General features: G+C 43.3%; 1 protein-coding gene across 2 annotated transcripts; it reads right to left on the bottom strand.

Moving 5' to 3' along the window:
• Positions 1 to 16493: 16493 nt before the first annotated feature.
• On the bottom strand, positions 16494 to 116765 carry RGS8 (regulator of G protein signaling 8). Of its 2 annotated transcripts, none has more exons than XM_033916760.1 (5): positions 116633 to 116765; positions 75965 to 76066; positions 68634 to 68698; positions 27480 to 27646; positions 16494 to 17849 (listed from the first exon to the last, which is right to left on the bottom strand). In XM_033916760.1, exons 1-5 carry the CDS (start codon positions 116686 to 116688, stop codon positions 17667 to 17669), a joined length of 573 nt encoding a protein of 190 aa, XP_033772651.1. In that variant the 5' UTR covers positions 116689 to 116765; the 3' UTR covers positions 16494 to 17666. The 2 variants fall into 2 exon arrangements, with proteins under 2 accessions (XP_033772651.1, XP_033772652.1); XM_033916761.1 differs by lacking the exon at positions 116633 to 116765 and adding an exon at positions 93905 to 93959.
• Positions 116766 to 144179: the final 27414 nt, after the last annotated feature.

Below are 144179 nucleotides of genomic sequence, written 5' to 3' on the forward strand. Positions count from 1 at the left end.
TGTCTTCCTTCAATTTTGACACATTCACAAGTCTTCAACGCCACCAAGCTATAGGCTCAATGAAGTTCTGGGGTTCATTCATTGAGAACTCAAATTGTTTTGTAAGCTGGGTGTTGCTGGAGCTCCATCCTGCTAAAAAATAAAGTGCTCGGGAATGTCTTAAATTTCTGGCCGAAGTTTCTGCTTCAGTAGGACGCTTATAGGTATTTTGGAAAAAAGGTTGAGGTGTCCCTTTTTTCCAGACACCATGTATCATTATGTGGCTTTTCCAGACGCCATGTATCATTATGTGGCATTGGGTGCTTATATGGAAGTGTATAATTATAGAAACCCCCCCCCCCTTGCATACTGCTTAGTGAACTTCAGTAAACAGGCCCCTAAAGTTTTCTTCTCTACTTACTGACCTTAATTTTTGACTTTCTTAAATCAAAACATTACCATCATGGTGCACTAAAATCATTCATGATGATAGATGACAATAAGCAAGAAAAAAAACAACAGCCAACCTAGCAATCTGATTTGTTTAGATTGACTAGGATTCTTTTTAATGGGGGGGGGAAAAAAAATCTGTGCATGGGAAGAATGACAGAAATAGAAGCTACCTCTCATCAGAAGGCATACATTGCACCAAAGAGGGAACAAGCAGCATAGATCAGAGCTTCCCAGTCCTATCCCAGTGCCCCTCAGGTTTTTCAGGACATCCATAGCGAATATGCCTGAGATAAATATGCATGTATATAAATCTATGCCATGCATATTCATTGTGGGTAATCTGGGTTGGCAATGAGGTCACTAAAACAGGCTTGGAGAAGCCAAGCTATACAGAAATGGCCACTGGAGCTGAATGAATTAGACTACAGCATTGAAATATAAAGCAACGAAAACAATTCATCACAGCAGGCATTTTGACATTATTTATTCATTTCTCACATCATTTAATCCAGTAACAGCGAAATACAAATAAAAGGCCACATCAACATGACGGCTATTTTTGTGAAAGGAAGCTCATTGAGATGAGAACAGGGAAGACAATGTAAGATTTGTGCAGCACATCACCCAGTCCCACTGCATCCTCCAGTGAGAAGAACTCGGATTAGTTCTCCATGTTACCCATCCTGAGTCACTGCTGTCATGCAAGATACAAGAACAGCATCATTCTGTTGGATAATGGCTCTCAATGGGATCTACAAGTACTGCCAGACCATGCTTAGCAATTGAGTAGGACTCATGAAGTGACTAAATGAGGCCCGGATTTCTGAATTTTTCAGAAATAATTGTCAGTTTGGCACCATCACAAAAATCAATAACTTAGAAGAGAGGATGCGAGTTCTGTTAGCTAGAATTTATAAGAGAAATACTCTGAGGGGTTGCTGAAAAGTTCTAAGTCCAACCAACCAACTTCCTAAATTCTGAGCAGTGGCGAAGCGAGGGTGAGAGATGCCCGGGGCAGTGGTGCCCCCCCCCCCCCAGCTCCTTCCCTGCTCCTGCCTGCCACGTGTGTCCCCCCTTTCCCTTCCCTTCCCTTCTACTGGGCCATTGTACGCCCCCACCTGGAGTACTGCATCTAGCACTGGTCGCCGTACATGAAGGAAGGACATTGTACTAGAAGAGAAGAGAAGAGTGACAAATGGTTAAGGGACTGGAGGAGTTGCCGTACAGTGAGAAATTAGAGAAACTGGGCCTCTTCCCCCTTGAAAAGAGGAGACTGAGAGGGGACATGATCGAAATGTTCAAGATAATGAAGGGAATAGACTTAGTAGAGAAAGAGATTGTTCACCCTTTCAAGGTGGAGAGAACGAAAGGGCACTCTCTAAAGTTAAAAGGTGATCGTTTCCATACAAACGTAAGGAAGTTCTTCTTCACCCAGAGAGTGGTAGAAATCTGGAAAGCTCTTCCGGAGACTGTTATAGGGGAAAACACCCTCCAGGATTCAAGACAAGTTAAACAAGTTCCTGCTGAACCAGAACGTACGCAGGTAAAGCTAGGCTCAGTTAGGGCACTGGTCTTTGACCTAAGGGCCGCTGCGAGAGCGGACTGCTGGGCATGATGGACCACTGGTCTGACCCAGCAGCAGCAATTCTTATGTTCATATGTTCTTATGTACCTCTAGTTGAAGTTGTTGCTCGTGGCGGTCAAAGTGCTTCTCACAACCCCGTCAGCTCTCCCTCTGATGTCATTTCCTATGCGCGGCTTCCTGAAGTGACATCATCTGGAGAGCCGACAGGTTCACGAAAATCATGTTGACCGCCGTGAACAACAACTTTAGCTAAAGGTATGGGGGAAGGGAAGGGGGATGCGCACGTGGAAAAGAGGAATGGGAAAATGGGGGGCAAGAGGAGGGATGCCAGCGCCTCCATCAACATGGCACCCAGGGCGGACCGCCTCCCTGGCCCCCCCTTACTATGCCACTGATTCTGAGATTTATTTTGCCACTATAGCTGAAAAGAGTGTTATCTTATTTCGTTAAGTGCCAATTTGCAGAAACGAAATTCTCTGTTTTGAAATTATTTCTTATCATTGATTGAACCATATTCACGTCATTCTCTTCTCTTGGTTGGGCTGGGAACATTTCAGCACCCCTTCATAAGAAACAGCAGCTTTACTGGAAAGGACTTTAGACCAGACTCTGTGATTTTACTTACTGATGGGCACCACTGTGATGTTTTTGGCTCCAAAGGCAGTGAATCGAGAAAACTAAACTTAAGTAAACCAGTCTCAGAGGTTTGCATCTATAAATATTTATTTGTTTGACTACATTCTGCTTTCCTGAGACTGCCTAAAAGAATGTGTGGGCTTCCATGGCATGCAAGCTTTAAATCACAGTAAAAAGAGACCTTCCTGTTACTGTCTTTAGGTCAGAAGAAGAACCAGTGTTATCTACAGAACTTCAGTGTTCAAATATACAGACGGCGTCCTGCATGTGCCGAGGTTACCACACCTGTTATGCATCTGCTCATTTCCAAAGCACATGGGCGGTTTCTCTTTGAAAATCTGCATAAGGCATATGCATTAAGGGAGTAACTTTGTAAAATATTTACCACATATAAAGCACATTTAACACACAGAAAAGATCTCTTCTAAAGTTGCAAGCATATACGTAAGTATGCATGCTGACAAGATAGCATTTGTGCATTACTTTGGGGCCTGCAATGAGATTTCAACTCTGATCCCCTGGTTCTCAGTCCACTGCTTTAACCTCTATGGCAGGGGGGTCAAAGTCGGTCCTTGAGGGCCGCAATCCAGTCGGGTTTTTAGGATTTTCCCAATGAATATGCATGAGATCTATTTGCATGCACTGCTTTCATTGTATGCTAATAGATCTCATGCATATTCATTGAGGAAATCCTGAAAACCCGACTGGATTGTGGCCCTCGAGAACCAACTTTGACACCTGTGCTCTATGGATTGGAGCGTATTCTGTAAAGAAAGTAAGCAGCTACTTTTCTTTACTAGTGTAACTGGGTGTATACACGTATACGGTTATCTGTGAGCTCATATCAGTATAGAGCTAGTGTAATTGTTTGCATGTGAATATTGAAGATACACACATAACTTATAGGAGGAGTGTGTGGCACAGTGGTTGGAGCTACAGCCTCAGCACCCTGGGGTTGTGGGTTCAAACCCTGTGCTGCTCCTTGTGACCCTGGGCAAGTCACTCAGTCCTCCATAGCCCCAGGTACGTTAGATAGATTGTGAGCCCACCGGGACAGAGAGGGAAAAATACTTGAGTACCTGATTGTAAAAACTGCTTAGACAACCTTGATAGGCGGTATATAAAAAAACCTAATAAACTTGAACTTGATAGTATTCTATAAATTTATGCATATAAGAAGTTGTTCTGCCCATATTTATTTTATTTAGGTATTTATATACTACCTATCAAGGTTATCTAGGCAGTTCTCAAGCATTTTCCCTATCTGTCCCGATGGGCTCACAATTTATCTAACATATCTGGGGCAATTGAGTAACTTGCCCAGGATCACAAGGTGCAATACAGGATTTGAACCTACAACCTCAGGGTGCTGAAGTTGTAGCTCTAACCACTAGGCCACTCCTTCCTCCTATCTGTCAAAATACATGCAATGCAAAATATGCGTGCAATTACAGGACAACACTTAGGCAGATTTTGAATATTTATACACATATAAGATCATATATGTGTGAATGTGTCAGTTTTCTAATCATTTACATGTGTAATCAGAGTGAAAATGTTAGTGCCTGCATTGTAGAATTAGCCCCTGTGGGAGTACTTTTCAAAGCCCCTTCACTGGTTAAAACAGTGCTTTATCCACAGAAGTGGTCTTTTATAATATTGCCCACCCTTAGGTGGGTAAGATTGTGGGCAGTGCCATTTCATGTGTACTTTTGCCTACTGTAGTCGGAGGCATTCCTTGAGTGGGATTATGATAAAGTATGGAACTGTTGGGCTTGCCCTAATGCACAGGTGGCAAAGTCGGTCCTCCCCAATGAATATGTATGAGATCTATTAGCATACAATGAAAGCAGTGCGTGCAAATAGATCTCATGCATATTCATTGGGCAAATCCTGAAAACCCAACTGGATTGCGGCCCTTGATGAGGGACTTTGAAACCCCTGCCCTAATGGGAGTGAAGTATTCAGTGTGCATGAGTTGGCGTGTTGCTCATTTATGCACAAATACTTGGAGAACCCATTTTGATTCTGCAGATTCAATATATGAAAAATTGGACTTATCGGTAGGTGAGTATATTTCATGATAGCTTGTGCTTAATAGTGTGTAAAATAAATGCGAATTGGAATCATTATTTGCATTTATTTAGTTTGCTCCTGAAGATGCAACAATATCGAAACATGGAATTGTTTCGGGCTAGACTATATGATTTGACTGCTGCTTCAAAGATTTGTTCACAATGGGTGATTGTTTCTGCATCTACTATGGACCCAATTTTTCGGATGTCACTTTTTAACACTAAACTCAACTAACCGAGGTCAAACACTTCTACCTATGGACTTTAACATGTTACAGCCAAGCCAGTTGAAATGAGAGCATATTCTCTACTAATTGTATGTTAGTTGTCTGCCTTTTTGTTGCCAAGAAAGTTTTTCACAGCAAGAACAAATGAAGACCAGACACATAATTTGATTTCATTTATTGATGCTATGAAATGTGGGTCATTTATATGTTGTCTGATCTGTGGACCATCGAAAATTCCTGCTTTCAGTTTTTCCATGGTACATCCAGATAACATATGTTCTACGTATTCAATGCACAAATCGTCTTTATTCAAAACCTTTATAAATTTTTTAATTGGTCTGGCTTTATATGTAATGGTGGCAGTATGATTCTATCTTGTGCTACCAAAGGTTCATTGATTACATTTTGTCCTCCAACCCCGTGCGTACCCTCCCTTAACTGTGGGGACAAGGCCAGTCACCGCTTCACGGGGCGGTGGGTGGCCTTGTCCCCGTACCTGCAGACACACACACGGGGCGTTCAATAATTTATCTACCTCAGTAGGAAAGAAAAGAGTTTTTAAAAAAAAATTTCAGTTTAGTCCCCTGATATCTCCAAACACTTCATCCACTTTTCCTGCAATGACTTTAACCCCTTTGTAAAAATTTCTTCTGTTTGACCTTCAAACCAGGACATCACAGCTTCCTTAATGCCTTCATCACTTGAAAATCGCTGTCCACAGAGAGATTTCTTCAAAATTCAGAACAGGAAATAATCCAAAGAAGCCAGGTCAGGATTATAGGGCGGATGGTTCAGCTGCTGAAACCCACATACTCAGATGGCAGCACTGTTGTGAAGAAGCAGCACATCTGCTATGAGTTTTCCTCATGTTTTCTCCATGATTGACTCCTGCAAAGCGATCATTGTGTTGGCGTAACTGTTCCCAGTTATGGTTGTCTTGTGTGGCATGAATTCCAGAAGCATAAATCCTTCATCATCTCAGATTTTTCTGTCTTGAACGTTTTTGAGTTGGGGAATGACTTGTGCTTCCACTGCATTGACTCCATTTTGGACTCAGGATCTTTGCGAGAGACCCAAGTCTCATCTCCAGTCACCAAACGATGAAAAAAAATTCACTTGGTCTTCACAGAGCATCTCCAAGTTCTTCTGTCAGCACTGGAGCTTCATGGCCTTCTCACATGGCATCAGTATTCTTGAAACCTATCTTACACTAACCTTGGACATGCCCAACTTTTCATGAATTAATTTACAAACTATACCTGCCAAGATGCCCATTTCTTCAGCTATTCGAGAAGCCTTAATTCATCTGTCTGACAAAATTAAACCATGACTCTCTTGCACATTTTTGTGGAAGTTGCTTCCACATGCCGTCCAGTGTGAGGGTCATCTTCAATGGATTCTCTACCCCCTTTAAACCACTTGCACCAAAATTTTACTTTATAGGATAATGGAGCAGACTCACCATAAACTTCAGTCATGTGTTCATGGATCTCCTTTGGCTTTTTTTCCTTCTTTTGTGAGAAATTTTATCACTGAATGATGCTCTGAATCTAGCAGTTTCATACTTGATTTGAACGAGGACTCTCCTGACATCCTGCCTCTTGGAATGTTAGACTCGCACTGAGCCGCAACTGTGCATGAGCAACCTTGAGACAGGTCACAACATGCACAGACTTCTTTCAACACGCTTGCTACTTTCTTTCATAATCAGATAAATTATTGAACATCCCTTATATATACAGTACATAGATGTATATAGATATAGATCTATAATGCCTATGTAAGCCGACATTTTTAATTCAGCTTTGCGTACGTTGTGCTTTCTTGTGAAATGTTGGGTAGCATTGTATTCTCTTCTGTGATAAATTTGAAAGTCAGCTTCCTGCTGGAGTTGGATGAAGGCTTTTGTGGAGAATACATCACTGTGCTTGATGGCCAATTTCCAATGAAGGGGAGGGTATAAGCAGCGAGATCTGCTGACAGATATCACATGAATGCTAGAAAGTCTTATTAGCTTGGAAAGGACAGAGGGCAAAGGCTGAGGCTCCCCATCTGGGAAAATGACCAAAATAGACCAACAGGAAGTTAGAAAGAAGAAACTTCCACGAAATGCAAGGAATAACTTCATGACAGTGAGTAACAGCTTGGGGATGGTCCCTTCTTACAATGCTCTGCTGAGCTGCTTCTCATCCATAACTAACAAGATGTATAGCACCAGTGGAGGAGAGGTCAGGATTACGTCCATCTAGCATGGCTTCCCTATATTGCTTAACATGGATAGAGATTTAACTTATTTGCTATAGGTAGAACAAAGTGCAGATATTCAGCCAACCTGGGCCAAATTAAAGATGTGGGTAAAGCTGCAACATTCTCTGTTCTTCCTTTCTGTCAGAAAGGGTTTTTTTTTTTTGCTTTGCAGCAAATTTATGTCCCATGTAAACTTGTGCTACCTCATAACTACACAGCCCGAGTTGCAGAATTCTTATGCGCCTTTTTTTGCACAGTTATGGAAGATATAGGGGGTGGCAAAACGGGCCTAACACAGCAAAAATGGTTTAATGAAGGATGTGCTAAAGCATTCTGTGTTAGTTTTGTTTCAGTATGTGCTAAGCGCATGGTATTTATTTGTTGGGAGGTTTTTGGGAAGGGGCATGTCAGGCAGAGAATGGACTTGGATATGCTAATCAGCTAGTATGCTGAACTTACCTAGGGTTACCAGACGTCCAGATTTCCCCGGACATGTGCCCACTTTGTCTGGATTTTGAAAAGCTTGGAACAAATCACTGTCAGACAGGAGCGCAGGTGCGGATGTCATGTGATGACGACATGTGCACATGCGTGTGTGCGTGATGTCTTCGCATCTGTGCATATGCAGATGCCCCCCCTGCCCGACAAGAGCAGGCAGCAGGGGGCGGGGTTGGGGGCAGGACTGGGGCATAACGGGACAGGGATGGGTGGAACTGGGCGGGCCTAGGGGCGGTCTAGGGGGTCCGGATTTTCCAAACGGAAAATCTGGTAACCCTAACCCTACCACTGCATCAACTGGTTAGTGCATCCATAATGTGGGAGCTCTTAGCACTTCGTAAATAGAAGGCCATGTTAATTTTCTGAAGGAGCCACTAGCCATGCACTAATGCTAACATTAGTGTATGGCCATATATTCAAGCAATAGAAAAAAAGCCCTTTTTAACAGTCCTGCTAGAAATGTTTTTATCGTGCAGTACAAGCCTGTGTAAGGATGCACTAAGTAAGGTTACCATATGGCTCAAGAAACAGGAGGATGGATTGAGACATCCGGGTTTTACTTCTGATGAAAGCAATGGAAGTAAAACCCAGATATCTCAATCTGTCCTCTGTATTTCTAGTGCTTTCCATGGAAGTAAAACCTGGATGTCTCAATCCGTTCTCCTTTTTCTGGAGCCATATGGTAACCCTAGCACTAAGCCCATTTCTTAGGGCAGCTTAGGAAAAAGACCCTGTAGTAATTCTAAAGAGGAATTAAATTTGGAAATGTGAAAATTCCGAAAGAAGGTGTAAGCATAAGTGTGATTCTGCAAAGAGAGGAAGAACCCAACAAAATAGTGTGATTAGATGGCTGCATAAGCAAAAAATATGTTTTTCACTCTTTACATTAATTTTCAGCTATTACTTAGAGGTGCTTTACTTTAAATTAGAATCTAGAGTAACAATGTTAAATGTTAAAAGTTTTGTGGGACCCTTCATAAGCAGAAAGGTCATCTGAAGAGTTTACACGATATTGGCACAATGCACTTTTACTAAAAATATGGGAGTGTTAACTGCTCTACAGTCATAATAAATATTGCTATAAATCCATTGGGGGCCAACTATCTTGAATATTATAAAGAATCCATGAAAAGTTCCTTCTAAAATTATCTCGCTTCTGACAAGGTCTTTGACATTCTGAAAATGTCATCACCAGGAACTGGTCTGTGCCGGGACCAACCTTTACTAGAGAGTGACTAGAAGCTGAAATAGAGGCAAAAGCATCTTTTAAGTAAAGAAGCTAAACCTCCAAAGGACTACCAGGAAATTTCTGTAACTGGGTGCCTACATATACATTCAACATTTGTGCATACATGTACTGAATTCCAATACTTTCATGTGTAAGTGCACACATACCCCTAGATTGCATACATGGCACCCAGATTTGAGCACCTAAATCTGCATGCGATTTCGAGATGCATTGGTTAAAGCTACAGCCTCAGCACCCTGGGGTTGTAGGTTCAAACCCATGCTACACCTTGTAACCCTGGGCAAGTCACTTAATCCCCCCATTGCCCCAGGTGCACTAAATAGATTGTGAGCCCACCAGGACAGACAGGGAAAAATGCTTGAGTACCTGAATATATAAGAATTGCCACTGCTGAGTCAGATCAGTGGTCCATCATGCCCAGAAGTCCGCTCACGTGGCGGCCCTCTGGTTTAAGACCAGCACCCTAACTGAGACTAGCCCTACCAGCGCACGTTCTTGTTCAGCAGAAACTTGTCTAACTTTGTCTTGAATCCTTGGAGGGTGTTTTCCCCTATAAAAGCCTCTGGAAGAGCATTCCAGCTTTCTACCACTCTCTGGGTGAAGAAGAACTTCCTTACGTTTGTAAGGAATTTATCCCCTTTCAACTTTAGAGAGTGCCCTCTTGTTCTCCCTACCTTGGAGAGGGTGAACAACCTGTCCTTATCTACTAAGTCTATCCCCTTCAGTACCTTGAATGTTTTGATCATGTCCCCTCTCAATCTCCTCTGTTCGAGGGAGAAGAGGCCCAGTTTCTCTAATCTTTTGCTATACGGCAGCTCCTCCAGCCCCTTAACCAGCTTAGTCACTCTTCTCTGGATCTGGACCAGAGTAGTACCGTGTCCTTCTTCATGTACGGCGACCAGTGCTGGACACAGTACTCCAGGTGAGGGCGTACCATGGCCCGGTACAGCGGCATGATAACCTTCTCTGATCTGTTCGTGATCCCCTTCTTTATCATTCCTAGCATTCTGTTTGCCCTTTTTGCTGCCGCCGCACATTATGTGGACGGCTTAATCGACTTGTCGATCAGAACTCCCAAGTCCCTTTCCTGGGAGGTCTCTCCAAATACCGCCCCGGACATCCTGTATTCGTGCATGAGATTTTTGTTACCGACATGCATCACTTTACACTTATCCACGTTGAACCTCATCTGCCATGTCGATGCCCATTCCTTGAGCTTGATTATGTCACGTTGCAGATCTTCGCAATCCCCCTGCGTCTTTACTACTCTGAATAACTTTGTATCATCCGCAAATTTAATCACCTCGCTCATCGTACCTATGTCCAGATCATTTATCAAGATGTTAAAGAGCACGGGTCCAAGCACCGAGCCCTGCGGCACCCCACTGGTGACGCTCTTCCAGTCCGAGTATTATCCATTTACCCCCACTCTCTGTTTCCTATGCTCCAGCCAGTTTTTAATCCACATGAGTATTTCACCCTCAATTCCATGGCTTGCAATTTTCCGAAGTAGTCGTTCATGCGGAACCTTGTCGAACGCCTTCTGAAAATCCAGATATACAATGTCAACCAGATCACCCTTGTCTATCTGTCTGTTTACTCCCTCAAAGAAGTGCAGCAAGTTCGTCAAACACGATCTGCCTTTGCTAAAACTGTGCTGTAAACCGTTCTGAGCTCTCCTGGGAGTACGGTATAGAAAATGGAATAAATAAATAAATAATGAGCCTATAAAGAACAATAATTGGTTAGTAACAACCAACTACTGATGTTAATTAGCACCATTTAGGATTAATGCATTCATCTAGCTGTGCACAACTCAAAAGGGGGGGGTGACCATGGGAGGGGCATGGGCATGTCAGGGATGTTTCAAAAAGTTGCTCGTGTTGCTACAGAATACTGGGTCTCTGTGCCAAGCTTGGGCGCCAACACTTACATCAGGTTTCAGCAGGCCTCTTTTTTCTGGAGCTATATGGTAACCCTATATTCAGCGGGTATGTTCTAGCTAAGTGCAGCTGAATACCAGCACCAGATATGATCAGTGTGATTTAACCAGGTAGGAGCTCTCATAACCAGTTAAATCATGTTACATACATATCTAGCTATGTAGTTTTTATATTTTATTAAGCATTGTTACTACTTGACCCTCAGCTCAGAGGAACCATTTTAATCTAAGATTTTGACACAAATAGCTATTTTATTAGTAAAAACTAACAACCAGACTAGAATCTGATCAATAAATGCATAGACATTAAAGCCTATTATCAAACAGCCTGCACTTCTCCTAAACTCCCCAGCGTCCTTAAGGAGACGTGCAATTCAGTTTTCATTACATTTTCTTCTCTCCAAGCTTCTGAGGATTATTTAGAGAGTTCACATAACCGGTCTCATTTGACCATCTAACTAAAGTTTTATGGACCCCTGATGCAGGCAGTTTTTGCCGAAACACAGCCCAGGTCGGGTCATTTAATAAAGTGAACTCTACTATCCTAATCTGCGAGGCCCTTGGTACTTTTTCTGTTTTACTGTTGAGTGTGTACTTTTGATTTCCTCTTCTTGTTGGTTCGCTCATGTTTTCACACTCAGCAATGATACATTGATAAAAATACATTTTATGCATAAAATCTAGCAGTATTTTATTAAGTGGACCTTCAATATCTACTCTTTATTGTGGAAAAAAACAGAAATTTAATATATTTCACTAATAGCTAAACATGTAGACTTTGGTGTAGTCATCTACCAATGGCATTCCAAACACTCGAGCATTCAGGGTGAATTTCTATAAACAGTGCTTAAACTTAGGAGTCTTAGTTAATTGAGAAACACTGTTTGAAATAACGATTAACACTGAATTTAAAGCACCTACTGGCACCTAAATAAAAGGTGCCAGAATCGCAACTAATATCACTATGGGCAAGGCTAAAGCCAGAAGTGGCATTATGTCCCATAAAGCACCTTCTTAGGCACAATTCATGGCAAAGATAGGCATTGGAAATGTAAGCCTGGAAAACCCTGGCCTACATTTCCATTGCCTATCTTTCACAGATTCACGATTCTCTATATGGCACTGTCACATGATCGGCATCCGCTTTTTAGGTGGCTGCCGATTTTGGTTCTGTATAAAGGATCCAGGCCTCAGTGACTTCATGAGATAGTCAGGATAAAGCCTGTAATGCTGTTCAACTCCTTGCAACAAGGCCTCAGTGGGACTCTTATATTAGATCCATTAAGACTTCAGTCTTATAATATTTAGAATCTATATATATAAAATCGGAGGTATGTATGTGTGTGTGTGTGTGTGTATGTGCCGCGATCACGCAAAAATGGCTTGACCGATTTGAACGAAACTTGGTATGCAGATCCCTCACTACCTGGGGTGATATGTTCTGGGGGTCTCGCGGCCCACCTGCACACGTGGGCGGAGCTACAAACAGAACATCAGATTTCACCCATTCATGTCAATGGAAAAAATGTAAAAAGCTGCCATTCTCACAGTAATTCAAAAACGGCTTGACCGATTTGAACGAACCTTGGTATGCAGATCCCTCACTACCTGGGGTGATATGTTCTTGGGGGTCTCGCGGCCCACCTGCACACATGGGCGGAGCTACAAACAGAAAATCAGATTTCACCCATTCATGTCAATGGAAAAAATGTAAAAAGCTGCCATTCTCACAGTAATTCCAACTACCTGGGGTGATATATTCTGGGGGTCTCGCGGCCCACCTGCACACGTGGGCGGAGCTACAAACAGAACATCTGATTTCACCCATTCATGTCAATGGAAAAAAAGTAAAAAGCTGCCATTCTCACCGTAATTCAAAAACGGCTTGACCGATTTGAACGAAACTTGGTATGCAGATCCCTCACTACCTGGGGTGATATATTCTGGGGGTCTCGCGGCCCACCTGCACACGTGGGCGGAGCTACAAACAGAACATCAGATTTCACCCATTCATGTCAATGGAAAAAAATGTAAACAGCTGCCATTCTCACAGTAAATCAAAACCGGCTTGACCGATTTGAACGAAACTTGGTATGCAGATCCCTCACTACCTGGGGTGATATGTTCTGGGGGTCTCGCGGCCCACCTGCACACGTGGGCGGAGCTACAAACAGAACATCAGATTTCACCCATTCATGTCAATGGAAAAAATGTAAACAGCTGCCATTCTCACAGTAAATCAAAAACGGCTTGATCGATTTGAACGAAAATTGGTATGTAGATCCCTCACTACCTGGGGTGATATGTTCTGGGGGTCTCGCGGCCCACCTGTACACGTGGGCGGAGCTACAAACATAAAATCAGATTTCACCCATTCATGTCAATGGAAAAAATGTAAAAAGCTGCCATTTTCACAGTAATTCCAACTACCTGGGGTGATATGTTCTGGGGGTCTCGCGGCCCACCTGCACACGTGGGCGGAGCTACAAACAGAACATCTGATTTCACCCATTCATGTCAATGGAAAATATGTAAAAATCTGCCATTCTCACAGTAATTCAAAAACGGCTTTACCGATTTGAACGAAACTTGGTATGCAGATCCCTCACTACCTGGGGTGATATGTTCTGGGGGTCTCGCGGCCCACCTGCACACGTGGGCGGAGCTACAAACAGAAAATCATATTTCACCCATTCATGTCAATGGAAAGGATGTAAAAAGCTGCCATTCTCACAGTAATTCCAACTATAAAACACTTTATATGACACTATAACCACTAGGGACATCTTTTCTATTCTACCACGGACACCATACATATAGAGTTTGTATTTTCTAACTGTGTTTGTAACTGTTTCCTTCATGCACCCCAGTTCATAATGTTATTACATTACATGAGTACTCACATATGCTGAACTAGGCACACAGGTTCCATTCTGAACCGGGAAAAAACTGCATGGAGTTTCTTTTCAACCTGAGTTTCCACATATTGATTTGTTTAAATCAATACTGAAACTTTTGGATGCCACTTATTCCAACAGATCTTCCTTTTCAGTTTAAGAGATTGCTATTTTCCAGTGAGACTTGCATTCATTCACCACTATAAAGTATTTTTATTTGAATCCATTTACAGTGTTATTGCTATAATTAAATACCCGTGCAACGTCGGGGCATCAGCTATAACTTATAAAAATAAAAGTTTTTGTGTTTCCAGTGGGTTAAGTTGGAAAATGTAGGTAGCCTAATTATATCACTTATAAGATCTCAAGGCAATAAGACATATCAGCTATTTAAAGCTATATCTACTTTCACCAGCAGAGATACAAAGACATTTTCTCTGTGCCCACTGTCTGTGACAGTACTGGTTCTAACTGTAACCCAGTACTGCTCATGGGTATTGAAAAAGCTTTAAAGTTGATTACAGGGACAACGTACAAACTGACTCAGTGCTCATTGAGCTCAATGCTCAGTGAGGCCTTGTTACAAGGAGTTGAACAGCATCGCAGGCTTTATCCTGACTATCTCAAAAGACATTGAATGCTTGAGTGTTTGGAACGTCATTGGTAGATGACTACACCAAAGTGTATGTGTTTAGCTATTAGCGAAGTATGTTCAATTTCTGTTATTTTTCCACAATAAAGTGCAGATATTGAAGGTTCATTTAATAAAATACTGCTAGAGTTTTTGCATAAAATGTATTTTTATCAATGTATCACTGCTGAGTGTTAAAACATAAAAGTTATAGCTACAATGCCAAGAAATTTGCTCCATTAAGCAAAAATAATTGTAAATTTTAAGAAAAACAGAGCTTTATGTAATCAGTGGCTTTGAGGGACTCCTGGATGGGCTTTAAACTAGGGTTGGGGGTTTTTTTTAGTATTTTCTGATCAAACACAATCAAATTCATGGGAAAAACGTCAATTCTCACAGTTTTTCCAACTTCAGGTTTTTCTGGACAACCCTAAGCCCCCACATGGTTTGTACAGAAAAGCATTCATACTGCATAGGAGCTGACTGATAGGGTTAGGCAGGAATGAACTGGATTTACTGCATTTTAAAAAAACAATAAAGCCAGATGAACTGTTTAAAGTCCATTTGTAATGTACACAGTAGGCATAAGATTGCACACATTTAGGAAGGAATTTTGTAGGACGTGATACTTGAATCAATAAATGACAGCTCACCACATGAGTTTTTATGATCACTTTGGTCTCCTCTTCAGTGGAACCAACAACTTTTCTGGGTCAATATGAATATTGGGACTCTACAATGTAGACTTTTAAGCAGAAAATGATGTCTTAAACAGGCAGTCAACTTCGGCCAGCTTGAACTCTGCCTCTCATTGCAATGTCCCCCGAGACCTCTCTAAACTGTATGACTGACAGCTCAGACTGTCTTTAATCCTTCCTTAACTCTCTATCCTATCAATTATTGTACTTCTTTTCCTCTCTTGTTATTCAATCTTTTTTCCTCTCCCCTGTCTTACTAATTATAGTCAAATTATGTAAACCGCACAGATATATGTGGTATATCAAGAATGAATAAAACTTGAAACTCATCCTAGAACAGTGGTCTCAAACTCAAACCCTTTGCAGGGCCACATTTTGGTTTTGTAGGTACTTGGAGGGCCTCAGAAAAAAAATAGTTAATGTCTTATTAAAGAAATTACAATTTTGCATGAGGTAAAACTCTTTATAGTTTATAAATCTTTCCCCCAATGGCCTGCATGTCCCCCCCCCCTTCTTTGCAGCATCCTCCAGCTTCCCCCTGGCCTCCCGGTCTTAGTTTCAGCTTATTGCTGCAGCCTGCAGAGAGGATTGCCGGTGCTGTAGCATTCCTTGAAGGCTGTCATTGGCCTCCACAGCACGTTCCCTCTGCTGCGGTTCCGCCCCTCCTCTGATGTTATGGGCAGGATCGCAGCAGAGGGAACGTGCTGCTGAGGACGATGGCAGCCTGCAAGGATTGCTACAGCACCGGCAATCCTCTCTGCAGGCTGCGTAATTATCTGAAGGTAAGAGCGGGAGGCCAGGGGGGAAGCCGGAGGACGCTGCAAAGAGCGGGCAGCACTAGTACAGACCGTGGGCCGCATGTAGTCCCTGGGCTGTGAGTTTGAGACCACTGTCCTAGAACCACTTGCCAAGCCTAGAAAACGGGGCATTTGATATACAGTATTTTCCCTCTCACATCTTGCTAGGGCTTGAGACACTGCCACAGACTGCCCAGGCCTTCAATTCACTGACATCCCAATGGACAGAGATATGGAATAGTTCCGTTCAGAGCAAGACTTCAGTACTGTGTGGAAAATAAGTATACAAAAAAAATGAAATATTCAACAATACATATTAGGGTAATTCTTTAACGGGGCACTAAAATTTAAGAAAGCACCTATTTGAATCCTATTTTATAAAGAAAAGTAAGTGCCCATGCCTATATTTAAGATGTGAGCACTCACAAGAGCCATAGAGCTTGCACAAAGACTGCAAAATGCTGCACATAGATTATAATGCATAATCATGTGCCCTAACAAGCTCCGCTCACATGCATATTATATGCCATTGCATCTGGGGTATTCTGACAGAATACTCCTTAGCTGGAAATTGCTCATTTATGCATATATGTATCCACACATGCATGTAAATGACTAGAATACTAGCCTTTACACATGTTCTTACAATCTAAAACTAGGCGGAGCCTTATAGAATAATTCCCAGAGTTCATACATGAGGAATCAGATCAACAAATGTAAATTATGATCCAAAGAATGGCATTGGAAGAAGAAGTGAAAATATACTTATTTGTTTTGAAACTACGACTATAGCCAGACAAAGTGCAGAAGAAAACACATGTGCATTTTGTGCTCCCACTGGATGGACATAGAGCGGCATTGTAACCCTTCTGCATCTACTCAAGTGACTCTTTGTCCCACTGTCTTCTTTTCTACTGGCACCTGCTCTAGTCAATGCCCAATGGACCCCAGACTTGTCTTAATCAACAGTGAGATCACTAACACTTGTGATGGTTATATACTTTTGACAACACCGTGCCTGGCTTAATAGCTGAAATGAGGTCACAAACAGATACGTATAATGACCTACATCACTAGACATTCTCTTCTCCTTTATTGCCTTGTAATTCTGTAAGGGAACATCTACAAATGATCATTCTCATCCTGTCTGAATGTGAGATACCTAGCACTCGGTGCCTCTGTTACTGCCACAACTTGAGGGCTGGAGATCATCAGCTGTTCGTTGTCGGCATGACCTAATCCGATCTCTTAATAAGTGGTGACGACATCCAATAACTAGAGAACAAAACTCATAGGAGCGTCGTCCCAAACTGTTCCTACAGGATCCAAGGAATAGAAGTAGAAATACATTGTAACAACTGGATTTAGCAGTTTTTTTCCCCCCCTGACATTTGTATAACTTCTTGCTCAAAGCACAGAATGACAAGAATGTGATATTTTAGAGTGCTTAACTTATTATGATAAATATACAGGTATGTCTGCCATAGAAATGATGACTTGTGTGACATTATCTTCACAGAGGATCTGCAGATGCACCAAACACAATCTAGACCATGGTCGCTGGGTGATCTAACTAATCACAAAGGAATGTAATTAAAGACAAAGACCAGGAAAAGTCCCAGCAGAGTCTAGGTGACCCATCTGGCCTCTTTTGTATTACTTCCACTTTTTCCATTGGTTTGAACACTGATAGAGCATCACAGTTTAGAATGAAATCATCAGCTGAGGAACCTATGGGCATATGTCTCTGCTTTAGCTGGGTCTCCTCTGAGTGTGGCTCAGTAGGTCTTTGTAGATCTTGGATCTCAAGAACCTGGGGTAAGAGTCTTTTTCCATGAGGCTGCGCACTCTCACCTGGGCTAGATCGAAACAGGAAAGAGAAGGTTGCTGCAGGTTCTTCTTTGTAATCTCCCGTGCCTGGAAGTCAAGATTTACCTGGAAAAAAAAAGGACAAGATGCTGAAAATATGTTCATAAACCAACCAACCCAAAAGACAGACCAGACGGGATACAATGTAACAATCAGCCATTATAATAAATAGAATGATGAGTAAGTGGTAACTCTCATTTTAACACACCATGGCACCAATGCCATAGCAGCCAGTTCTGTGGGTGCTTGAGCACCCACAATACTGAACAAACTCTTTAACCGTGACCAAGGAGAGGCAACCATTGGGTTTGGGTTTGGGTTTGACCCGCCTCCCCACCCCCCAATCATTTTGAAAAGTTGACGCCTGTGGGCACCACCGCCCTTGGCTATGCAGCTAATCAGAGTGTTTTCAAATAAATGAGTACGCCTCCAAACGGGCTGCCATTTCAGCTCCTACATATTGTGCATCCTCAAGTATACCACAACAATCTGTGAACATTCAGTGCAATGAAATAATGAAACAGAGAAACATGATGGCAGATAAAGACCAAATGGCCCATCCAGTCTGCCCATCCACAGTAACCATTATCTCTTCCTCTCTCTGAGATCCCACGTGCCTATCCCAGGCTTTCTTGAATTCAGACACAGTCTCTGTCTCCACCACTTCTTCTGGGAGACTGTTCCACGCATCTACCACCCTCTGTGTAAAAAAGTTTTTCCTTAGATTACTCCTGAGCCTATCACCTCTTAACTTCATCCTATGCCCTCTCATTCCAGAGCTTCCTTTCAAATGAATGAGACTCGACTCATGCACATTTACATCACGAAGGCATTTAAATGTCTCTGTCATATCTCCCCTCTCCCACCTTTCTTCCAAAGTATTCATGTCATCAAGTCCAGGATTGGCTACTGAACAGTGTTTGAAAACATAAGAATAGCCATACCAGGTCAGAACAATGGTCAATCTAGCGTAGTATCCTGTTTCCACAGTGGCCAATACAGATCACAAGTACCTGGCAAAAGCCCAAAGAAGAGCAACATTCCATACAGAAACCTAAGGAATACCAAGATTCCGGAATCCCAAAGAGTAACAAGATTCTAGAATCCCCAGAGAGTAGCAACATTCCATGCTGCCGATCCAGGGCAAACAGTGGCTTCCCCCATGTCTACCTCAATAGCAGAATATGGATTTTTTTTCTGTACCAGCTCTTCATTGCCAGGAACAGGGGAAAACCTTTTTGGTTGTGGAGAGTGCTAATGTATCAACTGATGCTCTTTCCCTTAAAGTTCCCTAATTTATGATGCTGACAGTATAGGGCAATATTTGGATGGGCCATGCCTCTGGAGGCTCATTCCATTCCACAGTCTATACTCCCAGTAAAGGGCAGGTTTTTAGGGGGCTATGAATTAGTTCTCAAGCAGAAGGGGAGAAATATTCCCAGCCCTTGGGGTAAACAATAGGATTTGTATAGTACAAATCTTTTTTCACTCTCAAGTGGTGTTCCAAATTATAACTTTACTCAAACTAAAATTTTCTTCAGTAGCAATAATCTGGTAATGTGCACATTTACTTGTAGCTGAACCCACTTCTCATTCAGTGTGACTTTATTTTCAGACTGCCAACTGTTCACATTTAGGAGTTGAATACAGGGCAGTGATAAATCAACTTAAACAGGCTTCAAAAAGGAAAGAATAAAGAGACATGGTATCATGTACTAGGTGCCTATTCCAGCGAAAGTGAAAAGATCTGTGGAGATGGTGATGTTCAAGATACAGACTTTATTTAAAAATGGATAATAGTAGGAGAGTTATTTCACAACAAAACCTTCTAGTGTAGTATTGTAAGGTTTAATGGACCCAGAAAGCTGTGAACACTTGAGGTCTTTCAGCCTAAAAATACATTAAACCTTACAATACTACACTAGAAGGTTTTTTGTCAAATAACTCTCCTACTTCTATCTATTCTTAAGGGATTGTTGTCTTAGGGCTCCTTTTACAAAGGTGCGTTAGGGCCTTTATGTGCGGAATAGCGCGCTCTAGCCGCTACCGCCTCCTTTTAAGCAGGCGGTAATTTTTAGGCTAGCACGCGCTAATCTTGTGCGTGCGCTAAAAACGCTAGCGCACCTTAGTAAAAGGAGCTCTTAGACTTTATATATTGAAGACTAGTGTGTTTATTTTAATTTATAACATTTTTATTGAAGAAATCAGTAGATATACAATATTATAATACAATAAAATAGTCATTATTTTAAAATTCATCATATTAATTTCCATCAAATATCTTTCATTTCTTCAAAATATATTTCCAAAATACCCATTACATGTCTCAATACCCTCCCCCTAATTCTTACCCCCTTTCCCTTTTCCTATTGACCTCTCCCCCTATCCTCCCCCTAAATTTAATTTTTAACTTTTTTATTGAAAGAATCATACTAAACCCCCCCCCATTTTAAAATGTATAATTGGATGATCCTCATCTGCGCAGAGTTACACTCGGTATTGTTTTCAGTGTTTAAGCCACGTGCTTTAATATCAGGACTTTTAGGGACCTCTGAGGAAGACAGCATTGTCGAAACACAGACTGCGTTGAGTCCACACCTCTCTATGGTTTAAGTCCTAGATATATTTTATGTGGATTATCCAATTGTACATTTTTAAATAAAGCCTTTATCCTGAACATCACCATCTCCACAGATCTTTTCGTTTTCACTGGAATTTGTATCTCCTGTGGGACTAAAGGGTCAATTTTTGTTTGTTTTCATGTGATAGGTCCTACCTTTTATAGAATCAGGTAGGCGCCTATCAACCAATTAATTGGGGTTTTTTTTCTAATAATTGAAGCTATTAAGCGGATTTTGCCAATTATGTTAGGTACCCTTTAGAGAATCCCTTAGACATGAGAAAAGAGGAATCTTTTCAAAATTTCAAAAGACATTTAAAGGCACATTATTTTCAACTGGCCTTTTTAAATTGATGACATGAATTTGGGACTGCAGTCTGCATTTATAAATTTGTATAATTTATATATTTTATCATTTTTACATTTGTATTAATTAATTTCATTTCTTAATTTGGATATTATAGAATATTATGTATTAGAAATGTTCTTTTTTTTCTTTCTTCCTTTTTCTTTTCTGTTCAAATGGAGTTCTTTTCATAATTTGAACTGAGTTATATTGTAAACCACTTTGATCCATTTTGGTTGTTTATGCGATATATAAAGATTTTAATAAACATAAACATGTCCTCTTTTTAGAGGACTGTCCAGGTGTCTGGAGGGATTCCCAAAACCCGGTATTTTGTTTGGTTTTGGAAGGCCCCAAGCTCGAGGCCTCATCTAGAGGGCCTCTGCACATGTGCAGATGTTGACATCACACGTATGCGCACATGCAGGTGACCTCATCGCGCTGACATCTGTGCATGCACAAAGGTCCACCAGATGCAGCCCCGAGCTCAGGGAAAGAGACATGAGGTTCATGTGGTGGTGGAGCTCGGGGAGGGTGGGGCAGAGCTAGTTGTCCTCTGTTTTTTTAAAGAGGAAATCTGATAATCATAATCTGTGCCATACTGTAGAGCCTAAGGGGGTAATAATAAAAAAAAAAAAAGTCTAAAAAGTGTCCTAAATGGCTACTTGGATGATCAAAAAGCCTGATCGTCCAAGTACCCATAACCAAAGCTGGTTTTTAGACGTATCTAAAACCAGCTTAGGCCTTTCCCCTGCCATTAAACGCACAGAGAGAAAAGAGGTGTGTTTAGAGGAGAGGAAAGGGCGGGCAGTGGGCAGGAGGTGGGCCGACCTACAACTAGGCATACAACAGGTATAACCAAAACATTAACAGGTTGCCTAGTCGGCACTTAGACCTTTTTGACTTAGACGTAGTCGAACCAGGTCTAAGTGCCGAAAAAGGGGCCGCTGAGCTGATGGCCGCTGGCGCGATCAGTTCAGCAGCCCGGCAACCTACCCACCTCAACCATCGCGGCAGGAGAGATGCCTCATCTCCCCTACCGCGATGCCATCACTCCTCTACCTGAATTGCCGCAACCCGCAGCAGGAGAGATGCCCTATCTCTCCTGCCGCAGATCTCGGCAGTTCCGGTAGAGGAGTGATGGCATCGCGGTAGGGGAGATGAGACATCTCTCCTGCCGTGATCCATCACCCCCCCCACTTGCAATGAACATCGGGCCAGGAGGGAGCCCAAGCCCTCCTGGCCCCGGCGACCACCCCCTCCGTTTTAACAGGCCAGGAGAGAGCCCAAGCTCTCCTGGCCCCGTTGACCCCCTCCTCCATTTTAACGGGCCAGGAGAGAGCCCAAGCTCTCCTGGCCCCGGCGACCCCCCCCCCACGACTCGATCGGGCCAGGAGGGAGCCCAAGCCCTCCTGGCCCCGGCGACCCCCTACCCCCACCCCCCACTACATTACGGGCAGGAGGGATCCCAGGCCCTCCTGCCCTCGATGAACCCCCCCTCACCCCAACATCCGCCCCCCCAGAACCCCCAATCGCCCCCCCCAGCTGACCCGTGACCCCCTGGCTGACCCCACGACCCCCCCACCCCCACACCCCTTCCCTGTACCTTGTTCAAGTTGGCCGGACAGATGGGTGCCAAAACCGTCCATCCAGCAGGCAGCCGACAGCAGAATGGGGCCGGATTGGCCCAGCCGTCCCAAAGCCCCGCCCACAGGTGGGGCCTAAGGCACCTGGGCCAATCAGAATAAATTTCACCTTTTGGTGGAATTCATTATGCTTTGTTATAAGTACGAGAAAATGAATTCTGAACAAATGGGTAATAATAAGTTGTTTAAATAGACGTGGGTCCATTGACCAATTTTATCAATTCTAATTAAATGCTTTATTTCCCTATTTCCGGTTTGATTTGCACATCCAGGGGAAGGAGAGGGACATTATATGAGGATTTGTTTATTAATTACATGTATGTACTGTTGCATGATTTTGTTGAATACATTGAAATTAGGGTGGGGGAGGGGTGAAAATGGTTTCTCATATATTGATTGATGTACGTGCTATTTTTCAAATTGCTTGTATGTATCCTTTTATGCACTGTTTGTAGACTGAAAAATTAATAAAGCTAAATTTTAAAAAAGAATATATTCAAACCTTCCTCCCCAAAAAATAGAATATGAGAGTTCTGAAACTAAAGTTTCAAAACTGCATTTAAGTGCTACTGAAATACAAATGAAACCACCAAAGTAGCTCTCTCAGATCCCTCAGGCAGGAAGGTCTCCAACATTTCAGAAATATTCAGTTCCTCTGCCTTAGCTTCCTTAATCTGAATTCCCAGTTGATTACCTGAAAGATTCTATTCAGAGGTGGAATAACTTCCTGAGGAAATTTGAGGATTTCATTTAAATACTTTCAGGGATCTCAGAAAGCTCAATGCAAAGGTTTATAGTCTCCAGTTAAAGATCTCTAATTGTTCAATCTGATAATGAATTAAATTTTTATCTGTGGCCATCTTGTAATGCTTTTACCTCTTCTTTTATGGTCATATTTTGAGTAGAAAAGTCAGTTCTAGTGCTCTCTAGACTTTTAAAAAGGACATCAGTTTTACTCACAAGCACAGAGACTTAATTGGTAAATTTAGCAACCATAAAGTCCAGCTTCTAGAGAGCTCTCCAAATGCCCTCTGGAGCTCAAACTCCAACCAACAGAGCTCTTAACTCAGTATTCTCACTATCTCTGAGACATGCATACCCCTGACTAGGGCTTCCACATCTGCAACTTTCACGTGGGGAAATCCCACAGAAATTCTGGGGTCAGAAGGAAGCAGTGGTGGGTTAGTTACTGGGGGTGATACGGTGATGTCAAGCCTGAAGGCCCCAGGCTCTCTTTTACTCAGGGCCAATGCCGAGACAACCCCTCCGGTTCCTAAATGCAGACTCTTGGCAGCATAGTGCATACTAGTCTGCTGTATCAGGGATGAACTCTTGGCTGCCAAGGGAGCACCCATGACAGCCCCTTTTTGTTTAGTATGGGGCATTCAAGACTGAGGAAACAAACATTTTGATTCAGATTTCTTATATTAGATGCTATAGTGGCTTTTTTGAATGGTGTTAGTTTAGATTATCTGATTACTTTACATATTTTATAGATTATCTTCCCTTTATCTATTTTGGCAGTCATTTTAAAAAGCACGTCATTCCATCCCTAAGGGCAAACCCCTGTGATCACAGATCATAAAGGTTGTTCCAGAAGTTACAAAAACAGGGTTGTTGAAGATGACATACAGGAAGCAGGAGAAGAAGCAAGGTGCTGGAGCTCTTCATTCTTTAGAGAGCTTTCTTTAGCATAATGCAAGTGCTACGGTGAATATTAGCAGTAAACTGGAGAGACTGGGATCAGACTAGCTTAGGAATGAGGTTCCCTACTATCATAGTATGCGCAAAACTCACCCATCTGGAGACAGTGTCCCCAGAAGAAGCTATGGGCTGTGTTTGCCAGATGCAGGGATAGAGAAGGTAATGTCTTCTCTGTTCCCACTAAGAAAGTAGGGTACTCACGCTCAATAAATCTGAAAGCATGAAGGAGCCTCTGGAGGAATCCAACCATCCAACTAGGGTCTGGAGGTAATTATCTCAAGTCCCAATGATAAAGAGTCCATCCTGGAAAAAAGTACTGCCACCAAGGTGCTATCTAAAATTATTTGTATGATAGGTTGAGAACCTAATGGAAACCCACTGAAGGCCTTGCACAAACTTACTCAAGATGCATAAGAATCCGAGAATTTGGATTTTCTTCTTTCTTTGTAGTCAGACAATGTATTTTGGAAATTTGGATATTGTGCAATTCTCCAGATGGTTTCCTGTATTTTTCTCTCCGCTCTGGGGTTGTTTTTTTTGTTACTATTTTTGACTTCAGCAAAGTGTGTTTTTGATTTGAAATAACATTCAGTGTATGAAAAATCTTATTAAAGAGACTGTTTGAAAGATCCCTTAAGCTTTACAGCTTTAACTGTCCCCATCCCGGAATCTGTGTTCCAGGCAAGGTGGTTCATTTTCCAATTCTGAAGGTAGGCCCTACCTTTTCAAGAAATATCCAGTGAAAATGGAGCTATGATAATATTAGAATTTACAAAGGTTATCATTTCATTAGACTTTTCCATCCTATTTTCACAATAGGCTGTCCAAACTTAATATATACAGTATTTGACATTGTAATTCAGTTTTAACAACCATCAAATATTCTAGCATAGCAAAGGCTTGACATAAAGCATCTGTTGAAAAACTTGTAAATTCAGTGTCTTTCAAATCCTTATTCTTACTAATTACTGCCACAATTCTCTTTAAAGGAAACTTCAGGAGTACACATGAATAGAAAACATATCACATTATAATGATCAAACACTTTGAAAAAGAAGAGATAGGAGATATTAGCTTTCTCACCCATTATCAGAGACAGAGTTCTTCAACTGTAAGGTGCCACTGTTTCATCACCTCTGACTACCTCCTCCTCCCCTTTGAAAAGGTAATTTTAGAACAGATTGACTAGGTAAAAAGACCATTTAGGCCTCTATCTACAGGCCCTTCTAAGAAGACTACAGAAATTGATGGCAATATGTTCCTGCATATATTTACACCTGCTGAGAAGAAGGTGTAAATGTATGTGTGTGAAGTATTTCAGAACTCCACTCATTCTCTGTCCAAACTAGGCCCCAAACACACTTATGAGTTGATCTTGCAATTGTGCATGCCTTCTGGTCACTGCCCGCACTTTTATGCAACACATATTGTGGGATATGGAAGTAAGGAGGACAGATTGAGACATCTGGGTTTTATTTCCATTGAAAGCAATGTAAAAACTAGATTCTCAATCTGTCCTCCTTTTTCTGGAGCCATATAGTAACCCTATACCAGAAGCAACTGCTTGCTGCAACTCCTAAATGTTGTCCAGGTCTCCAGCTGCAGCCATCTGAAGAAGAGAAATAATATTTTTACATAATCCTAAATTTCAGGTGCAATAACAGTCAAAGGTAAGCCACAAGATGTCATCAGCTGATTCTAGATGATATCTTGTCAGCTTTTTATTTGTTTGTTTGGATTTAGCTCATGCCTTTGCATTGACAGCTCAAAGTGTAATGTAATGTAATGTAATTTTATTTCTTATATACCGCTAAACTCCGTTAGGATTCTAAGCGGTTTACAGAAAACAGACAATAGTGTGTATTAAAATTATAAGTAATATAGGTTTACAGAGAAATATAAATTAAAGGATACAATAAAAATAAGATAAATAAATAAAGAATAGGTACTTAGAAATTCCCTTACTGTCCCGAAGGCTCACAATCTAACTGAAGTACCTGGAAAAATAACAATTAGTTGAGTAATAAAAGTAAGAAATAGAAATAGAAGAAAAAATAAGAAAATAAACATTCTAACAAGACTACATTGATCTAAGGACTTTGAAAGGTAGAAAAGAAGAGAGATAGGAATAGCTGCAGAAAGGAGGAACCGTTGAGCAATAGAATTTTGGAGAAATTTAAATGTTAAAAATAAAACAATTCTAACTAATGAAGATACTGTACTGGTCTCTACACACACGATCAGCTGATCGTTTAGCTGATCGTGTGTGTAGAGACCAAAACGGTGTTTTTATTAGTTAAAATTCATAACACTTGGATGAGGTCTTTCATTCATTGTAGGCTACACCGCTCAAGTAACTGAACACTTTGAATAAGGCTCCTGAGGCAGGCCAAATTGGCCGAAACACCTCCGTATCGAGCCATCGCGCAGACTTTCATAATTGTTGAATAAATTGCACACCAACATTACTTCATATTTCCACTGTGGTTTGTTTGTTTCTGCTTGGATTGTGGAGATATTTCTCCTGGTTTATCTGTCCACAATATTAGAGGCAGAAGCCTTCAAATGATATGGATATCCGTAAACTGAGCTATGGATCAGTAGTAGTTTCAGGTATAAATACTGTATATCACTAATAATAAAACCCTAAGCGCGCATGCGTACTCCTACCTGCGTGATCTGTGATCCGTAGCATCCGTGGCTGGCAGAGAAATTGTAAAGCGTGTAGCGAATGCACACGTTCAGAGTGTGCGCACGTTCAGCGCGTGCGCGCATTCGGACAGGGGGCCAGGGAGAGCGATTGAAAGAAAAAAAACAACCCAAAACAGACAGGACATTGACAGACTGACAGAAATAGAGACACACACACTGAAAGACAGGTAGTTGGGAGTGAAAGACACACACAGGACAGGGGGCCAGGGAGAGAGATTGAAAGAAAAAAAAAAAAAAACCAGACAGCAGCCAAGGAGACAAACAGCAAAAAAAAAAGACAGACAGACCTACAGTGGCCAAGGAGAGAGAGAGACAGAAAGAAAGAAAGACATACAGAAAGCGGTCAAGGAGAGAGAAAGAAAGAAAGACAGACACACACATCTATTCTAGCACACGTTAATGCAACGGGCTTAAAGACAAGTATGTTATAATCATAGAAACATAGAAAATGATGGCAGAAAAGGCCATAGCCCATCAAGTCTGCCCACTCTATTAACACTCCCTAACTACCCTCCTAGAGATCACACTCAGGTGGCGATACCTTTACACTGCCCTCGTAGAGATCCGACGTGGGCAGTATAAAGGTATATGTTATAATCAGGTGCTTGATTTCTAGGTTCACTGTGCATAAGTCTCCATGATTAGCTGTAGTTCAAAGAGATACCTACCTCTCTAGGGGCTTGGACATCAATGAATTCCTGATAGATCCTGTGGGCCTTAGCAGGCAGTTTTGCAGCCGAACGAGTTTTCTTGAACTCTTCACAGGCCATCCAGAACTCAAGATTTTCCTCACTAAATTCAGTCTTCAAAAAAGCCTGAAATGCAGACAGCCCATCTGTAGATTTTAAAAAAAACTATTTTAGTAAGGGAAAGAAGGAAGAAAAGCCGTTGACAGCAAGATTTTTAAGTTGAATTAGAGCTGCTGAGCAGACCATAAGAATCCTCTAGGCAGTTTTTTTATTTTTTTTAAATCTTTATTCATTTTTAAACTTATAATAAGTGTGATAACATATCCATACAAATAACCATAAATATATCACTTAATAATCAACAATGATACATATAATATTCTATCTCCCCCCCTCCCCACCCTTATCTATCATATAATCAATGCTTATACAACATGTAACAATAAAAATACCCTCCCTCCCATCCCATAATTGAACTTGTAAATTTAAAGGAAACAAGATTTTTCTAATCATTACAATACTTTGTTAATGGCTCCCAAATATCTTGAAATTTCCTGAAACAACCCTGCTGTATTGCAATAAGTCTCTCCATTTTATAAATATGACATAAGGAGTTCCACCAAAAATTATAATTTAATCTATTCCAATTTTTCCAATTATATGCAATTTGTTGAATGGCAACCCCAGTCATTATAAGTAATAATTTGTTATTATTTGTAGATATCTGACTTTTTGCTCTCATTGCCATACCAAACAGCCCAGTATCATATCACAGGGTTATCTAATAAACAGTTAATTTGGTCCCAAATTGATTTTCAAAAATTCATAATGAATGGACAATAGAATAATAAATGATCTAAAGTCCCTGCTTCCAGATGACAGTGCCAACCTTCATTAGACTTAGAGCTATCCAATTTTTGTAAATGAACAGGGGTCCATAAAGCTCTATGTAACAGAAAAAAACCAAGTTTGTCTCATGGATGCCGACACTGTACATCTCATCCTCCAAGACCAAATTCGTGGCCATTGAGACGCATTAATTTGATGCTTAATCTCAATGCTCCAAATGTCTCTCAGACCTGTATTTGGTTTTTTCTTAATAAGTCCAGTTAATAATTTATACCACTGAGCGGCCTGGTGACCCAAGAAGTCTGTCTGAAAACATAGGAACTCCAGACTATATTGATTATTAAGGTTTTTCCAGTCAGGGAACCCTGCTGCTACTTTACAGAAAGGTTCAGATTTTTTTTTTACATTACATTACTGATTTCTATTCCGCCTGTTCTAGTATATAAGTCAGCAGTGATGGATGAATATTCACCACTACCAAAAAGCCAGCCTTCAGTAAAGAATATTTTCTGGATGGTTTGTATTTTTTTATTAGATTTAACCCCCTCCCCCCCCCCCCCCCCCCACACACACACACTTTTATGAAGCCGCGTTAGTATTTTTTATCGCTGGCCATGGCCATGGCCATGTTTATCATGCTATGCTATATATGATTGTCTTAGGACAATAGGTTTAAACAATATTTTCTTACAAGGTGCTGTTAATTATTCACCCAAGGTGATGTTGTGGATCACCCTTAATACCTTGTAACTAAGGTGTACCAATCAATTTTTCATGGCCCTCAGAGATGCCACCCAGGGATCAATACGATCATATCCCTCGGCTTTACACACCCAATCGTCATCGGGTCAATATCTAATGTGAAAGTGATGTATAGATTTTAACGTTTCTTTTTTTCTTTTTCTTATTTTCTTGTGTATAATAAACTCTTATTACTAATTTTAAAACAATAAATATGACTATGAGTTTAAGGTAGATACTTAGCTTCACCGGGATGGTAAGTAGCAGTTGGTAAGGGATACATAAGCCAACATGTTTCACCCCTAAAAAGGGGGTTTCTTCAGGGCTACTATCCCTGTAAACAAGAAACCTTGTTTAAATATGGAAAACGCTAAGCATAACATATAAAATATATATACCATTCACACCATAAATGTATATGTTCATACCTTTTATGCTAGTTATACACGGCTGGCCACCCGATCTAAGTTTTTTTCAAGATGGCCGCGGCGTGCTCAAAAATGGCTTTAAATATCCCAAAACCCGGAAGTGAGGTGGGAAGGGGGAGGGACAAGACCCAACCTCTACTCACACCCACTTTGGGGGAGGGGAAAGGTAAATGATTTTTTTCTTTTTTTCTTTTTTTCTTCTCCTATCCTCCCATCATATTGGTATAGGGAAAGACATTTGTACTCCCAGCGAAAAATCATAAAAGGGATGACCACTCTAATTCAAGGTTTAACCCTTGAGGGATAACTGATTTTAAGCGGTATATCCATTGTTGTTCCAAATAGTTTAACTTAGCCTCCAAATTCCCCTGTGTCCCTTCTGTCTTTAGAGTGTCAATGACACGCCATCTAATCTGATCTATTTGATGTTGTTTTAACAGCCAGTGTTGAACTAAGGGTGCGGATAAGTCACTATTCTGGATTTATGCTCATTGAGCCTCAAGTGAATCGCACGTTTGGTGCGACCCACATATACCAGAGGGCAAGGGCATACAATAACATATATAACCCAAGCCGATTTGCATGTTGTGTACGTTCTAGCTTGAATGACTCTTCCAGTATATGGGTCCTTCCAAACATTACCCCCTATGGTCTTGTCACACCATTGGCAATGGGAACAGGGAGCATGCAGGCCTAATGGTACATGGACTGGTCTGCGACGTTTCAATAGTTGGCCAATAGTAATACCCTTGGTATATGTAATAAGGGGAAAGTCGACCAAACCCCTAAGATTCTTTAAAATGTGCCAATGTTCCCTGATAGATCTCACCATAATATTAACAACTACAGAATATGGTAATACGCAGACCAGTTCAACCTCCTCCCGAGCAGAACGGGACCCCCTATCTGAATCTTGAAGAAGGAGGTCCCGATGGGCAAAACGAGCCCTTACATATGCTTGGTGGATACATTTTTCTGGGTAGCCCCGAAGACGAAAGCGTTGGCTAATATCTTTAGCCACCCTCTGGAACTCACTTAAATCTGAACATACTCTTCTGGCCCTTAGAAATTGGCTAATAGGGAGACTGGTCTTAAGTCTGTGGGGATGGAAGCTTCCAAAATGTAATAAAGTGTTTCTAGCCACTGGTTTTCTATACAGGGTGGTTTCAAAAGTAGTACCCACCCTATGTATTGTAATGTCCAGAAATTCAATTTGTGACCAATTATACGTTGCAGTAAATTTTAAATTGGGGTCCACCGTATTGATCCACTGAATAAAATTAATCAATTCAGTCTCCGATCCAGTCCAAAGGAAGAAAATATCATCCAAGAACCTAAGCCACAATTTTATATGAGTGTTATAAAAACTAGATGGATAAATGTTTTGTTCTTCAAACCGGCCCACATACAAAGTGGCCACCGATGGGGCAAAAGTAGCCCCCATCGCGACCCCATGAACTTGTCTGTAGTGGGTCTGCTCATATAAAAAATAGTTTTTTTCTATGACCCATTTCGCCAAAGGCATGAGGAACTCCGTGGTGATTCGTTGCGGTCCTTGTCTAGTGTCCAGAGTCTCTTTTATGATGTCAGTAGCCCCCTCCTGGGGGATCTTCGTATATAGGGACACTATATCCAAGGTCACCATACAACATCCTGAAGGAGGATAGGCTACCTCTCCAAGTCTTCTAAGAAAATGGGCAGTCTTTCAAATAAGATCTTACCAACACTGCTGCTTGTCTCAAAAAAACGTCCAAAAACTTGGAGAGGGGTTCTAATATACTGTCCCTTGTGTTGACAATGGGCCTCCCCGGAGGATTTTGGAGGTCTTTATGTATCTTTGGCACAAAATGGATATTGGCGTCTTGGGAAATTTCTCAAGCAAAAATTTATATTCATTTTTAGTAATACGTTCATCCTCATATGCCTTGGTAACATAATCAAAAATTTCCTTTGCCAACTCATCCCCTGGATCACTGGTCATGGGGCTATATGAAGTTGTATCTCCCAATTGTTTCATCGCCTCTATATTATAACACCCGCGATCCTGGATAACTATAGCCCCCTCCTTGTCTGCTTGGTGGATAATAATATCATCCCTATCCGCCAATTCTTGTAATGCTAGATATTGAGAATACTTCAAATTGTATCTAAGGGAATTGGGATTATATCTTTGCTCATAATTGGTGATATCATTTAACACCAGGTCTCGAAATGTGGGTATTGTTGGATCTACCGGGGGGGGGAGGGACCCAAGTGGATTTAACTCTGCATATGGATTGATCTTCTGATGATGAACTTTGCACTTCCCCCGAATCGTTTTGAAAAAATAGTTTTATTTGAATCTTACGGATGAACCTATAAAAAGCAATCTTTAACCTGAAAAAATCTGGTTTTTCCTTCACAACAAACCCCAGACCTAGCTGTAGCACTTGGTGTTGAGTATACGTTAGAGAATGGGAAGAAATATTTACTACCAGAGATGTCATTTGGGTCTCACTGCTACCCCTGTCTTGTTGGATCCCCGACCCCGGGTCCTGGGGCGCAAGTTTTTTGGAGCTGTCTCTCCGGTCGATCTTGTTCGAGGGGTATCTGTGGATTCACCACTAGTTCCTTCCGATTCATCAGACGTGGCCTCAAATGCTACCCTTTTCTTTACGATCTGCCCTGTAGTCTTTTTATTCCAAGAGTAGACCCTCCCCATCTGGTAGTCCTTCTCATCTCTCCGAAGTTTCTTTATTTTCGTCTGTCTTATGGATTCTCTAACCTTGTCCATCGATTCTTCCAGTTCTTTTTTCTTTTTGTCAAATTCCTCCATGGATGATTTTTGTTGTAAATCCTGTTGGATATCCACCAATTTTACTTTAAGGTCTTGCTCAATTTCAGTTGTACTTTCCACCAGCAGGATCATAAGGTCTCGTGAGCAGCGATTTAATATCCCTGTCCACTTGTCCATGAAGGACTTGTTAGATGACATAATCTTGGGTTCCTTTATCACCCGTAAACCTCTGGGTATCATGGACTTTTTCAAATATTCCACAAGTGTACTACTATGCAATTCAGCCCTGATCAGGCGTTTGGCTGTTGCTTCCCATTCCGTCCATGATGTTTCGCTAGGAGCATCCTCCCCTCCATCTAGGAGTGCGGGTCTAGACAAAATAGACTTGAATTGTTCGTCTGAGTACCCCATGAATTCTATTTCTTCCTCCATAACCAACGAACTTAATGAATTTGGAGGCTAAGTTAAACTATTTGGAACAACAATGGATATACCGCTTAAAATCAGTTATCCCTCAAGGGTTAAACCTTGAATTAGAGTGGTCATCCCTTTTATGATTTTTCGCTGGGAGTACAAATGTCTTTCCCTATACCAATATGATGGGAGGATAGGAGAAGAAAAAAAGAAAAAATCATTTACCTTTCCCCTCCCCCAAAGTGGGTGTGAGTAGAGGTTGGGTCTTGTCCCTCCCCCTTCCCACCTCACTTCCGGGTTTTGGGATATTTAAAGCCATTTTTGAGCACGCCGCGGCCATCTTGAAAAAAACTTAGATCGGGTGGCCAGCCGTGTATAACTAGCATAAAAGGTATGAACATATACATTTCTGGTGTGAATGGTATATATATTTTATATGTTATGCTTAGCGTTTTCCATATTTAAACAAGGTTTCTTGTTTACAGGGATAGTAGCCCTGAAGAAACCCCCTTTTTAGGGGTGAAACATGTTGGCTTATGTATCCCTTACCAACTGCTACTTACCATCCCGGTGAAACTAAGTATCTACCTTAAACTCATAGTCATATTTATTGTTTTAAAATTAGTAATAAGAGTTTATTATACACAAGAAAATAAGAAAAAGAAAAAAAGAAACGTTAAAATCTATACATCACTTTCACATTAGATATTGACCCGATGACGATTGGGTGTATAAAAGCCGAGGGATATGATCGTATTGATCCCTGGGTGGCATCTCTGAGGGCCATGAAAAATTGATTGGTACACCTTAGTTACAAGGTATTAAGGGTGATCCACAACATCACCTTGGGTGAATATATGATTGTCTGCCATGCTAAGCTGCCATCCTGTTTTTGTCATGCAATGCTCGTCAATGCTCCCGCGGACCAGGAGGCAGAGGGAGGAAGGAATCCGGGCGAAGGCAGAGGCAGAGGGGTAGCGGCGAGAGCAAGCTCCGCCCACCCCAGCGCGTCAGAGGTCGTCTTAGCGCCCGGGCTCCCCCTTAAAAGGAAGGGAGCCGGGGCACGAGGCAGAACTCTGTGGGCACTTGTTTTTTTCTTTTTTGTTTAGCTGTAGCTTTTCTTCGCAGAGCGGACCAGGAGGTAGAGGGAGGAAGGAATCCGGGCGAAGGCAGAGGCAGAGGGGTAGTGGCGAGAGCAAGCTCCGCCCACCCCAGCGCGTCAGAGGTCGTCTCAGCGCCCGGGCTCCCCCTTAAAAGGAAGGGAGCCAACGGCTCGCGGCAAAGGCGAGCGGCAAAGGTGCTCGCCTTAGTGAGAGCGCCTTTGCGAAGGAGCCTTAGAAGGAGCCCAGGCTGCCAGCAGCAAATCCTAAACTTCTAACTTAAAAAAAATTAAAAATTAAAAAAAAAGTACTTTTTTTTCTGTTCCCATTCTTCTCTTCTCTCTCTATTCTTTCAGCTAGCTGCACGCCAAGCTCACTCACACTCAGCCACCCTTTCAGATACCCTCAGCTCTTACCTTCTTATTCTCTCAGACATGATTAATTCTAATCATGATCTACTCAACAGAAACAGTGATTTAAAGCATAAAGACTTGTTATGGAATTTACGAACATAAGAATAACCAAACTGGGTCAGACCAATGCTCCATCAAGCCCAAACCAGGTCACAAGTACCTATCAGAAACCTAAATAGTAGCAACATTCCATGTCACTAATCCAAGGTAAGCAGTGGCTTCCCCCATGTCTGTCTCAAATATTTTAAAAACCCAGCTATACTAACCGCTATTACCACATCCTCCTTCTATGTGTACCTCTTCCACAGGTACACATAGAAGATCCCCCCCCCCCCTTTTTCAATCTCCTCATCCTCTTCTTTTTCTTCCCTACAGGCCAACCCTACATCAACCCCTCAACTCGTCCTAAAGAACAGATTCCAGGTTCTTCAGGAAGAAGCTGCCGACGAAGTACAGGAGCAGGCCCAGCACGAAGAACTCGAAGAACAGGAGCAGGCCCAACACGCAACCCCATCTGCTGACCAACTTCCCCCCCCCCCACAACGGAAGAAGCGCAGAGTTATAGTCATTGGGGACTCCATGCTGAGGGGCACCGAGGGACCAATCTGCAGACCGGATGCACACTCAAGGGAGGTTTGCTGTCTGCCTGGAGCCAAAATACGGGACGTCACCACCAGCCTGGGTAAACTACTTACACCTCATGACCATTTTCCTATGCTTCTTATCCATATAGGTACGAATGACACTGCCAGGAACACCCCGGAGACCATCACCAGAGACTTCGGAGCCTTGGGAGAGAGGTTGAAGCAGACAAGTGCGCAGGTAGTCTTCTCATCAATCCTCCCAGTTAGAGGCAAGGGAAGAGCCAGAGATGAATGCATCCTGAGAACGAACGAATGGCTACAAGGATGGTGTCGAGATATGAACTTCGGATTCCTGGATCATAGAGAGGCGCTGCAGGGACTACAGGGACCAGACGGACTCCATTTGACCAGCAGAGGTAAGAACATCTTCGGACACCGACTAGCCCGCCTGCTTCACAGGGCTTTAAACTAGGTAAGTTGGGGGAGGGGACCTACTCATATACTGGTGTGGAAAGGAACTATCCTGATGGGACGAGTCGACACTCTGTTTCCGAGGTAAGGACCCAATTTGCAAACAGTTTTCTAGGAGCCACACAGACTCAGTCAGGAATGGCCTTACAGGGACTCAGCAAACACAAAGTGTGGAGGGCCATGTATGTTAATGCACACAGTTTAGGCAATAAAATTCTAGAACTGGAAACAGAAATAAGAGATGCCAACCTGGACGTGGTGGCAATATCCGAGACTTGGTTCACGGACGCACATGGGTGGGATATGGCTATACCGGGGACAATCTACTTCGTCAGGACAGAGAGGGCAGGTTATTATTAGGATTTTAGGATTTTATATACTGCCTATCAAGGTTATCTAAGCGATTTTTACAATCAGGTATTCAAGCATTTTTCCCTATCTGTCCCGGTGGGCTCACAATATATCTAACGTTAGGTGGAGGGGTAGCACTATACATTAAAGAGGACATCAAAACCACCAGGATCACTGATGTCAAGTATACCGGGGAGTCCCTCTGGGTAAACCTGGCAAGAGGTGGCAAAAAATGCCTGTATCTTGGAGTGGTATACAGACCTCCAAGACAACCGGAAGACATGGATGCAGATTTAATTGAAGACATAGAGAATATCACTCTACGGGGCGATACTGTGCTGCTAGGGGACTTCAACATGCCTGATGCAGACTGGAACACATTTTCAGCAACAACCAGCAGCAGCAGGAGGCTTTTGACCTCCATAAAAGGAGTACATCTCAGACAGATGGTAACGGAGCCCACTAGGGCCCAGGCGATCCTAGAACTGGTACTCACCAACGGGGAAAGCGTCTCAGAGGTCTCGATAGGTGATACGCTAGCCTCCAGCGACCATAACATGGTATGGTTCAACCTTGGGAAAGGATCCCCTAAATCAATTACAAAAATAAAGGTGCTCAAATTCCGGGGCACCGACTTCGCACGCATGGGAGATTTCGTTCATCAGACGCTGCAGAACCAAGCAGAAACCGGCAATGTGGAAACTATGTGGTCGTACCTGAAATCATCCATACACGAAGCAACTAATCGCTACATAAAATCAGTAGATAAACGGCAAAGAAACAACAAACCCCAATGGTTCACTGAAGAGATTTCGCACCTCATTAAGGAAAAGAAAAAAGCATTTCTTTCCTACAAACGTACGCAGAGAGGAGAAACTAAAGTAGTATATAAGACCAGATCTGCAGCAGTCAAAACAGCAGTTAGGGAGGCCAAACTTCGAGTGGAAGAAACTCTGGCACAAAACATTAAAAAAGGGGACAAATCCTTCTTTAGGTATATCAATGATAGGAAAAGGAACACAGACGGTATAGTACGCCTTAGACAACTGGACGGAAACTACGCAGTGGCGGATTCAGAAAAAGCAGAACTACTAAATGAATATTTCTGCTCAGTCTTCACCTGCGAAGCACCGGGACACGGACCACAGTTGAAGGTAAAACAAGACGAGGATGACCCATTTCAGAATTTTGAGTTCACACCTGGGGACGTCTACAACGAACTGGCAAGGCTAAAGGTAAACAAGGCCATGGGACCGGACAATTTACACCCAAGGGTGCTCAGAGAATTGAGAGATGTTCTGGTGGAACCGTTGGCAGTACTCTTCAATCTCTCACTAAGTACGGGGAAAGTTCCGTTGGACTGGAAAACAGCCAACGTCGTTCCTCTACATAAAAAGGGTTGTAAGGCTGAGGCTGCGAACTATAGACCGGTAAGCCTCACCTCAATAGTGTGTAAACTCATGGAAACGCTAATTAAGTATAAACTAGATACGATCCTGAACGAGGGAAATCTCCGGGATCCCAGTCAACATGGATTCACCAAGGGTAGATCATGCCAGTCCAATCTTATCAGCTTCTTTAACTGGGTAACAAGAAGACTGGACTCAGGAGAGTCCTTGGACGTCGTGTACCTGGACTTCAGCAAAGCGTTTGACAGCGTCCCACACCGCAGGCTGCTGAACAAGATGAAATCGATGGGATTAGGAGAGACTCTAACTGCATGGGTTAAAGATTGGCTTAGTGGCAGACTTCAGAGGGTGGTGGTTAATGGTACCCTCTCTAAAATGTCGGAGGTGACTAGCGGAGTGCCACAGGGTTCAGTCCTGGGCCCACTCCTCTTCAACATATTCATTGGGGATCTGACTCAAGGGCTTCAAGGCAAGGTAACCTTATTCGCTGATGACGCCAAACTATGCAATATAGTAAACGGCTATAATCTACAAGATGCTATGGAGCAAGACCTGCGTACTTTAGAAAGTTGGTCCTCGATCTGGCAGCTGGGATTCAATGCCAAGAAATGTAAGGTCATGCATCTCGGTAATGGAAATCCTTACAGAACTTACACCCTGAATGGAGAAACTTTAACCAGGACTACGGCAGAACGAGACTTAGGAGTAATCATCAGTGCTGACATGAAAGCAGCCACTCAAGTGGAGAAGGCTTCATCTAAAGCACGGCAGATGATAGGTTGTATCAAGAGAAGCTTCGTCAACAGGAAGCCTGAAGTCATGATGCCATTGTACAGAACCATGGTGAGACCTCATCTGGAATACTGTGTACAATTTTGGAGGCCACATTACCGTAAAGATGTGCTCAGAATTGAATCGGTTCAGCGGATAGCCACCAGGATGGTCTCGGGGCTAAAGGATCTCCCGTACGAAGAAAGACTGAGCAAATTGCAGCTCTACACTCTCGAAGAGCGTAGAGAGAGGGGAGACATGATTGAGACATTTAAGTACATCACAGGACGGGTCGAGGTGGAAGATGATATCTTTCTTCTGAAGGGACCCTCGACCACAAGAGGTCATCCGCTCAAACTCAGGGGAGGGAAGTTTCGTGGTGACGCCAGGAAGTACTTCTTCACAGAGAGAGTGATTGAGCATTGGAACAAGCTTCCAGTGCAGGTGATCGAGGCACGCAGCATCTCAGACTTCAAGAATAAATGGGATACCTATGTGGGATCCCTACGAGGGTCATGCCAAGGGATAGGGTCTCTAGGGTACAGACTTGAAAGAGCGGGTCAGTAGAGTGGCAGTATAATTACAATTATACTTAAGAGGGTCATTAGACTTAATAGGGAGGGTCAATAGTGTAGGCAGACTTGATGGGCTGTAGCCCTTATCTGCCGTCATCTTTCTATGTTTCTATGTTTCTATGTCATGCTGTATCACACTTTACCATGTCTGTCATGTTATATTTTACCATGCTTTGTTATATATGCAAACTTGTAACCCATTCTGAGCTCTCCTGGGAGGATGGGATATAAAACCAAATAAATAAATAAAAGCTCCGACGCTTATAGAATTCCTATGAGCGTCGGAACTTTTACCGACATGGCCAGCGATAAAAAAAATGCTTATGCCACTTCATGAAACTGGGTGTATCACTGCAGCTGCAGGCGACAGAAGGAAATCAACATGGGGGGGTAGCCAATTCATGAATACAATTTGTATTGACAGTCAACTTTTTCCTGTCACTGGTTTGTGCATAGCTTTCAGCTTGGGTTTTCAGTGCCAAGATCTATCCCTTTGTGTATCAAGACAATGCCATGACTCCTAATTAGTGCAGCCTTTTTGAACCTGAGTCCCCAGCAACAGAGACAGGCCCATCATGAAGTTGTGGGTTCAAACCCACACTACTCCTTGTGACCCTGGGCAAGTCACTTAGGCCCAAATTTCGTAACCAGGTCCTAAAGTTAGGCAGCTATTTCAGAGGCGCCCAACTAGGTAGGCGCCTATTTAAATTGAAGAACAAGCATCCAAAACTAACACCCACAAAGAAGTGTACCCACCAACAGAACTGGGACGAATAAGTCTTTCTTCTGGGTCTCTTCCACAATAAAGAATTATTTGTCCCAGTTCTGTTGGCGTGTACACTTCTTTGTGGGTGTTATTGACTTTTTGTGTATTTCAATACCTTTCTTTGTGTTGTACTCATCCAAAATTAACATGACACATATAAACAACCTAAAAACATTAAACTTACATAACCCCATAACACATAATTTAAAAGAAAGAAAAAAAAACCTAATCTACAATATATACAAAAATCGCTCTTTACATATCAAATTTAAGGGCTCCTTTTACGAAGACGCGTTAAGCCCTTAACGTGCGGAATAACATGCACTAAATTGCCCTGCGCGCTAGCCGCTACCGCCTCCTTTTGAGCAGGTGGTAGATTTTCAGATAGCGCACGCTCATCCGGTGCGTGCGCTAAAACGCTTAGCGCACCTTCGTAAAAGGAGCCCTAAATGCAGAAATAATAATTACTCCCGTTACAAATTTTGAAATGCATTCTGAAAAAGATAAGCCTTCAGACACTCGAAAAAGTAAGAAAGAAGAGATCTTTCCTTATGATTGATTGGCATTCCTTTCTTTAATATCATAATTAACTATGTAAACTGCATTGACCTGCAGGTCAGCAAATGAAGCACATCAAATGCTAATAATAACCAAGCATAAGAGGCTTTGAATGGAACTAACTACATCGCAACTTAAATCTACATTGTTGTGCAGAGTCATGGCTAAGGTCCAACAATCACATGATCGCAGTCCTTTTTTTCGTGTCACTTTGCCCTTGCAACATTCTCCGTACGACGTCACTGTAGGAGGTCATCACCTCCCTAAACTGTAAGGCTTGCCAAGGAACGTGAGGGCCAGATCGTGATGTCTGCTAGAAAAGCAGTTTCCCAGGCCATGAGGCTGTGAGAATGGCCTTAGTGTCACCCTCTTATAAGACTCGGCCAGAAGCAGCCAGGCAGCGTCTACAGCCCCTTGACCCAATGGCAGAACCAAGGACAGTTTTCACACGCTCTTTCTGTGCGGCTTGCCCAGATATGCTACCAGAGCTACCATAAACTGAGAAAATGCTGCAGAATTTGCGTTCTCTACCTTTCATCTGTTTTGAAAGAATTTAAGCGTTAAGACCCAGGGCTCCTTTTACTAAGCTGTGCTAGTGGTTTCAGCACGCGCTTAGCGTGCACTAAATTGCCGTGCACGCTAGACGCTAATGCCTCCATTGAGCTGGCGTTAGTTTCTCTGCAGCTTAGTAAAAGGAGCCCTCAGATATTAACGGAAAGCACGTGGCATGTGTATGCATACGAATGTGCCCATCTAGTTTTCTTTGCCTATCTGTATCTACAATTATACCACACAGGAGAACAATAGGATATGTTTAGAGATGAGTGTTGTTTTATTTTATTTATTTTTTTTAATAAATGAGAAAATGCATAAAGCTTTTCTAAAAAGAATCCCCTTTATCACTTTCTATTCTTCCAAAGAAGTATTGATCATGCCGAAGTATGCAATGTTCCTTTTGTCTTACTCCTACCGGTGATGTCATCTTCTTTTTGCTCTTCTTCTTTATCTACAAACTTTTCTGCATCATTTGTATCCTCTTTCAAAATTCAATTCTCACTTTCTGCATTTTGCCAAATTTCCAACACTGACTATTGTCGTGCCAGTGGGAGGACTCGCAAGAACTAGTGGCAGCCATTCAGGGAGTATCACAGGGCAGGGTGGGAGATCGAAAAGCTCACTCCTGTGTCCTGGGTGTGCCGCTGGCCACGAGGTCTGAGGCAGCCATCCAGGGAAGGAGGGGCTCAGGGTGGGGTAGGAGCAAGGAAAGCTCACTCTGCCCATACATCACTGGACCACCAGGGATTTGAAAAGGTGAAAAAAGGTACTTGGGGGATAAAAAAATTGTTAGAATCTGCCAGGACAGTATACAGGAAGGATCCCTCCTGTCCCAGCCTACCAGGTCATACAGCAGGTTGGCAGAGGCGGGTGGTCACTGGATGGTCGGGTCGAGTAGTCACTGGATGAAGACCTGAATATAGGACGAGACCCCCATTTTTGGGCCCTTTTTTTGGCCCAAAAATCTCATCCTATATTCGAGTATATACAGTGTGGGGCTCATAATCAAAAGAGAAATACGTCCAAAAACCGGCCTAAGTCGGCACTTGGACGAACATTGTCAAAATACGTCCAAGTGCCGATAATAAAAACAGGTTTTGGATGTATTTCTAAACGACCAAGGCCTTCATAGTGCCGCTGAACGACCAAAGCTAAACGGGGCGTTTCAGGAGGAGTGTCAAGGGCGGGAGTTGGGCGGTACGTGGGCCGGCTTACACTTAGTTGTGCTGCATGTATAACCGAAAGTTATACAGCCCAGGATCGACGGAACTTGGACGTTGTGACTTAAACCATTTAAAACATGGTATAAGTCAGAAAAACCCACCTAAAGTCACCAGATAAGCATACAAACACATAAAACAGACCCCCCACACACTATCCCAGTGATCACCAACCCCCCGCCATAAAAATTTTATTCACAATTTTAAATTTCAGCCTCCAGACCATCATCACCTGACCGCCTAGCATAGGAAAGCATAGTCGTCCAGCCCAGAGGCAGTTTAAGTCATCTTGGGGGTGGGTTAGGGACCCATAGAGAGGAGGACCCTTGCCCATAAGCCCCTGTAATCACTGAATTGATAATGAAACATGTGCACTCCCCTATACACCGCCAAAACCCTTTTCTACTGGCATATAAGTGGCTCCTGCAGCCATAAGGTCTAGGGGATTCTGGAGGTGGTTTGTGGGGCTCACCATGACCTATAAGGGAGCTGTAGTGAGGAGAAGACATGGCATTCTTTTTGTGAAGTTCACAGCAGTGCCCTGTAATGTACCCTACTATTTAGGTGCCATGTCTGGGTGTTCAGTCCATACTTTGCAGACCCCTCCCACGTCAAACAGGGCTTGTTTTAGGCATTTTTGACTTGGATGAAAAGTTGGACGAAAATGTAGTATAAAGATGGACGATTTAGCGACTTGGACAATCAGATCGGCAGGACGTATAGTTAGATGATTTTCGAACCAAAAAAATTTTGGGACGTATTTTTTGAAAATGTGTCCTAGGCTGTTTTTTACTTTGGATGACTTGTGACTTAGACGAAAACGGACTTAGACGTTCCTTTTGATTATGCCCCTCTACATGTATAATTTATCCTGCATATTCATATACAGTAAAATCTTGGATTGCAAGTAACTTGGTTTGCAAGTGTTTTGCAAGACAAGCAAAACATTTTATTAAATTTTAACTTGATATACAAGCAATGTCTTGCAATACAAGTACGTACAGTATACACACATCACAACTGAGCAGATGGTTCTTCTCTCTCTGATGCTGCAAGAGTGTAGTGACTGTTCTAAACTAGTATAGTCTTGCAATACGAGTACATACAGTATACACATATCACAACTGAGCCAATGGTTCTTCTCTCTCTGACGCTGCAAGAGTGCAGTCACTGTTCTAAATGAGGGAGGTCTTGCAATACCATTCTTCCGATATGTGAAAAGAAAGCAGCCGGCGGGGAAGGAGGTGGGACCTCTGGATGAGGGCAACAGGGAGTGGTGAAGGAGGAAAAAGAGGTGGCTGACAGACTAAACATGTTCTTCTCGTCGGTCTTTACAAAAGAAGACACATCTAATGTGCCTGAACCTGAAAAAATCTTCAGGGGAGATCAATAGGGAAAATTATCATGCATGGAGATAAGCCTCGAAGATGTACTCAAGCAGATAGATAGACTAAAAGCTGACAAATCTCTGGGCCCAGACGGAATCCACCGAGAACACTGAAAGAGCTCAGAGACGAAACAGCGGAGTTACTGCAGCAGATTTGCAACCTAACCTTGAAAACAGGGGTAATCCCGGAGGACTGGAGGATAGCGAATGTTACACCTATCTTCAAAAAGGGATCGAGAGGCGACCCAGGAAACTACAGACTGGTAAGCTTAACCTCAGTTCCGAGGAAGATGGCCGAATCATTAATCAAGGAAAATATCAATGAGCATTTAGAAAAAAATAATCTGATGAGAACAAGCCAGCATGGTTTCTGTAAAGGAAGATCATGTCAAACGAACCTACTGCATTTCTTTGAGGGGATAAGTGAGCAATTGGACAAGGGTGACCCCATAGACATCTTATATCTCGATTTCAAAAAAGCCTTCGACAAGGTACCTCATGAGCGCCTACTGAGAAAACTGTGGAGCCACGGGGTGGTAGGGGACGTGCACAGATGGATCAGGAATTGGCTGGCAGACAGGAAACAGAGGGTAGGAGTAAAAGGACACTACTCGGACTGGAAAGGGGTCACAAGTGGGGTCCCACAGGGGTCAGTGTTGGGACCGCTGCTGTTCAATATATTCATAAATGACCTGGAAACAAGGACAAAGTGTGAAGTTATAAAATTCACAGATGACACAAAACTCTCCAGTAGAGTCAGAACTATTGAGGAATGCAAAGAATTACAAGGAGACCTGAACAAACTGAGTGAGTGGGCAAAAAGATGGCAGATGAGCTTCAGTGTAGAGAAATGTAAAGTCTTGCATGTGGGGAAGGGGAACCCAATGTACAGCTATACGATGGGAGGGAGGGTACTGGGGGAAGGCAGCCTAGAAAAAGACATGGGGGTATTGGTGGATAAAACTATGAAGCTGGCAGCGCAATGTGCAGTGGCCTCAAACAAAGCGAACAGAATGTTGGGCATAATCAAAAAGGGTATCACTACCAGAATGAAGGAAGTTATTCTACCACTGTATCGAGCGATGGTGCGCCCACATCTGGAGTACTGTGTCTAATACTGGTCGCCGTACCTTAAGAAGGATATGGCGATACTCGAGAGGGTCCAGAGAAGAGCGAAAAGGATGGTAAAGGGCATGGAAAACCTTTCATATGCTGAAAGGTTGGAGAAGCTGGGGCTCTTTACCCTGGAAAAGCGGAGACTTAGAGGGGACATGGTAGAGACTTATAAAATCATGAAAGGCATAGAGAAGGTGGAGAAGGACAGATTCTTCAGACTAACCGGGCCAACAAAAACAAGAGGGCATTCAGAAAAATTCAAAGGAGATAGATTCAAAACAAATGCTAGGAAGTTCTTCTTCACTCAGAGGGTGGTGGACACCTGGAATGCGCTCCCAGAGGAGGTGATAGGGCAGAGTAAAATATTGGGCTTCAAAAAGGGATTGGATGACTTCCTGAAGGAGAAAGGGATTGAAGGGTACAGATAGAGGGTAACATCTCCAACTACAGACATAGAAACATAGAAACATAGAAAGATGACGGCAGAAAAGGGCCAAGGCCCATCAAGTCTGCCCACTATAGACCCTCCCCTTAAGATTAGCTAGTGTTTTGCCCTGACCCTCTTAGGGATCCCACATGGGCGTCCCATTGATTCTTAAAATCTAGCATGCTGCTGGCCTCGATCACCTGCACTGGAAGCCCGTTCCACCGATCAATCACTCGCTCCGTGAAGAAATACTTCCTGGTGTCGCCGTGAAATTTTCCGCCCCTGAGTTTGAGCGGGTGCCCTCTTGTGGTTGAGGGGCCTCTAAGAAGGAAGATGTCATCTTCCACTTCTATACGTCGCAAATATCCCTCTGGCTGCCAAATTAATGGAAGGCCTGGTAAATGCTGACCTAAACAACTACTTAGACAAATTCAACTTACCAACCAATCTGGTTTCAGACCCGGCTTCAGCACTGAAACTATAATGGCCTCCCTTCTAAACTTCCTACACTCCCTTCTCAGTCAAGGCTCCAACGCCTTGATCCTCCAACTGGATCTAAGCAGCGCCTTTGACCTAGTTGACCACTCCATCATGCTGAACTGTTTGGAGTCAATAGGCATCTCAGGAAACACCCTTACCTGGTTCAGGGGATTTCTCGAACTCAGGTCTTATCAAGTACTCAAAGATGATAATCTCTCCTTCAGCTGGAACAACAACTGTGGACTCCCCCAAGGCTCCCCGCTCTCACCGACCCTCTTCAATATCTACCTCATCTCATTGGGATACCTTTTACAGAGCTTAAATCTCACCTTCCACATTTACGCTGACGATATCACCGTCGTACTTCCACTATCCGATATTTCGCCGAATTTCATCATTCACCTATCCAATATCCTAAACCAAATAGAACTCTGGATGAAGGCCTACAAAGTCAAACTGAACACAGAAAAAACCAAATTTTTCCTAGCCTCTCCCAAAGAGCAGATAAAAGACAACAAGATTCACGTGAATGGCAAAGATTACGAAATTGATCAATCTATTAAAATACTAGGGGTTACTCTTGACAGACACCTAACACTAGATAAACACACTGATCTAATGTTCAAAAAATGTATCTCTACCCTTTGGAAACTTCGCACCATCAAAAAATTCTTCGACGAAGCATCCTTTCGTCTACTAGTACAAGCCTCCATCCTGAGTACTCTGGACTACTGCAACATCATATTTTTGGGAGCATACAAAAAGTCCCTCCACAAGCTAAGATTAGCCCAAAACACTGTCGTCCATCTCATCTTCGGACTCAAGAAATGGGAACATATCTCTCCATATCTCCAAATTCTCCACTGGTTACCAGTAGAATCCAGAATACTTTTCAAGTTTGCCTGCATCAGCTTCAAAGCGATCTTCGGGATGCTACCAACTTACCTAGCCAACTTACCAATTCCTCACCTACTGCCCAATAAAGACCTCCCGCAGAACAAACCTCTTTACTTACCCATCCCTGAAATCATATCACTACAAGAAGTACCTAAACAGAATGCTTTCTTTCTAGGCAGCCCAACTGAACACATGGCTAGCAAAACCAATACTCGAAGCCACATCATACGCGGACTTCAGAAAATCTCTGAAGACCCGCCTCTTCAACACCACCTAAACTCTCCCCCCTACCAGTTATAATCCTCCTCGAAAGTCCTCCCCCTTCCTTTTCCCTCCCCCCAACGCTTAATCCTGTACACCTCTCTTACACACATTATATATATCTAGCTGTAAACAGCATTGATCTCTTGTAACTGTTCATATTGTATCATCCTATAACTTAGTATAGCATCCTGTATCTTATTGTAAACATCCTGTAACTGTTTTCTTGTTAATATCTTGTACCTTATTGTAATCACCCAGTACCTGCTCACTTTGTATTATCCTGTATCCTACTGTTAACACTGTACTCTCTCTAGACACGACTTTCACTGTAAACCACTTCAAACTTAGGGTATAGCGGTATATAAGAAATAAAATTATTATTATTATACAGGTACTAAATGAATAGGGAATAAACAATTTAGGTAAAGGACCACTTACAGGGCATGGACCTGGGGGGCTGCCGTGGGAGCGTACTGCTGGGCACGATTGGCCCCTGGTCTGACCCGGCAGAGGCAATGCTTATGTTCTTATATATGTTCTTAAGAACATATAGTATTTTGTATTAAAGTTTTGGGGTTGTGGAACAAATCGTCTGAGTTTCCATTATTTCTTATGGGGAAATTTGCTTTGATATACGAGTGTTTTGGATTACAAGCATGGTTTCAGAACGAATTATGCTCGCAAACCAAAGTTTTACTGTATATCTATTTTTTATTTATATTATATATTTCACATTATTTCCTACAGTAGATGTTTGCTGAATATTGACCTGATTGAGGATGTTTTACTTGTATATGTCTATTATCTCTGCATTGTATGTGCAGTATGTCTATCTGCAAGTTTCTCTGTATGTTTGCTTACATACAGTGGCGCAGTAAGGGGGGATGAGGGGGTTGGTCCACCCTGGGCGCCATGTTGATGGGGGCACCAGCACCCCTCTACCTCTCCGCCCCCCGCCTCTTCCCATTCTTCCCCTCCATACGCATGCCCTCCCCCCCTACCTCTAGCTATTGCTAGTGGTGGTCAACAACGTGCTCTTCATGACCCCATTGGCTCTCCTGTTGATGTGACTTCCAGGTGCCGTGCATAGGAAATGACATCAGAGGGAGAGCCGAAGGGGTCGCGAGGAACACGTTGTTGTCTGCCACAAGCAACAACTTCAGCTAGAGGTACGGAGAAGGGAAGGGGGGGCACGCACGGCAGGTGGGGTCGGGGAAGGAGCATGGTTGGCGCGCTGCAGCCAGGAATAAGGAAGGAGGAGAGGTTGGAGATGAGGGCAGGGGAGGGATGCCACTGTCCCAGGCGCCTCTTACCCTTGCTACGCCACTGCTTACATAACATTGATTTTTCTCTTTTTTTATCTTGTTATGTGGATTTCTTAAGAACATAAGAATTGCCGCTGCTGGGTCAGACCAGTGGTCCATCGTGCCCAGCAGTCCACTCACGCGGCGGTCCTTAGATCAAGGATCAGTGCTCTAAATGAGTCCAGCCTCACCTGCGTACATTCCAGTTTAGCAGGAACTTGTCCAACTTTGTCTTGAATCCCTGGAGGGTGTTTCCCCCTATAGCAGGAAATCTTGGGTCTTTATCTCTGCCTATTCCCTTAGCGAGGGAGGAGATTGAAGGTTAAGGATGCGCCAGATATTTTTGTGCTTATTGATAACTAGTAATATTTTAAACACTTTTTATAATAGTTAATAGTGCCTGCTGCATATATCTTTTGATCTTTTTATTCCTTCATGTACATACATTTACAGGGCTAATCACTGGCTGGGTCCCAGAAGGATCTCATCAACACATGTAGGGGTCAGACACAATGTCTTCCTGCCAATGTAAAGTTTAATAAAATCATGTCTTTTTCCATGTAAAGTTTAATCAGGTCAAGACTTCACAAGGAGCCATATTTCGGCAGACACCCGTCTGCATCAGGAGTCACAAATTCTTATATCATGTACAAATTAAATGACTCCCATAAAAACAGGAAAACCAATTTACTACTACTATTTATTATTTTTATAGCGCTGAAAGGCGTATGCAACGCTGTACATTTTAACATACAATAGACAGTCCCTGCTCAGAAGAGCTTACAATCTAATTTAGACAGGACATTTCAGGGTTGGGGAGGTTATAGGTATAGGTATCTGACAGAAGCAGGGTTGGGGAGATTATAGCGGGCATAGGTATCTGACAGCAGTGAGGGGGAGTTAAGAGTTGAAAGCAGTTTCAAAAAATGGGCCTTTAGCTGGGATTTGAAAATCTCTCACTGTGTTTCACCTGGCATTTGCTGTTGTGGGAAGCTTCCTTGTGTAGCACACCCCTACACCCTCCACTCACATCTGTACTCATGCCCCTCACCATCTTTGCACTCACTGCCCCATACCCTTACACACTCATACTTTACACACATATCTCTCAGGCATTATCTGACACCCTCTGTGCACTCAGCCATAATCCACTGCACTCTCACACAAGCTACATTCTCCTATATCCCCCACACTCTCCCACAACCCAAACTCCCCCAATCTCCCCCCTCCCTCTAAAACAACCAAACACACAGAGGTGATTTTAAATGGTGAACGGTTAGGAAGGTTAGAATAGGAAAGCACTTATTAGTTTCTATTCATTTTTACCAGTGAAATTGCATGCAGAATTAATCTATCCAAGGCAGGATTAACCAATAGGCCAAGTAGGCATGTGCCTAGGGCCTGAAATGGTCAGGGGGGCCCGATGAAGGAGGGCATCAACATTGTTTTTTCTAAACGGCGATAGGCCCCTCCAGCATCGATCGGCAACACAGGCCCCACCCCGATCAGCAACGCGGCCCCCCCATCAACGGAAAGTAAGACAAGCAAGCAACGCAGATAAGAAAGGCAACGGGAACTGTAATTGTGCAAGCGGTGCTGTTTGCCCAAAGCTTCCCTCTGACGCAGCTTCCTGTTTCTGCCTGGGCGCATGGTGGGGTGGGGCGGGGCAGGGGGCCAAGTGTACTTGTGTGCCTAGGGGCCTTTTGACGAATTAATCCTGCCCTGATTCTATCATTATGCTATGAGTAATATGATAAATTTTCATTAGAGTCCTTGAGAATAAGCCAATTTTCAGGCCCCAGGTTTGAATATTGAGTTATTACTATTGAGAGAGGAGATTGAATTAACATTGAGAGAAAATACAAACACACGTACCCTTAAAGAATGATATCAAGTTTACACATTTGCAATATGCTTATTATTATTTTGATATCCAACAAAAATTGGTCCACAATCAATATTTATTCAAAACTAGAAAAAAGATGGAAAAGGACAGAAACTGTGCTTCCCAATCCTTGGGTAAAAATAGTACTGTCAAGTAAATTGATTTATGTGTATTTATATTTCCTGACAGTAATACTTCAAAATATGTATGTGTTAAACCATTTAATATTGTTTAATTTGTTTGAATTTTGGCTGTGTGTTAATTTAATGGACATCAGTATGAGCCATGTAAACGGTGCCCAATATAAGGCTCAGGCAGTAACCTTGCGATGACTGGCATCATCCGGATAATATCTGGATAAGGATAACTGCCTCATACATCATATTTGTCCATGGCCAAAAAGCAACAAATTACTAAAATAGAAAAAATGATAAGTGACCCAACTGTCCCTTTACAATCTTAAATCCCCGAGATATGGCATGTAAACTCCTAAGGATAAATTAAATGAGGTGTCTGTGACCAAACTTACTGTGATAAAAATAAAAAAATATATATAGGAGTGTAAAAAAAATTTTTTTATGAAAAAAGTGATGATAACTAAAGACTGGAGTGACAAATAGCACGTTTGAAAAATAAATGGAAAGGGTAGACACGCCCAAAAAAAGAAAGAAAAGCAAAAAAATGAAAAAAGTGAGCAAGAGTCCAAGTATTCAGAAAGTCATGCTAAAAGTTCATGCAATAAGCTGAAAAATGACTAGCAGTCAGTCCGTAAATTTAAATAAAGATCACTTGAACGATTCCAAATCGCTGTGTATCAAAGTCCAACTGTTTGTATAAAAAATTCAAAAAGAACATACATTCTGTGGGTCATCACTAGAATGCCCATATGTCCCAATTTTGAAAAAGTAATAAATACTTAGCTTGCGTTCACTGAATGTAGAAAGTGCGAGTGTTTCTAGAATCAATCACTACCCGCAGGAAATCTCCACTCAACAGAGCTCCGTTTCGTCCACCTTCGTCAGGAGCAAAGATCCTTAGTAATCAGAATCAAACGACAAGCTTCCAATAAAGCTGTCGGAAAGGCGATGGTCAGACAGTCAAAACCATCAACCTCTTGTGCTGGAGCGGTCTCAAATAAAGCCACCACCTCATGAAATGAAATCAAAAAATGGCGCCTCAGGAGAATAAGACGCCGCGGGAGTCCAAACTTGGCCACGCCCTCCCAAGATTACTGAGTGACGTCAGACCATTTTAAAGGGAAATGCCACAAAAATACCGATAAAACCCCAAAGACACTTAGAAGGTTACGTGGTAAAACATTTATCCACGTTTTCGTTGAGTCCCATGGGTGGAAAAGACTTCAATTGGAAGATCCAATAATTCTCCCGTTGGAGCAGATACTGGCTGCGATCCCCGTCATAGCTGGAAGAAATCTGTTCCAAAATTCCCCACCGAAGTTGGGAAAAATCATGATGGTAAGTATCATTGTGAAGAACCATGGGAGCTGTCAGCTTTTTGGTGTTAAGGCAACTGCGATGTTCAATTAAACGCGTTCTAATACTGCGAGTAGTGCATCCCACATAAATTAAGCCACATGGGCAGGAGATAACATACACCACAAACTGGGAATTACAAGAAGTCATGGATTTCAGATAGTAAGATTGCTTCGTTGAGGGATGGACCCATTTGTCGCCTCTAATAGACGTGCTGCATACTGAACACTTCCCACACGGGGAATGATACCCTTTGCCCCGAGGTCCTGGGGGTTTGATTTTAAAATCCGAGGAAGTCAGGTGCTCGGATAGATTTTTTCCCCGAGTGAAAGCAATACAGGGATGCTCGTGAAACACTGGATGAAGCTGTAAAATATGCCAGTGAGCCCTGGCATTATTATTTTGAACATTAAACGTACACCTGTAGTTTTCAAATATACCTCCAAAACGTCTCCTGTTCTAGAACTCTTCTTTCTATGAACACATATGAAAGGGTGCATATGCTTTTAGACAGCTACAAATACATTTACTTGAAAGTGGTCGGCTTGTGCGAGTTAAGTCTACTGTATATTTAGCACTATGGGAGCAATTCTATCTATAAACTGGGCACTTCCATATAGACCACCCTGAGCATGCGCAGATATGAGCCTGTTCTAAAGCAGCTTCCCCTCTTCTCCCTTCATTTCCAATCCCCTTACATATGCAGGTAAAGCTTCCATTTAGGTTGGAGCATTAGGAGAAGGTGAGCTGCTGTGCCATGTCCCTAACTTGTTTTAAAATCACCTCGTCTATCCTGGTAGGGCTTAATTGCACATCATCTCCTCAGCCTATCTTGCAATATGAATTATATATCATATGGCTGTTATCACAAGAATTGGTCCATGGCAGCAGGAGATGGTATGTACTTAAGTGCTTCTCCTGCTGCTTGGATGGGTGGAGCAACTGAAAAACAAGACCAGGTGGCCTTTCACCAGTCACCTCTTCCCAGGACTCTGCTGCCACTGCCACAACCATCCCTGTGAGCTGACCATCTCAAGTGGTCTAATGATACAACATCCTCTTGTCATATCCAAAATCCACTAAAAGATAAACATTTACTCCTCAGACTTCCTCAAATTGAACAGAACCGACCTCAGGACCTTGGGTCATTCAATTCATCATCTTTCTTCATAAGCATAAGCTCTTTTTAGGCCTGACCCTCAAACATTTTCTGATCCAGTCTGCCATCTTAAAATCTACTCCGTTTATTTATAAGCCTTATGTGGGGCAATATAAAACACTTTTCAGAATTTCAAGTATACCATCTCTCCATCACCCAGGCCTGAAACAATCTCCCTCTGGTAAACTCATGCTGCCTCTCATCTAAGAACTAACTGAATAGAAAGTGCTTCACTATATTTGATTCAGAAGAGTGTCCATTTATTTTATCACCATGGATTTTGTCATCACTTTTATAAAGGGAGCCAACATCTGATTTCTTCAGTCTTGCAAAAGTACTGCTGTTTTTAAAACTCCTTCACTGCATTCCCAGAATCTTTCTGAGTTCCTTTAAAATCCTGGCATGAATTTCATCTGGCCCCAAAATGATTTTCACTCTCTTTTTCTAGTTCCACACAAATCATCTTCCATAAATAGCATAGCATATTCCCCTACCATGTTTCCTCTTACCAGCAATAGGCAGCCTTCTTCACATTTCCGGGTCTTCCCTAACCCTCCACACATGTTTCCTTTTCTTCTCTTAATCCCCTCTGCCTTTCCTCCTTTTATTACCTACAGTGGGTAATTCAAGCAACAGTTTCAAGTCTATATTTATCAAAAACAAGTGGGAAAATTGTCAGAAATTGTCACACTTAGCTTGAAGCTGCTGCTATCTCTGCCTGCTCTGGAACTGGCTTATATATTCACAAGTAAAGTATTTGCATTCAGTGTATATAGTAACTTTGTAAATGACAGCTGATAAAGACCCAAATGGTTCATCCAGTCTGCCCAACTGTACACACTCTATAAATTAATGATTTATTTTAAATTGTCCTTTTTCTTAGATATTTCTGGACCGGAAACCCAGAACTCTGCTCAGTATCGTGCTTAGGTTGCATCAACTGCAGTCTCCATCAAAGCTCACTCCAACCCATCTAAACCAAGACCTCCCTAGCACATCCTCAACTGAATGGCCTTATACGGGACACAGACTGTGTATTTTATAAACAGCCAAGTCAGTCAGTGTTCAGCCGGTGGCAGCCAGTGGTTTATTAAATACTTACCACTGCAGACATAAAATTAGGCCTTAATGTTCAATGCTAGGTTATGTCCAGGCACCAGCACTGGGTCTAACTAGCCAAAACCTTGCCACTGGGATTTATGTGGGTCTCAACTGATATTCATAAGAATCCCAGCTGAAGGAGAAATTAGATATCACTACCAGAATGAAGGAAGTTATTCTGCCACTGTATCGGGCGATGGTTAGCCCGCATCTGGAGTACTGCGTCCAGTACTGGTCGTCGTACCTTAAGAAGGATATGATGATGCTCGAGAGGGTCCAGAAAAGAGCAACAAGGATGATAAAAGGAATGAAAACCTTTCATATGCTGAAAGGCTAGAGAAGCTGGGGCTCTTTTCCCTGGAAAAGCGGAGACTTAGAGGGGACATGATAGAGACTTAAAAGATCATGAAAGGCATAGAGAAGGTAGAGAGGGACAGATTCTTCAGAAAAATTGAAAGGAGACAGATTCAGAACAAATGCTAGGAAGTTCTTCTTCACTCAGAGGGTGGTAGACACCTGGAATGCGCTTCCAGAAGAGGTGATAGGACAGAGTACGATATTGGGTTTCAAAAAGGGATTGGAAGATTTCCTGAAGGAGAAAGGGATTGAAGGGTATAGATAGAGGGTTACTATACAGAATATTAAATGATTAGAGAATAAAAGGTTTAGGTAAAGGATCACTTACAGGTCATGGACCTGGGGGGCCGCCGCGGGAGCGGACTGCTGGGCACGATGGACCCGGCAGAGTCAATGCTTATGTTCTTATGATCATTTTCTTTCTTTTAATCCCTCCAAACTGGCACAGACGCATGGGTTTACGCATCTCTACCAGCAAGCGGAGACAGAATAGATGACTTCAGTGATGAGTATAAGTGGACTGTACAGTCCCCCTAAAGTCAGTTCTCGAATAGCCAAGCAGCAAGAAGCCACATGCTAGCCAAGAACCCCAAGCCTGATGTCCCAGAAGTCAACTTGCATAATTGGGTAAACCTTTCTGAGACTACCTATTGCTCTTTTGCTCCTCTTTCTACTAAAACTGTTTCCGACTCCCGTAAGGCTTCCTGGTATCTTCCTTATCATAGAGAACTGAAGCAGAAATGCCAAGCACTGGAGCGCAAATGGAAAAAATCTAAATCTCCTGCGGATAGACAGTCTTGGAGGGTTAGTATTAAAAAAGCTAGGAAAAATTTTTACGGTGATAACATTATCAGATCCAATAATCAAAGCAGTTCTCTGTTCAACATCTGGCACACTTTAACTTCTAATAATGATTCATCAATTCATCCTTCCTCTCCAGCAGCGGACGATCTAGCAACATTTTTTAATGAAAAACTCGCTGTTATAAGAAACTCTTTTCCCTCACTAGCCTCTTACAATTCTCTGGGGTGTCAGGTCAAAAGCGCGCCGGGACAAAGGCGCGCGCAGACAATTGAGCGCAGCGCGGAGGCGCGCGCCGAAGAAAATTACTGTTTTTAGGGGCTACGACAGGGGGGGCGTGGGGGGGAACCCCCCCACTTTACTTAATACAGATTGCTCCGCGTTGTGGGGGGTTTGGGGGGTTGTAACCCCCCACATTTTACTGAAAACTTCACTTTTTCCCTGTTTTTAGGGAAAAAGTTAAGTTTCCAGTAAAATGTGGGGGATTACAACCCCCCACAACGGCACCGCGATCTGTATTAAGTAAAGTGGGGGGGCTCCCCAACAAAAACCCCCATCGGAGCCCCTAAAAACAGTAATTTTCTTTGGTGCGCGCCTCTGTCTTGCGCTCAATTGTCGGCGCGTGCCTTTGTCTTCCGCGATTATGTCTATGAACCATTCTCTGGTGACCAGTGACACTAATCTTATCCCAGTAGACAGAACCTGGACAGTCTTTGAGTATGTATCTGAGGCTCAGGTTTCAAAACTGTGCCATAAACTAAATATAAATGTGCCTTGAATCCGTTTCCTTCATACTTCTATGAGAAAATTCCCACCCAGGCTATTTCACCTCTTGCCAGACTTATAAACTCTGCCTTACTATCAGGTCTATTTACTGCAGAGATGGGCCACATTGCTCTGACCCCACTCCTGAAAAAAACTGATTTAGACCCAACCTCACCGTCCAGTTATCGACCCATAGCGATTATTCCTCTCCTGACCAAAATGTTAGAGTCTATCATATCTGCTCAGCTGTTATCATACTTAGAGAGATTCTTCATTCTTGTACCTTCCCAATATGGTTTCAGACCCAACTTCAGTACCGAATCTCTATTGGTCTCACTAATTTCTAAGGTTCAGCAACTACATTCACGTAACAAGTTCACAATCCTATTACAATTTGATCTATCTGTGGCCTTTGATGTTGATCACCACAATATCTTGATAAGAACATAAGAACATAAGAAACGCCTTCACCGGATCAGACCTAGGTCCATCTAGTCCGGCGATCCGCACACACGGAGGCCCAGTTAGGTACTCCCTGTAGGAGACCCGGATTTCCTGTATCCCTCGATATGATTTGCAAGAAGGTGTGCATCCAACTTGCGCTTGAAACCCAGAACAGTAGTCTCCGCCACAACCTCCTCCGGGAGAGCATTCCAAGCGCCCACCACTCGCTGTGTGAAACAGAACTTCCTGATATTTGTCCTGAACCTGCTGCCACTCAGTTTCAGGCTATGACCTCTTGTCCGTGTCACATCTGAAAATGTCAGTAGTGCTGCTTCCTGGTCTATTTTGTCAAATCCTTTTAATATTTTAAAAGTCTCTATCAAATCCCTTCGCAGTCTTCTCTTTTCGAGGGTGAACAGTCCCAGTTTTCTGAGGCGTTCTTTGTAGCTCAAATTCTCCATACCTTTCTGAGATAGGCATTGATTCTACAGTTTTAGACTGATTCTCTAAATTCCTATGATCTCACTCATATACTGTTAACATGAATGGCACCATGTCATCTTCTTGGAAGCCTCTATGCAGTGTACCACAGGGATCACCTCTATCCCCTATCCTCTTCAACATGTGTACTTTAAAACTTTTCCATCTATCTCCCTTTGAAACATTATATACATATGCAGATGACATCTTTGTCCTTCTTGAGATAGATTCGAATCTCACAAACCTCATAATGAAACTTCAATCTTGGGCCCTTACTGTGCAAATTAAGCTGAATGAGTCCAAAACCAAACTACTGTGGCTTGGCCCTAAACTAGATCAACTACTTTCGTCCATTTCATTGCCATCTGGATCTTCACTACAGATTGAATTCTCAAGTAAAGTTTTGGGTGTCATTATAGACTCAACACTTTTATTCAATGACCATCTTAATTCTCTGGTGAAAAAAATGCTTCTTTAGTCTCCATATGCTGAGGAAAGTGAGATCCTGCTTCCACCAACAATATTTTGCTGTCCTCGTACACATAGGCAGCGGAACGCTTTTTTGTTTAGGGGGGGCCCAAAATCTCTGCCCAGACTCCACCCAAGCCCCACCCTGATCCCACCCCCATAATAATGATAGTATTAATTGTAATACCATTTTTTTCCATTCATTTTTTCATATATACACACAATATAACCATATTAACAATACATAATGGTTAAACACAAAATTAAACTACACAAAGCACACTGTATGCTTCTCAACATTCATTCCTAACAGAACACCTGGCCTTGGTCACACATGCAGAACACAGATAATAACCCCTATGCAAACACAGGACCACAAATAAAAGTACTAATATACACAAATGAAACCCTAAGATTCCAGACTCTAAATGCATTATAACACCTGAGAAAGAAAAAAATTAATTTCTTCCTGCAGAATATAGACAGCAGATATAAATTCTCAAAACTGACGCTTTTCAATCAGTAAACTGAAAAAAAAATAAAATCATATTCCCTACCTTTGTTGTCTGGTGATCCAATCATCTTTTCCCAATCTCTGGTTGCACTTCTTTCTGTCTGTGTTCTTGTGTTTCCATGGCCTTCTTATCCATTTGCTGTTTTTCTCTCCTTCTTCATGGTCTACCCTACATTCATCTTTGGCATTAACTTTTAACATTCAGCTTTCTTACATTTTTCTGCTTTCTTCTCAAAATCTACTTTTCTGTATCTTTCCTTCCCATCTATCCATGTGTATCATGTTCTCTCTCTTTCTTCTCCCCTATTCCCATCTATCCCATAAGAAGCATTTCTTCTATCTCTCTTCCCTGCCACACCCATTGCTGTGCACCATCTCCTCCCTCTCTCTTCTCCCTTTCCCTCCATCCCTTTGCACCATCTTCTCCCTCTCTCTCCAGTGATCTGACATAAGTCTTCCCCCTTACACCCTCATATGGTCTAGCATCTTTCTCCTCTCCCATGGTCTGGCATCTCTCTCCTTCCCTCCCTCTTCCCATGGTCTAACATCTCTCTCCTCTTCTTCCCGCAGTCTGGTATCTCTTTCTTCTCTCCTTCCTTTATCTGGTCTGGCATCTATCTTTTCCCTTCCAGTGGTCTGACAACTCTGTCCTTCCATCACCCTTCTCCAAAATCTGACATCTCTCACTTCTTTGAGTCATCTCTCCCAGTGTAATATTTTTCTTTCCCTCCTCTCCACCACTATCATGTCTAACAATTATCCCTCTTCTTCCTTTCCCCATGTATACCATCACTCTTTCCCTCCCAATCCATGAACCTATATACAACAATTTTCTTTTTCTCTTCTCTCCCCCACTGGCAGCACCCCTCTTTTCCTCATTTCCCAGCACCTCATCCATGCATCATTTGTCCTTCCCAACCTCCTCCCAGCCTGTGCAACCTCTATCCTTCCCTGTCTCCCCCCAACCCATGCAGCATCTGTCCTTCCCAAACCCCTCCCAGCCTGAGAAACATCTGTTATTCCCTGCCTTTCCACCTGCCCTCCCATGCCATATCTCTCCCTTTCCAACTATCCTATCCTCCTATTCTATACATCTCCCTCTATACCATCCCCAGGTCCACCATCTTTGCCTTTCTCTTTTCATCTTCCCTTCAAGTATCTCATTCCTCTTTCCTTCACAGCACCCCACGTCCAACTACTCTCTTTTTCTATCCCTCCAGACTAGTTCCCCCATGTTTCTGGCCCTATAAGTCCTTCCCCTTCACTCCTCACTTGGCACATCTTTGCAACCCATCCCCCATTCTACTTAAAAATCAACAAAAAACCAGTCATGGGAGCTTCCTGGCTCGGCATGTCCTCCCCCTTTTGTTATAGGGGAATGGTTTAACGCAGCCTGCAGCCTTCCTCACCGCGTTCCTTGTGCCATGGTCTTTCCTGGCTGAAAAAGGAAGTTGCGTCATTGAGGGCAGAATGCAGCACAAGGAATCGGGGAGAGAGGCCGCAGGCTGCGTTTCACAGCCGGTGTTGAAGGCAAAGTTGGACCGGCATGCTTAGCTGCCCTATTCTCACTACCCCTAACTCTGGCCCTGCAGCTCCACACCTGCTCTCCCCTCCCCCCCGGTCGCTATTATTTTAAACTAGTCTTTAAGCCCGTTACATTAACGGGTGCTAGAAAATATGTCTGTCTGTCTTTCTGTCTATCTGTCTCTCTCTCTTTCCCGCTGTCCCTCTCTCTCTCTCTCTCCTTGGCTCCCTTTTTCTGTCTGTCTTTCTGTCCCTCTCCCTGCCCGTGTCTTTCTTCCTTTCTGTCTGTCTCCCTCCCTCCTGCTGTCTGTCTGTCATTCTTTGCCTCCATTTCCCTGTGCAGCAGCATTTCCACCCCACTTCCCTGTGGAGCAGCAACAGCAACAGCATTTTCCTCCCCCCCTCCCCGACTTCCCTGTACAGCAGCAGCGGTATTTGGCTTCCCCTCCAGGTCCCTGTGCAGTAGTTGCAGCATTTCCCCCACCCCTTCACTTCTCTTACCGCGATCTGGCCTGCTCCGTTCGTCCCCTCCCCCGCGTTGTGGCCTGCTGCGATCTGGCTGCTCCGTTCGGCTCCTCTCCCTTCCCTTCCCGTGGTTTAGCCTGCTCCATGGCCCCCTCTTCCCTTATAGCGTTCCCCACAGGCAGGCAGGCCCAGCTTCTTCCTTGCGGCTCGAGTCCTCTTCTTTGTCGGCCCCCCCTTCCCTTCATGTCTGTCTGTCTGGGTATTTTTTTTCTTTGTCTCTCTCTCCTTGCATGCTGCCTATCTGTCATTTTTTCTGTCTGTGAATCTCCCTCTGCCTCCTTCCTATGTCCTTAGTGCCCCTTCCTATGTCCTTAGTGCCCCTTTCTATGTCCTTAGTGCCCCCAGTGCCTCCTTCCTCCCCCCCTCCGATGCCAGCCAGCCTTCCATTGAAAACCCTCCACCCCCTGCGTTGCCTCCCATCCCCCTTCCATTGAAACCCCTCATGCCAGCCTGCCTGCCTCCCATCCCCCTGAGCAGCATATTTCCATGGAAACCCCCTCCCCGATGCCATCCTGCATGCCTGCCTTCCATTGAACCCCCCACCCCCCCTCCAATGCCAGCCTGCCTGCCTCCCATCCCCCTTCCAGTGAAACCCCCCATGCTAGTCTGCCTGCCTGCCTCCCATCCCCTGAGTAGCATGTTTCCATGGAACCCCCCCCCCCGATGCCATCCTGGCTGTCTGCCTTCCATTGAACCCCTCACCCCCTTTCCGATGCCAGCCTGCCTGCCTCCCATTCCCCTTCCACTGAAACTCCCCCCGATGCCTGCCTGACTCCCTCCACCCAACCCCCCCCCCCCCACTGACCCTACCCAGCACAACTGAAACCCCCATTGACCCTCCCATCGCTACAGGGCTGACAAACCCGGCAGGAGCAGCAGCGTCCCAGGCACACTAAACGCTGCTTCGGCTCTTCTACTGGCCTAATTTCCTCTGCCGCGTCCCTGATGACGTCATCAGGGACGCGGCAGAGGAAGTCCGACACAGGCGGGGATCGTGAGAGGAGCCACCGCTGTGTCTTTCAACTAAAAAATACAATACGGCAAGGAGCAGCAGGGAGCAGGCCAGACCGAAAAGCAGAACCCTAAGCCGCGCATGCGCACTTCTACCTGCGGGTCGCTACAGCTCACGGAAAACCGGCGCACGCAGAGGAAGTGCACATGTGCGACTTAGCGTTTTATTATATTAGATGTTATAGCAGTCGCGGCGCTGTATCCATCAGAAGAGAATTCTAACCTCGGCCTGCCCCAGAACTCTTCCTGCAGCAGCCGCCCGCCTAGGCAGGAACAGGAAGTCAATACTGCAGGAAGAGTTCCGGAATCCAGCTGGGCCCCCTATCATTCTGTTGAGAGATTATGAGTATGGCCTGTGTCCACATAACTGCCAGCTAAGCATCAAATTGTGCATGCAAATTTATAGAATTTGGGGGTGAGTAAAATAAACTCAATTGAGAATAGTAGGGCTTGAGTTAATAACATGTATTAACTCACATTAATCCAGTATTGTGACTCACCACCCTTATTTCATCTGCCCCATGTTACTTATCCTTCAGGAAATCTCTCAAATCTTTCCTCTACGACAAATTTCTTGAACCTCCCCCATCACCAAATAACTAAAGACTACCTCTTTAGTTGGCCTCTCGCACTGCCTCACCACTACATACTTAACTCTGCTGTATATCTACTGTCCCCTGTATGATAAACCTACTCTGTTTCTTTACTGTATAAAATACCTATACTGAATATGTACAGTTCGCATTGTATCATCGCTGTAAATGTACAGTCTCTTACTCTGTAAACCGCTCTGAACTGTTTGTGGTACTGCGGTATATAAAAATAAAGTTATTATTATTATTATTATTATTAATCCAGTGAGTATTGTGACTCATCATACGAATCCCAAACAGTATGTGATGTATTTTCATATTTTATCTGTAACCTACTGCTAGTTTTGGGAATATTTTATTATTATAACAGCACATGCGTGTGTCTCTGCTGTAGATAGATTATCCTTTTAAAAAAGGTCAAGCACTGAATGCTAGAAAAACATTCCATTTTTTATGTTTTCTTTTTTTGAAGCTTTGGCTGTCTAGCTTGTTTTCACTGAAGCAGAGCATCCTTGCAACAAGTAAAATACAAATCAGAATTACTAACAAAGCTCTCTCTGCATAGTGGAAACTCACCCATCTCTGTCTATCCATCTTCTCATATAATGCACAGAATGCAGGAGCCAATAGTTTAGCCCTGCAGAGTAATTCATATGAGTCTTTTACTTCAGAAACAATATGAGGTCTGTTCAAAAGGTTCCAGGACTGATTTTATAAAAATATATTAAACAGTCTTCTGGAAACAGTCCTTAAACGCATCTTCGGGAATTGCCAAAAGTTGCTGCATTGAATTTTGCTCTATGTCTTCAATGGTATCAAATCGCTTTCCTTTCAGCACGGATTTAAGTTTAGGAAACAAGAAGAAGTCAGCAGGGGCCAAGTCAGGAGAGTAAGGTGACTGAGGAAGAACTGTCATCGCGAAAACACACTTTCACAAAAACTGCTGTAGCTCAGAGACGAAATCAGATATCAACAAACAGAAAAAAGGAGGTTAGTCATGAGATTTCAAGCTACTCAATGCTGCTTAGCACATCTCAAAAGAACTTCCTATTGACGCGCAATTCAAACTATCCTGGAACTATTTGAACAGACCTCGTACAAAGTAAAGGTGTTTGGTATACTGTAAACACAAAGAAAGATTAGGTTCTAACCTTGATAATCTTTTTTGTAGTTATGTCTAGTGGACCTGAACCGCAGGGTCTTGTATCTGAACCCGCAAGTTGCTTGCAGAAAACTGTCAGTTATGTTTTTCAACTCCACCTCCTTCCCAGGGAGCTGCTCCTGCCCCCTCAGTTCGTACAAAAGCAATCAAGCAGCACTGTAATGAAAGACATAACTGGAAAGAGGGAAACGGGGAGGAATCCCTGACAGTACAATTCTGTTCTGCTTTGTAACAAACATTACCAATAAAAATATCATAACATTCAAACAGCTGTTATAAAAACAGATACAAAAAAGTGTGCAACCAGCACTAAGTTTATATTGAGCTCATGTCATGCTACTGTATCTAGCAGAGACTTGAAGCAGACTGTCTGGAGCATTCTCTTTCTTTTATTTTTTATTCAGCTCTCCTGAAAGATGAGATTTCTCCAGCACCAGACTGATTTCAAGGCAAAAGGTGGGTGAAGCCCACATACAGAGTGGGGCGTCAGGACCACTAGACACATCTACAGGAAAGATGATTATCAAGGTAAGAACCTAATCTTTCTTTCTAGTGTAAAGTGTCTAGTGATCCTGAACCATTGGGATATGCCAAAGCAGTCCCCAGAATCTAGGGCATTAATTAATCTGAGCCTGCCTTCAGGATGGAAGTCTTCCCTCCTGCCTAAATGACACCCCCTCCTCCCCCCCCCCACACACACACATCCAACATCAGCAGGAGGGATGCCACTTCCTTCTGCCTAAACGACCCCCGCTACTCCCCCATCTAACATCAGAAGAAGGGATGCCCACTCCCTCCTGCTTAAATGATCCCCCACCGTGATGTGAAGAGGCATGCCTCTCAACAGTGAGTGTGCCTGTAGCCACCAGCATCCCCCCTGCCCCCCCTCTCCCCTCCCCCCCCCACACACACCCATACCTTTACATGAAGACCAGCAAGAAGGATGTCCACTCCCTCCTGCCGGCAGGCCCGCCTCTTCACATGGTGGGCCTTACCCTTCTTGGTGCATCCTGGAATGCACTAGTAGAGGCCTAAGGCCCTGATTGGCCCAGGCACCTAAGGCTCCTCCAATTACAGGGGCCTTAGGCATCTGAGCCAATAAGGGCCTTAGGCTTTAAGCCCCTCTCAATGAATCTCAGGGTGCACTAGGAAGGAGAAGACCAACAATTATGAAGAGGCGGGCCTGCTGGCAGCAGGGAGTGGGCATCCCTCTTGCCAGTCTTCGTGTAAAGGTATGGTGGGGGGTGTGGGGATGTCAGGTTTTGGCAAGTCCTGCCAGCTGAACTGATCGGGGGAAAAAATAGGCAGCTGAAATGTAAGTCAAGATTTTCCAGCCTATATTACAGTCACCTATCTTTGCAATCAGGCTCAATTCTCTAACGGTGCTGTCATGTGATTGACACACAATTGGTGGCCACTGACATGGGCGCCGATTAGAGAATCCGGGGGTTTCTTTCTCCGTGGCTGGTACTGTTCACTCTCCTGTTTTAATCTCAGCATAGAGGGTCTCAGTGCTCAACTCAGGTTGGTTGGTGACATTACAGTACTGCATATATGCTCCAAAATAAGTGCTAATCCCAGTTTAAACATGAAGAAAAAAGTGCTTAAATTCTCTATGCATAAAAATGTATTTGTCCTGTCTTAAAATCAGCTGGATTTCAAGTAGCCCGAGCGATCCACAGCTGATTTTCAGGAAGGATACTGCATCTTTCAGAGACATTATTTTTTTACACCTTCTCATTATTCATATTTATTACTCTGAAACTATATAACTACAGTAGACTCTGCTAACCGGAATTCAAGCAACTAGAACAAAAAAAAATTAAAAATACTGTAATACTTTAAATAAAAATGAAAATAAAATCAATTTCTGGTGGAAATTTAAGTGTAAACTTGGCATCCCACATGTCCTCTAGTTTGTCTGGAACAGTTTATGGTATGGCATAGTATGGTGTATAGCAGAGGTGTCCAACCTTTTGGCTTCCCTGGGCTGCATTGGCCGAAAAAAATGTTTCTGGGGCTGCGCAAACGCTGCAGCAAAACAGAGGAGGGAGCCGACAAGACGGTAAACACCTGGGGGCAGCAGAAGAAAACACTGCATCGCCCTCGACTGGGGCCGCACAAAATACTTCACGGGGCTGCATGCAGCCCTTGGGCCGCAGGTTGGACACCCCTGGTGTATAGTACTAGTTAGGCGTATTTTTAATAGTAACTCTCAAGCATCCAGAAACTACATTTATCCAGCATCTATCAATCCCCATGGGTGCTTGTTAACAAAGAATACTGTATTACTAGCATCTCATGCACTGATCCTAACATGGCACAACAGTTTTCTACAAAACATTAATGCAAATGGAACTATGCACATCTCAAAATGTTACCGTCAGCAGTAACAGCTTTATTTAGCGTTGCAGATGTAGATTTCTGGAACACCAACCTGTAAGCACTCTCTGTCTCCTTGGCTGCTACTGTTCACTCTCCTGGCAACTTCTTTTTTTCATAAATATTACAGCTTGCAAAATGTTTGTTTACCAGAAAAAAAACCCGGAAAGAGGCAAAGATTTTCCAAGACTAATATAGTAGAATATCTTCTCTCAATATTTTCTCTACCATCTACTTGTATCTATGGCACCTTTCCCTACATTTATTGATGACTAAAAGCTACATTGTAAAGTTAAAAATGTGTTACAACTTGGGTAAGTGGGGTTGAGGGTAAGGAACAGGAGGATTATAGTGGGAGGGATTATTTATCTAAACAGATTTGTTTAAACTACTGTTATTGTAAATATTTTGTGGTTTTGCACTAATAAAAATATTTAAAGTTAAATGTGTAATTAAACTCTGGAATTGGAGAATGTGGTAAAAGCAGTTAGCTTAACAGGGTTTAAAAAAAGGTTTGGATAATTTCCTAAAAGTCCATAAGCTATTATTGAGATGGCTTGGGGAAATTCACTGTTTATTCCTAGGATAAGCAGCATAAAATCTGTTTTACTCCTTGGAATCTTGCCAGGTACTTGTGACCAGGGTAGATCACTGTTGGAAACAGGATACTGGGCTTGATGAACCTTCAGTCTCTCCCAGTATGGCAACTCTTATGTTCTTTAAAAATTGTGTTAAAAATTATGGCAAGGATGTCTAGTCTGTGTAGACTTTCTCATCAGGATCACCCAAATGTTGAAACTTGGTTTATATTCGATTCAACTTTTTTTTTTCCTTTTGGGGGGAAAAGTCAACTTGGTTTATATTCGAGTATATACAGTACTTCCTTCCCTAAAGGGGTCCAGTAAAAAAGAGAAAGCACAGAGGCTGCCAGTTTGGTCCACAGCTGTCCCCTCCCCCCCCCCCCCTACCCAGGGCTTACTGGGAAAAAATAGTGAGACCAGTCCCAGAAATATTACCCAGTACAACAGGGGTTGCTAGCTTATTGCACAGCTCTCCCCTGAGCCACAGAATGCTTTGAAGAAGAAAAGATGAAATCAATGGGGAGATTTGATCCCGTCTTCAAACAGAAAGAGACAGGCAAAGAAATAGAAGCTGGAGAGTGATGGAAATCTAAATAAGAAGGTGGTAAGACCCAAGCCATGGAGGGCATCCTTACCCGCCTAATCCAGAAAGGGAAGCACTGGCAACAGAAGGCTAAAAGCCATACAAAGTGAATTTTAAAAAGCATTCTACAGTATAAACACTGACAGACACCACTGTGTGGAAGGAGTGAGAGGAGTGAAAAAATCAAAACCTCACCTGTGCCCTAAAAAGACCAAGTATTACAATGGATGCTCTGAACCTTTTTGATCAGTCTTGCAACTACCTTACTCTGTTTTTATGAACAGTTTGCCTCATTTTAATAACACTGCTTTTGTATATACGAGTTTGGGAGATATTATGTTATCTAGCTCTTGTATTCCACCAACTCCCACCAACAGAAACATAGTAACAGTAGATGACAGCAGATAAAGACCCGAATGGTCCATCTAGTCTGCCCAACCTGATTCAATCTAAAAATTTGATGGGTTTTTTTTCTTCTTCTTCCTAGCTATTTCTGGGCAAGAATCCAAAGCTCTGCCTGGTACTGTTCCTAGGGTCCAACTACTGAAGTCTCCGTCAAAGCTCACTCCAGTCCATCTACACCCTCCCAGCCAATGAAGCCCTCCCCAGCCCATCCTCCACCAAACTGCCATATACAGATACAGACCGTGCAAGTCTGCCCAGTACTGGCCTTAGTTCTTCACTATTTACTATTATTTTCTGATTCTAGGTCCTCTGTGTTCATCCCACGCTTTTTTGAACTCCGTCACCATTTTCATCTCCACCACCTCTCTCGGGAGCGCATGTGGTACAAAACAGACAACAAAAGAATAAAGAACGCAACAGAATATTCCGCAAATATGTTAGCACAGACATCAAACAATTAACCCCTTCCTTTACTAACGCGTAGTGCGGGTTTTAGCGGCGGTAACTGCTCCGACACTCGTAAAATTCCCATGAGCGTCGGAACAGTTACTGCCACTGCCGGCACTAAAACCCGCGCTACGCGTTAGTAAAGGAGGGGGTACAAGAAGAATGTATTAAATAAGTTTAATTGTCTTACTACTGAGTCTCCCTCGTTCATTTTTCAGCAAGACTAGATTGTGCCTGTCAATTACTTTCTCTGATTTTTATAAGCAGCCATCAGGGGATCCTTTACTGGGCTAATGAGCTTGGGGAAATGATCTTTAGGGGGGGGTTGTTTATTTTGGCCATAGACACCAATAAAATTGTTCTTGTAGCTGCCTTTGGAGTCACTCTCAGCCCCAGCTATCTAAGGCCTCCATTACAGTAGGCAAGTGTTTTTAACATACAGAGGAAATTACAGTTCAACAAGCTGAAAGACTAGAAGCCCAAAGTCTCTTAGGAAGCCTTTAGAGAACCCTCAATGACACGCAGTTTCCCAAATTCTTCATCCAACAAAGGGTGCTCTTGCTGCGCTCAGTTTTGTAATCTGACACCGCTCTTCAAAATTCTCTTTTGATATCCGGGCCTCAGGATACTCATTAATGTCAGCTGATTTTATGATCAAATGCATCAGACATGCTCAGAGGCCGATGTAATACCGTAAATCAGGGGTGTCTAACCTTTTGGCTTCCCTGGGCCGCACTGGCCGAAAAAAATGTTTCTGGGGCCACGCAAACACTGCAGCAAGACAGAGGAGGGAGCCAGCAAGACGGTAAACACCCGGGGGCAGCAGAGGAAAACACTGCATCGCCCTTAACCCGGGCCGCACAAAATTCTTCACGGGGTCGCAGGTTGGACACCCCTGCCGTAAACCCTGCACACTCAGCTTCAGTGCAGTTTCCTAACACAGGCTTCGAGAAAATGTTGTGCTCTCAATGCAGAACAAAAATGGCATGTAAATGAGCATGGTGTTAGAGATTGTATGCTTAAAGAAAGAAAAATGCTGTACGCCAGCACAGTAATCTGCTCTTGTTTTCTGCAGCAGGCATTTTTGTTCCCTCTGTTTCAACTGTCAGTACCTAAGGCAATCCCCAATCAGTATGCAGTGCATAGGCACTGACAGGAAGGGAGAAAAAATAAATAAAATGAACCCCTTTGGCTATCTGGTCCAGGAAAACTCTCTGATGCCCAAGTAGGTTCTTATGCTATCTACCCTCTCTACAAAAAATTCCTGATGGCCCAATTAAGCCCCCAAACCACCCCAGCCACTCTACAAAACAGCCTCCTATGGCTTAAGTGGGCCACAAAGCCCTCTACCCCCTTCAAGAAACTGCCTGGAAACCATCCCCACCTTGGTCAGTAGACAGGAGCAATATTCATTCACTCTTCCGTCTGTTGCTGCCATCTTACAAACTACATCAGAACATACTGTTAGCAGGAGCGGGCTGAGAGAGACACAGAGACTCACCGAAGCAGCAGTGCGTGGTGGACAGGGAGAGCGCGAGGCGAGCGGCAAACTTGCTTTCTCCATCGGGGTAGAGGCGACAGTAACTCCGCCCACCCCCATCGCATCAGCAGAAGGCGCCTGGGCCCCTCCATAAAAGGAGGGGGGACAACTTGGCAGTGGGGAGAGTGGACATCTCTCCCGCTGCAGGGGGAGCACGCAGCAGAGCAGTGGCAAGTGTTTCTTGGTAGCGGGAAGAATGGGTATCTCTCCCGTAGTTGTGGTTTTTTTGGGGGGTACACGTTTTTTCTGCGTATGTGCCCATCGTTATCACCAGCGATGGGCACATGCAAATTTAGCAAATCTTTGCTGCTATCTGGTGACCTTATATGCATGTGTGATTATTTGAAAATGACTCACTTTTTTCAATTCGTTATCAAAACGGCTGCGTTAGCAGACCATTGCTTTGTAACGTGTTTTTTTTTTTTTTTTTTTTAGAATCCTGGCCTCAGTCTAAAGGGAAAGTTTTTAAAAGCACACTAAATATTAACTTTTTATATCAGGAATAATTCCCACTTTAGTGGATTTATATACATTTTGTGTGTCTACCACACTGCCCTTTTGTGCAGTGGTTTTTACCACAGATTGTTCCATGTTATAACCCTTATTACATTGGAAGTAAGATTATTACAGGAAAATCCAAGGTAAAGCACCATGCTAAAGCACAGTTTAATATATCAGCCCCTCAGTCAGTACAACAGCTACTAAATCCAACATTTTTAATTAGCTGGGGCACTGTGTATACTGTTGCCCCAGAATTATCTCCTAGTCCTGCCTCAATCTGAATTAAAATCAATCTAATATAAGTTATTTATTTATGCATGTGATTTGTTCAGTTTATTGTCTACCTCTTTTAGATGGCTACAAAGCAGATCACAGTACTGAAAATTTTATTTCCAACAAAATACAAGGAAGGCAAAAATCAAAACAAAACAGCACAATACACCAAGCAATCAAATCAACAACGTTACAGAATACACCTGAGGGCTGAATGAAAAAGCCACATCTTACAGTGTTTTGCAGCTGAAATCTGCACATATGTGGATCTCTTTCAACTTACATTTATTAGAAAGAAGCAGGTCAAATGAATGCGCCCACTTTGCAGCTTCTTCGGTGGATAACCTCCTGGAATAGAAAAAGGAGAAATCCAGAGATATGCTTCATTCAGTTGTGTTATAATTGGATTGTAAGCTCTTCTGAGAAGGGACCATCTCTTGCATGTACAGTGAGAGATTAGAGAAACTGGGCCTCTTCTCCCTTGAAAAGAGGAGACTGAGAGGGGACATGATTGAAGCAGTCAAAATACTGAAGGGAATAGACTTAGTAGATAAAGACAGGTTGTTCACCCTCTCCAAGGTAGAGAGAACGAGAGAGCACTCTCCAAAGTTAAAAGGGGATAGATTCCATACAAACGTAAGGAAGTTCTTCACCCAGAGAGTGGTAGAAAGCTGGAACGCTCTTCCGGAGGCTGTTATAGGGGAAAATACCCTCCAGGGATTCAAGACAAAGTTAGATAAGTTCCTGCTGAACCAGAACATACGCAGGTAAGGCTAGACTCAGTTAGAGCACTGATCTTTGACCTAAGGGCCGCCGCAGGAGCAGACTGCTGGGCATGATGGACCACTGGTCTGACCCAGCAGCGGCAATTCTTATGTTCTTATGTTCATCTGGTAGCGCTATAGAAATAATAACTTGTTCTTGTTGTATAACAAGACACTCATACAAGTAGTCTAAAAATGTGCAGCGTCTAATTTCTCATATCTTAATTAACTGCTTTTTTTTTTTTTTTTTTAATTCTTTATTCATTTTCAAATTTACAATAAGTGTAACAATATATCCAAACAAATTAACAATAAATATTACACTTAATAATCATCAATGGTACAAATAATATGCTCTTATCTCCCACCCTTTCTTATCATATAATCAATACCTTATACAATATGTAACAATAAATTTACTCTCCCCTCCCCCTCACAATCAAACTTAGATGACATTTTATTTTATTTTTTTTCCTTTAAATTTACAACTGCTTATTTATTTATTATAGGAATTTATATACCACCTATCAAAATTATCTAAGCGGTTTACAGTTAGGTATTCAGGCATTGCCCTTATCTGTCCCAGTGGGCTCACAATTATTTATTTAATTAAAACATTCATATCCCACAGAGCCAAAAAAGGGCTTGCCTTCGGTTTAGCCACCCATCTATTTATCCTAATGACCTTGTCCTACCCATCTTGTCCACGTGTCCTACCCAACAGTCTACGTGTTTCAACTGCATTTTCCCCCTCTACTGCCTATTAAGATGCTCATTGTAAACTTGTGGCCTCTTTTACAAAGCCACGTGGCAACAGCCCCGAAGCCCTTTAAAGCTTCAGGACCGTTAGCACAGAGTAGCTGCTAGCGCGGTTTTGTAAAAGAAGCCATTGTTTTTTTCTGTTACATAGAATTTTTTGGACCCATGTTCATTTGCAAAAGTTAGTTCAAAATCTAATAGATGCTGGCATTGTCATCTTGATGTCATCTTGACTGTTCTATTATTGTCCCTTAATACTCAATTTTTGGAAGTCTATTTGGGGTACAATCAATAGGATATTGGAAACTTCTATCCCATTATCATATGACATTGTTTTGTTTGGAACTATATTACAACACAAAAGTCCAGTTAACGCAAGCAAGAACAGATTACTTCTTGTTATGATGGGGATTGCTATACAGTTGATTACAAAAAATTGGAAAAACTGGGATAGACTGAATTATATTTTTGGGTGGGAAACCCTGTGCCTATTTTATCATTATGAGCGTATGAATTTGGAACAAATGGGATATTATAAAAAATTTGCTGAGACTTGAGGCCGATTAACGAATTTTGTAAAAACCAATCAATAGTGTAAGCCTTTAATTTGTAAAGGAGTTTCGCACACATCTGGGGAGGGTGGGAAGGGGGGTAGAAAAGTACTTATGTTGTTATTTTATAGATATAAGTGCTGTCTCATTGTACCAAATGTTTGTATATTCTATTGCACTTTGGGCTCCTTTTACGAAGGCGCGCTAGCATTTTTAGCGCACGCACACGATTAGCGCACTCTAGCAGAAAAACTACCGCCTGCTTAAAAGGAGGCGGTAGCGGCTAGCATGCACTAAAACTGCTAGCGCACCTTTGTAAAAGGAGCCCTTTTGTGTTTGTTTAAAAAAAAAAAAAGATGCTCGTTGTAATATACTCAATTGAAATACCAAAAAATTCTCTCAAAATATATAAGAACATAAGAACATAAGAAGTTGCCTCCGCTGAGGCAGACCATAGGTCCATCCTGCTCAGCGGTCCGCACCCGCGGCGGCCCATCAGGCCCATTGCCTGAGCAATGGTCTATACCTATCTATACCCCCCAATCCCTTTTTCTTCTAGGAATCTATCCAAACCTTCTTTGAAACCATTTAATGTTTTCTTGTCTACAACAGCCTCTGGAAGCGCGTTCCATGTATGAGAAATAAAGGGGGGCAGCAGAGCAAAGAAACACTCAAGCGATATGATGAAATGCAGAATATAATTGGTGTGCAGAGAGTCCTCGGTTATCACAACTCTTACGTGGGGAACCAAAACCCCTAACTCAGAGTTGACACGTAATAAACCCAGATGGGTAATATTTGTGACTCATTTCTTATTGGGTTCAATTTCTTGAAGTCATTGTAATATGCTGGCATTATGAGGAACATGATGTGGAACCAGATCCTGGACTCCCAAGAGTATAAAACTGTAAAGTTTATTGGTGCAAAAAACAAATCTAAAATATCACAATGTGCTAAAAGTCACACTCAAACAACGTAAATGCACTGCATGAATAATAACCAGACCTTTACAATTTTATACTCTTGGAAGTCCAGGATCTGGTTCCACATTTTGTTTTCAGCACTACCCGATCTTTGTGGTACCTAGGTCCATTTCTGTGATTGGTAGGACCGTCCTGGTGACGCAGACCACCTCACAGCATTGTTTTGCATTATGAGTAACATGTCTGTGCTATCTGAAAGTTCTCATTTGCTCCCTATTAAAGTGTTTCATTTCTATTGTGCTGACATTCGGGGCAATTCTATAAATCCATGCTTCAGGTTTGGTGCCCCAATGCCAATTCTATAACAGGTATCTTAGCACCATGATTCTGTTCTAGAATACTAACGCATGTCAGCTATGGCGTGCCCATGTTTAGGTCACCCTCTTATGCCATGTCAATGGCCAGTATGAGCTGGGGCGCGTGAGTGCGCCAAGTGACGCCTGTAAAGTATAGTATTCTATAAATTATGCACAAAACGAGGAGGCACGCCCATGGCCTGCCCACGCTCTACCCACATGTATGCCCCCTTGCAGTTAGGTGCTATCCCAGGATTCGAGATAGGTTGCCCAGAGCTAGGTGTACACATTTGGGCAGATTCACATGAATTAATTAGTTATTACAGAGTCAAGAATCAATAGCTGGTGTTATTTGGCGCCAATTTGGGGTTTGCGTGCGATCTGCTATAGGCACTGTTCTAAAAAGCCCACACTTAAAGTTTATAGTGTGCATGGCCATGGGAGGGGCATGGGTGGATCAGGTGGTGTTACCAGAAGTTGGGCACAAAATTTTAGAATACTCTGATTTGCACACCCAACTGCCAACACTCGGGTGCCATCATGTACACCAAGTTTCGGCAGGCATAAATGCTGGCCCCCAAAGTTACCATTGACATTCTAAATGGAGTACCCTTTATAGAATACTGACTTAACACAGATCTTCCCAGCATCCAATTTTGGGCATCATTTACTGAATTCCCACCAAGGCACTTAGGCACCTAAAGCACATAGGCGCTTTCGAATCAATGGCACTTTGACAACTCTAAGTGGTGTATACTTCTAGGCAAACCAAAAGTATGAGTCAAACGCAATGGCTTCCAACCACCAAACCAAGTTTATTAAATCAACTAGTCTTTAAGCCCGTTACATTAACAGGTGCTAGAATAAGAGTTTTTACCTTTCTCAAAACTGGCACATCTTTCCTTTCTCAAAACTGACACATTTCAATCACTATATGGAAAATAAAATAATTTTCCTTACCTTTGTGGTCTGGTGACTTTATTTTTCTGTGCTTTTAACTATGTTTCCAGGGCCTCCTGCATGCTTCTCCTCTGGTCCTCCTTCCCTCCCCCAACCAACATCTATCTCTCCCTCCCTGCATGAGTCCAACTTTTCTCTCTCTGCCCTCTCCCCCTTCCCCAGTGTAACATTTCTCCTTCCCTCCTTTCTGCGCTCCCCATCCATCTCACCATCTCCACGTCCAACACTTTCTGCCTCCTGCACACTTTCTCTCTCTGTCATTGCCTCTTCCCTCAGTGGCATCCCTCTTTCCCAAACCCCAACCCAACATGCTCTCTCCCCATGCACCATCTCACCCTCACCTCCAGTGTGTAGCACCTTTCCTTTCCCTCCCTTTCTGACAGTGCTCTCTCCCCATGCACCATCTCACCCTCACCTCCAGTGTGTAGCACCTTTCCTTTCCCTCCCTTTCTGACAGGTCCAGCAGCCTCCTCTCACTGTCTATAAGTACCCCTTCCCTACTCTTCCTGTCCAGAAACCTTTTCTCCCTTCCTTTTACCTCCCATGTCCAGCAGTACCCCTTTCCTGCTCCCCCTGTCCAGCAGTAACCCTTCTCCCTTCCTTTTACCTCCCCCTGTCCATGTTCTCCCTTCCTTTTACCTACCCCCGTCCAGTAGTACACCTTCCATTCTCCCCCTATCCAGCAGCACCTATTCTTCCTTCCTTTTACCTCCCATGTCCAGCACTACCCTCTTCCCTGCTCCCCCTGTCCAGCAGTAGCCCTTCTCCCTTCCTTTTACCTCCCCTCTGTCCATGTTCTCCCTTCCTTTGACCTCCCCCCTGTCCAGCAGCACCCCTTCCCTGCTCCACCTGTCCAGCAGAAGCTCTTCTCCCTTCCTTTTAACTCCCCCCCCCGTCCAGCATCCGCTAGCTTTAGTTTAGCTTTAGCCGCGGTTTCATCAGGCAGCCTCAGGGCTTTTGCTTTGTTGTCTGGTGATTTCATGAGTCTCTGGTTGCACTTTCTTCTTCTGACTGTGCATCCAATCTTTCTTCCCTTCTTTCAGCCTGTATGCTTCCTCTCCTCAAGACCTCATTCCCTCCTCCAACTTTTTCTTCCTCTCTCCCTGCCCTTTCTTTCTCCCTGCCTCCCTTTCTTTTTTTCTCTCTTCATGCCCCTTTCTTTTTCTCTGTTTCCCTTCTTTCCTTCTGTCTTCCTGCCTGCCCCCTTTCTTTCTTTCTCCCTGCCCTCCCCCAAGCCATTGCCGCTGCCATCAGGGAACAGCCCCCCAAGTCACCGCCATCGGGGAACATGCCCCAAAGCCGCTGCTGCCCCAAGCTCTCCTTCCCTGCGTCGGGCCGACCAGCATTCCTCTCCCTGATGTCAATTCTGCGGTTGAAGAGGAAGTTCTGCCCAGCTAGGCAGCGATTGGCTGGCCCAAACTTCCTCTCCAATGGCAGAATTGACGTCGGGGAGAGGCAGGCTGATCGGCCGGTAGAACTTTCCGGACCTGGCCAGCTGTGCACCCACCCTAAGGCTGCACCCGGGGTGGAGGACCGCCCCCCCCCCCACCACCCCATTGGTACGCTACTGGCTTGTGCATTTTGCTGAAATAGAGGAGGTGAGTAGATCTAACTGATGATCCTTTTCATGTGTGGGTTTGTTGAAATGAGGGTTTACGGTCTAGCTCATTTAAGAGGTAGAGGAATTTCAGGGTTGGAGAGTTTGAGCTTGAGTCTAGGTGGAGGTTGAGGTCTCCTATGATGAAAGTGGAGTCATATTGTACCATGGATCTTGAGATGATGTCTGAGAACTGTGGTTCAGCTTCTAACCACTTTCCATGAAGGATGTAGAACAGTATGCAGCAGATGGGACGTTAGGAAGAGTCACTGTTTATTTCTACCATTAGTAGTTCTAGTGAGGTAAGAGTTATAGATTCCATGATTTTATTGTTTACTAATGTTTAGGCCCATTACATTAACGGGTGCTAGAATAGGTGTGTAGAATTTCTTTCTTTCTGTCTCTCTCCCTGCCCCGTCTTTCTTTCTGTCTCCCAGTCCCCTGTCTGTCTCTAAGTCTTTCTTTCTTTCTTCAGTGGCAGTGCTGTAAACAGGCTATTCGAAGTGATATAGCTGAGGAAAGGCCCTGCCAGGGCTTGCCATGAACAGCCTGTTTACAGCGCTGCCACTGCTGCTTTGGGTAAGGAATGGGGGGTTTGCAGGTCAGGACTGCTGCCACTGCCCTGAGATGCTTCCCTGCTTGGCAGTTCCTGCTGCCACTGCGTTGAGATGCTTCCCTTATTTGGCGGTTCCTCCCGGTTCAGCAGTTCTATTCTAATGCGCATGCGGAGCCAAGCACTGAAAACCGCCACACGCACACGCACCGCTACTACCATGTCTCTGTCTACTCTGCCACGGAGCTACAGATCACGGAGGTAGGATTGCGCATGCATGCATGGGGTTTTATTATTATTAATTGTAAGCTTCTATACTACTACTAATGACTAGGGAGTCAATTTTGAGTGGTTTGCATGAGCTTCAGTAAAGGTGCTACAATATCTGAGCTTCAGTAATGCTGTTACAATACCTGAGCTTTTGATAGAAACATAGAAATAGACGGCAGATAAGGGCCACAGCCCATCTAGTCTGCCCACCGCAATGACTCTCCCCCACCTAACTCAGTGAATAGATCCCACGTGTCTATCCCATTTGGCCTTAAAATCAGGCACGCTGCTGGCCTCAGTGACCTGAAGTGGAAAACTATTCCAGCGGTCAACCACTCTTTTAGTGAAAAAGAATTTCCTGGTGTTACCGTGCAGTTTCCCTCCCCTGATTTTCCACGGGTGCCCCCTGGTTGCCGTGGGACCCTTGAGAAGGAAGATATCTTCTTCCACTTCGATGCGGCCCGTGAGATACTTGAACGTCTCGATCATGTCTCCCCTTTCTCTGCGTTCCTCGAGTGAGTAGAGCTGTAATTTATCTAGCCTTTCCTCGTACGGGAGATCCTTGAGACCCGCGATCATCCGGGTGATATGAAAAGATTATTTGCGCAGTATCATCAGACTGCAGCCCCATGCGACCAGTTCTCAATAGTGGGTGATTTTGTAATCTACTGGGCAGAGCAGCTATAATCTAGGGTCATCTTGCACTGGTATCCATGCAGATGAACACGGCTGGTCTTACCATTCTGCCTGCTCTCTCACTTTACTACAGATGCACACATATTTCCTTTCCTTCCTGTTTATTAGTCATATGTAGAATTTGTAATATTCAAAAGCACAAACAGACACAAAGGACCTACTATGGGTAATAAAAAGGCACTTACTTCAAGGCCCGGTTGGGTTTGTCAGGCAGAATGGCAGTGAAGTCATTGCATGAGTCAGTCTTGTGAGACAGGCAACCCAGGCGAGTCCTCATTCCTCTGCTTCTGTTAATATCACAAAGAGGGAAAAAAACACAAATGTGAAGAACAAGATTGCACAGAGTCCCATCATCCTAGCATACAGTTTAAAGAAGCTACATCAGCACTTGAGAACAAAAAAGTATATCTGGCCTGGGATGTGGGCTACAATAGAACAATTTGTCACATTATAGAAACACATTTAGATAATGGGGAAGCTGGCAAGCAATGTAGAAGGGAATGCTCTGGGAAAGATCCAGCTCATATACTTAAAAACATAAAAATTGCCATACTGGGACAGATCGAAGGTCCGTCAAGCCCAGTATCCTATTTCCAGCGGTGGACAACCCAGGTCCCAAGTACCTAGCTAGATCCCAAGTAGTAAAACAGATTTTATGCTGTTTATTCCAGGATTAAGCCTATTTAAATTGTTTATTAATTTTATAAAAACGCATCTTACAGTAAGTGTAACAGATTATTCATCAATAACATTCTTGAAAAACACTTATGTACTATACATGAATGCAATATAAAACAATCTCCTCCCCTTTCTCTGGATTTGTATGTAGAATATGAAATCTTTAATATTTGGTGCATAATTTGGCTACCTGGGAGGCGGTTGGTCGCCCTCGCCGCAGACGTGTTTTTTTGCTTGTCTGGGGAGTCTATTTGGCTTCCCTATCTCCTAGAGGACATAGTCTCCTTTTGAACCCTCTTGCCTAGCTTTGTTGCTGTGCACCGTGCTAGCTACCGGGATCGGTCACTGCAGGCACCCTTTTCCGTTGTTTTTTTTTTTCTCCTTTATTTTGGGAACTTGTTACAGTAGCTACCAAGGGCCACAAGAGTACAGGCCTTTGGGATCTTAGCGACCTATTGGTCATCTTCTGTGTGTTTATTTAGGGGGAAAGGAGCTTGTGTTTGGGGTCTTTGCTGGTTGAGTAGGGTTGGGGAGATGGGGGGGGAGGATTGCTGCTTTTTGTTTTATCACCTAACCACAAATGTTGTATTGTTGGATGCTGGTTCTTTTGATTTTGTTCTATTCCTTGGTGTCTGTTTGGCATTCGCAATAAAAAAGATTTCAACATAATATGGTAGGTACACAGTATTATTAAAGTTGTTTAACATAAGAATCTAATGGTCCCCAGACTCTTATAAATCTTTGTGATTAATTTATTTTTTCTGCAAGCATTTTCTCATATCGGTAATACAGACATAGGGTCTCCCACCAAAATGGCATATTCAACCTATCCCAATGTTTCCAGTTCCTAGTAATCATTTGCAAAGCCACACATGTCATGATGAGAAGAAGTATATCTTTGGATATTTAGAGGGCTATTTTTCATAAATGAGGAACCAGACATTATAATTCCATATGATAATGGAATTGAGACTTCAAGAATCAAAATCATTTTATTCTATATGGACCTCCAGAATCCAAATATTAAAGGATAGTGAAATATAAGATGATCTAACGTTCCAATTCCTAACTGGTAATGCCAGCACCTATTAGAATGTGTAGAGTCTGTTTTTTGTAATCTCACTGGAGTCCAAAATACTCCATACATTAAATAGTATAAAGTCTGCCTCATTGAAGCTGAGGCTGTACATCTCACTCTATGATTACAAAGCCTAGGCCACTGAGTTTCTGAAATATTAATTTGTAACTCTAATCTCCAAATATCTCGCAGGCCTGTTTTGGACATTTTAGGTTCATATTGCCTTATTACTTTGTACCATCTGGAAGCCTGATGTCCAAGGAATTCTGCTTGAAAACATAAAAATAAAAAGCTCTGCTGTCCATCTAAAGAATGCCATTCAGGAATTCCTTTTTGGATAGCTTGTTTTAATTGTATCCATTTAAAGTTTTGCTTCCCAGATAAACCGAATGTCTGTTGTAACTGGAAGAAGGATGCACATTTATTATTGAGACATATCTAATATAATAAAATGCTAGGCCGCGCATGCGCACTCCCATCTGCGTGCGTCCGTTTTCCGTGAGATGTAGGGCACCTTAGGTAGGAGTACGCATGCGCGCTTACGTCACCAGCCGCCGATGCCTCCACAAGCTGGGACCGCAGCCAGCCGCCGATCTCCGTTCCTCCAGCGGGCCAGCGGGCAAGCGGCCGGGCGGGGGGGTGTATCGGAGGAGAGGGATCGCGGCCGCTCAGCGCCCCCACCGAGGAGCCCAGCAACTTTCCACCCCGGATCGGGACCCGAGTCCTTTGCCGCACCCCCCTACCCTTCCCGCGGATCCGACTACCTTGGCGATTCAAGCAGCGGGTGCAGCAGTCTTCACATGCTGCTTCGGGCCCTTCTACTGCCCTGATTTGCTCTGCCACGTCTCTGATGAAGTCATCAGTGACGTGCCTGAGTAAATCAGGCCAGTAGAAGGACCCGAAGCAGCGTGTGAAGACTGCTGCAAACGCTGGAATCGCCAGGTTCGTAGTCTGTACCGTGGGAAGGGAAAGGGGAGTAGAGGAAATGCTAATGCTGCTGCAGGGAACTGGTGTGGGGGGAGGGAAATGGAGGGGGAGGGAATGCTGCTTTGGACAGACAGACAGAGGGAGGAAGGGAGACAGAAAGAAAAGAAGAAAGACACAGGGGCAGGGAGATACATAGAAAGACAGAAAGACAAAGGGGGCCAGGGACAGAGACAGACAGAAAGAAAGACAGCGGAAGTCGCGTCAGGAGGGGTGCGGATGCAGCAGAGGGAACTTTTCCAATGGGTGCAACTGGGCAGTTATCGAGAACCTCTGATCAGGGGCAGAGCAAGGTAAGTGTATCATAGGGATAAGAAGGAGGGGGGGAGAAAAAGGAAGGGACGCCTACTGCTGGACAGGGGAAGAAGGAAAGAGGTGCTGATGGACAGGGGGGGTGAAGAAAAAGGAACAGAGGCCTAATGTTGGACAGGGGGAGAAGGAAAGAGGTGCTGATGGACAGGGGGAAGGTAAAACAAAGGGAGAAGGGCTGCTGCAGCATAAGGAGAGCAGTGAAGGGGTGGTGATGGACACAGTTTAGGTAAAAGGAAGGGAGAATGGACAGGGGGAGCAGGCAAGGGGTGGTGATGGACAGCCAAGGAAAAAGAAAGACAGAAAGAAAGAAAGCGGCTAAGGAGAGAGAGAGAAAGAAATAAAGACAGACACACACACATATATTCTAGCACCCGTTAATGTAACGGGCTATAAGACTAGTGTCTTCCAATATTCTAATTCCAGCTTTTAACCAATCCTTCCATAAAATTTGGATTAATAGATTAGATACTTTGTGGCCTATGGGCCTCAATAGGTCATTTGAATGGCAACATTTTTACTGAGAGCTTTGTGTTGCGGATCAAAAAAATGCGTATTGTCATGACGTCAGTACGTCAGTGAAGTCTCTAGCCTATAAAAGAAGTGTTGCTGCCATTTTATCTCTGTTTGAAAAGCGTTGACTGAGTATACGTATGTGAGTATTGAATTATTTAAAAGTTTTATAGGAATTTTTTGAGGTTTTGAATGAGTTTGTGCTAATGTTTGTTTATTTTTTCAGTTAGGATGTGTGTGTGAATGTTCCGATGGCCCTGACGCAGCGGTTGTATAATATACCCGCGAAACGCTGGCCGCGTTGGTGAACGGAATGTTTTGAGAATTTTATTGCTTAAACTTCGACAATGAAGAACACTCAACTAACAAGATAAGTTGCTTGGTCGAGTTTTTCAAATGTGGACTTTACACACAGTAGTTCGATATGGAGTACCCAATTTAATGCCATTAAGTCTATAGCACTTTGGAGTGTGGGGTTACTCTATTAAGTTTTAGTAAATTTAGCAAGTATATAAGATGTTTGATAACATTAGATTTAGAGGCCAATGATTGGAGCAGGAGCATGTACACTACGCAGATTTCCTCAGTTGATGACTGTGTCGTTATGCGTAGGCTCCATTTCTGAGGCTATTTAGTTGGATAAGTACAAAAATCTATAAAAATTATAAAAAATAGATAATAATAGTTTGAGTATACTGAGGTGTAGGGTCTGATAGAGTGGTATTCTACTCCTATTGCTTATATTTATAGCTAATACCACAGGGTTATATTACGTTAGGTTTAGGACTATAAATTAAGCCAGGTGTACACCTGGCAGGGCCTCCGCGTGTGCGGATCGCCGGACTTGATGGACCAAAGGTCTGATCCGGAGAAGGCAGTTCTTATGTTCTTATGTTCGGAAAAAGAATGATTTCAACAGCAGCACTGGTGAGGTCATTATTTGAGCTTTTCCACTCTTCGGAGTCTGAGATCTATATGCTTTGAGGTTATTGTTACATCAGAGATATTAGTGCCTTTGAGATATCTATCCAGAAAGCAGTGACACTGAAGCCGTTAGTTGTCTAACTACCCAGATAAAGCTGAAACTAACTTTATTTGGATCACTGCTATCCAGATAACTTTGGCCTCCACCCATGCTCTATCCCATACCATCATGATTTCAGGGGCACTATCCAGATATTACCACTGACCACTGTTCCCTCTAAGCCAGTGTGTCTCAAACATTTTTTTGCTCTGGCACACTAAACCGAGCAAATGTTTTTTGCGGCACATTATAATTGAAATTATAAAATTGCAAAACCAACAAAATTTAAATTTGAGAGGTTTTTTATTTAAAGTTCTTTAAGCTATGTATGGGCATTTGTAACAGTGAAACTAAAGTAAATAGAAGAGAATTGCTAATCATTGCAATGGATGTGCTTGTTTTTGAGTGCAAATTAACTTAAAATGCGGCTTGATAGTTGACAATCAAACACACATTTCATCATCCACCATCCGCAGTCGTTCTCTTTTTTTAAAAATTTAATTTCAGAGCTGAAAATCCAAGTTCTCAAAGATAAGAAGACCAAATTGTAATAAAGCCTTGATTTTTTTGTTGTTCAAGTTAGGATAACTACTGCATAAAAAATAAAAATAAAATTACTTGTCAGTTTTCATGGACCAATCACGTCAAAGAATGATGCTTGTCTGGGCAGTTGTATCCTTACACACACAGATTCTCTTAACATTGACAGACTCTTGTGTACGTGACATTCATATCATCTATTCTAGTGTATACTTATGAAGGGGATTTTTAAAAACAAAGTAAAATTCTGAAATCTCTCGTGGCACACCCGGAATCTCTTCTGGGCACACCATTATGTTGTGGCACACAGTTTGAGAGACAGTGCTCTAAGCTAAGCAGGAGTCTTTCACCTGCCAGTAGGGGGTGTTATTTCATTATCATATTTTCAATAGTGAGGCAAGTTCTGCAGGACTACAAGGAATCTGCCTGTCCTTAATGATTGAAAACACAATATTGAAATTCCACCCCCCCTGGCAGCAATGCAGTTGGAGGACTCCCTCCTGGCTTAGAGGGGAACAGTGGTACTGACAATGAATAGATAGTATAGGCTTAGGGCATGAACTGGGGTTAGCTTATCTTAAGAGTGAACATAATCTTTTGTTCATTTTTCTTTTTTATTTGCTTTCAAAACTAAATGCAACAAGAAACTTTGCTAAAATATCCCACAAAAGCACCTCCCCAAAATGTTCTTTTCTGACATATTTGGCCTGTTTCTGTGGAATGTGCTCCCTATTTGCTTGAGAACATAACATTTTACCTCAAGTTCACAAAGCTGGACTTAAAATCTGGTACTCTGCCCAGGCCATTAACATTGACTACGCACCTTTTCAGGTTCTCGATAACCAGGGCTAGTCATGGTTTGGCCTAGTCTTTTGTCTCTCTGGAGTAGGTCTGTTTGTCCCATAGGTGTTGGAACGGGGAAGGCCAAAGGGGTCATGGCCTCCCCCAAAATTCTCGGTTATTGTGGTTTTGGCCCTCCTGCCCACCCTTCTCCCGGTGTTTGCTTAAATCATCGAGCAGTCACCGCGCAGCCGCCACGCAGCATCAATCAGCAGACCTGCCCCGGAACCCTTCACTCTACTTCCAGGCGAGGCCTGTTTGTGGATGCTGCATGGCGGCTGCTGAAGATTTAAAACTAAAGCGCCAGGAGGAGGTGGGTGGGGGCTCGGGAGCTGAGGTCCTGGGCCCCCCCATACAAAGCAGTGTTCCACTGCCTATGGTTTGTCCCTTCCCTTCACTTTTACTAGAATTTGTTTTTTGTCCATTGATGTTAGTCTTTTGTTGTTTTCTAAATTGATTTGGTACTCTGCCCTGTTAATTTGCTATCAAAATGTGGTTAATCAAATTAAATAAACCTAAACATCACAATATCACCATTTTGTGAACTAACAATAGAATCTATTTTCATATTTATTTGTTCATTTTTATAGCCCATCCTCCCCAGAAGCTCAGAACGGGTTACAATAAAATAAAAATAAAAATTAGGTACTTGGAAGTTCCCTAACTATCCGAAGGCTCACAATCTAGCTAAAGTACCTGAGAAAACAATTATTAAATAATAAAGATATAATAATTCAAATAATAAAAATAAAATCCATTAAACATATTCAGATAGGAAAGATAGAGATAGAGACTAGATATGTACATCCCAACAAGTATTCAGTGAGTAAATTAAATTAAAAATTAGAATTAAAAAAATATTGCCTATGGGGCTCATAATCAAAAGAGAAAAACGTCCAAAACCGGCCTAAGTTGGCACTTGGCCGAACATTTCTAAAAAACGTCCAAGCGTCGATAATAAAACTGGGTTTTGGACGTATTTAAAAACGACCTGGGCCTTCAAAGTGCCACTCAATGTCCAAAGCTAAATGGGGCGTTTCGGGAGGCGTGTCGAAGGTGGGAGTTAGACGTGACATGGGCCAGCTTAGACTTAGTCGTACAGTATGTAAAACTGAAAGTTTTACAACAGAGCTTAGACGGAACTTGGACGTTGTAACTTAGACCATGTAAAACATGGTCTAAGTCACAAAAACCCACCTAAACTCACCAGATAAGACTTCAAACACATAACACAGACCCCCACACACTACCCCAGTGATCACCAACCCCCCCCCCATAAAAATTGTATTCACAACTTTAAATTTCAGCCTCCAGACCATCATCACCTGGCCTCCTGGCATAGGAAAGCCTAGTCGTCCAGCCCAGAGGCAGCTTAAGTCATCTTAGGGGTGGGTTAGGGACCCATAGAGAGGAGGACCCATGCCCATAAGCCCCTGTAATCACTGCATTGATACTTAAACATGTGCACTCCCCTATACACCCCCAAAACCCTTTTTTACTGGCATATAAGTGGCTCCTGAAGTCATAAGGGCTATTGGGGTGGTAGATAAGTGGGTCTAGGGGATTCTGGAGGTGGTTTGGGGGGCTCACCATAACCTATAAGGGAGCTGTAGGGAGAAGAAGCCATGGCACCCTTTTTGTGAAGTTACATTACATTACATTACATTAGGGATTTCTATTCCGCCTGTGCCTTGCGGTTCTAGGCGGATTACAATATAGAAGATGTCTGGGCAATTCCAGTAGAATTACATTACAGGATAAGAGTAGATTTCAGGAACAGTAGAATTATGATACAACAATTTAACAGAATGGTACATAACACAGAGGATAATACATGTCACAGAAGATAATACATATCACAGGAGATATTATAAGTTCACAGCAGTGCCCTGTAAGGTACCTCACTATTTAGGTGGCATGTCTGGGTGTTCAATCCATCACTTTGCAGACCCCTCCCACATCCAACAGGGCTTGTTCTAGGCGTTTTGGACTTGGACGGAAAGTTGGATGGAAATGTGGTATAAAGATGGACGATTTAGCGGCTTGGACGATCAGATCGGCATGACTTATAGTTAGACAATTTTCGAAAGTAAAAAAAAATTGACGTCTCTTTCAAAAATGTGTCAGGCTCTTTTTAACTTTGGACAACTTGCAAGATGGACGTAAACGGACTTAGAAGTTCCTTTCGATTATGCCCCTCTATTTCTATACTATAAACACATTGCAGATGCATCTAATACCAATTGTTGTCTATTTTTATTCCATAAGCTAAAATTCAAGAAATTACAGATGTTTGGATGTGTTTCTTCCAAGACATCCTGCAGGGGTAGGGAACTCCGGTCCTCGTGATCCGTATTCCAGTCGGGTTTTCAGGATTTCCCCAATGAATCTGCATGAGATCTATTTGCATGCACTGCTTTCAATGCAAATTCATTGGGGAAATCCTGAAAACCCAACTGGAATACGGCTCTCGAGGACCAGAGTTCCCTACCCCTATCAGATAGCAATCAACTTCATTGTAGTAATAATGATGGCAAAGAGAATGACTGAACTACCAGCTGCCTGGAGGTAAGACTAACCAATGAATGGAACACACATGTTTTCCATACTTTCATCCTCTCTTAGGTCATTTTTTTTTACCACTCCAGGTTGCAGGAAGAATGTCAAAGGTGGTGCTCACATCGCTGATGATTTGTGAAGTTAGAAATTAATTAATTAAATTCATTTTCTATCCTGTTCTCCCCAACGAGCTCAGAACGGCTTACAGGTTAACATACATAATATGCAGTTAATGGGTTACAATTTGCCTTAGTTACAGTACAAGTTTTTATCCTAATTCCATACATACTATGAATGTAATACCAATATACATAATATACAGTTTACAGATTATATAATTTGCTATAGTTACAGTGCAAGATTTTCAATACAAGTTTTTATCCTAATGCAATATATCCTGAGGATCTAGTACCAATATACATTTCTTTGTAATCTGCCAGCCGTAGGCAGGGGACTTAGGTGAAGAGGTGTTTTTACTGCTTTCCTAAAGTTCAGGAGTCCTTCGAGGGATCTGATCTGCGGGGTTGGTATGAAGTTGGAGTAAAAAGTGTAATCTGGTGGACAGAAAAAAGAATCTCATCTGCAGAAGTACAAAAAGTGAAGGTCATGAGGCTCAAGAGTGGTGAGGCAGTAAGGTAGATTATATGCTTAAATCATTCTGCACTTTTACTGATTAGTTGGTCATTGTACTATAGAGACCAACATTGCAGCGGGTGAGGTCTACACATCTGCACTGCAAAGACTGCTTTTGGGAAGCTATAAACATACTATATAATTACCAGTTCAAAAGAAGCCCCTCGCCTTAAGATTGGGGGCCACTTTTATGCTTCGGTTTCCTTGTAAAGGTCTTGTAAATTTTCAAGGAGTCAGATACACTTTCTTTGAATTTTCACAGTTGTCGATATTTATAGTTGGTAAAGAAGTGATATCTGCTAGTACTCCTGTTGATGTACAAGAAGTAGGCTCTAAGTCAAGAACTAGGCTTAACTCAGACGTTCATCTATTTTCCTAATATATTGTTGAATCAAAATATGTCCGATTATCTTTAAGCTTCCCCCCCCATTATATAGTGGACTAACAACAGAGCAAATGGGGAAATTTTCATTTAATCTTGTCTTCTTTTTTCCTAATTACGTTTTTCTTTTTCTGCATCTGTTAAATTTGTATGATTTGATGATCATGCAAAAAATTGAAATATTAATAAATTTAAAAAAAAACAAAAGATGCCCCTCTCCCTGATACCTTCTCTCTCTCTCTCTCCTTCTCTTTTCTTCTTCCTCAGAACTTATCTGAGGAATATTTTGCATAGGGTAAGGTCTAACTAACCTCGCTTCAGTATGCTAGCTACCAATCTCAGTCCCAAGCCAAATACATCCTGCTATCCAGCTATTAAATGATGCTTTCTTTCTGAAAAAAACATGCTGAAACCTGGCAAGGGCCTGAAAGACCAGGCAAATGGGTGTAAGATGTTCTCAATGGAATGGCTCTTGTGCCCAGCATGTAGAAAGAAAAGAATGATACAAAACAAGAGGAGACTGGGTAATTGAGGTTAACATCTTACCTTAGCCTGATCTTCTGAGAACCTGCTGATTTCCCTGGGCTCTGTCCACCAGATGCAGGAGCATCCATTTTAAAAGCTGCTTATACTAAGGCACAAAGCTGCTTTATTGAAAGGATGGAGTTGGGATTTGTACTGCACATACTCTTCAGAGCTTTCTGGCTTCAGTTGCATTTTAACTCATCCCCATCCCTGTAATCCCTTAACCTACCCACCCTTGGAGATGAGAGGTATCATCTCCTGAAATCTAGGTAGTGGAATTCTGTTCCGTGCTACACAAACACGCTACACTTTCATCTCCATAGACTCCCTCTCTCCTTTCTGATACTCGTCCCTGTGAATTTATTTATCATTTCTACAATCTTGTAATCATGCCATCTCTTTACCCCTGGGTATCCACCTGCCTGATATCACAGTTGCCCACACACACACACACAAGTGAATAATGACAAACTTCAATGCCTGAAACACTAGTTGACTGCCAGGCATAGGGTGAAGCTGGTACATCACATACACAAGAGTCTGTCAATGTTATGAGTGTCTGTGTGCATAAGGATACAATCGCAAAGATTCTTTGACGTGATTGGTCTTTGAAAACTAATGGCAAGTAATTTTAGGGTTGTTGTGGTTTTTTTTAATGCATTTGTTATCCTAACTCAAGCAACAAAGCAATCAAAGCTTTGTTACTGTTTGGATCTTCTTATCTTTGCAAACTTAGATTTTCAGCTCTGACAGAAATTAAATTTTTTTTAAAAAAAGAAAAAGAACGACTGCAGTTGGTGAATGATGCCATGTGTGTTTGCTTGTCGACTATCGAGGTGCGTTTTGAGTTAATCTGCACTCCAAAACAAGCACCTCCATCGCATTGATTAGCAATTCTATACTATCTACGTTAGTTTCACTGTTGTTAACAATTACACACATAGCTTAAAGAGCTTTAAATAAATAAATAACTCTCAAATTTAATTTTTTGTTGGTTTTGCAATGTTATATACTTTCAATTATAATATACCACAAAAAAACATTTGCTCTGTTTAGTGTGCCAGAACTTAAAAAAAAGTTGGAGAGACACTGCCTTAGCCTTTTAACACCACTATATAAGGGAATTTTCAGAGCATTCAGCAGATTTGTTGCTGTTTTAATTTGATCAGATCTTCAGTATGCCAACAGCCTGCTGCAGGGAGATGCAGCGATATTACCATAACAGTTCATATTATTTCAGAGACACATCAAAGGACCTGCAGACACAAACATGAAACTGCTTAAAAATATACAGCCACTCTACACACTGTAAAAATACTCACTACCTGAAGCCTGCAGGAACACCAATGGTGTGCAGGTTTTTAGCAGAGGGACTGAGAAGACAGCTGCTTTTTGAAGAAGCCTCTGACTATTCTAAACTTCGAAGGGAGGCGAGAATGTAGAAGAGAGGCAGGTGCCTTCCAGCTCACTGGCACATCTGAAAATCGCTTGTCTCTTATGCATTTCAAACAGGAAGCCAGCCTAACCCAGCAGGTTTAGGCTTGGCTACACTGCACCCAGCTCACTGGCAAGGAAATCCAATAGCCCACCTAATCAGAGCATGCTCTTTGAATTGCTCATCCTTCAGCTACAGGACAGATTCTCCAAAAGTGTATTCCCAGGCACACCTTGACCTTACACAACTTCAAGAAGGGAGCTGACAAAATCCTTCTATCTATATAATTCAAGTCCCTCTGTGCCACTAGTTTTGTCTTACTTAAGGTTCACTTCAATTATAGCTTTGACATACAGATTGGAAAAGTGTTTGTGTATGTTTTCCTTGAGGATGGTGTTTTCTCTTGTTTTTTGCTTGAACAGACAGCTCAAAGGTTTGACTTCTGGCAGCTACCAACAACAAATTCGACACTGATAAGGCAAAATCTTATTGTTATCAAAAAATGAGTGGTAGAAAGTTGGAACGCTCTTCCAGAGGCTGTTATAGGGGAAAACACCCTCCAAGGATTCAAGACAAAGTTAGACAAGTTTCTGCTGAACAGGAACGTGCGCTGATGGGGCTAGTCTCAGTTAGGGTGCTGGTCTTGGACCAGAGGGCCGCCGCATGAGCGGACTGCTGGGCATGATGGACCACTGGTCTGGCTCAGCAGTGGCAATTCTTATGTTCTTATAAGGACTTCAGAGGTGACACTCACAGGACCATACGAACATAAGAATAGCCTTACTGGGTCAGACCAATGACCCATCAAGCCCAGTAGCCTGTTCTCACAATGGCCAATCCAGGTCACTAGTACCTAGCCAAAACCCAAGGTGTAGCAACAATCCATGCTACCGATCCAGGGCAAAAAGTGGCTTCCCCCATGACTTTCTCAATAACAGACTATGAACTTTTCCTCCAGGAACTTGTCAAAACCTTTCTTAAACCAGCTACGCTATCTGCTCATACCACATCCTCTGGCAACGCATTCCAGAGCTTAACTATTCTCTGAGGGCTTGGGCTCCCTCCAGCCGGATCGTGTCGGGAGGTCCCGGGTGCAGCGGAGCAAGAGGGCTTGGGCTCCCTCTTGCCCCGATCTTCATCGGGGGTTCGGGGGTGCCGCAGGGCAGGAGGGCTTAGGCTCCCTCCTGCCCCGATAGTGTCGGGGAGTTTGGGGATGCCGCGGGGCAGGAGGGCTTAGGCTTAGGCTCCCTCCTGCCCCAATAGTGTCAGGGAGTTCGGGGGTACCGCGGGGCAAGAGAGCTCGGGCTCCCTCTTGCCCCGATAGTGTCGGGGAGTTCGGGGGTGCCGCGGGGCAAGAGGGCTTGAGCTCCCTCTTGCCCCGATAGTGTCAGGGAGTTCGGGGGTACCGCAGGGGAAGAGGGCTTGGGCTCCCTCTTGCCCCGATCGTTCTAGGGGGGGATTCTGTAACCGGTGTTGTTTTTGACAGACACCGGTTACAGAATCCAGCTTTTAGGCGAAGGACTAGCTCGTCCTTTGCCTAAAAGCCCTTGTTTTGGACATTTGGGACTTAGGCTTTTTTTAGGTTGATTATATGGTGTTAGTGTAGACGTAGTGGTGGTCTGGGCATTTAAACAGCTGAACGTAGAGGCAGGCCATTATTTTTTTTAAAAACTCCTTTTGGACATTTTTTTTTGATAATGGACATTTTCCCTGCTTCTACTTTCAACGTTTAAGGCCTTAAGCCAAAAGGGGACTTAGATGTTTTTTTTTATTATGCCCCTCCATTTACATATATAATGTATATAATGTAACATATTGTCATATAATGTAATAATATAAGCTTTTGAATTGCAGCATACTTAAACGGCCTTTGTGGTGAAACATGATCCCGGATGCAAATGCAGATTAAACTACCTTATGAGTTAGCAAACTAATTTAAATCATCCTTATGTTATGTTATTTTTAATCTTTTGTTCATCACATTGAAATTACGGTTATGCGGTTTATAAGTACGATGTTATGTTATATGAGCTACAGAGTTACAAAGAAGCAAACTACTATCTTTAAGCACTTTAGTTATTTTATGAATATAGATTAAAAAATACAGATAAAAAATACTCAGACTAATGAAAAGATATGATGAATTTTCACTCTATCGACATGGTCCTGTGAGTGTCACCTCTGAAGTCCTTATAAGTATCAAGTAATAGAGTCGTCACCTGTCTGCCTGGAGCAAGAGTAAAGGATGTGACCAACAGGATCTCCAGGATCATAGATGGCGCACGGGGAGTGGACACCGCTGTGCTTATCCACGTGGGAACAAATGATGTGAGCGGGCAGTAGTATGACAGGGAAGAGATGAAGGGCCAGCTCCGCTCACTCGGAAGACAACTGAAGATCAGGGAGGTGAAGGTGGCCTTCTCTGAAATCCTCCCTGTACCAAGAGCAGATGGAAAGAGACAAGGGGAATTGCAAGTGATCAACGCCTGGATGAGACGATGGTGCGAAGACGAAGGCTTCGACTTCGTGCGCAACTGGACGACGTTCTGGGGAAAAAGCAAGTACTACAGAAGGGATGGACTACACCTCAACAAGGAAGGAGCAAGAGTTTTGGCAGGCAACATGAAGAAAGCAATAGAGAAGGCTTTAAATTGAAGGACAGGGGAAAGCCGACAGTCGACCACCGGTCGATGGCACGGACAACAGGATGCCCCGACGTAGGAACAAAGGACTACTACTCATACACAAGAGAGGTCGACCTCACAGCCAACAAAGGAGAACAAGCAGGAAGGGACAACTCAGACACAGGAGGGGATGACCACACAGCAAACATGGGAGATAACACAGGAGCAGTAAAGGATACCGTAAATGAAACTGTAAGGACAACCAAGAGTAGAAGGTCCAAAAAGGTAACACGAAGGGAACTTAGATGTATGTATACAAATGCTAGAAGTCTAGGAAACAAAATGGGAGAACTAGAGATGATAGCAAGACATGAGAACATGGATATCATTGGCATAACAGAAACATGGTGGAATGAAGAAAACAAATGGGACACAGTACTACAGGGATACAAACTATATAGAAGGGATCGAGAAGGGCAGAAAGGTGGAGGTATTGCCCTATATGTTAAGGAAGAAATAGATTCTGTTGGAATGATTACAACAGACAGGAAAGAGAAGCTGGAGTCCCTCTGGATCAAAATTCCTGGTCACAATGGCGCAGATACAAAAATTGGCCTTTACTATCGTCCCCCAGGACAGGCGGAGGTCACTGACTCAGAAATGATGGAGGAAATCAAACAAGTATGCAAGACAGGCAATGTAGTTATATTGGGAGACTTCAATTTCCCAGGAATAGACTGGAAACTAGGAGCCTCCAACTGCAGCAAGGAGGCCAAATTCCTGGAGGTAGGGGATTGCTTCCTGGAGCAAATGGTAAAAGAGCCGACAAGAGGCGACGCCACCTTGGACTTGGTCCTAAATGGTCTCACCGGACCGATAACAGAAGTAGAAGTCATGGTTCCACTGGGAACGAGTGATCACAATGTAATCAACTTTAAACTTGACATCGGGAAAGGGAAACATGCCAAAACCTTAACCACCACCTTAAACTTTAAAAAGGGTAAATACGATTGCATGAGAGCCATGGTAACAAAACGACTCGAGAAGATGGTGGACAAACTTGAAACAGTAGATCAGGCATGGTGCCTATTGAAAAATACTATTGCAGAAGCACAAGATCTCTACATTCCGAGGATTTCCAAAGATCGGAGAACTAAAGGCAAAGGAGAACCGGCATGGCTTACCATACAGGTGAAGGAAGCCATAAAAGAAAAGAAGGACTCTTTCAAAAAATGGAAATGCACGAAGACAACCGAAGCCTGGAACAAACATAAAGATGAACAGAAGAAATGTCACAAGGCGGTGAGGGATGCAAAACAGGACTATGAGGAAAAAATAGCCCGGGAGGCCAAAAACTTCAAGCCCTTCTTTAGATACGTGAAAGGGAAAAAACCTGCAAAAGAGGCAGTGGGACCCCTGGACGACAAGGGAAGAAAAGGGTACATCAAGGAAGATAAACAAATCGCAGACAAACTAAATTCCTTCTTTGCGTCCGTCTTTACGAAGGAGGATACCTCAACAATACCTGAAGCGGAGAAACTGTTTACAGGAGAAATAGAGGACAGCCTCACCACAGTTGAAGTGAACTTAGATCAGATATACTACCAGATCGACAAACTTAAAAGTGACAAATCCCCTGGACCGGATGAAATTCACCCGAGAGTCCTGAAAGAATTGAAGGTTGAAATCGGAGAGTTATTGCAAAAACTTGCAAACCTGTCAATCAGAACTGGTCAGATACCAGACGACTGGAAGAAAGCGAACGTCACGCCAATTTTCAAAAAAGGATCGAGAGGAGAACCGGGCAACTATAGACCTGTGAGTCTTACGTCTGTCCCCGGCAAGATGATTGAATCACTGATCAAGGATAGCATAGTTCAGCACTTGGACACACATGACTTGATGAAACCCAGTCAACATGGATTCAGGAAAGGGAAATCGTGTTTGACGAATTTACTCCAATTCTTTGAGACCGTGAACAAGCAAATTGATAGTGGAAAGCCGGTGGACATAATATACTTGGACTTCCAGAAAGCATTTGACAAAGTTCCACACGAAAGACTTCTCAGGAAACTACAAAGCCATGGCATAGAGGGAGATATACAAAGATGGATAGGCAAATGGCTGGATAACAGGAAGCAGAGAGTGGGCATTAATGGGAAGTTCTCCGACTGGGAGAAAGTGACTACTGGTGTACCCCAGGACTCGGTACTTGGGCCGATCCTTTTTAATATTTATATCAATGACCTGGAAAACGGAACATCCAGTGAGATCATCAAGTTTGCAGACGACACAAAACTCTGCCGGGCAATCAGATCGCAGGAGGACAGTGAGGAACTCCAGAGCGATTTGTGTCGGTTAGAAAAATGGGCGGAGAAATGGCAGATAAAGTTCAACGTGGAGAAATGCAAGGTAATGCATTTAGGCAGTAAAAATAAGGAATACGAGTACAGAATGTCAGGTGCAACTCTGGGAAAAAGTGAACAAGAAAGGGATCTGGGTGTACTGATAGATAGGACCCTGAAGCCGTCGGCACAATGCGCGGCAGCAGCAAAGAAGGCAAATAGAATGTTGGGCATGATAAAGAAAGGAATCTCGAGTAGATCGGAGAAAGTTATAATGCCGCTTTATAGGGCAATGGTCAGACCCCACTTGGAATACTGCGTCCAACATTGGTCTCCCTACCTAAAGAAGGATATAAAACTGCTGGAGAGGGTGCAGAGACGAGCGACTAAACTGGTGAAGGGTATGGAGAAACTGGAATATGAGGATCGACTTAAAACACTGGGATTGTTCTCCCTTGAGAAGAGGAGACTGCGTGGGGATATGATCGAGACCTTCAAAATAGTGAAAGGAATCGACAAAATAGAGCAGAGATTATTTATATTGTCCAATTTGACACGGACAAGAGGACATGAAATGAAGCTAAGGGGGGACAAGTTCAGGACTAATATCAGGAAGTTCTGCTTCACACTAGAGAGTTGCGCGGGGACAGAAATCCCACCCGTCCCCACCCGTCCCCGCCAAAATCCCACCCATCCCCACCCGTCCCCGTGAGGAATCCCTCCGTCCCCACCCGTCCCCGTGAGGAATCCCTCCGTCCCCACCCGTCCCCGCGAGGAATCCCCTCCGTCCCCACCCCGTCCCCGCGAGGAATCCCCTCCGTCCCCACCCGTCCCCGCGAGGAATCCCCTCCGTCACCATTCTTCCCTATAAACTTCAGAAATAGTTATTTTATTTAATTATGCTACTGAATTAAAGGCTCTGGTAGAGACCCATTTACAAATAAGCAAAGAGACTATTTAATTTGGAAATATTAATTGGGAAGAATACATACTTTGTAAATGGGTTTCTACCAGAACCTCTAATGTAAATATAAAATATAAATACTCAGCTGATGAGAACCCACAAACTGTCAGCTGAGGACTTCCTTTGCAGTTGGCCTGGGGTCCCTTTTGCCAAGCTTGGCAGGCAGCAGTAGCGTCCCCTGAGTCACAGATGCTGGCAACTCAGTGGCTCATGGATGCTGCCAGCGACTGCTGCGCTTGGTGGAGGGGAGTTCTGACCATCTCTAGAGGAGGTCCTCTGCTGGCGGTGGCTTGGGGATCCCCACCAGTCACAGCAAGGGCCAACAAGTACTTCAACACTGTAGAAATAAAACCAGAAATGCATTTCCTTTTCTTTTGAACACAAAACAAAGATATCTGCCATATACATTTCCCAAGGCAGATGACTCTATGCAATGTCACCTCGGTAACAAAATACAAAAATAGACAAATACACCCCCTCCCTTTTTACTAAACCACAATAGTAGGTTTTAGCACAGGGAGTTACGCTGAATGCCCTCGCGCTGCTCTCAATGCTCATAGGCTCCCTGCGCTAAAAAACAATATTGCGGTTTAGTAAAAGGGAGCCATAGTGCAAAATATAGACAGCAGATATAAATTCTCAAAACAGACACATTTTGATCACTAAATTGAAAATACAATCATTTTTCCTACCTTTGCTGTTTGGTGATTTCATGAGTCTCTGGTTGCACTTTCTTCTTCTGACTGTGCATCCAATCTTCTTCCTTTCTTTCAGCCTCCTGTATGTTTCCTCTCCTCCAGACCTCATTCTCTCCCCAACTTTTTCTTTCTGTCTCCCTGTTCCCCCTTCTTTCTGTCTCTCTGTCTGCCCCCTTTCTTTCTTTCTCCGTGCCCTCCCCCAAGCCACTCGGTTTGCTGCCACCGCACTCGGGGAATAGTCCCCAAGCCACCGCTGTCCCAAAGCTTTCCCTGCAGAAGCGTCGCGCTGACCAGCATTCGCTCCCTGACGTCAATTCTGACGTAGGAGAGGAAGTTCCGGGCCAACAAGGCATTTCTCCTCATCCATCCTAGCCTGAGCCCATCTCCTCCTTGATCCGCATTTCCCTTCTGTGTCTGTCAGAATTACCATTCCACCTATTTTCAGCATCACCCTTCTTTGTGTCCATCTCCACCTATATCCCTATCTCACCACTTTTTACAGAATCTTCATTCTGTCTCATGTCCCTTGTCTTTACCCCATATTCACCATTTGCCCTTTCAATGTCTTTATCTCCCCCCACCCCACACACACCTTTTTCAGCATTACTTCTATGTCTCTATTTCACCTCACTCTTCATGTCCCCTCTGTATCTCTATCCTTATTCAGAAGGTCCTGCTTACCCCTTTCTCTTCTTTGTGTCACTATCTCCATTTTCAGCTTTCCCCCTTTTTCCTTTGTTAATGCACCCTGTAGCCAGAATCTTTCCACCCTCTCTCCACTCCGGCCCAGCCCAGTATGAAATATTTCCTTTTGTTTCTCTCCCCTCTCTCTTCTCCTCCCTCACCCACGAGTCCTGCCTTCTGGCCCTCTTCCCTTCTACCTGCACCTGGCAACACCCCCCTGCCTCCGCGGCTCTCTTAAGCAACTCGTCAGCAGCGGTGATCAAGACAAGCTGCCGACATCGAGGCCTTCCCTCTACGAGTCCCACCTTTGTGGAAAAAGGAAGTTGAAACAAGCGGGACTCGCAGAGGGTAGGCCCGACGCCAGAAGCTTGTGTCGATCGTTGCTGCTAAGTTGCCGAAGAGAGCCGCAGGTAGAAGGGAGAGGGAGATAGGAAGGCTGTAGAAGCTCCGGAGCATGACACCGAACCCGGCCAGGAAGATTTCTTTTTCAGGCTGCTGCTGCCGCTGCCATCCCCCACCCGAAATGACAAAAAACAGCCCTAATGCCCGCGTCGGGAAATAGCCATGTTGAGCAGTGAGCTCAGCACGTACACAGATGAAAGCCTTGCTTGCTGATTGGTCCGGCGGCACGGTGGGGCGGGGCCGCCGGACCAATCAGCAAGCAAGGCTTTCATCTGTGTACGTGCTGAGCTCACTGCTCAACATGGCTATTTCCCGACGCGACGCCAGACTTGCATTCGCCAGAATTTAGGTAGGTTGTTTTCATCCCCGTGGGGAGTCCCGTGGGCAAGGGGGCGTCCCCGTGGGAGTCCCGTGGGTCAGGGGGGCATCCCCGTGGGAGTCCCGTGGGCCAGGGGGCGTCCCCGTGGGAGTCCCGTGGGCCAGGGGGGGAACCCGCGGGATCCCCGCGGGACCCGCGGGATCCCCGCGATCCCCGTTCCCGTGCAGACCTCTACTTCACACAGAGAGTGGTTGACATCTGGAATACTCTCCCAGGGGAGATTATTGCGGAATCGACAGTCCTAGGCTTCAAAAGCAAACTAGATGCATATCTCCTTGAGAGAGGCATATAAAGATATGGTTGGCTATAAAATAACAATTTACACAAAAACACCCCTCAACAACCAGGGCTACGCCTCAAATTTATGAAAAAAAGGAGAAAAAGACCTCAGTGTCTAACAGGGGCCATAAAAAAGCTTCCCAAATAGACAAGCCAGTCTCAGACAGAATTTGAAACTGGCAGACACATCCTTGGTCCAAAAAACTCCTTTAGACTCAATTACTCTTCAGAGCCACACATTTCTTTTAGTACATTCTGTTTCAATGTTTCAAAAATTTTATAAATAGTGTCATAAAAAGTCACTTATCTGAATAAATGGATGTGAGACGTAGTCGTGGGTTAGAAAGCAGGAACAAAAAATGCTCCGTGGGAAGTCAGCTGAAGGCTAATTAAAGTATCTCCAGTGCAACACTTCCATAATCATCCAAACAGGGCTCCCTGTTTCGCTATAATGCTTCGTCAGGGATTTTGAGCGTCCATTCACCCGCTTCCACTCCTGTCACCGTGACAGGAGTGTAAGCGGGTGAATGGACGCTCAAATCCCTGACGAAGCATTATAGCGAAACAGGGAGCCCTGTTGGATGATTATGGAAGTGTTGCACTGGAGATACTTTAATTAGCCTTCAGCTGACTTCCCACGGAGCATTTTTTGTTACCATGCTTTCTAACCCACGACTACGTCTCAACATCCATTTATTCAGATAAGTGACTTTTTATGGACACTATTTATAAAATTTTTGAAACATTGAAACAGAATGTACTAAAAGAAATGTGTGGCTCTGAAGAGTAATTGAGTCTAAAGGAGTTTTTTGACCAAGGATGTGTCTGCCAGTTTCAAATTCTGTCTGAGACTGGCTTGTCTATTTGGAAGCTTTTTTATGGCCCTGTTAGACACTGAGGTCTTTTTCTCCTTTTTTCATAAATTTGAGGCGTAGCCCTGAGTTATTGAGGGGTGTTTTTGTGAAATTGTAATTTATTGGACATCCCTTCTTGTGGATTTTGGATTTTTGGCTATAAAATAAGCAGGTGTATACCTGGCAGGGGCCTCCGCGTGTGCAGATCGCCAGACTTGATGGACCGAAGGTCTGATCCGGAGATGACGCTTCTTATGTTCTTATGTTCTTATGTTTTGATAGCAATAAGATTTTGCCTTAACAGTATTGAATAAGCAATTTTTTGAGTTATTTTCCATTGTTCTTTTTTTGCTTATTCTGAGAATATTTCTAAATATTCTTTAAGCTACTAACAACATACAGAATAAGGAAGTTTCTAAAAAAATATAAGCCCTTTTTTATGAACTCAAATTATTATCTAATAATTTGAATTTTAAAAACCTAAAAGCGTGGAGGGGCATAATCGAAAGGGACGTCTAAGTCCGTTTACGTCCATCTTGCAAGTCGTCCAAAGTTAAAAAGAGCCTAAGACACATTTTCGAAAGATACGTCCAACTTTTTTTAACTTTTGAAAATCGTCTAATTATACGTCCAGCCGATCTGATCGTCCAAGCCTCTAAATCGTCCATCTTTATACCATATTTCCGTCCAACTTTCCGTCCAAGTCCAAAACGCCTAGAACAAGCCCTGTTGGACGTGGGAGGGTTCTGCAAAGTGATGAACTGCACACCCAGACATGCCACCTAAATAGTGGGATACCTTACAGGGCACTGCTGTGAACTTCACAAAAAGGGTGCCATGGCTTCTCCTCACTACAGCTCCTTTAAAGGTGATGGTGAGCCCCCCCAAACAACCTCCAGTATGTTTATCATAATCCCAAAAGTAAAATAAAACAGTTTCTTGATCATATGTCTCTTTAACTATAAATAACAATATTATTATTAAAACTTAGCCAAAAGAAAAGATTTATAAACTATAAAGAGTTTTACCTCATGCAAAATTGTCATTTTTCTGAGGCCCTCCAAGTACCTACAAATCCAAAATGTGGTCCTGCAAAGGGTTTGAGTTTGAGACCACTGCCCTAGACCCACTTATCTACCACCCCAATAGACCTTATGGCTGCAGGAGCCACTTATATGCCAGTACAAAAGGGTTTTGGGGGTGTATAGGGGAGTGCACATGTTTAAGTATCAATGCAGTGATTACAGGGGCTTATGGGCATGGGTCCCTAACCCACCCCCAAGATGACTTAAGCTGCCTCAGGGCTGGACGACTAGGCTTTCCTATGCCAGGCGGCCAGGTGATGATGGTCTGGAGGCTGAAATTTAAAGTTGTGAATAAAATTTTTATAGGGATGGGGGGGGTTGGTGATCACTGGGGTAGTGTGTGGGGGTCTGTGTTATGTTTTTGAAGTGCTTATCTGGTGAGTTTAGGTGAGTTTTTGTGACTTAGACCATGTTTTACATGGTCTAAGTCACAACGTCCAAGTTCCGTCTAGGCTCTGGTGTAAAACTTTCAGTTTTACATGCTGTACGACTAAGTCTATGCCGGCCCACGTCCCGCCCAACTCCCGCCCTCAACATGCCTCCCAAAATGCCCCATTTAGCTTTGGACGTTGAGCGGCACTATGAAGGCCTAGGTCGTTTAGAAATACGTCCAAAACCAGGTTTTATTATCGGCACTTGGACGTTTTTGAGAAATGTTCGTCCAAGTGCCGACTTAGGCCGATTTTTGGACGTTTTTCTCTTTTGAATATGAGCCCCATACTTTCTATGCAGGAATAAAATACCTCATAGTTCTTAATTTCACATTAATTTGCTAAAAACCTACTTATTAATTCCAAAGTCAATGAGGATGCCCTAAGCCAGTCATGGTCCTAAGCCCCCATCTCTAAATATGCTGAGGTTTGTTATCATGCTTTCATCAAGATACAAAGTAGAAGTAGCCATTTAAGGCTGCTTAAAATGATCCTCTGATAGCCAAAAGGCAACACAAAAACTCAAAAATAATGCCAAAAAAAAATATCAAATAACAAAAATATATATAATGGCAGAACCCTATATTAATTGCTCGAACGATGATCACCAGCAACCAAGAAAAGTTTTTTTGTATATATACATAACATTAAATAAATATGAGGCACGTCAGTATGGGCCCAATCTCAAAATCGAAAACCTTTCCCGGCCCCGGGCCAAAGTTCATAGGTGACCAGCACCTGGTTTGAAAAAAATCTAAATAAGCTTTGCCACATACATCATTTGACTCATGTATGATATAAATTTAAATTTAAAGTGCGTGGTGAAAAAACCTTGGAGGGAAAAATATAGGAGATGACTTAAAAAGCCCCACCCCTCAAACAGGATATCAAAAGAGAAATGTGAGGTACAAAGTGCTGAAGTGGAAAAATAAAAATGAATGATAAATAATCAAAAACTAAAGTGCCAAAAATAATGCAAATACAATAAATAAATTGATTGTCTCTTTCTTATAAAATACTAAAAAAATCCATAGGAATCAATCTCCACTCATGATTCAATCCCTGCATATTCCAGCGTTTTCCATGATTGTGTATGTGCAAATCGCAATCAATAAAAGTCCTAATCACATTTAATATATCCTACAAAGTTGATTCAATAAATATATATCAATGATGAATTTATCTGAATCTGAAAAAGAGTTCATTTCAGCTCACGAGTAACTGTCTCAGACCTTGATAGCCAGACAGAAGAGCAGTGGATGACTAAGCAAGATCCCCACAGCGGACCTCTCATCATTTAAATCAGCTTTACAAAAGTAGGGGTGTGCAGCCCCAAAATGTTTAAGGTCATTTTCTTGTCCTTTATCAGAATCCCCCCTCCCCCTTTTACAAAATCGTAGCGTGGTTTTTAGCACAGGCCGTAGCGGTAACAGCTCCAACGCTCATAGGATTTCTATGAATATCAGAGTTGTTACCACCTCGGCCGGCGCTAGAAACAGTGCTATGGTTTTATAAAAGGGGGGAGGGTTTATGTGCTTGTTTGTTTTTTGCTTACTTTTGTTCAGGATAGTAGTTACCTTATACTGTTGCTAATGCACACTCTTTCACAAAGAGAGCACACTATTCACAAAGAGAGTACCTCTTTTGGGAGAGTGCATGTTGTTAACAATGCAAGAATAACTCCAAAATTTCAGGTTTTCTTTTTTTCATTTTGGGCAGAAAATGACATGAAATGACACGGGAAATGTCAGTGTCATTTCAAATGACTGCACATCCCTAGGCCAGGGGTAGGCAATTCCGGTCCTCGAGAGTCGGAGCCAGGTCAGGTTTTCAGGATATCCAGAATGAATATGTATGAGATGGATTTGCATGCACTGCCTCCTTGAGATGCAAATCTATCTCATTCATATTTATTGTGGATATCCTGAAAACCTGACCTGGCTCCGGCTCTCGAGGACTGGAATTGCCTACCTCTGCCTTAGGCAAAAGCAGGCATTGCCAATTTAAATACTCTGTAACATGCAGCAACATAACTGCTTTATAGCAGGCTTTCTCAGATATATTGAACGTTAACCCTGAGTTAATCATGGATTTGACAAAATTCAAGTTGGGAGGACAGAGGAACTTTTATCAGCATTGTTTTGAGATGTGTCTTGCATTTTCTCATGTGATTCCTAGGACTCTGACTGTTTTTTTTTTTTTAAATTTAAAAACTGGACAATTAATCATGTAATTGTACTACAAAAAGCCAGTCTGAGGTAATATTTACACTGTATATACTTTGAAATTTCTGTAATTTTTTGAGAGTGGGATTTTTATTTTTTGGTTCCTTGGATTTTTCTATAGTTTCAAGCTTTATTAAAAATTTGATATACATAAAAATATATAAAAATATAAAATTGGAGATGCATAGACTAAGACGCATAGGCATAGTAATATAGTAGATGATGGCAGATAAAGACCTAAATGGTCCATCCAGTCTGCCCAACCTGATTCAATTTTAATTTTTTTCTTCTTAGCTATTTCTGATAGAGAATGACATGGTGACAAAATTCATCACCGTTCCCGTCCCCGCGGATAACCGCGGTAAACAATCTTCATGTCATTCTTTAAGGCAGGGCCGCCATCAGGGCAGTACTACCAGTCCTGCATTCAGGGGCCCGGAGCTGACAGGAGGCCCAGGCTCCCCCAGGGTCCTAGGCAGCGTTCTAAGGCAGGGGCGCCAGTAGCTCGCCAAGGCAAAGTGAGTCGATCATCCAGGACTCACTTTGTCTTGGCGATCTAATCTATTGGGCCGATCAGTCTTCCTCTCCCGGACGTCAATTCTGCAGTCGGAGAGGAAGTTCGGGCCAGCCAATCGCTGCCTGGCTGGGCGGAACTTCCTCTTCGACGGCAGAATTGATGTCGGGGAGAGGAAGACTGATCGGCCCGAAGCAGGGAGAGCATGTGTCGGCGTCGGCGTCGGCTTTGGGGCCTGTTATCTATTGGTGGGTCCTGTTCCCCGATGGCAGCGGCAGTGGCAGTGGCTTGGGGAACGGCAGGGAGAAAGAAAGAAAGGGGGCAGGCAGGGAAACAGAAGGAAAGAAGAAAAAAAGAAAGAAAGGTCAGGGAGAGAGGAAGAAAAAGTTGGGGGAGGGAATGAGGTGTGGAGGAGAGAAAGCATACAGGCTGATAGAAGGAAAGAAAGATTGGATGCACAGTCAGAAGAAGAAAGTGCAACCAGAGACTCATGAAATCACCAGACAAGGTAGGAAAAATGATTTTATTTTAAATTTAGCAAAGTGGAGGCAGTATTACCACAGTTTTCAAAGGAATATGCCCAAATAACTTAATAGTTAACTGGGTAAATTCCCAGAGATGAAAACTTCCCTTTACTTACTATGCACAGTTCTGAATTTATATCTGCTGTCTATATTTTACAATATGGTCCCCTTTTACTAAACCGCAATAGTGGTTTTTAGCGCAGGGAGCCTATGAGCGTCAAGAGCAGCGCTGGGCATTCAGCACAGCTCCCTGCGCTAAAAACTGCTATTGTGGTTTAATAAAAAGGATGGAGGGTATATTTGTCTATTTTTGTATGGTTGTTACTGAGGTGACAATGCATAGAGTCATCTGCCTTGACCTCTTTGAAAAAAACCCAGAATAGGAATGATAATTAACATTTTCTCAGCATATAGTGTGCTTTGTGTTTTTTAATTTTATTGTTGGTAGATCATTTTGACTTGGTCATTTTGAAGTAGCTTACAAACTTAAAAAGTTTGGGCACCTCTGAGCTAGAGCGTTGAAACTGTGTATTTCTATTTTATCCCCCCTTTTATTTAGCGCCAGCTGTGATGGTAGCAGCTCTGATGCTCAGAATTCTATGAGCGTCAGTGCTGTTACCACTGTGGCTAAAATCCACACTACAGTTTTGTAAAAGAGTGAGGGGTTAGTTTGTGATGACATATTCCATACTAGGCGAAGGTGTTTTCTGTGTCCTGTGTGTTCGAAAGACATGGTTTTCTGTTAGGATTGACAGTGTAGGATTGATCTGTGCTGGTCTGGCTTGTTTAGTTTTACAATGGGTGTATTGATGTACTGCTCACTGCAATATGTAAGATGCTGCCTTTTCCAAGGTACTCATGTGTGACGTGTGGTTTGTTACTAAAAATCATGTTTTTCTTACAGATGGGGTGTGCCAAAAAATGATGGGCCCCGGGTGTTACATATGCTACGTACGCCACTGTATGTAAAGATACCAGAAAGCTGGTGTAGCAAAAACTTTAAGTAAATTGTTATTCTTCTAAGTTTTGAGTATTTAACCCTCCCACAATCTCACGGGCACTCGTTTCAAGTTTCAAGTTTATTGAGATTTTGATTTAAACGCAATATCAAATATTTTCAATGCGTATAACAAAAATAAATTTTGGGAAATAAATAAAACATTTGAACAATAAACATACAAACATATCCATAGATGATTAAAATTACATAAGGAGTACAAGGATAAACTACATTTGTTTAAAAATGCATTCTCTGCGCCTGCTCATAAATTTGTTGACTGGAAGGATCCAGCAATGTGGCCAGATGCCATTCAGGACAAAGACAGAGAAAGAATTGTGCAATTTGGATTAATGATGGAAGATGATTTAAAGCAAATGGCACAGTCTATGAGTAAAGATCTTGACGGACGTTCTTTTTATGAATATCTCCTCTATGCCAAATCACCCAATGGACGTGAGAAGATTTTACGGGACTGGCTTAGGTGGAGCATTAGCAGAAAAGTATGTGTGTATTCGGCCCATGGAAGAAGGGGGGAGGGCGTCGGGGGGGGAAGGGGTGCGTGGGGGGCCCAATAGGATTGCTCAGTAAGGGGCCCAGAAATTTCTGATGGCGGCCCTGCTTTAAGGAGAAAGGGCAGAATCAGAGTATGAATGGCCACAACCACTGACCCTCAAGCTTTGCTTTGAAGAATGCTGGTGTAGAAGGACTGATGCTGAAATAGACACTAAAAAATGAAATAAGATTATTTCCCGCGGTTATCCACGGGGACAGGAACGGTGATGAATTTTGTCACCGTGTCATTCTCTACTGGGCAAGAATCCAAAGCTCTGCCCGGTACTGTGCTTGGGTTCCAACTACTGAAGTCTCCTTCAAAGCTCACTCCAGCCCATCTACACCCTTCCAGCCACTGTAGCCCTCCTCAGCCCATCCTCAACCAAAAGGCCATATACAGACATATACCATGCAAGTCTGCCCAGTTCTGGCCTTAGTTCTTCAATATTTACTACTATTTTCTGATTCTAGATCCTCTGTGTTTATCCCACGTTTCTTTGAACTCCGTCACCGTTTTCCTTTCCACCACTACTCTTGGGAGCGCATTCCAGGCATCCACCACCCTCTCCGGAAAGTAGAATTTCCTAACATTGCTCTTGAATCTATCATCCCTCAACCTCAAATTATGTCCTCTAGTTTTACCATTTTCCTTTCTCTGGGAGGAAGGGGAAAAACTACATTTCATATAGGATAGAAAGACAATCTATATAATAAAACCGTAGGCGGCGCATGCGCAGTCTTATCAGCGTGCTTCCATGATCCGTATGTCCGTGGCCGCCAAGACTGCAGCATGCCCCGCGCTTACTACGGCCCCACGTGCAGCTGAGTTCGGCACGGCGGTTTCCCCAGATAGGGGAAGTCGAACAACTCACTCCCGACGTGCAGCTGAGTTCGGCACGGAGGTTTCCCCAAATAGGGGAAGTCGAAAAACTCACTCCCGGCTCTCCTCGGCACGGCAGTTTCCCCAGATAGGGGAAGCCGAACAGCTCACTCCCGCCTCATGGTCCTGCTGCCGCTCCTGTTCACAGCGGCCTGTAGGACCAACGACTCCCCCCCCCCATCCTCCCGCAACAGCCGCTACTGCTCATGTTCAAAGCGGCCTGCTGAGGTTCGCGGCCGGCTGTAGCGAACCTCTCAGGCCGCTCTCCACATGGTAGCACGTTCCCTCTGACGCGATTGCGTCAGAGGGAACATGCTACCGAGTTGGAGAGCGGCCTGCGAGGTTTGTTACAGCCAGCCGCGAACCTCAGCAGGCTGCTTTGAACAGGAGCGGTTGCGGGAAGGGGGGGGGAGTTTTAACAGGATTAGAATTTTAACAGGAGGAGTCGCCGAAAAAAACCTTCAGCAGCAGCAGGCCAGCACGCGGGAAGGGAAGGGGGAGGGGCCGAACGGAGCAGGGCAGCTCACGGTAAGAGAAGGGAATGGGGGGTGGGGGAAAATGCTTCTACTACTCAGCAGGGACCTGGAGGGGAAGGGAAATACCGCTGCTGCTTATGCAAAGGAAAGTGGTGGTGGGGGAAGAGAAGGGAATGGGGGGTGGGTGGGGGGGAAATGATGCTACTACTTCACAGGGATCTGGAGGGGAAGGGAAATACCGCTGCTGCTTCTGCAAAGGAAAGTGGGGTGGGCGGGGGGGAGACACAGAAAGAAATACAGACAGACAAAGGAGGCTAGGGAGAGAGACAGACAGAAAGAAAGACAGACAGGGGACCAAAGAGAGACAGAAAGAAAGACAGACAGACAGACAAAGGGTGCCAGGGAGAGAGAGAGAAAAATTGCAGGAGGGAGAGAGACAGAAAGAAAGGAAGAAAGAGACAGGAGCAGGGAGAGAGACATAAATAAAGAAAGACAGCCAGCCATATATTCTAGCACCCGTTAATGTAACGGGCTTAAATACTAGTTAAGGATAATATACTAGGAGGGGAACCATCTGTAGTAAAGGTTTAAGAACGATTTGTTTAAAGATCGAATGCATCTTTAAATAAAAATGTTTTTAGTTTCAATTTGAATCGGTCTAATATCATTTCTTTGTGTAATTCTATGGGCATTGAGTTCCAGAGCGTGGGAGCGGTAACTGAAAATGTGGTAGAACGAGTCGTGCATTGAAGGAATGAATAGCAGATGTTGAGTATTTGATCGAATGGTTCTCACGGGAGCATATGGGATTAAAAGCCTGTCTATGAATTCGGGAGAATTTGTGACACGTATTTTGAAGGTTAAAAGCAAGATTTTATTATTGCTACTGGAAGCTAGTGTGCTTTGATCAAAAGTGGCGATACATGATCAAATTTTCTCACATTTTTAATAAGCTTCATTGCAGTATTTTGAATTATTTGTAGGTGTCTCAGCTCTTTCTGTGTGATACTTTTATATAGTATGTTGAAGTAGTCCAGTCATGAGACAATGAGGGAATGAACCAAGATGTTTAATGATGAGGGCTCAAGAATTTTTGAGAGTGAACGTATCATACATAGACATAGAAGTTCTTTCGTATGACTTCACTGATTTGTTGTTGATATGATAGCTTACTGTCAAGGATGACGCCCAAAAGTTTCAAAGTAGATACTATTTGAAATGGAAAGGAGTTAAGACAAATGGTTTTTTTTAGATTGATTCCTTCCTTGCATGGAAATAGCATCGTTGAAGATTTTGCAATATATAATGCCAACATGTTTTCCCTTAACCAGTTGCCTATTTTTTCAATTTTTTGGGTCATTAGGATCTAAAAGATGAAGGAGTTGAATGTCATCAGCATATGCATATGTTGTGAACCCGACCGATTGTCCAAGTGTTAGAAGGGGTGCCAAAAAGTTAATGAATAAGTGTGGGGATAGAATGGATCCTTGTGGAATTCCATAATTATTTGGGTAGTGTTTGGATGTAGTCTTATTGCTGATTACTCTAGACGTGTGGTCAGAGAAGTAGGATGTGAACCATTTGAGCACTTGATCAGCGATTCCTATTGATTGAAGCCTTTGTAGAAGCAGGGCATGGTCGAATGCTGCTGACAGATACAGTGAGATGAGTAGAACTGATCTGTGATGGTCTGTGTAGTAAAGAATAATTGAGATCAATCCTATTAAAGAGTATTGCATGGAGTGATTTTGTCTAAATCCCATCTGATTCGGGTGTAAGACCTTCGTCTTTTTGACAATTTCAGAAATTTGATTAAAAATTATTTTTTTCTGCTAATTTTGCTAGAAAAGGAATGTTAGCAATTGGACAATAATTGGATATCTCGGACACCTTTACCTTATGAGCTTTGATGATAGGATGAATTATTGATTCTTTCCATGACTTTGGGAGTGCTCCTGATGTTGAGTTATTTGTAGCTTGTGAATGTGTGTTCCAAAAATTGAAAAATATCGCTTTAGTAAGAATGGTGGAATTATTTCTGAGCTAGCACCTTTTATATTTCAAGTATTGATTATGTGTTGAATGTCAGTTAGTGATGGAAGGAAAAAGTGAGAGCATTTGGAGAATGGAAAAGCTGGTGAGAGCATTTGGAGAATGGCAAAGCTGATTGATCATTTGAACTAAAGATGTTATTAGAAGGCATGATTGACGGCAACTGTGATCTGATTTTTTTCTATTTTATTGGTTCAAATATTTAGCAAGGTCTTGGCTGGAAGGCTGGTTATCGATAACTGCTTTGTGTTTATATGTATTGGTTATTGACCTTACGATGGAATAAAATGCTGATGAGTTTCTTGCTTTTATGATTCATTCCGAATACCCCCCGTACCTTTTTAGATATGTTGGAGCAGGACAGAAGTTCAGTCCACCTTGCTTGTTAGCGGGCCTTTCCCTCCCTGGTGTATCATGTGGTGCATGGGGAGGAGCCTAAGACCCTGATTGGCTCAGGCACCTAAGGCTTGATTGATCTTAAGTTTGTACATGTTAGCTTGTTCCTTATAGTTGTTGAGTGTGGTTGGGTTCTCATTGTGTCTTCATTTCCTTTCTAGTGATCTTAGTTGTTTTTTAAGTAGAGAGTTTGATAGTGAACCAGGGGTTTTGTAAGCAACGGGGTGAAATGACGCACAAAGTGAGCAGGGCTAGTTGGTCGAGAAGCGCCTGAAGGGATTTATCCCACACCTAAATTATGGCATCCATAGAGCAGGTTGTTGTAGTCCCCTGTATTCATTTGAAGGGTAAAGGAGATGGATGTAGTATCTAATTTACTGAAATCGCAGAATGTTACTGTTTTAGGTGTGGACCTTACAAGTGTGAGTTTCTGAAGGAGGGTAAATGTTATTAATGAATGGTCTGACCAAGGATTTTGTTTAGTGTGTGGTCCTCCACTTTTATCCCCTACACGAGTTTCCTGCAAACTTTGTTGAGCTGCAGCACATTAAACATAGTGGCCGCAGCTCAAGGCATCTGAAAGTGCTCGGAGATTGCCATGACGATGTCACGTGCATGTGTGACATAATCATGTCGACATCCACGCATGTACGAAGGCCCTCCAGATGGGCCTTGAGCCGCCAGTAGGGGGTGCCAGCAGGGAACAGGCACAGAGAGAAGGAGAGGTGCTGGAGCTGGCTGATTGCCAAGAGAGGCATGTCCTGTAGACAGTCAACTGGAGCTGGCACCTCTCCTCCTCCTCAGTGTGTCGGGCATACCTGAAATCTCAGGAGGCACAATGGTGTGCCGTGGCACATAGTTTGCGATACACTGCCTAAGCTAAAGGTGGGCAGCCACAGTTCTTGAGGGCCACAACCAAGTCAGGTTTTCAAAATTTCCACAATGAATGCATAAGATCTATTTACATGTACTGCTTCCATTATATGCAAATAGATCTCATGCATATTCATTGTGGAAATCTTGAAAACCTGACTGGGGACTAGATGCACTATGAGGATCGGTAAGACCATGTGGGGCTCTGCACTGATCTGATTTTTTGGCCGATTCAGAAAGTGTCATTGATGCACTAAAAAATTTGGATGCAAATGATTCATGCGGATGTTCATCACAATCTACGACTCTGCCGTCTGATTGACTGCTTTGAGAGCAACTCTCACAGGCAAAGAGCTGGCAGGAGAAACCCGAACAGCTGAGGGGCAGGGAAAGCCCCGAAAGCAGGCTCCTGCCATTCAGTCAGGAAACCTTTTTTTTTTTTAAAGGGCACAAATGCTGTGCGTGTTAAACAATATCTGCCCAATTAAAAGAAAAAAAGCCCTCCTCTCCCCTTCTGATGACAGCCCTCCACAACGAACCAACAAACATAGCACCGGGAACACCTCCCCTCTGCGCTAGCGAAAAACAGCAGGAGGGCTGGTCATTCCTTCCTGCCATTCATCCTACCTCCTGCCAGCGACAACAGCAGGAGGAATGCCCACTTCCTCTTGCTGTGCTATACCTCTATCCCCTAAACAGTAGTGATATTGCAGGAGGGATGCCACTACCTCCTGCCACCAAAGACCCACTCCTACATCATGCACCTTCACCATACCCCCCAGACTTTCCCTACCCTTCCCCTTCCCCATGAAAAAAGGCAGGAGGGGTACCCACTCCCTCCTGCTACCTTCCCCCTCTGTCCCCCCCATACCTTCCACCCCCTGAATCCCCCGTACCTTTTTAGATATGTTGGAACAGGACAGAAGTTCAGTCTGCCTTGCTTGTTGGCCCGCCACTCCAAAATGGCATGCCTTTCCCTCCCTGGTGTATCATGTGGTGTACGGGGAGGAGCCTAAGACCCTGATTGGCTCAGGCACCTAAGGCCCCGCCCCTTGACTGAGCCAATCAGGGCTTTAGAATCCTCCCCCATGTATCATGGGATACAGAAGAGTCTTAGGCCCTGATTGGCTCAGATGCCTGAGGCCCCTCCCAAGGGGTGGGACTTTCAGCATCTGAGCCAATCAGGGCCTTAGTCTCCTCCCTCTATATCCTGTGATTCAAGGGGGAGGAGTCTAAGGCCCTGATTAGCTTGACTGAGCCAATCAGGGCCTTAGGCCCCTCCCTGTGCATCACATGATGTACTAGGGAGAGAAAGGCCTGCCATTTTGTACCGGCAGGCCAACAAGCAGGATGGACTGAGGTGCCATCCTCCAATGTATCTAAAAAGGTACGGGGAGGGTTTGGAGGGTGATGGGGGACCTCCGGTGGCAGGAAGGAGTGGGCATCCCTCCTGCCATATTGCTGCTGTTTGGGCAGGAGGGGTTCGGCATGGCAGGAGAAAGTGGACATTTCTCCTGCCATATTCACTGACAGTGGGGGGCAGTTTGCGGTGCTTTCGTTGGGTAGGGCCATCATCGGTGGTGGGGTGATTTTTTTTCTTTTTTCTAAAGGGACAGATATTGTGCATGTGTAACATGCACAGCATCTGTGCCCATTAAAAAAATAAAAGTTTAGACAGGTAAGCGACTGGTCTAGACCAGTCGCTTTTTTGAATTGTGAAAAGCATTGGGAAGCCAGGTTAAAGCATCAATCAGTTTACATGGCATTTTAATATTAATCAGTTTATTTACATGGTTAGATTGGGGAATGAGCGATCATGCAGAAAACCAGGCGGTGAGCCATTTTCTACATTGGGTCAGCAAATGCGATCATTGCTACAGTTGTTAAAGCAGGTTTAGGGACGATAACTGGCTTCCATCTGTGCCAGGGTTGTGGTCCTCAAGGACTGTCCTTACCCCCTAAGCATTATAAAGCATATCCAAATTTACCTCCCCTGCCTCCCCACCCAGAACTTCTTTTCTGCCACAGACTAACAAAAGATTTGGTTCCTTGCTAAAAACACTGCAATCTCTTAATCTCATGCTGTTTGTCAGCAATAAATAGACCATTAAGTGGGATGTTACATGAACAGATCACACATTTATTGGCTGCAGATTTAACTGTTGCTCTTTTTTAATCAGCAGTCTCCACTCCCTTGATTTAATATTGCAAATTACCATTTTATACCTCATGTTGCTTTCGCTACAGCAACATAACATTTAAAAGGTGTGATGACAGTATCCCTTACAGTAGGGATATATTCAGTATGCTGTTTCTCAGTCTGAAACAGTCACCCTGAAGTACTTGTGGGCTGGAAGTATAGAATAGTGGTTTGAGAACACTACTGGAATTTTTTCTTTCCAGGTTGAGAAAATCACTTAAAATGATAATTAATCACTTAAAAAAATAATGAATGCCACTAAGGGAGAATTCATCATGCAGCATAAGGGCTTTAAGCATGGTAAATGCCCTTAAACAGCCCTAATTCTGCAGGGTCAAAAATAGCAGTGATAGTTAAGTTTTGCATCTCATGAATATGTTAATCACCTAATGCGACTTGCAGTGATATACTGCAAGTTGCTTTAGGGATAAAAAATGATGATAAAATAACCTCAGCTCTTTGTTGGGGTTATTTTATCATCCAGAAGTATTGGGCTGCACAAAGCTGTAGACCAATGCTCCTGGGCTGCAGGCTGAATTCCCACCCACCCTCACCCCCCCGGCAGACACGATAATGTAGGCCCCTCCCACCCCAGAAGGCCAAACATTGTAGGCCTTTCTTGCACCCCGGCAGACCCCCCCCCCATCAACCTTCCCCTGGTGGCTACCTATACTGTCTGGGGGGGGAGTCCAGGGGGTGGCCAGAAACAATGCTCCCATCACTCCTGGCCTCACTGACCCTGCTAACAAAATGGTACCCCTAGCAGCTAACTCGTGAGACTACTGCTAGGTGTTATATTACCATATAAGGAAATTTTTGTTAGCGGCACCAGAGAGGCCAGGAGCAATGGGGCATCACTCTTGGCTGCCCCCCTCCCCACTATACAGTATAGGTAGCCACCAAGTGGGTTGGGGGGCGAGGGAGTGAGGAGAGGCCTACATGGCCCACCCATGTCTGCTGGGGGGGGGGCAGAGGCACCTAGATCGGGGGGGGGGGGAATTCAGTCTGCACCCTGGTATGGTAGCATCAGGTTGTGACTTTGCAAGGTCCGATGCTTCTGGGCCACAGGAATAACTGTTTGTAAGGTAGTCACAAGGAACAGGCTGGGATTAAACTCACAACCTCAGGGTGCTGAGACAGTAGCTCTAACCACTAGGCCACTCCCTCCCTCCATGTGACACCTGCAGGCATAAGGGCTATTGATGTGGTATACAATTGGGTCCAGGAGGTTTTGGGTCAGTTTTAGAGGACTTACCATACACTATAAAGGGGTTGAGGTGAGAAGTGTACCTGGGACCTTTTATGTGAAGTTCACTGCAGTGCTTCCTAAGGTATCACACTGCTCTGCTGGGATGTCTATGTGGCTAGTCTGCTACAAATGCTGCCCCACTCCTAAGTCTCAACTGCTTGTTCTGTACGTTTTTCATTTGGATGTGCTTGTTTGGTTTTTCAAATTTGTCAAAAAAGATAGACATATCTAGAAATGGTCATTTTCCCCCTCCCCCCCCCCCCAAAAAAAGGACATTTTGCTGTTTTGAAAGTGGCCATTTTCTCTATTCAGTATTTGGGTGCACTTCCAAAAACGTCTAAATTTGGATTTAGACATCATATTGAAAATATCCCTCTATATTGCTTAAACAAATCAAACTTCTTGCCTAAATTCAGTACTACATGGTCGATTTTTGTTATCCTTTGTTAAAAATGCTCACTGATTGTCTTCGGTATTATTGTTTAGTTATTATTGTTCAATGTTGCTATTTTCTAATTATGGATAATGTATTTTTTCACTTTTCTATATAAAATTCAATAAAGGTAATTCGACAAAAAAAAAAATAAAGGTTTCTATTTAGGGATTTGTACAGGGAAAATTTCTGGCTTGTTTTGGGACATGATTGCAATGTTTGAACACTTCTTGTTAGAGTTCTTTTGACACATGGGTGCAGCCAAAGGAAGTCTTGCCTCACCAATTTGCTTCATTTCTTTGATGGTGTGAAACTGTGAATCAATGTGTGGATAAAGGTGAGCTGGTTGATGTATCTAGATCTTAAGAACGCTTTTGACAAATGGCTAGATTCTCTAAGTTCATCCCGACCAGTTTGGAAGCCTTCTCTGACCATGACCCGATTCACTAACCTTCTGCCCGATCCGATCTGCACATGCAAATGAGAGGAAATGGCATGCAAAGTAGGAAGGTTTTAGCTCCCCAACTCTGGAACACTCTGCCTCTTTTTATTAGAAAGGATAGAAATATTATCTCTTTTAAAAAAACTCTTAAAAACTTTTTTATTTAATGATGCTTTTAATGAATAATTTTTCTCTGTTTATTTTTCATCCCTACTTTATGTTTTTTCCTAATATATGTTTTTTTCCTTCACCATTAGAAAATATGTAACTTTTCCCCCCTTTTCCTCCCTTTTTCATGTTTGTTTTTAATGTATTATTTAATTATTTAACAAATACGTGTTTTATTGTTTTTTTTAATGTTTTACTAATATGACTGAATGTTCTCTTATAATCTGTTTTTAAATGTACATCGCTTAGAATGTTTTAAATAGGCAATTCATCAAAAATAAAGTGAACTTGAACTTGAACTTGAACACCGATTGGGCTTGCTGATCCAAAAAGAAGCGATTGCTGAGGACCAATCGCTCACGTCCTTGCCGACTGTTCTGCTCTCTGCCGCCCTGAAATCCCAGTAAAATAAATCCATCAAAATAAAACATCTCCCTTGTACAAAAAGCGCCCTGCTTTCTGCCGCCTTGCTTTTCTGCAGCCCTGCCTCTCTGCAAGCCCGTGATTTTAACCCGCGGGTTTAAAGCGGGGCTGCACTATGGCATGTTCTGTTCTGTGTTGTTCTGGCTGAAAAGCATGTTCTGTTCCATGAAATGATTCTCATGGGGCCAGCAAATGCAGTCACCCCTCCCCCTTTCATTTTGACCTCAAGCTTGTGCGGAGATCAGGCGCATGCGCAGATCACATCTACAGGCAAAAAGGATGGTCTGTGCATGTGGCTGGATCACTCTGCAGCGATTCATGCGGTTGCTTAGCGGTGTGCATCCGATCACTTCGTTTGCATGAGAACACTGTAGTGAATCGGTCGCCCGGCAAGACTCGGCCACAGATCACCTATGGATCACCCAGATCAGTGAGCTTTAGTGAATCTAGGCCTTAATCGCTGTTGGCCGATTCTCGATTGATTCACTACACTTCTCCCTCAGTATTCGCGGGGGATGCAGGCAGAACATAGCTGTGAATACCGAAAAACCACGAATAACTTTTTGCATGTTATTTGCGGTTTTTCGGTAAAATAGACCTGAAAAAGATAATAAACCGTGAATAACCCGACCTGCGATTTGTTCTATACAGCGCCGGGAGCATGGATTTCCTTCAGGAACCACCGGGAGCAGTGATTTCCCATGTGAAACACCGGGTTCAGTGAAGAAAATTAGGGGGCAGAGTCAGCAACCGAAAAATTGCGAATAAGCAAATCCGCAGATACAGAAACCGCGGATATGGAAGGAGAAGTGTATCAAGTTTGCATTCAAATGATTTGCACAGAGGTGCAAATCATTTGCATACAAACCCACCGACTCAAATCGCTCAGTGAGCGATTGAGACTTGCGCAAAGCCCTGACAGTAGTAACAGGAGAAGCAGCCTCCTGTCACTGCTGTCAGGGCTTCTGCCGGGGAGGGTTCTCATTTTTTTATGGCACAGATATTTTGCATGATTTACACATGCAAAATATCTGCCCAATAAAAAAACAATGGCCAATCAGGGACTTCCTTAGGCTCCTCCCTACGGAAGACCCTGATTGACTCAGGTGACTCAGGGAGGAGCCTGAGGCGCCTGAGCAAATCATTTGCATGCAAACTTAATACTGAATCAATCGCTGTTGGAAAATCTGCCCCTTTTATCAAGCTGCATTAGAGGTTTTTAGCACAAGCCGGCCTACATTAAAATCCTCTAACGCACCTTGATAAAAGGGGGAAATTTTCAGATGACACAAACTATTCAGAGTTGTTAAAACACATGCAGATTGTGAAAAATTGCAGGAAGACCTTATGAAATTGGAAGACTTGGGGCTAGATTCACTAACCTGTCTTCTGTGGACGATCTGTGGACGATCCTAGCTGGCCCAACAAATTCACAAATTGAAAAAATTCAAATGAGTGCCCTCACCTGGCCGACACGGATCGCTAGTGTGCAATCCCACACATGCGCAGTTCATCTGTAGATGGTCTGCACATGCGTCAAGACCCCTCTGAGCCGTGATTTTTTTTTTTTAATGTAACTTTTTTTTAGCCCAGCGAGCCTGTGGTTTTAACCCACTTTAAACCAGCAGGTTAAAACCTCGGGCTCGCAGTGCAGGGAAGGCCAGGAGAGATTTGTGGCGGCAGGCAGGAGAAATCTGGAGACAAGCAGAATGGCGATTCAGGGCAGAGCAGGCAGGAGAGATCAGGGAAGAGCATCGGGGCAGCAGGCAGGAGAGATTCAGGGCAGCAGAGAGCAGGGCGTGCAGAGAGCCGGGCTTCAATGGAGCTGGAGAGTCAGAAAGATGTTTTCGACTAGTCCCAAGCACAGCCCAGTCGGTTTCAAAAATTTCTTTGGTGAATCGCGTCTCTGTCTACTTTGCATGCGTTTCCCCTCATATGCATGCACGGATTGGATGCGGATCGCTGGAGAGGTTAGTGAATTGGGCTGGAGGGAAATCTGGTTGCAAAGGGGTTGCAAACCGATCGGTACACGATCGGTTTGCTTAGTGAATCTAGCCCTATGTTATGTTACTATTGGAATCCAAATGGCAAATGAAATTAAATGTGGCATTAGAAGGGAGCCATGATTGGCGTGAACAGGAGGTGAAAGATGCTGCTCACGCCAGCGAACATTTCAAGAGGTACATGGGGATGGAGAAAAGGAGAGGTGCCAGTGCCCTCGCTAAGACAGCACCCGAGGAAGTCTGTGCTCCCACCCCTCCTTACTAAGCCACTGGGTTGAGTACAAAATAGTATCCTACAAGGATGATTTATAGAGCTGCCTGGATCTGCTCCACTGTGGCACAGTATAATGCTACTTTATAATACTCCTTTATAATGGGACAAAGGACCTCAGTGATCAAGAGCTGCAGATATTTAAAGGTTTAATCTGCTTATCAAAACAGTTTCATTGGTCCTTAAAAACCCATATGATTTCTAATATTAAGTGCTATTTGTATCAAAAAAATTAAAAATAATTGTGATTACAGTATGTACACATAAATGAATTTCTTGCATGATCCCAAATCAAATATCCAAATTGACAAGAATATTATCACTTATCTTATCAAAAAGAAAATCCCAATGGGGCCTGTTTCACCTCCACAAAAGGTTTCTGCAAGGCAAAATTTTATACACATCTGAAATCACTAAACCCCCCCCCCCCCCTCCTTTACAAAGCCCGCACTAGCGTTTTTAGCGCTGGTCGCAGTGGTAACGCTCAGACGCTCATAGGAATTCTATGAGTGTTGGAGCTGTTACCGCGGCAGCCAGCGCTAAAAAAGCTAGTGCAGCTTTTGTAAAGGAGGGGGTAAAAGTGACATCTTCATGTATACTGGAGATGCATCTTTCTGCAGCAATTTAATATAGATTCACTGTGAAATTCATTTGGATCCTTTGTGTGTAGGATTGTTCCTTATGATCCAAGTTCATCTCTATTTTTGGTAGTACTGTATAATGAACCCAGTGTCGCCTCTGTGTGAGCAGGCAGGGCCTGCTTTTCCTGCTTGCCATACTGCTCAGTGCACTTCTTATACTGTATGTCAGGCTGAAACTGCACTGTGTACTATATGCAGGCTATGTACAGCATGTGTGCAGGCCACACTGATCTCAAACAGAAGAGCACTAAGGGCTTCTAGTACTAAGCTGCGCGCACTAGACGCTAACACCAGCATTGAGCTGGCGTTAGTTCTAGCCGTGTAGCATGGGTTTAGCGCACGCGCTAAAATTCTGCGCACGCTAAAAACACTTTTGCAGCTTAGTAAAAGGAGCCCTAACTGTCTTTTATCACAGTGGAGAGGGCATATGCTTTTAAAGGTAATATTGACAGAAATAAATAGAATAATTTTGTCAATAGCCATAAGATGAGCTCTGTGAACAATTTGAGGTGATCATGAATCAGAAAAATTTCAGCATGGTCTGAGTTTTACTAAATTGATGTATTTTCCCCCCAGAGCCACTGGAAAGATTTGTCAATTTTTCCCCACTCTGGATGGTGAAAATCCTAAAGCAGATCTCCTTACCCTGAGCGTCCCACCACCCCAGGTGATGGAAGTGAGGTCCTTGCCCACCTTCTCTCTCCCAAAACTGTGCAACTCCCTTCCTTCTTGCTTCAGAGAGGTGGTAGGAAGGAGCCTTGCTGTCATTGGAGGGGGGAGTGGAAGACAGGTGGTGAATTTGGGGACAGAGCGATTAATGGAAATAAGAGGGCAGAGCTCAGCAGATGTAAGGTCAAGTGGAATCAGCAGGGTTGGAAGAGGGAAGACTCATAGAATAAGTGGAGGTGAAAGTGAGGAAGGGGTGGACTTTAGTTGCATTAAATGAGGTGGGAGATAGGGTCAGGGAGGAAGCAAAAGATGGGAGAAGAAAGAAAGAAAAGAAGGTAGAGCTACCTTATGAAGGGAAGGCAGCAGCAATTCTGATTGTGTATGTGGAGGGGGAGGGTTTTTTGGTCTGTGAAAAAGGTTTGATAAACTGATTTGTCAATTCTCTTGAATTTTTCCCAGTTTTCTTGATTACATTTAATAATAGAGGGTGACCTCTGTCATTCTATGCTGGACCTCCTCTACTGAAGATGATGCACAGAGGAATTTGAGAGAGCCCCGAGGCAGCTTGCCTGGTAACACAGAGCCCATACAAGAACAATAGATAATAAGAGGCTTACCTGTCACGCAGCTTCCAGCCTGCTGATGTAGGGTCTGGTTGCTCCTGTTTGATCATGGCCTGATAAGGCCCCAGTATTCAGTCTGTTTTCCTTAAGTATGAGGAATGCAGCCGAATTCTACCGACCAGAACGTGTAGAAACACTGCCATAAGCCACTGTTCTTCCAGCTCTGCATCTCACAAAAAAACAAAAGGATTGGGAGGAGAAGCCTCAAACAGATGTAAATATTCTGTTTGTAAGAGACATGCAGTGACTAGCGCAGGATGGCACATAGTGTCTGTGCTCTGAATTCTGTGATGCTGCCTCAGCCTCAGATTCAGAAATGTGCATGGGTATGTCTGGGAATGTATCTATGCGGATAGGTTTGTCTGAGTTTCTGTGTGCATGTGCATGGATGTGTGCTTCTGTGGAAGGGGGAGAGGGAGAGAGAGGGAAAGAAAGAAGTGCTATTAAGATTTCCATTTAATTAGCAAGAAGTTGGAAGTGAGAAAGATTTCAGCATGATGAAATCACAGGTACATTATCAAAGTAAAAATAATCAAGCATTTGCTTCTTTCCCATTTATTCACTAGGCAAGTAGAGAAATATTCCTAAAGTAATTTCACAGAAGGTAAGGGAGACCAGTCAATAAGAATACTTCAGACATCAAAGTAAGGAGTCCTCTGTAAAAGGGTCTATGCACATATTGAAGATGTCAAAGTGTGTGTGTGAGGCGGGGGGGGGGGGTAGGTTAAACCATTGGCTGGGCCTCCCTAATAGAACCAGCTCCAATGGGTGCAACCCAGGGAATCATATAGTGACGGGAGGAAACTCTGCAGGAGCTGTTAGTCCCCCTCCTTGACGCAAATTCCCTTAACGTGTTAATTCATTCTCTTGTATTATCTAAAATAGATTACTGCAATTCATTATTACAAGGGATATGCTTAAAAGATATAAAATGTCTTCAACTTATACAAAATACAGCTATCAAAATTATTTCGGGTTCAAATAAGTTTGATCACATCACCCCACTGTTACAAAAAGCCCTGTTGCCTATTCTACATAGGATTACATATAAAATTGCCCTCTTGACCTTTAACATATGCAAACTAATGCCCCGGCTTTCATAGACAGACTCTTGATCCCCTATGACTCTCCCAGAGCCTTAAGATCAACTTCACAGCATTCCCTTAATATCCCATCCTTGAAGATAATTGGCACTCGTCGTTCCCTTATTTTTTCTGTTACTGCCCCTTTGATCTGGAACTCTCTCCGTCTATACCTAAGAGCCGAACGAAACTTGCACAAATTCAAAAGCAGTCTAAAGTGTTTCCTCTTTAAAGATGCCTATAACTGACAATCATACACGTATCTACTCCAGCAATTTTTAATTTTTTCCCATCTCCTATTGTATTTTCCTTCTATATATTCTTTCCATAAAAATTGTGGTTCTCCCCCCCCCTTTTCCCATTGTTCATGTGTCTAACAATTAGTTTATTGTATGTCTAATAAGTTGAAATGTTTATCTTCCAGCTATTTTTAAATATTTTGTACAACGCTTTGTACTTTTGGATAAGCGTTTAATCAAAAACTTAAATAAAGATAAAGATAGAACTTAGAGAAAGAAGTAGAGAATGACAAGGTGACAGAATTCATCACCATTCCCGTCCTGCAGATAACCGTAGGAAATCATCCCATGTCATTCTTTAGTGTCTATCTCAACCTCAGTCCTTCTACACCAGCATTTTTATTAATATTATAAATTATTTAAATTGTATTTCCACCTTTTACCTACATGTTTCAATTTGTATTAATAGAACATAATGATTAGTCTGTATTTTGTCTTATTTGTATTTGTCATCCCTGGTTTCTATTGTACATTACAATTATGTAATACGCATTGAAATATTTGATATTGCGTAAAATCAAAATTTAATAAACTTGAAACTTGAACATTCTTCAGTGCAAGGCTTCAGGGTCACTGGTTGTGCCCATTCATTCTCTGATTCTTCCCTCTCTCCTTAAAGAATGACATGGAGATGATTTCCCACGGTTATCCGTGGGGACGGGAATGGTGATGAATTCTGCAACTGTGTCATTCTCTAGAAAGAAGTCAAATTCATTACCTGCTTTGGCTGGCACTCCCTGCAACATAAATTACAACCTGCACTATAAGATTCATGCATTGATGGGTGAGAGTGTTGCATAGTGGTTAGAGCTACAGCATCATCACCCTAAGGTTGTGGGTTCAAACCCTGCACTGCTCCTTGTGACCCCGGGCAAGTCACTTAATCCTCCACTGCCCACGGGACATTAGATAGATAGTGAGCCAACCAGGACAAATAGGGAAAATGCTTAAAGTATCTATATGTAAACTGCGTTGAGTGTGGTTGTATAACTATACAAAGGTGGTATACAAATCACAATCCCTTGCCCATTCTCCTCCCAAATTAGGCCCCTTTTCAATTGTACACTATGCCACTTATGTGTAAGCTTACAGAGTAGAACTTTGGACAAGCATAAGTCTAAGTGGTGCCTATTCTGCATTTGTGCCTTATACAGAATTGCCCTGTCTTTAACGGAAGAAAACCCTAGGTGAAATTGTGGTCTCAATCAGGAACAAGGAGTCCGGAAGTGAGAAACCACCACCTGAAACATAAGAACATAAGAACATAAGCAGTGCCTCCGCCGGGTCAGACCATAGGTCCATCCTGCCCAGCAGTCCGCTCCCGCGGCGGCCCGAACAGGTCACGGCCTGTCTGAGTCACCAGAAGGGGCCCCCTTGCCACCTTGGTTTCCCATTGAGTCCTATCTTCCCATCGAAGTCCTAACCCTCCGGTCTTGCACATGCACGACCTGGTTGGATTTCTATACTTATTACCTAGTTAGCTTTCTATACCTGTGTTACATCCCAGCACCTCTCTCAGTATCCCACGATCCCCCTATCCCTCAGGAATCCGTCCAATCCCTGTTTGAATCCTTGTACTGTACTCTGCCTGATCACTTCCTCCGGTAGCGCATTCCAAGTGTCCACGACCCTTTGTGTGAAAAAAAACTTCCTTGCATTTGTTCTGAACCTATCTCCCTTCAGTTTTTCCGAATGCCCCCTCGTGCCTGTTGACCCCTTCAGCCTGAAGAATCTGTCCCTATCCACCCTCTCTATGCCCCTCATGATCTTGAAGGTCTCTATCATATCTCCCCTGAGCCTCCTTTTTTCCAGAGAGAAGAGCCCCAGCCTATCCAACCTCTCGGCGTACGGGCAGTGTTCCAGCCCTCTTACCAGTTTCGTTGCTCTCCTTTGGACTCTCTCAAGTACCGCCATGTCCTTCTTGAGGTACGGCGACCAATATTGAACGCAGTATTCCAGATGCGGACGCACCATCGCTCGATACAATGGCATGATGACTTCCCGCGTCCTGGTTGTTATGCCCCTCTTTATGATGCCCAGCATCCTGTTGGCTTTTTTCGAGGCTGCTGCGCACTGTGCAGATGGCTTCAGTGATGCATCCACCAGCACACCCAAGTCTCTCTCAAGACTGCTGTCTCCCAACAATGCCCCTCCCAATTTGTAGTTGAACAACGGGTTCTTTTTCCCTATATGCATGACCTTGCATTTTTCCACGTTAAAGCGCATTTGCCATTTGTTTGCCCAGTCTTCCAGCTTGTCCAGGTCCCTTTGCAGGTCCTCACACTCCTCCCTGGACCTAACTCTGCCGCACAGTTTGGTATCGTCTGCAAACAATGTCAGGAAGAAAGCGAGGGGATTCCCATAGATTATATAGAGCATCGGGAGCACTGCGGAGCATTCAGTGTGGCTCCCTGTGCTAATAACCGCTATCGCAGTTTAGTAAAAGGTGGGTTCTATTTGGTTTGTAAATTTTGAAACATTTGGTCAGATAATCTATGAGGAGTGTTCATAATTTATCTACCTGAGTATAAAAGAAAGTAGCAAGTGTGTTGAAACAAGCCTGTGCATGTTGTGACATGTCTCATGCACAGTTGAAGCTCAATGCAAGTCTATCATTCCAAGAGACAGGATGTCAGGAGAGTCCTCATGTGAATCAAGTAAGAAACTGCTAGATTTGGAGCACCATTCAGTGATAAACTTTCTCACAAAAGGGAAAAAGGCAAAGGAGATCCATGAACGCATGACTGCAGTTTATGAAGAGTCTGCCCTATTATCCTAAAAAGTAAAATTTTGGAGCAAGCAGTTTAAGTGGGGTAGAGAGTCCATTGAAGATGACTTTCACATTGGACAGCCTATCGAAGCAACTTCCACAAAAATGTGCAAGAAAGTTGAGGATTTAATTTTGTCAGACAGACAAATTAAAGCTTCCCGAATAGGTGAAGAAATGGGCATCTCAGAAGGTACAGTGTGGAAAATAATTCATAAAAAGTTGTAGTACAAGATGGATTCCAAGAATGTTGATGCCATGTCAGAAGGCTCCAATGCTCCAATCAGGGCCGCCATCAGGGCAGTACTACCAGTCCTGCATTCAGGGGCCCGGAGCTGACAGGGGGCCCAGGCTCCCCCAAGGTCCTAGGCCACAGTCTAAGAAGGGCGGGGGCGGTCCGCCCCAGGTGCACAGGAGAGAGCAGGACGGGGAACCCGCGGAGTTCAATAGATCTTGAGCCGCGAGGCTCGTCTTCTGTTCCTACCTGCCCTGCCGCTCACATATAGCCGATAGGAAGTGTTCCCCAATGTCAGCGCTGACGTCGGAGGGAGGGCTTAAGCAAAGCCTGCCCTCCGACGTCAGCGCTGACGTAGGAGAATACTTCCGGTCGGCTATTTGTGCGCAGCAGGGCAAGCAGGAAACAGGAGACAAGCCTCTCAGCTCGAGCTCCGTTTTGCTGAGAAAGTTGTAAAGATGAGCTGGGAGGTAAACGCGGAACACAAAAGGGGGGAGGGAGTGCGTTTTGGACACAAGGCATGGACTTGGGAGAGAGGAAGGGAGGGAAAGAGATGCTGAGGTGGGGGAGGGAATGGGTTTTTGGACACAGAAGACATGGACTTGGGAGAGAGGGAGGGAAAGAGATGCTGAAGTGGGGGAGGGAATGTTTTTTTGGACACAGAAGGCATGGACTTGGGAGAGAAGAAGGGAGGGAAAGAGATGCTGAGGTCGGGGAGGGAATGGGTTTTTGGACACAGAAGGCATGGACTTGGGAGAGAGGAAGGGAGGGAAAGAGATGCTGAGGTGGGGGAGGGAATGGTTTTTTGGACACAGAAGGCATGGACTTGGGAGAGAGGAAGGGAGGGAAAGAGATGCTGAGGTCGGGGAGGGAATGGGTTTTTGGACACAGAAGGCATGGACTTGGGAGAGAGGAAGGGAGGGAAAGAGATGCTGAGGTGGGGGAGGGAATGGGTTTTTGGACACAGAAGGCATGGACTTGGGAGAGAGGGCGGGAAAGAGATGCTGAAGTGGGGGAGGGAATGGTTTTTTGGACACAGAAGGCATGAACTTGGGAGAGAGGAAGGGAGGGAAAGAGATACTGAGGTCGGAGAGGGAATGGGTTTTTGGACACAGAAGGCATGGACTTGGGAGAGAGGAAGGGAGGGAAAGAGATGCTGAGGTGGGGGAGGGAATGGGTTTTTGGACACAGAAGGCATGGACTTGGGAGAGAGGGCGGGAAAGAGATGCTGAAGTGGGGGAGGGAATGGTTTTTTGGACACAGAAGGCATGGACTTGGGAGAGAGGAAGGGAGGGAAAGAGATGCTGAGGTCGGAGAGGGAATGGGTTTTTGGACACAGAAGGCATGGACTTGGGAGAGAGGAAGGGAGGGAAAGAGATGCTGAGGTGGGGGAGGGAATGGGTTTTTGGACACAGAAGGCATGGACTTGGGAGAGAGGGCGGGAAAGAGATGCTGAAGTGGGGGAGGGAATGGTTTTTTGGACACAGAAGGCATGGACTTGGGAGAGAGGAAGGGAGGGAAAGAGATGCTGAGGTCGGAGAGGGAATGGGTTTTTGGACACAGAAGGCATGGACTTGGGAGAGAGGAAGGGAGGGAAAGAGATGGTTGTGTACATGGGGAATAGAAGAAAGGAGAATTTTTGGTCATAGGGAGGGAGTGAGGTACAGATAGTGGTATACCAAGGTGGGGGAGGGTGGGGGGGGGGTCCGCCCCGCCCCGGGTTTACGTCCCAAGGGGGTGCACAGCTTTTCTCTGTCGCCACACTCTTTGACCAAAAGATTTGTAAGCCTGCAACCACGTCAAGGTAGACTCTTTCAGCAGGGCCCTAACCTCACCTAAACTAAACTAATCTATACCTATCTATTCTAAACTAACATATGTCTAATACTGAACTAATAACAAATTAACAAACATCTGCATAATAAATAACTAATAAATAATAGTGCTAGTAGCTATAATTTACTTTTGAATGTAAAATCTCAGTTAAGGATTTCTTTTGACCTTTGTAGGCCAGAAGTAGAACACAATTGCACAATATTTTTTGTAACAAGTATTAAATGTGTTTTTATAAATACTGTAAGCTTAATAAATATATCAGAAAAAACTACACATCTGAGCGCATATCTGAACATACACATCTGTATTATCCCAATCTCCTCAGCTTGCCTATAGCTGCATCATGCATGTTAAAAATGTACGATATGTTGATATGTGCACCTTCCTTCCTTCCTTCCTTCCCATCCATCCTCCTCAGCCTGTCCTTACACATCCACAGCTGCATATTAATGATGATGTATATGTTATGATGATAAATAAGTGCATATGAGCACATCATTAACATGCAGCTATGGATGAATATAAAAAAGAAACAATATTCTGTACAATTGTCAATTAATAAATCAGCATCTTCTCCCCACTCTCTCTTCCCCATTTCCCTTCAGCGTCCTCAGCCCACTTTCTCTCCACTTTCCTTCAGCGCACGCACATAAAGTAATTTATATCATTTTCATTCTATTCATTCCTAGAAATTAATGTCTAAATAATGCCAGTCAACGAACCAGGACAATAGCCCCCCTTCGTAATACCATCCCAAAACCGAACTTGTAAACTGTTAACCCCTAATCATTAACTATGAATACTCCATTCAATTTATGGAATTTTTCTAATTCTTTGTAAGCCGCATGGCCCTGCAGCATACAAACTGTTGTTATCACGATTAATGTTGTTATAATCAGATGTACACTGCTATACTCTGTAATTCGCTGTCTGTACAGTTTCTCTTTATTGTAAACCGCCTAGAAGTCGCAAGATTGTTGGCGGTATATAAGAATAAAGTTATTATTATTATTATTATTATAACAAAACATGATTTTACAAAAATAATTCCCTGCACAGTCAAGCCTGCAAGGATTACTAGATGTCTTTCAGCAGCTCCCCTCCCTCCCTCCCCCTTACCTTTGTGGCCAAGTCAAAATGATCTACCAACAATAAAATTTTAAAAACACAAAGCACGCTGTACACAGAGAAAATGTTAATTATCATTTATATACCGCAGGTTTTCAAAGAGGTCAAGGCAGATGACTTTATGCAATGTCACCTAAGTAACAACTATATAAAAATAGAGAAATATTCCCCCCTCCCTTTTTACTAAAACGCGATAGCGGTTTTTAGCGCAGGGAGCTGCGCTGAATGCCCCACACTGCTCTCAACGCTCATAGGCTCCCTGCGCTATAAAACGCTATTGCGGTTTATTAAAAGGGGGCCATAGTGCAAAATATAGACAACAAATATAAATTCTCAAAGCAGACATATTTTGATCACTAAATTGAAAATAAAATCATTTTTCCTACCTTTGGTAATTTCATCAGTCTCTGGTTGCACTTTATTCTTCTGACTGTGCATCCAATATTTCTTCCCTTCTTTCAGCCTCCTGTATGCTTCCTCTCCTCCAGACCTCATTCCCTCCCCAAACTTTTTCTTTGTTTCACCCTGCCCCTTCTTTCTTTTTCTCTCTCTCCATACCCCCTTTCTTTCTGTATATCTGTTTTTCTCTCTCTCTCACCCTGCCCCCTTCTTTCTTTCTCTCTCTCTCCACACCCTCTTTCGTTCTGTATGTCTGTCTTTCTCTCTCTCTCCGTGCCCCATTTTTCTTTGTTTCATCCGGCCCCCTTTCTTTCTTTCTGGCTTCCTGTCCTCCCCTTTCTTTCTTTCTCCCTGCCCTTCTGTATGCCACCACCATTGGGAAAATGCTGCCACCGCCACTGGGGAATAGGCTGCCACTGCCGCCATTGGGAACAGGCCGGCGCCGAGTTCGTCCTGCTTCTCTTCCCCGCAGGACCGACCAACTCTCGCCACCCGACGTCAATTCTAACGTCGGAGAGGACGTTCTAGGCCAGCCAGGCAGCGATTGGCTGGCCCAGAACGTCCTCTCCGATGTCAGAATTGACGCGAGTGGCGAGAATTGGTCGGCCCCACAGGAAAAAGCAGGGAGAACTTGGCGCCGGCCTGTTCCCGATGGCGGCGGTGGCACTCAAGTGGCTAAAGAGCCGCAGTTTGCCGGCCTAGGGAGAACACTGGAGGGTGGCCAGCTGTGCACCCCCTTGGGAAGTAAACCCGGGGCGGGGCGTACCGCCCCCCCTCCCCCACCTTGGTATGCCACTATCTGTACCTCACTCCCTCCCTATGACCAAAAATTCTCCTTTCTTCTATTCCCCGTGTACACAACCATCTCTTTCCCTCCCTTCCTCTCTCCCAAGTCCATGCCTTCTGTGTCCAAAAACCCATTCCATCCCCCACCTCAGCATCTCTTTCCCTCCCTTCCTCTCTCCCAAGTCCATGCCTTCTAAGTCCAAAAACCCATTCCATCCCCCACCTCAGCATCTCTTTCCCTCCTTTCCTCTCTCCCAAGTCCATGCATTCTGTGTCCAAAAACCCATTCCCTCCCCCACCTCATAGAAACATAGAAACATCCTCAGCATCTCTTTCCCTCCCTTCCTCTCTCCCAAGTCCATGCCTTCTGTGTGAATTTAAAATGCTTTTTATTCAAGGATGCCTTTAACTTATAAATTACTTTTGAGCTCTTCCTCGTTCCCTTTCTTCTTCTTTTCCACGCTTCTTTTCTTAATTCTTTCTTTTTTATGTTGATATCTTTTTCATTATTGTATAAATTTATTAGCTCATTATATATTTGCTATGTAAATTCTCCCTTTTTTTTAAATTGTATTCATTGTACAAATTGCTAGTTTTATAGTATCTTATATGTTATTTCTTATTTTAGTATTATGTTTAATCATATGTTATTTTTATATATTGTAATTCGCTTAGAAACAATTTTAATTAAGCGATTAATCAAATATAAATAAAACTTGAAACTTGAAACTCCAAAAACCCATTCCCTCCCCCACCGCAGCATCTCTTTCCCTCCCTTCCTCTCTCCCAAGTTCATGCCTTGTGTCCAAAACGCACTCCCTCCCCCCTTTTGTGTTCCGCGTTTGCCTCCCAGCCCATCTTTGCAACTTTCTCAGCAAAACGGAGCTCGAGCCAAGAGGCTTGTCTCCTGTTTCCTGCCTGCCCTGCCGCGCACAAATAGCCGACTGGAAGTATTCTCTGATGTCAGCGCTGACATTGGAGGGCAGGCTTTGCTTAAGCCCTCCCTCCGACGTCAGCGCTGACATCGGGGAACACTTCCGATCGGCTATATGTGAGCGGCAGGGCAGGTAGGAACAGAAGACGAGCTTCGCAGCTCGAGATGTATTTAACTCCGCTGGTCCCCCATCCAGCTCTCTCCTGTGCAACTGGGGAGGACCACCCCCCTCCTCTAGGTAAGCCACTGGGACCGGAGGTTGAAGAACTGTGGCCTAGGACCCTGGGGGAGCCCGGGCCCCCTGTCAGCTCCGGGCCCCTGAATGCAGGACTAGTAGCACTGCCCTGATGGCGGCCCTGTAGGTTTGTGGGGGGAAGAGGGATTGGGTAGAGAAAGATTTTTGGATTTTGTGTTGGAAATTCAATGATGATGTCATGTTTTTGATAAGCTAAAGAAAATAAATAAATATTTCATTTTAAAAAGTGGCTATTATACAAGTGGCATTTCTAGGCCTTTGTTATTTATTAGCCTCCATTTTTCATGAACAGATTCACCCAAAGCAGTTTACAATACATTTAATAGAATCAGGTACTCTTAAGTATTTTCTCTGTCTGTCCTGGCAAGCTCACAGTGGTACCTGGGGCAATGGAGGGTTAAGTGACTTGCTCAGAGTCACAGGGAACAGGCTGGGATCAAGCTCACAACCTCACGGTAATGAGGCAGCAGCTCTAACCACTAGGCCACTCCTCCCCGCCGGAGTCCATTTACTGTTTTGTGCCTGTAAGTCAGGGGTGTCAAAGTCCCTCCTCGAGGGCCGGAATCCAGTCGGGTTTTCTGGATTTCCCCAATGAATATGCATTGAAAGCAGTGCATGCAAATAGATCTCATGCAGATTCATTGGGGAAATCCTGAAAACCCGACTGGATTCTGGCCCTCGAGGACCGACTTTGACACCTGTGCTGTAAGTCATCTGATCCTGACTGTCACCTCTCATTACCCTATGCTAAGTATTTCCTCTGAACCTCTGCCAATGCCCTATTTTTTTTTTTAATTGTTAATAAAATACTGCTAGATTTTTTGCATGAAATATCTTTTTATCATTATTTGATGACAGGAGAATGTTTTCCTACTCTTTTGTGGTTGTAACACTGTATTAGTGAGGTTCTACGTAATCCGAGACTCTAGTGTTATTTCTGTACTGATTTATTGTTCATTTTCAGTAAAACAAACTTGACATAACATATATTTTTATCAATTTATCATTACTGAATGTGAAAACATAAAAGTTATAGCTATAATACCATGAAATTTACTCCATTAAGCAAAAATAATAGCAAATTTGAAGAAAAACAGAGCTTTATGTATTCAGTGGCTTTGAGGGACCCCAGGATGGGCTATAAAAAAATTGAATTTAATTAGGAAATTTAATTTAATGGGAAAATAATTTGCAGTTTTTCCAACTTTAGATTTTTCTGGAGAACCCTACTGTCCCACGCTATAGTTAAGATCTAGCATATTTGTACCTCATCAAAGCACTAGTCCAACAGAAGAAAAAAGCTACTTCCTCCAGACTTCAGGTCAATTAAGGTGATACTAGCTGTCATATGTATGTTAAGTTCAATAAAAGAAAATTGATAATAGCAGTGGTGTGGGATATTGGAAAGCCAGGTATGTCTGACTATCATGAATTCTGTCAGCATTTAATAGTGAATATGTGTTCTTTTCTCACTGTCTTTAATATATAAGAACATAAGAAGTTGCCCATCAGGTCCATGACCTGTAAGGTGATCCTTGTCTAAAACCCTTTATTCCCCTTTATGCTTCTATCTATACCCTTTCATAATCCTATCTCTACCTCTATCTGTATCCCTCAATCCCCGCATCCTTCAGGAATTTATCCAATCCTTCTTTAAAACCCCGTAGTGTACTCTGTCCTATCATAGTCTCACCATAGCGTTATCACTAAGAATATGCTACTGTATACTGGGTCAAACCAATGGTCCATCTAGTCTAGTATCCTGTTTCCAAGTGGCCAATCTAGCAGTGTCTAGCAGAATCTGGCAGAATCCCAAATAGTAGCAATAGATACTACAGATCCCAGGGCAAGCAACGGCTTTCTCCATGTCTGTCTCAATAGCAGACTATGGACTTTTCCTCCAGGAAAACTATTCTTTGAATGAAAAAATATTTCCTCCTATTGGTTTTAAAAATATTCCCCTGTAACTTCTTTGAGAATCCCCTAGTCTTTGTCATTTATGATGGAGTAAAAAATTGATTCACTTGTACCCAATTTACACCACTCAGGATTTTGTAGACTTCAATCATGTCTCACTTCAGCTGTCTCTTTTCCGAGCTGAACAGCCCTAACCTCTTTAGTCTTTCTTCAGACGAGAGGAGTTCCACCCCCTTTATCATTTCGGTTGTTCTTCTTTTCCAATTTCGCTACATCTTTTTGAGATACGACAACCAGAACTGAATGCAATACACAAGCTGAGGTTGTACCATGGAGCTATACAGATACATTATAATATTCTTAGTCTTATATACCACCCTTTTCTAATAATTCCTAGCATCATGTTTGCTTTTTTGCCAGCCATTGCACATGGGCAAAAGGTTTCAGCATATTGTCTATGATGACACCTAGATCTTTTTCTCGGGTGCTGACCCCTAAAGTGGACCCTAGCGTCTTAATAATTATGATTTGGATTATTCTTCCCAATGTGCATCACTTGCATTTGTCCACATTAAGGGCTCCTTTTACAAAGCCGCACTAGCGGGTTTAACATGCGTGACTTTTCATCACGTGTTAACCCCCGCGCTGGCCAAAAAACTACCAGCTGCTCAAGAGGAGGCGGTAGCGGCTAGCGCAGCCAGCGGTTTAGCGTGTGCTATTACTCGCGTTAAACCGCTAGTACGGCTTTGTAAAAGGAGCCCTAAATTTCATTTGCCATTTGGATGCCAATAGTAGCATAATATAGTCTTCCAATTTCCTAAGGTCTTCCTGCAATTTTTCACAGTCCGCATGTGATTTAACAACTTTGAACAGTTTACTGTCATCTGCAAATGTAATTGTCTCCCTTGATGTTCCAATTTTCAGGTCATTTATTAATAAGTTAAACGGTACCAATCCCAGTACAGACCAGTTCTGGTTTTGAACTTATAGCTGTAATTTAAAGAAACATAAAGGAAATAAGGTGATACCTTTTTTATTGGACTAACAATACATTTTTTGATTAGCTTTCAAAGTTAATTTTTAAAAAAAGCATTGTTAGTCCAATAAAAAAGGTATCACCTTATCTCCTTTATGCTTTGTTTTATTTCTTTATACTGTATTACCTTTAACAGTGGACTAGCACAGCTTCCACATTAGTATACTCAAGAACTTATATCCCAAAGCATTGTAGAATTTGTAGTGCCTGCTCCTTCCACTGGAATCAGTTCTGCTGCCCCATAATGAACCTGGATGGAGTGGTCACAAATCCAGAACTTTATCAAACCCTCCAGCCTGGAACCGAATAACTTGGCATCTCTGAGCATCATAGCAGCAAAAGGCACTGAACTGTCCAAGTTTGGGGTAATGCATAGGGAGAAAGTCAGCTGTTAGCCATTTGCAGCCTTGGCAGCCATTATGTAAAGTGCTGAATAGCTTGTTTTAATACTGCAAATCAACAGAGAGCCAGAATTAGAGCAGCGCAGACAGCTATGTTATTAGGAAGTAGAGCTTGTGACTGTAATCAGTTTACAGACAGCAGCACAGAGAAAGAACAGATACAATGACTATCAGAGAAAGGTAGAGCTAATGCATTGACCTTGCATCAGATGCAGTTTCAAAAAGCAATTGTCCATTGCTGCTGTGACTGGTAGAGATCCCTAAGAACAGGAGACAAGGCTTTCACATTGCTCACAACACTTGAAAATTGAGAATGGGGTTAAAGAGTGGTGAGTGAAGGAGTGTTGCGGAAGGTATGAATGAGGATGAGGTAAAGTTAAAATTAGAAATAGGATATTGTCACTTTAAATTAATTCAAAGCCATGTTGAATTCCAATCCTGTGCTTTGGGTAACTGAGCTATGTGAAGGGGACTGACTGGTGTTACCATAGCAACTCCATGGAAACCACTACCCAATGACAGGGGGAGATCAAAAAAACCATATAAGAACTATTTTAAGGTGAGGAGATGACAGTGAGTGAGAGGACGAGCAAGCCTATTTTTGTGCTCATGTGAAGTAAAACGCATAAATGCCACAAAATATTCCATAAGTGAAAGGAAACTTTTAAAAAAATGGTTATTTGCTGAATAAAAGCAAGAGACTGTTCTATTGGTAAGAATAGAACAAAACATGGTCCTAGGCTACTTCTAAGTGTTTGTGGAGAAGAAAATTTTCAGGAGATATAAAATAAAAATATCTAATAAGGCAACAATTCTAAGGGACAATTCTAATTAAGAAAACAAAAGAGAATCTTTCCAACTTTGAAAAGTTAATTGTCAGTCTGAAATGTACAGGATGCTAAGCTAACCAGTTCCAGACTGGAGACTATTTGATGAGTCCTAGTTTTTAACTTACATCCCCAGAAAAAGAAATTACCCTGGTAAGCTCTTTTCCAGTAGATAGATGAGACATACAGATGGGTTGTGTCCCCATGGCTGCGTGCCATCTGCAGATGGAATCCACTCTGGATTTTTTCTTTGTGCCTCTGTGACCAAGATGATAAAGGGGATGGAACTCCTCTCATATGAGGAAAAACTAAAAAGGTTAGGGCTCTTCAGCTTGGAAAAGAGACGCCTGAGGAGAGATATGATTGAAATCTACAAAATCCTGAGTGGAATAGAATGGGTACAAGTGGATCAATTTTTCACTCTGTCAACAATTACAAAGACTAGGGGGTCACTCGATGAAGTTACAAGGAAATACTTTTAAAACCAATAGGAGGAAAAGAATTTTTACTCAGAGTTAAGCTCTGGAACGTGTTGCCAGAGGTTGTGGTAAGAGTAGATAGCGTAACTGGTTTTAAGAAATGGTTGGACAATTTCCTGGAGGAAAAGTCCATAGTCTGTTATTGAGAGAGACATGGGGGAAGCCACTGCTTGCCCTTGATCGGTAGCATGGAATGTTGCTGCTCCTTGGGTTTTGACCGGTGCTAAGGACCTGGATTAGCCACCGTGAGAACAGGCTACTGGGCTTGATGGACCATTGGTCTGACCCAGTTCTTATGTTATACTTCACTAGGCTCCTTAGCTCCACTTACAATTAGTACCCATGCACCGAGAACCACTAAATAAACATGAAGTAGAGACACCTATGGCAATCAGGTTTAGCAACAACCATTCTGCTCATGATGTAACATTAGAACATCAACTGCAAACATCCAACAAAGGCCTCAAAAGAGCTTAGAAACTACTCCGGCAGAAAGAGTAACATATATACTGTATTCTTCCCAGCCCCCAAGGGCTGTAAGGCATCCAAGAAACAACTTGGAGAAGCATACACAGACTGAGACAGTAAGCAGGCACAGGAAGGACAGGGTGGGAATCTAGAATGTCTCACCTATCTACTGGAAAAGAACTTACTAGGGTAATCCACATAGGTTGGTGTGATATGCAGGATATAAGTTTTTTTAAAATAAACCTCTTTTTCCAGTGCAATAGGTAAGACATTCTAGACAGATGGGATGTACAAAAGCAGTCCCCAAAAAGCTAGGGCGGGCTTGCTGCGCCAGCCCCTAAGACCAAGGACCCAAAAACCAGAGTCCTGCCTTGCCGCAACATCCACTCTGTAAAACTTAGCAAATGTATGTAGAGAGGACCACATTGCCGTCCTGTAGCTCTCCTCAGGGGAGTCAGCTCTTGCTTCGGCCCACGAAGAAGCCACACTCCTGGTAGAATGCGCCTTGATGGAAACAAGCTACTGTTTCCCAGAAAGAATACAGACTGACAAAATGGCCCTACAAATTCACCTGGAAATTGTGACCTTGGAAGTGTGAGCACCCCGCTTAACAGAAAGAGTCAGCACAAACATGGGTCAGAGAGACAAAATATGTTAGTGACATCCAGGAAGCAAAGAAGCACTCTGCGCACATCAAGTTTCCTCAAAAAGCGATCTTGTGTCCGGGAACCAGTAGACTAAAAAACAGGCAAACACACTTCCTGATTAACATGGAAAGCTGAAATCCCATTCTCCGAGATGCGAAGGAACAGTTCACTAGAAGAAAGAGCCTGGAGTTCTGAGACATGAGATAATAGTGACCAAAAACACAGTCTTGAGCATCAAGTCCAAGAGGAAAGCATTGCAAAGGGCCTCAAAGGGAGCCTTGGTGAGGCTAGACAGCACCAGATTGAGGTCCCAGGAAGAGAATGGCTGCTTAACTGGCAGTCTGATACAATGAGCCCTTTCAGAAATCTAGCAACATCAGGATGAGACGCTAAAGACTAATGATGATCCCGGGCTCTAAAAAAAGAGAGCACAACTACCTGGACCTGAAGAGATGCTACAGAGAGGCCTTTATCATAACCAGCCTGAAGAAAGGTGAGAATCACGGAGATCGGAACTGAATAAGACTCCACCTGGTCCTGAGCGCATCAATGTTAGAAAGCCTTCCACGCCTTAGCATAAGCAAAAACTGTAGACGACTTCTAGAGAAGAGTGTCAAAACCACATTAGATTAGCCTTTGTGTGCTAAGGCTGCACACTCAAGAGCCATGCCGTAAGAGCAAAGCATCCTAGGTCTTCCATGCAGACCGGATCTTGCATAATCAGGTCTGCAAGGGCGCTCAGCCAAAGGACACGACCCTTGCAAAAACACATGTATACCATGGTCTGTTAGGCAAATCTGGAGCCACCAGAATGACGTGATCCAGATAGACCACGATCTGCTGAATGACCCAGCCTATCATGGGCCAGGGAGGAAAGACATACAAGAGAAGCACCTGAGGCCACGGCTGCACTCGAGCGTCGAGACCTTCGCCTCCGGCTTGGATCTTTGACTGAAGAAACAATCCTCTTTCTTGTTCTTTGCTGTGGCTGTGAGAGTGAAATGGGGCCAACCCCAGTGCTACACTATAGTTCAGAATGCCACAGAAGACAGGGCCTACTTGCTCGGATCCAAAGTCTGACTTCTGAGGAAGTCTTCTTGAACATCGTCAATTCCTGCCACATGCACCGCTGAAAGCGTCTGGAGATGGTGTTCTGCCCACAGAAAAAGAAGAAAGCTTCTTGAGCTAGAGGGATGCTCTTGGTTCCTCCCTGATGATTGACATAGGCTACTGCCATCGCATTTTCAGAGAAGACCCTGACCACATGGCCTTTCAGAGTCTTCTACAATCACAACAGAGTCAGCTGAATGGCTCTCAGCTCCAACCAGTTAATTGACCATTTCCTCTGAGAGGGTGTCCAACAACCCTGGATGGGACAATTATTGCAGTGGGCTCCCCAGCCCTGAAGGCTGGCATCTGTCAACATTATAATCCAAGAGGCAATCTGCAGCGGAGCGCCCTTGCAGAGCGACTGCAGGAGAAGTCACCAAGCCATGCTGGCCCAAGCCTCCAGAGTCCAGGGAAGATAGGTCTGGAAAGCATCCCTATATGGAGCCCAGCGACAGAGTAAGGCATGCTGGAAAGGACGCATGTGCACCCTTGCTCAAGGACCAAATCCGGCGTGGCAGCTATGGACCCCAAGATCTGAAGATAGTCCCACACTGAAGGAGCCGGCAGTTCCAGAAGAGAAATCTAGGCACACAATTTCAGTCTGCATGCTTCTGGAAGATAGATGTGACCTGCAGGTATGTCGAAGAGAATGCCCAGATATTCCCAAGACTGCGTGGGCATCAGATTGCACTTTCTGTAGTTCTTAATCCAGCCCAGATCTTCCAGCACCTGGATCACCAGATCACCATGCACCGACCCTCAGTCAACGGGGAGCCCTGATCAGCCAGTTGTCCAAGTAAGGATGTACCGGCAGACCCATTTTTCATAAATAAGCTGCCATGACCACCATCACCTTGGTGAAGGTACGAAGAGCTGTTGCCAACCCAAAGGGCAGAGCTGAGAACTGGTAATGAGGTTCCACTGCAAGAATTTGCGGTGGGCCGGAAATATTTGAATATGCAAGTAAGCTTCCATGAGATCCAGAGAGGCGAGGAACTCTCCTAGGGACACCGCTACAATGACTGATCGCACTGTCTCCATGCAAAAGCACGCAACCTTGAGAGCTGCATTCACGTGCTGAAGATCCAGAATAGGATGCCAATCCTCAGAGCCTCTCTTTGGCACGATAAAGTATATAAAGTATTTGCCTGAACCTGAGAGGTCGGGTGGCACTGGCTCTATAGCTTAAATAACCAGCAAGCAGTGAATAGTGGCTTGAACCTTGAGTGCTTGGTCTGGCCGACCAGCGGGAGAGTCCACAAATTGCCAGAGGCTGGGCATATTCCAGCTTGTAGCCTGACTGAATAATGTCCAAGACCCACTGAAGAATACTGAGAGTCTGCAGAGGGGCCTCCCTCAGCCTGGCTTAATTGCGTCTTTATGGCAGAGGGTGTGGAACAGGAGGCAGAGGGCTAGGATCGCCTGTAACTGGCATACAATTGCTGGGAAAAATCTCTGCAATGGAGCACTCACATACAGGCATCCACCACAGAATTCATAATTAATAGTAGGAGTAGAATTCATGAGGTTGTCCAGGTCCTTGCCAAACAAGAACTTCCCATTAAAGGGAAGTCTAGCCAAAGTAGAGTGGGAAGTGGAATCACCAACCAACCCATTGTCTGATCCAGAGCATTCTGCAGGCAGAAATGGAGTACACCGCCACTTTTGCCAAAATCTGTATACGGTCCTACAATACGTTAGCAATATAATCTGATCCAGCCAAAAGAAGTTGAGGAGGAGGATCTATGACCTCACTCCCCAGCATTCGCAGCCGAGAGAGACAGGCACGTGTAACAATGGACGCCGCCAGATCAGCTTTTAAGACTAAAGTAACTGCTTCAAAGAGTCTCCAGAGGACCACATCCACAAGGCAGTCCTGCATATCTTTAAGCACCATACCACCTTTACTGCTTAGAGAGGTGCACTTTGTCACCTGCACAGCCAAAGAATCTACCCTAGGTTGACCCAGAAGCTGTTGGCACTCCTATGCCAGAGGATACAAGTGAGACATGGATCTTGCTATCCTAAGAGCACCTTCCAGAGAGGCATACTGCTCCAAGATTATAACACTCATATCAGGGTGCCAGGGAAAGGAAGCAGACTATGAGGGCACACCACAAAGCCAGGAAGAAGAAGTAGACGGAGCCGGCTGAGTGACTAAATTCAACTCCTGCAAAGACTCCAAAATAAGAACTGGCAAAGCCGCAAACTTAAATAAATGCAGAACTGTGGGAATATCTCCAGGTTCAAAAACATCTGAGGGATCCGCAGATCCAACACACAATCCCTGGACCCCCCCATCCCAGGAAGTACTGTGCCTGTAAATAAGGGGTCAGCAAGCTGGTCATCATCATAAGGATCTCCCAGATCAGAATCAGGCAGCATAAGAACAGCAGCTGACTGAGCTGAGGACATGCTCATAGAAGCAACGCCACTGAAAGACGCATCTGAGGCGGAGCGGGACTGTGCAGGGGAAGAATGGCAGCTATGAAACTCACTTCATAAATGTTTCATAAATTCTGAGAAAGCCTCTGGCTCCCGGAGTCACCCTCAGATGACTTAACTTTGCATTTCTGAGGGCTGCAGAAGATCCGCAGCCAGGCACACGGAATTAGTAGCCATGCTAAGCCCTGAAAATAAAGAAAGCTGCTAGCCGAGCATGTTGTCACCTGCTTAAGCCCGGGAGAGGCTAAGCTTGGCACTGTCGCCTCTCCCGAGTGCGCCACGTGGTACATGGCACAAGAATGCTCTTAAAACACTAAATTTGTGCAATCCTGGCAATAATTCACCTTAGGAGAGCTCAAGGACTGCATCTCAACAAGTTTTGAGGTAAAAACTGCAGTTTTGGAGAAGCAAGGAACTTTAGAAAAAAAGATTGCAAGAAATCCAAGATACTGCTGCTAAGAAATTCACACCAAAATTGCGATATTTTTCACATTAAACAAAGTGCAAAAATGGTGATTTTAGGATTTTTCAGGTGGGGGAAAACAGGGGGGTCATACAAAAACCTTTGAAACTTCAATTTTCAAACTTCCCCCAATGCACCTCACAGGCTGTGACAGCCTTTACTCATTGTACCTATGCTGAGAATGTGCTGCAGCCTGCCTCAGCTCTCTTAAAGTAGCTGGAATTAGAGAATCACTGCCTCATGCTGGGAATGCCTCTTTGATGCCAGTCAGACCCTATGCCTGAAGGCACCTCCACCCCTGCGGACTGACAGATGTGGTTAGGGATGGGCGGAGGTAAGAAGATGCAGCCGGCACCTTGCAAAGCACCACCAAGTCTCCTACAGATGCCCAACAGCCTGCACTTGAATCTTTGTTCAGCAGAAGGAGAAAAAAGGGGACAACTCCTGTGTAGTAAATGCCACCTGTTGCACAGGAAATGCCAAGTTACCCAATTCCAGGCTAGGGATTTTTGGACAGTCCTGGGATTTTGACCACCCCATTCTGCTGCATTATAGGATCTGCATTAATTTCAATGTGTAGGATCAGGCACTACAAATTTTACACTGCTTTGGGATGTGAGTTCAAAACCAGGACTTTTCCAAAATCTCCAGCATGGAATTGGGTAACTTGACATCTCTGCATTCCAAGCGCTGCAGGGTTTGTAAGTGCTTGATCCTATTCATTGAAATCAGTGCTGCAAGTCCCATAAATACTAGGATGGGATGTTCAGAAATCCAAGACTACCTGAAACCTCCAGTTTAGAACTGGGTAACTTGGAATCTCTGAATATATATTTCCTTTTCCATGGGGAAAATATAATTGGAGTTACCTCCTCTACTGAATCTTTCTTCAAGGGTAATGAAAAAAATGTGTAAGATAAAAGTGCAATCCTTAACATAGCAACGTGAGTGGGATTTGTACTAGCTGAATTTCTAAAATTAAACCTGGATGCAGAGAGCAGGAATTGAAACATCTCATGTTAGAAATAAAACATTGATAATAGAATAATTTTAATTTTTCAGGTATTTACCTATACAGTATATCCATGATTTTTTCTCTCATGAAGAGAAGCTGGAGAAGAACAGCTTTAATCAGTGGCATAGCAAGGGAAGTTGGCATCCAAGGTGGTGGTACCTGGCATCGCTGCACCATGCACCCCCTACTTTTCCCTGCCAAACCGTGTGCCCCCCACCCCCTCTTTAAATGTTCGCTGGCATGAGCAGCATCTTCCACCTGCTGCTCACACCAGCTCGTCTCCCTTCTGATGTCATGTCCTGGTCCTAGAGGTTTGCCTAGGAGTTATGCATGCATGGTATTGAATACTAAGGGTTACATACCTAACTGCAATAGCTAGGCACAAGCACTTTTACAGTTTTTGGCATGATGTAAATGCTAATATCCTAAAGATAGGCAATCATACAAGATTGTAAATATCGTTGTACAGGTACTAGAGACGAACCGGAAATCTCAAGTGCTCACTATCAAAAGCCCAAATTTTATAGTTGAGTCTGATGACTTGCACAGTGAGCTATCATCGATCCGGTTATTTACTCCATCACTGTACATATAATTTATTCAAAATACTTTTTTCTTTCTTTTATCTAATTCTTCTATCTTCCTTTATTCTTTCTTTCTTTTTTATTTTTTGCTTATTATCTACTTATTATCCACTCCCTTAAAAATATACGGAGTTACTTAGCTTTCAAAACCTTTAGTCGAAAGTGTTCAGTTTCCGTTTTATTATTTCTGTCAGTGTTTAATCTATTTTCTTCTGACGGAAGATCTCCGTTTCGCTCCCAATGTTTAAAAAGGAGCTTCTTCAGGGCGAACACTGATACCAGCACAACAATTACATCAAGATATAGGCTGGAGATAAACAGACAGCTGCTTTTCACAGCGACTCAGCCTTTACACGAGTCAACTGAGTCGCTGTGAAAAGCAGCTGTCTGTTTATCTCCAGCCTATGTCTTGATGTAATTGTTGTGCTGGTATCAGTGTTCGCCCTGAAGAAGCTCCTTTTTAAACATTGGGAGCGAAACGGAGATCTTCCGTCAGAAGAAAATAGATTAAACACTGACAGAAATAATAAAACGGAAACTGAACACTTTCGACTAAAGGTTTTGAAAGCTAAGTAACTCCGTATATTTTTAAGGGAGTGGATAATAAGTAGATAATAAGCAAAAAATAAAAAAGAAAGAAAGAATAAAGGAAGATAGAAGAATTAGATAAAAGAAAGAAAAAAGTATTTTGAATAAATTATATGTACAGTGATGGAGTAAATAACCTGATCGATGATAGCTCACTGTGCAAGTCATCAGACTCAACTATAAAATTTGGGCTTTTGATAGTGAGCACTTGAGATTTCCGGTTCGTCTCTAGTACCTGTACAACGATATTTACAATCTTGTATGATTGCCTATCTTTAGGATATTAGTGAGTTCCACAATTTTTGAATAAGTGAAATGATGTAAATGCTCACATCAAAAGTTAGGTGCAAAACTGAGAATTAAAAAATGCCAATATTCTACAAGGGAAGATTAGGTACTCACCTCGATAATCTTTCTGTTAACACAGCATACGAGTCCTGACAGTAAGTGAATATCCCATAATTGCGAGTTGGCTTTAGGAGGGTAAAATTAACATTTTTCAGCTCCACTTCCTCCAGTGCTATGGAGCCCCCTTCAGTTAGTACCAAAGCAATCGAACAGCACTAAATCACACATAAAAAAAAAGAAGTAGAGAGTAATCTCCCTGTAAACACAGTTCTATTCTGCTCTGTAAGAAATATCAACAAGGTTAAATAACATCTGAAATAACTTAGGGCTCCTTTTACTTAGGTGCACTAGCATTTTTAACGCACGCTCAATGAAAAATACTAATGCAAGCTTTATGGAGGTGCTAGCATTTAGTGCACGTGACATTGTAGCGTGCGCTAAAACCATTAGCGCACCTTAGTAAAAGGAGCCCTTAGTGTGCACGATCCCACCGCCCCCCAATAAAAATTCAAATACATTAACTTCATGAAGTTCAGAGTGTCTGTTCCCTCAAAGCACTCTCCCTTCATTCTTCCTTTTTTTTTTTTTTTAACTGACAGTATGCAGTCTTTGGTAGCGGACACTGAACTCTGATCCAGAGAATATGCAGGTGAATCCCAAACTGATGGGGTGGTTGTCAGGACTGGTATGCTGTGTTAACAGAAAGAAGATTATCGAGTTAAATACCTGATCTTCCCTTCTGTTACACAAAGCATATGCATCCTGACAATAGGTGATGTACCAAAGCAGTCTCCTGATTCTAGGGTGGAACAGATGAGCCTACCCTTACCATAAAGGAATCAACTTCAGTATCCCCTCTCACCACTACATCCACTCTATAAAATTTTGTAAATGTGTGGAGAGTGGACCATGTAGCTGCCCTACAAATTTTGTCAGGAGAAATTGCCTGGCTACACTTCTGGTAGGTACCGTGCACTCTCACAAAGATTGGAGGCTGTTTTCCACAGACAATATACATCAACAAAATTGCCATAGGATCCACCTGGCAATGGTCACCTGGATGCTGGCTTGCCTTGCTGAGCCATATTTGGTAACACAAAAAAGATTACATGAAAGGTGAAAATCATTCATCACTTCTAAATACTGAAGGATGGATCTCCTCATATCCAGTACTTGCAACACTTTGTCGCTCTTCTGGAATCCCGAAAACTGAAAAGCGGGTAGCCTGACCTCTTGATTAATATGAAATGCTGAGACCACCTTCAGTAAGAATGAGGGCACAGTTCAAATTATCACCCCCACTTCCGTAATCCTGAGAAACAGATCTCTGCAAGACAAAGCCTGAATCTCCGAGATTCTCCTCGTGGAGACAATGGCCACTAAAAATACTGTCTTCACTGTCAAATTCAGCAAAGATGCCTCCTGCAAGGTCTCGAATGGTGCCCTGCTGAGGCCCCGTAGTACAATGTTCAAATTCTAAGATGGAAACGGCTGCCTTCATGGGGGTCTCAATCTGAGTGCCCCCTTCAAAAATCTGCCTATATCTGGATGCGAGAGACCTGCCATCTGCACTTTATGGGACCCTATTTCCAGTCCCTTTTTCAGACCGGCCTATAGAGAGGCCAAAACTACTGACACTGGTGCGTGCACTGATCTACCTGATCCTTCGCTGATGTCAGTGGGTTCTGAAGGAGCTATAGCTTCAAATGGAGAAGAGGCCACGGACTTTGAGACAAGCCCTTCTGAAAGTATTTCTGAAGAAAGTACGTTGAGAGATTAAAGGAGGTAGAATGCTTGAGTACAGCCCTGTGAAGTATTGCCTCAAGAGTGAGCCTGTAATGTTAAACACTGTGTTCTATAAATCCCAGAAACTCAAAACAAAGGGAAGCTGAAACAGTACTGCTTGGGGTGAATAGTTCTGCCACACTAAGAAAGCGGTTTGAAAATAAAAAGGAAATGCTCACTAGAAATTAAAGCACCAGAAAGGACTTGATGCTGAAGAAACACTGCATGAAAGTGAACTGTAAATGCCTGAATGGGATTTCTATTGGGATGGGATTACAACAGCTAATCATGGGTAGTTTGATCCCAACCACTGAGCATGTACCTAATTGAATATAAGTGCTTATTTTGCTTATTGATGATTATTAATTGATTATAATTATTAATGTTTGTATAATTTCCTGCACTTTGTATTAGTCTTGAAAACTTAATAAAGATTTTTTTTTTTAATAATAATAATAATAATGTAGGCTCAGGGGTGTTCAGGACTTTCCTACAAATCACTGCAAGACGTATTGCATGTTAAGGATTTAAGAAGAGTGATAAGTGCTGTGATTTATAGAGATTTCCATGGGACTAAAGCTTGTGAATGAGAGTAATGAACTGTAGGATACTGGGTTTGATGGACCTTCGGTCTGTCCCTGTATGGCAGTTCTTATGTACTTATAGGCCCCAGTGACCTCAGAACAGGAAAAGAAAAAGACAACACAAGTGTTTATAAGTTTTGTTTACACCGCACTATTTGAGACACCCTCTCCCCTCCTCTTGAATGAGGAGTGAGTGCAAACCACTAACCTCTTTTTTACCATTCAGAGTTTCCTCACAGGACTGAGTCTGATGCCTCTAGAAAGGAACATATTTGAGGGGACCTCTGGACTATTTTAGACATGAATGTCATCATTTTTGTACATTTATTTATTACAGACTTCTCTGCCTAGTTAATCTACATTTTATAGAAACCATGCCACTTGTGACTGATTGACCTACAAATTGCCACAGCTGAGTAAAAAATAGAAGCTATTGCTAAGCATATGGGATTGAGTCAGCTTGAGTTTAGCAATGAGAAGTTTATTAGGTTTATTTTCAGAATGTATAAACAAACGAGGATAAAGGTGAAGCAGTTGGTATAGTGTACTTGGATTTTTGGAGGGCTTTTAATAAAGTCCCTCATGAGAGACTTCTCAGGAAATTAAAAAGTCATGAGATAGGAAGCAATATCCTATCACTGACTGATAACTGATTAAAACAGAGATTATGACTAAATGGTTAGTTTTCTAAATGGAAAAATGTTTGAACTGAAGTGTCCCAGTGATCTGTACCGGGACCTAGAGAGACGATATTCATACCATGGGAGGCTGTCTGCCTAAGTTCTATAGTTGATGAATGAGAGACTGACTGTAATAGTATTAAATACCAGTGGAGAGAGAGCAAATGACTCCTAAAAACGCTCAGAAAAGTGAAACTCTGAAAGGGAGGTGGATACCTCCCCTTGAGGCAAGAGTTTACCGTCCAATCATTGCATTTGCTTTGTAGAACATCACTTTCTGACCACTGGTAAAAACTAGTATTGTTTAAATAAACTCTGTTGAATTGACTAAAAAGTTCAAAACAATTATGCACAACTCTTGCTTGGAACGATGATACCATTCACTTATCTGTACCAACTTTACCAAGAGACCCCCAAGAGCCCTTACAACTACAAACTTTAAAGTTGGTACAGATAAGTGAATGGTATCATCGTTCCAAGCAAGAGTTGTGCATAATTGTTTTGAACTTTTTAGTCAATTCAACAGAGTTTATTTAAACAATACTAGTTTTTACCAGTGGTCAGAAAGTGATGTTCTACAAAGCAAATGCAATGATTGGACGGTAAACTCTTGCCTCAAGGGGAGGTATCCACCTCCCTTTCAGAGTTTCACTTTTCTGAGCGTTTTTAGGAGTCATTTGCTCTCTCTCCACTGGTATTTAATACTATTACAGTCAGTCTCTCATTCATCAATATAACTCCTTTTCTGACTGGTATTTATATTGAGTCCCTGTATGCCTTTCTAACTAAGTTCTATAGTTGGCACTGAACCCAGATGCTGGGCCATTTCTGGCAACCAGCACTGAATATCCGATTTCACTTTTGATCGCATCAGCTCCTTTTACTAAGCTACGATAGGGGTTTTAGCGCGCGCACTAGACACTAACGCCAGCATTGAGCTGGCGTTAGTTCCAGCCACGTAGCGTGGGTTTAGCGTGCACTAAAAACGCTATCGCAGCTTAGTAAAAGGAGCCCTTAGTTGGTTAAACTGATATTCGGTGCTAACTAAGTGCTAGTGGTCAAAGATAGGCCTGCTAGTTAGGTTGCCTCTATTGACCACTAAATGTAGTCGGATAGCACTGATCTTCATGCTTAACCGGCTAAGTCGTGTGACATAGCCAGTTAGCAACTAGCTGCTAAGTGCTATCTTGTGCTGAATATTAGCGCTTAGCTGGCTAAGAGCTATTTAACCAGCCAGATGGCATTCCTGGCCAGTTAAATAACACTGAATATCAACGGGAGGGGGAGGGGGAAAAGCAGTATAACAATTTCATACATAATCTGGAAAAGGGAACAACAAATTTATATGATCTAAGACAGTGGTTCCCAACCCTGTCCTGGAGGAACACCAGGCCAATCGGGTTTTCAGGCTAGCCCTAATGAATATGCATGAAGCAAATTTGCATGCCTATCACTTCCATCATATGCAAATCTCTCTCATGCATATTCATTAGGGCTAGCCTGAAAACCCGATTGGCCTGGTGTTCCTCCAGGACAGGGTTGGGAATCACTGATCTAAGACGATACAAAATTATTTGAATGTTAGGGTCTATATAAAAAGGAATGGAGAATAAAACAAAGAATATCATTACAGTATTCCCTTAACCTATGAAGCCATAATTTGTGGTACGCTTTTACATGTCAAGCCTTTTTTGGATAAATATAACAGTTGTCTTTTTTTGATCATGACGGGAATAGCTATTCAAATGGTTACACATAATTGGAAGAGCTATGACAGACTGAATTACATGTTTGTACCACGTATAAATATGAGAGAATGAATGCGGAGTGTTTGGGGTTTAGTAGTGCGTTTAATAGAGTATGGAGCCCATTGACTGTATTTGTTACATCATAACAATTGTCATGTATTTATTTTTTTGTTGTTGTTGTTGGTTTTCCTTAAACATCCAGGGGAGGGTGGGGGGAGGGAAATGTATTTTGATTATTAAAATTACTTAATTATAATTTTGTAAACACGTAATTGTCATCTTGTATTAATAATTGGGAGGAAGGGGGAGAATATGATTGTTTTATATATAAATTGTGTATTTAATAGTGTGTTTTATGAAATATTTATGTTCAAGTAATTGTATTGCACTGTCAAAGTTTAAAAATCAATAAAGATTAAAAAAAAAAAAAAAAAAAAAAGAATATCATAACGGTATATCTGTCACCACTAACCAACACCTCAACAGGCAACATTTCTAGTCCCTCAGCCTAGATTGTGCATGCTCATTTGTAACGACCTCCTTTCCCTCACAGTACTCAGAAGTTGCTAGGCCTTTAAAGCACAAGTAGAAGGGCAATCAAGCCTGGTCTTGCTTAACTTCTGAGATTAGAAAAACTTGGGGTATGGGTGGTCTTTTGTAACAGAAGATGCAGGACACCCAGGAACCCTCACAT

The sequence above is a fragment of the Geotrypetes seraphini genome, chromosome 12 (genome assembly GCF_902459505.1).
Source record: "Geotrypetes seraphini chromosome 12, aGeoSer1.1, whole genome shotgun sequence".
NCBI lineage: Eukaryota > Metazoa > Chordata > Amphibia > Gymnophiona > Dermophiidae > Geotrypetes > Geotrypetes seraphini.

Excerpts from the sequence above, each read along its gene's own strand:
- RGS8 (XM_033916760.1), bottom strand. The coding sequence starts at position 116,688 with ATGATCAAACAGGAGCAACCAGACCCTACATCAGCAGGCTGGAAGCTG. Across the intron at positions 68,699-75,964 it reads AAACCCAACCGGGCCTTGAA|GAGGTTATCCACCGAAGAAG; the intron begins GTAAGTGCCTTT and ends TTTCTATTCCAG. Across the intron at positions 17,850-27,479 it reads ATGTCCAAGCCCCTAGAGAG|GTAAATCTTGACTTCCAGGC; the intron begins GTAGGTATCTCT and ends TTTTTTTTCCAG.